This window comes from Corvus moneduloides, chromosome 28, assembly GCF_009650955.1.
Source record: "Corvus moneduloides isolate bCorMon1 chromosome 28, bCorMon1.pri, whole genome shotgun sequence".
In the NCBI taxonomy this organism is placed as follows: domain Eukaryota; kingdom Metazoa; phylum Chordata; class Aves; order Passeriformes; family Corvidae; genus Corvus; species Corvus moneduloides.
In genome coordinates this window covers 1,772,501-1,895,695 of record NC_045503.1, presented here as the reverse complement: position 1 = coordinate 1,895,695, position 123,195 = coordinate 1,772,501, and the positions used below count along the sequence as shown (strand labels likewise).

The window sequence follows — 123,195 nt, the reverse complement described above, 5'->3', positions numbered from 1 at the left end:
GCTGCTCCAAGCCCCAATGTCCAGCCTGGCCTTGGGCACTGCCAGGGATCCAGGGGCAGCCCCAGCTGCTCTGGGCACCCTGGGCCAGGGCCTGCCCACCCTCCCAGGGAACAATTCCTGCCCAAGATCCCACCTAAATTTCCCTTTTTTTCAGTTTGAAAGAGATTTGAAGAATTCTGGTCTCCTTCCCTGGGTACCCAGAGGGAAAAACAGCAAGGACAACTTCCAAAGGATCCAGTGTCAGTCTGTGATCAGGCTGTGACAGACTGTGTCAGTCCCCACTTGTTCAGCCTCTCCCTGACCCTTTTACAGCTTTGAAAACACACAGCAAACCTCCCCTCCCACCACGGGGAATATGCTCAACTCTTGACTATTTGGGGTTTTTTTCTCTCTCTTTTTCACCCCCAAAATAATCCACGATGATTAGAAAGTGTTTCATCACCTTCTGCCTTGACTTCCTGCCTCTGCACCGTGTGCACGTGCAGGTACAGATATTTTTCAGGAATTTTTGAATGCACTCTGCTACTATTAATCCCAGCTTAAAAATATTTAGGCATAGATTTGATACATAAATATACATCCACAATTCCCTTCAAAAATAAATCTTCACCTCCCACCCTAATTTAAATTTCACAATTCCCTTGGAGCATTCCATGGAATAATTCCCACCAGGTCCATCCTACCTGTTGTTGTGCATGTGCTGAAATAAAATGCCAGGAATATGAATCTATTTGGTGTCAAATATTGCCCAGAGCAACTTTTCCAAGCCATGTTGTTGCCTTGAGACTCCTTGTCCAAGTGAGAGGTTGCTCCGAGCTCCTCTCAACTCTGCTCCCTCTGCAAGCAAATTCCAAATGTTATGGAAGTCACTCAGGTAATGCAGGCTGGGGTTGGTTGGCTGAGCAGCTGACACACCTTAAACCCTCCTTAGTTTAGGAAGTCGTTGTTCCTGGGCCAAACTGGGGGCCCAGTGGGCTGAACTACAGGCACAGAAATGCACTTTGGGTTGGGAATCCGTTTCAAACCCTCAGGAGCGTCCACGTCGCCTGGATAAGGCTTTGTTTGGGCAAATTTCGGGTGTAAAAATGGGGTTGTGGCAACACTAATGGAAAAGCATTTGGATTTTAAATCAGTCAATGAATAATGGGGTTAATGGGAGGAATTTTGGGCAATGAGTTGGTCTCCAACAGCAGCATTACCATTACTGACCATGAGAAAACGTGTTGGTGACACAAAATGACTGTGGGAGAAGAGCCAGGCAGTCACTCAGGGATTCCTCCCCCCAAAAACCTCTCCCAGAGCACGTGGACATGACTTGGCTTTGCAGGAGCAATCCCTCACACCATTTTTTCCCCAAATAAAGGTGATTGCTAATTTAAAAAATTATTCCTGTGTGATTTTGTGATTAAAATCCAACTCAAGCAGACTTGGGACAGGAATGTGCTGACCCAGGGATTCTGGAGGAGATTGGGATGCTCACCACCTCCTCTCCTGCTCCGTTCAGACCCCAGGGGGATGAATTGGGATGAGTTTCACAAAAGGAGCTGCTTTTCCTCCTGATTTCCAGCCTTGCAATGAACCCACTGGGCTGTGACTCCCTCTGGTCCTGCTCCAGGGGATGTTCAGGTACCTGAACGCCCCAGCAGTGCCTGGAGATGTTCAAATGTGTCCTTTGGGGACCACAATGAGCTCACTGATCTCATTTCACACCCAAGTGACGCAGTTAAACACAAACCCTAAACCTGATCACGTCCCTGCTGCCCTAATTAGGCAGAGATTTTGCAAAGACAGCTTTTTCAGAGAGAAGAAATTAAATTATAGCTGGGAAATGTTCAGTGTTTGTTTGCAGAAAGAAAAACATATAGGTTATCATGGAATGCTTTGGGTGGGAAAGGACACCAAAGTCACCCCGTGCCACCCCTGCCACGGGCAGGGACACCTCCTACTGTCCCAGGCTGCTCCAAGCCCCATCCAACCTGGCCTTGGGCACTGCCAGGGATCCAGGGGCAGCCCCAGCTGCTCTGTGCCAGTCCTTCAGCACCTCACAGCCAACAATTCCTTCCCCATATCCCATCTAAATCTCCCCTTCTTCACCTTAAATCCATTCCCCTTTCCCGATCAAGTTATCGAATATTTAATATTTGACATGGGAAGGATTTGCTGTCTGCAGCTCGTTCAGTGCCAGCCTGGGCCGTTCTCTGGGCACATCCTGGCTTTGTCCCCGTGTCCCTGCCCTGTGCCTGCCCTGCTCGGCCAAACCAAACGGGGTCTCACCTTGCACATCCTGTGGGCCACTAGAGGCCATCCTAAACCTCAGAAAACAAAGCAGCAAAACATGTGGGAGTAAAAGACACCATCAATCATTAAAGATTAATCAAAGTTCAGATATTTTCATAGCTGAGCCAGCAGTTTATTTCAGGATTGGTTGTTCTGTGCTTGCACCCTCATGAGTTTGGTGGGGATTTTCCTGCTGGATTTGCTGCTGATGGAGCAGCTCTCTGCAAGGAAAGGCTGAGGGAATTGGGATTGTTCAGCCTAGAGAAGAGAAGCTTTGGGGTGACCTCATTGTGGCGTTCCAGGACCTGAAAGGAGCCTGCAGGAAAGATGGAAAGAGAGAGGGACTGAAGGGCCTGGAGTGCCAGGACCCAGGGAATGGCTTCCCAGTGCCAGAGGGCAGGGCTGGATGGGATCTTGGGCAGGAATTGTTCCCTGGCAGGGTGGGCAGGCCCTGGCACAGGGTGCCCAGAGCAGCTGGGGCTGCCCCTGGATCCCTGGCAGTGCCCAAGGCCAGGCTGGACATTGGGGCTTGGAGCAGCCTGGGACAGTGGGAGGTGTCCCTGCCCTGCCCCAGCCTGAGCTCCCTTTACTGGGATAATTCAACAGCACCTCAGTTCCACCTGGTATTGTTGTAGTTTCACAGCAGAGCATTGAAATCCTTTCCCTCTGAGCATTCCCTTGTGTCTCTCTGTTTAACTACAGATTAAATTCCTTATTGAATCCATTCCTGCTCGTGGAGGTTGCCAAGGGGTAAAGACTGAAGTCACACAGAGCACTTTGGGGTGTGAGGGAGGAGAAGGGAAAGCCAACAAGGTACAGAGCTCCCAGGTCTTCCCTCCTTAGCAACATGGAAACACAGAAACCTTTGTGGGAGAAGTGCAGGGAGAGGTCGGCCCTTGTCACCACGCAGCAGGAAAACACAAAGTGTTGGGGCTTTGTTGGAGCAATTCAGAATGAAAGGGGAAAACATTTACCAGAAGGAAAAAGCAACAAGGAACAGAGGCTCAATCAGCTGTGCTGGGCTTATAATGAGGTTTTGTGGTGTATTTTACATCCAGTTTCTACAGGTTTAACTAAAAATGGTCACCATGATGTAAGAAGGATCCAAAGCTGTTGGAGAGTGTCCAAAGGAGGGACACGGAGCTGGGGAAGGGTCTGAGGAGCGGCTGAGGGCACTTGGCTTGTTCAGCTGCAGCAGAGGAGACTGAGGGGAGGCTCCTGGGGGCTGCAGCTCCTCCCGAGGGGAGGCGGAGGGGCAGGGGCTGAGCTCTGCTCTGGGACAGGGACAGGAGCCCAGGGAACGGCTGGAGCTGGGTCAGGGCTGGGCATGGATGTCAGGGAAAGGTTCTTCCCCCCGAGGCTGCTGGGCACTGCCCAGGCTCCCCAGGGAATGGGCCCGGCCCCGAGGCTGCCAGAGCTGCAGGAGCGTTTGGACAGCGCTCTCAGGGATGCCCAGGCTGGGGTTGTTGGGGTGTCTGGGCAGGGCCAGGGGTTGGATCAATGATCCCTGAGGATCCCTTCCAGCTCAGGATATTCCATGGTTCTATGATTCTATGAAAATTCAAGGGACCTGGCAAACCAAACCCCGTGTTTAGCTTGTGCAAGGAGAGCTTGGTTCTTGCTCTCCCCAAAGCCCAGCTGGTGCAGTGGCAGGTCCAGGTCAGCTGGGGACAAGGCAAAGCACGGCCCTGGTGACCATCCTTGGGCCAAAGCCCAGCCTTGAGCATGTCAGTATTTTAATTCAATGAGGCTTCAATCCCTCCCTAATTAAACACCTAAACATCTTTCCAGTGCTCTACTAAAGACATCCGTTTAAAATTTGGATCCTAGTGGTGATTTTATAACTAATTAGGACCATATGATCATAGTATGGCCTGGGCTGGGAGGGATATTAAAGACCACCAAGTCCCACCCCCTGTCATGGGCAGGGACACCTCCCACTGTCCCAGGCTGCTCCAAGCCCCAGTGTCCAGCCTGGCCTTGGGCACTGCCAGGGATCCAGGGGCAGCCCCAGCTGCTCTGGGCACCCTGTGCCAGGGCCTGCCCACCCTGCCAGGGAACAATTCCTGCCCAATATCCCATCTAACCCTACTCTGTCAGTTTGAAGCCATTCACCCTTGTCCTGTCCCTCTGTCCCTTGTCCCAAGTTCCTCTCCATGTTTCTTGTAGCTCCCTTTAGGCACTGGGAGGCCACAACTGGGTCACCCCAGAGCTTCTTTTCTCCAGGCTGAACCTTCCCGTTTCTCCCAACCTTTCCTCACAGCAGAGCTGCTCCATCCCTCTGAACATCCTGGTGGCCTCCTCTGGATTTGTTCCAGTTAAGCAGAAGTGAGAAAGTCGGACTCAGAGAGCAGTGACAATTCCCACAGTGGGGGAGTTCCCCTCAGTGCATCCAACCCAGTGATTCCTTCACTCATGGAAAACAGACGGTCAGAATTGATTGGAAAAAGCTCTTCATTCCACTCAACTCCTGTAGTACGGAGCTGGTGGGATGAATTAGAGCTTTAAATACCACCCTGAGCCTGGCTCTGCACAGCCCCTGCAGGCACAGAGCCAAGGGACAGATTGGGTGACACACGCTGCCGTTGAACAGGCTGATTTTCACACCACCCCCTGCAACCAGCTCCATGTTTGAAGAGGATTTTTGCAGCATTTTGTGGAATAAATAAAGGTCTGAGTGAATTTGTTTGGAGAAAAATATAATGGGGAGAGCAAAGGTTTGTTTACTTGAAGAAGCTCAATGGAAAATACAGCATTTGTGGGGGAGGTTGGGTTATTGTGCCATCTTCAATTCTTAAATCTTTAATTCTTTTTATTCATTTCATATCAAAAAATCTCTCATATGGAGGCTTCTCCCCACCAGCAGTTTTGTTCCTGATTGAATCATTACCCTTGACATCTTTTGTGTAGAACATTAAATGAATCTTTTTGCCATCATCTGGAATAATTAAACTAAGGACACTTTGTCTAATGAGTTGTAACAGCACAGTTCAAAGGGAGTCTTTCTTTTGTGACATCATCGAATTAGCTGGATCCTTGCAGTCTGTTCCAATGAAATATAACATGCCAGCCTGTGGGAGCTGATAGACCGCAGGGTTATTCCAGACCTGACAAAGACACACAAAAATTCAGCTCTGCTCGGCAGGTCACAAGAAGGCCGCGATCCCTCAGCTGATGAGGTCACTTGTGGGAGGTTCACCAAGGCCATGGGCCAGGTCGTGGCCTTGGGTCACACCAGCCCCCTGCAGCTCCAGGCTGGGGGAAGAGGGGCTGGAAAGCTGGAAAATGTCCTGGGAGAGCTGGTGACAGCGACTCAGCTTGGGCTGGGTGGTCAAGAAGGCCAATGGTACCTGAAATAACTGAGTTCAAAGGAGCAGAGTGTCTCTAATGTGGGAATGATCCAAGAAAGAAGCAGGAAATGTCTTAAAGGACTCTGCAGGTTCTTGGTGTTGTTTACTCAGGGGATAAAAGCACCATCAAAGGATGTTTGTTCCCTTCTGGTTGAACATCAATCTGCCTTGTATCACATTACTCTGAGACTGTGCTCGTACAAAGAGAAGTAAGTCCAAGCAAATCTCTGCCCTGAGAGCTGCCAACTGCATTTCTTGTCTCAGACAGCAAAGACTGAGAAAAAGGTGGAGTGAAAACCTCCCATTTCTGTATTACCCTTTAGTTTGGCTTCTTGTATGAACTTAATTTGAAATTAGTCATGATGAGGCCAGGACACGACGCTGGGTGCTTGTCCTGCTGACTGGAAAAGTAGAACCCAAAACCTGCAAGGAAGGCAGTTCCCCTTCAACTTAAATCCACTTTCAATATCAAGAAAGTTGGGGGGGGTTTTTTACATCTGGAATCAAAGGACAGGATTTACTGATTTTTTTTTTCTTAGTTTTAAGGAAATCTGTGGATTGCACAGCTCTTAATCTCACTGCCACTCGAAACAATTGGTCAGTTCTGCAAACAAAACTAAATATTTCTACAAGGAAAAGTTTGTGTTGGCCCCGTGTGGCCCTTCAGGGATGGAAAGGACCCATCAGGAAACAGCGACATGCTGAACTCAAATATTTGTCTTGCCTTAAGCCTCCAGTGGATCTTGTCATTACATCTTTGTTCTGGCTGAGATTTAGGGATGGGGAGGCCCCAGGGAAGGAGCTGCTCCAGCAGATTTGGAAGTAAATGAGAAGGAATCCATCTCCACGCTGCTGATAACGAATTATCTGAGGCTTTTCTTGCCTCAGCCAAGGGCCAGCTCAGCAGAGACCCCCCCCAGCTGTGCTGGGAAATGCAGGTGGACAGAAGAAATCCAGAGCCCTTTCCAGCCAATTAAACCCTTGAGGTCAGCACGGAAAGAATCCAAAATCACAACGAGCTGTGCTGATGTCACCAGCTCAGCAATGCAGATAAATGACGATATTTTACCCGAGCACGTTTAGAGCCAGTAAGGACCAATTTAGCTGGAGGCAAAGACTGTTCCTGCAACTCCTGAGGGCCATGGCTGTGCACTCATGGATGTGCTTCCCAGGGCCTGTGCCTCTGACTGTGCTCATTCCCTTCCTTTCCCAGTACATTCCGTGCTGGGATCAGCTCTGCAGTGAGAAGTATTTAAAACCTCCCTGCAGTGTGAAATTCCTACACAGATATAGAATTATTGCACAGGGAGCGAACGTGAATAATCATGGCAGTGATGCAGATACAAGGAATGCACCTGCTGCCCTTCTCTCCTGGGAGAAGATCCAAGTTTTCCTGTGGAGTTCGGGATATTTTGGAGAGGAACGAAACAGCTTTGATTCCGTCCCTGTGCTCCACTCTGGTGAATCCCCACTTGGAGCACCAGCGCCAGCTCTGTGTTCCCCAACAGAGGAGGGACAGGGAGCTGCTGGAGAGAGTCCAGAGGAGAGGATTGGAGTGATGGAGCACCTGGCCATAGGGAAACATTGAGGGAATTGGGATTGTTCAGCCTGGAGAGGAGAAGGCTCCAGGGAGAGCTCAGAGCCCTCTCCAGGGCCTAAAGGGGCTCCAGGAGAGCTGCAGAGGGACTGGGGACAAGGCATGGAGGGACAGGACCCAGGGAATGGCTTCCCAGTGCCAGAGGGCAGGGCTGGATGGGAGATTGGGCAGGAATTGTTCCCTGGGAGGGTGGGCAGGCCCTGGCCCAGGGTGCCCAGAGCAGCTGGGGCTGCCCCTGGATCCCTGGCAGTGCCCAAGGCCAGGCTGGACATTGGGGCTTGGAGCAGCCTGGGACAGTGGGAGGTGTCCCGCCCGTGGCAGGGGTGGCAATGGATGACCTCTCAGTTCCTTTCCAATCCAAACCATTCCGGGATTCTCCTCAAACAAGGTGATGAGCCCACATCTCTCAGTGTTGGGGCAAATGAGCACTGGGCTGTTCGTGAAGGGAAGGGGAATAAATGCAGCAGGGCAGGGATTGTCCACGGAACAGGCTGGAACTGCCCATAGCACAGGCAGGGATTGCCCATGGAACCCACTGGGATTGCCCATGGAACCCACTGGGATTGCCCATGGCACAGGCTGGGGTTGCCCATGGCACAGGCAGGGATTGCCCATGGCACAGGCAGGGGTAGCCCATGGCACAGGCTGGGATTGCCCCTGGCACAGGCTGGGATTGCCCCTGGCACAGGCTGGGATTCCAGGATCTGACTCCCGTGCAGATGCAGCTCCCAGAGCCTCTGCTGGGGCAGCAGCGTTGGCAGAGCAGCCCAGGACAGGGACTGGCTTTGCCTCTCTCGGCAGGAGAATTTGGCACAGCCCCAAACTGGGGAATTTTCTTCCTTACCGCTCCAGTGACCATCCCGAGGTCACGGGAGTTAAGTGACCAATTCACAGCCAATTATGAAGAGATTTAACTGCAAAGAAGCCTCCGGAAGGATTGGGAATCTTTTGTTACCTGGCTTCTTACTGAGCTCTGGTTCTGGGCTCAGGTGAACGCGTTCCAGGTGGAACAGCTCTGGGAAAAGCACGCCAGAGGCCAGCAGGCTCGGCTGGCTGGGAATTGTCCTTTCCCTTTGTCAATGGATCCCCTCCCTTTGCTTGGGGAGATAAATTAATTTTTAAAAGAACTCGAGCATCCCTTTGGTTTCCTTTCTCACCTAAAATCTCCAGCTGGAGCATCTCGGTTCCCCCAGCATCCTCTGGGGAGAAAATACCCCAAATTCCCATTTATGATCCCCCTGGGCACCATGGATGTTGCCGCAGAACTGCACAGATCCATCGGGATTGACACCCAGAAAACATTCCTGCAGCGGGAGGGGAGAGGAGGTGTCTGAGGGACTTTCTTGGAAATGTCACTGAAGGCAAAGGACCTTCAAGGCTCCTCCAGCTCTGCTCCAGGTCCCAGAAATGCTGTCAAGGATTCCCAGCATGGATCTGGGGACCTCTCTGGATCCACATTTCCACACCTCTGGGAAATAGGGAAAAGCCCTTCCAGTGAAACATCTCAGAGCTGTGCAGGCTGAGGGGCTCTGGTTTCCACATTATTTGACCAGAAAATTTTTATATTCAGAGTTGTTTCAGTCGCAGAGGGTCACTTTGACATAGAGAATAATGAAATAAATCCCTGATTGAGATTCTCATCTCTCCCAGACATCCGTGGAAAATTATCCTAAAGCTTCCCAAAAGCACACTTCCATGTCTTTAGGGGATGCACAGGAAGGGCTGAAGTGTTAGGATGGAAATTTGAAGTTTTTTGGTAGAAAGTGCATTCATTTTCTCTTTGAGAAGCATCTCTTTACAGATAAAAAGCAGTAAAACAGCGAGACAATGCTCTCCCAGAAGAAAGAGAGTGGTGATGTCGAGTGTTGATGCATTATGATGGTTCCTATAAATATATTTTCTCTAAGAGCCTTTACAGCCTTTATTTCACACTAATTACAACAATGAGGATTTTAATAATCTGCTACTCTGATGGCAACCTTGAAATTGCCATTTACAACACTGACTTCAAACAGTGGGAAAAAGCTGCTCCTTGATATTTCCATGCAACTTTTTAGCAAAAACATCTGACCAAAATATAAATATTTCTTTAACCTTCCCCCTCAGATCTCTGCAAACTTGACAGTTATCACCAAACCTTCACAAGTTTACTTCTAAATACTTAAAAGGAATTACAGGTGGGAATATTACTCAAGGCTGAAAGGTTTTAGAGGTAAATTGCTCCTTGATTAAAACCTTGAAGTGCTCCTTTTTTTGGGAGCATTTATTCACACATGGATCAGCCCATCGTAACACCCTGAAGCTTTTCCCACATCTTTATATGTAAATTATTATTTTCTGGCCACTTACTGACAGGGGGATTTTGAGGATTAATCATTCCTATGTTTAATTTTAGAATTATTTTTAACTCCTCTATCAGAAAAGCAGCTACAGTGAAACTGCAGAGTTGCATTCAATAGGGATTATTTGCACGTAACAAATACCTAGAAAATAAATTCTTGGTTTATTGGTTTTTTTAAATGCACATGGACAAAAACCTGGAGAAATTATTATGCTGGAAAGCACTGGGAAAAGAAAAATAATTTGATTGCATAATATTGAAAAATAATTGATTGCCAGTCTGACTAATTAATGGATTAAAGGAAATTATTGAGATAAATCCATTTTTTTACCTGCTGTGTGAACCTTGAGTGGAAGTAGCAGCACCAGCAGCCAGAAATGGCTCCTGAGATCCTGTTTTGCCCAGGCCATTCCAAGGGCAGGAATGATGTTGTTGCTGGACCTGGGAGAACACAAAAGTCTTGGGTCTCTGGTTCAGCAGCACCTGCCCAGGAACACAAAAGGATCTCGGATTTGCATTTGTAAAGGAAAAATAATCCCAGGAGTTCCCAAACCACAGATTAGAAGGGCGAGGCTGGGGTGGGATCAGCCTAGAACCAGAAAATAGGAGAGAAACACAGAATTCCAGAATCGTTTAGGTTGGAAGAGCCCTCCAAGGTCATCGAGTCCAAGCTGTGCCACCTGAAAAGGTGGGGACCTTTTCCCCAGCCCAGAGCACTGAGTGCCACATCCAGGAATTCCTTGGGTACCTCCAGGGATGTGCACTCCAAACCTCCCTGGGCAGCCCCTGCCAAGGCCTGAGCACCCTTTCCATGGGGAAATTCCTGCTGCTGTCCACCCTGAGCCTGCCCTGGCCCAGCCTGAGGCCATTCCCTCTCCTCCTGTCCCCCTTCCCTGGGAGCAGAGCCCGATCCCCCCAGCTGCCCCCTCCTGAGCCCACCCAGCTCCCTCAGCAGCGCCTCACGTCCCAAGGTTCCTCCAGACATTCCATGAACGCGGCCCTGGATATTTAGGATGCAGAATTGATGTTCAATTCTCCATTGACCTCTGAAAAAACCCCAGTGCTGCACCGTGTCTCCACAGGCTCTTCACTGGGAAAAACACCTCCATGGAAAACACACGGGGGGAGTCACAGCACCCAGGTGATGCTCCCAGACACAGCTCCAGCTCTTTTCACTGCAGCGATTTCTTGGAAAAGTCACTTGATCTGAAGGCAAGGAGCAGGATGTGCTGCCATCCTCTGTGGGCACCTTCCCCTCACAAGAAATGAGGTGTGAACTTTGCACTAGGCCAAATAACCATTTCCTGATGGTTTTGAGGTGCTCTCAAAGCGCTGGCTCTCAAAGCCAGGAAATGTTGGCGGCAGAGCTGTGCCCCGGAATGTTCCCAGCCCAGCTGGGTCAGTGTGAGATGAGGCTCTGCTTTGTCTCACCCAGGACCTGCTGGGTGGGGCCTTTCCCTCCATTCAGCCTGGAAATAATACAGCTAAACCCTAGGCCTGATTAGGAGTCCAAAAGGGCTTTTTTGAAAGAAAATGGCACAAATGCCTGGAGTTCTGTGGGATCACAATCCCACAGAGGAGATTAAGTTTTTTCCAGGTGCATTCCCAACCCTCTTTGTGGAAAGGCCCAGCCTCACCCCAGGCAATGGTTGTGGATGTGTGAGCACCGTGTTATCCTGGAAGTGTGGAACCTAAACCCGGACCTAAAACCTGAGTTTCACTGAAACCTGTGACTCATAAGCCCAGCTCAGCCTCTTGGTTTTCCAAGTGTCACCTCTTTCCCTGCTACGGAAAGGAAAGGGAAGGGAAGGGAAGGGAAGGGAAGGGAAGGGAAGGGAAGGGAAGGGAAGGGAAGGGAAGGGAAGGGAAGGGAAGGGAAGGGCCTCAAGCTGTGCCAGGGAAGGTTCAGGTTGGATATCAGGAAAAATTTCTTCACTGAAAGAGAGGTCAGGCATTGAATGGGCTGTCCAGGGAAGTGGTGGAGTCACCATCCCTGGAGGAGCTCAAAAAACAAGCAGATGTGGCACTTGGGGACATGGTTTAGAGGAAATGGGATTTGGTCAAAGGCTGGATTTGATGACCTTGGAGGTCTTTTCCAACCTCTGTGATTCTGTGATTCTGTGAAACCCAGCCCAAGACCCCTCCGTGTGTTACAAATATTGAAATTCAAGCTCTGCTCTGCCCGTGGTGATTTCCACTGCTCAGCAATCAAAGGTTTGAGAGGGGAATAACGAAGGGGAAGTTTGGGAAGAAAAATGGGAAGGCAAGAGAAGGAAAGAGCAGACAGGGAGATGTTGCAGCTCAGAGCACAGAGGGAAGAGCAACCCTGAGGCATGAAGTTCTACTGGATGCCCCTGCCCTGGGGTGTGGTGAGAAGCTGAGTGAAGGTCAAGCGTTCAGGGATGTGTGTGGATCCTGTACATCCGCATTTCTGGCATTCCATTCCTTACAAAGGCTTTTGTCTCGGGGTAATTAACACCTCCTGATTGGGGCTTTGCTCTGGAAGGTTGGGGGAATTTTCCTCTGAGGGATTCCCTTGGTGGGATTTCCTGTAAGGAACTCCAGGGATGCATTAGCACGGAGTTCTCTGAACTGTGAGTGTGTTAGCAGCCCCCGGCTGAGGATTCGCAGGTGTTTTGTTTATAACACATTCGGGAAGGCCCAGCCTCAGCTTAAATTAAAGGTAAAGCAGATTGCCCTTCCTGCACCCAGCTCTTACCTGCTCCAGCAGGGGATATTCCCTGCAGGAAGAGGGAAATCTGTCTTCCCTTTTCCTCTCCAGCAGCAGGAACAGCTCTGGATTTCACAGAGGGGCTCCGAGCAGGAGGGAGGGAGCAGAACTGTGTCGGTGTCGTTGCCCCCATGGTTCATGGCCTGGTTTTTAGGCTCCTGCATCTCCTTGCAGACATCCCCGAGCAGTCTGATCCCTGCAGCCCATTTGTCTCTCTCCAGCCCAGAAATTCCTGCCAAAATGATGCTGCAGGTGATGTGATGTTAATATGAATTATCTTCAACCCAAACTCCCTCCTTGGCTGAGCAGGAAAGAGCATGAACTGCAGAATTTTGGCCTCTGTGTGACGCAAACCTGTGCTGAGCTGTTTGAGGAAGGACAAATCCAGTGATCCCAGCACAGCACTGAGCCCCTGCCTACACCAGGTCATTCTTGGTGGGAGAGGAGCGAGAGGCCAACCTTGCAAGGAATGAGAGATAACAGCAAAAATTCTTGGAGAAGGAGCAACACCAGGCTCATGAGGCTGTGAGTCATGGGAGACTCTGTGTGTGTCTGCCACAGGGCTCTGGGGAACCAGATCATTATTGATGACCTAAAGTTTCATAACATTCATTCTTTCTAAAACCTCTTTTGCCCCCTTCCAGGGATCAATCACCACAAAGGCCTGGGAAAGTTAAGTTCATGTTTTTCCAGATGTTGAGGAATAGAAAGGATGCTCCATCCCTAGAAGTTTCCAAGGCCAGGTTGGAAGGGGATTGGAGCACCCTGGTCCAGTGGAAGGTGTCCCTGCCAATGGCAGGGGCTGCAATGAGATGAGCTTTAAGTTCCCTTCCAACCCAAACAGTTCTGTGACTTTACAAAGGGAAAAGGATCTTTTTTCCAGGTTAGGTCTGGCAGGAGGACGCTGAGGGTAGGAAGGTCCTGTGGAGCTTTGGCACCCCCAGCCTCAGGGAGCTGTTCACTCACTCCTACCCTGGCTGAAGAGATCTCAGGTGAGTCGATGACCTTCCTCTTCAACGTGTCACCTGGGCCATGCCTTTCTTAGCATCCCAGAATATCCTGAGGTGGAAGGGACCCTCAGGGATCATCAGTGCAGCCCCTGGCCCTGCACAGACACCCCAACAACCCCAGCCTGGGCATCCCTGAGAGCGCTGTCCAAACGCTCCTGCAGCTCTGGCAGCCTCGGGGCCGGGCCCATTCCCTGGGGAGCCTGGGCAGTGCCCAGCAGCCTCGGGGGGAAGAACCTTTCCCTGAGCTCCATGCCCAGCCCTGACCCAGCTCCAGCCGTTCCCTGGGCTCCTGTCCCTGTTTTCCAGAGAGTTCTTCCATGTGCAGCTCTTTTCCCTGTCACAGAAGAGCCGTGATCCTGGTCCTGCTGATGGATCCCTCGGTGCTGGGAAGTCTCACCTGGAGAGGACTGGAGTCCTTCCCCTCTCCGTGACTCTGCTCCTTCAGCAGCAGCCAGGGCATCCTCTGGGTGTTCCTGCAGGCAGGTATTTATGGGAGTTAAGTTCTCCCAAAGATTTAAGAAACCCCTGCCAGTTTGGAGTCTGGAAGCTCCGGGCACCTGGTTTAGATAGGAATGAGGTGAGTGAGGTTTTGTCCCCGTGCTGCAAAACAGGTGAGTTCAACCAGCACAGAGCAAGGAGGCCAAAAAGCACAAAAATGAGAGCATTTCATGAACTGAAGTGAGATGAAAATGTCACTGCTACCAAGGATTTCTTGGTATGCACCTCTATTCTCCACCTGTTTAATTAGGGCAGCATGGGCTGGTGCTCTTCAAAAGAGAGCTGTGACTACAAGAACCAGCTCCATCACACCCGAGGTTCTCAATAACACAGCAAGGGTTGGTAGTGGAAATATTTAATATTAAAGTGGCCTTTTTTAGGTTTTCATCCAGCAGGGATCATCCAAGAGCAAGCCAGGCCTGATGTGAGCAGGTTGGAATCCTCCACCCCCTCCCCAGGGCATCTTAGGCTGGTCAAGGGGAAGAGATTTTCATTCCCAGACATTCCCAGGTCCAGCCAGCTCAGAGCTCCTCTGACGTGGTCAAACCTTCTTTGGGGATTACTAAATTGTGGAATATTTGAGGTGAACATCTGCCACCTGACCCCAAGGCGTGTTTGGCCTTCACTGAGAGCAAAGCCAAGGCAAAGGGTTTGGGAATGGCCAAGTGGGATCAGCCACGAGTGAGTCAACCCAGAGTCCTTGTGTAGCTGACCACGATTTTCTACATTTTCCACTGGAAAAAAAAAAGCTGCTTTGCTGAAATCCAAGCTTTCAGCAGGATTGTGTTGGGTTCTGCCCTTTATATTCTGAATGCAAAGTCAAACATGCAAATAAGGCTGAAATGTTCCATTTTCCCATGACGAGAACTTTGCATTTCCACTCTTCCTTTCAAAATAATTTTTGCGATGAAAATTATTGCCTGATGCAATAAAGTACAATAAGGACATCAAGGAGGGCTGTCAAAATGACAACAGAGCAACTTGGAAAAACTTTTTAAACGCCACATTCTGTGCTGAATTTTTAAATATGACATTTCGCTCCACACTGCAATGAAAATTGAGTTTGAAATTACAGGGGAAAAAAAAAAAGAGACATTTCAGTTCCCACGTAGGCGTAGCCTTAAAGCATCAAACATTTCAAACCCCAAACTTTGATGGGGTGGCACCAGGTATTCAAAAACGATTTCTGAAAGCTCTAAAATATCACGGAGAAAGTATCAGATAGAGAATTTTTAAACCTTTTAAAACCTTGAAAACTTTCTGCATTAAAAACCAGAGACTATTTGGCTTTTTTAAGGACAATATTGGCTTTTTTAAGGACAAGCATCCTTACAGAAGTCCCCAACAATGTCATGATCTGAGATTACAGGGTCCCCTTCCCCTGCTTGAAGCTCGGTTTCACTGAGAGTGAACTTTAGAGGTTTTTAAGCTCAGATAATATTTAAATTCATTACTTCATCTCTTAAAGGCATCACTCCACAGCCTTGGGAAGAGGCAAAGGGAGTGACTCCTGTGCCAGGCTGGTTTCCAGCAATACCCAGATGGAAACCTTTAATTTGCATTTTTCTGCTTCGTGTTAATTCCTCTTTATCTGAACAACAGAAAATGGCTCCTTCCCTGAATGTATAAATACATGGAAATTGGATCAACTTAAAATATTGCAGTGTAAAATGTCTGTAAATGTTTCTAAATATTGAAATAAAGTTTGTTTTACCAGCGACAGGAAGCGTTTCTTCGGGGGCTCAAAGCTGGGAGAGCTGGGGGTGCTCACCTGGAGAAGAGAAGGCTCCAGGGAGAGCTCCGAGCCTTCTCCAGGGCCTAAAGGGGCTCCAGGAGAGCTGCAGAGGGACTGGGGACAAGGCATGGAGGGACAGGACCCAGGGAATGGCTTCCCAGTGCCAGAGGGCAGGGCTGGATGGGAGATTGGGAAGGAATTGTTCCCTGGGAGGGTGGGCAGGCCCTGGCACAGGGTGCCCAGAGCAGCTGGGGCTGCCCCTGGATCCCTGGCAGTTCCCAAGGCCAGTCTGGGATAGTGGGAGGTGTCCCTGCCCATGGAACAAGATGAGTTTTAAGGTCCCTCCCAACCCAAATTCTGTGACTCTGTAAAAGCTGGATGAGACTCGAGGTTTCTGCTCCACGGCCACATTGCAGATGTACAGTCAGGAAGAACCCCCCGTGCCCTCAGGACACGCCAAGGTCAGCTTTTCTGAGGTGATCTTCCTTGTTTTAAACTGGAATACTGAAGTTGCATTGCTGAGGGGGCTTTTCAGTGGCTTGAAAGCGAGTGGGATTCCTGCAGACCAAGAAAACAGATCCCAAACAAAATTAAAACAACAACAGCAAAACCAGAACAAGACCAAAAAATCCCTCAGCAGAAGGGCTTGGGAGTACTGTCCGGGAAGGAGAGTGGCTTTTGGAGGCAGGAGATTGGCAGGGAGGAAAATTGAGTTTGAAATGTGTTGTCAGGGCAGCTCTGTGATCATGGGGGTGTGGATTTCTCTGTGAGAAACAAAACCTCTCGTGGGAATTCCTGAGGATTGTGCAGGAACAACCGGCAGGAATCTGCAAACCAGAGAATTCTTTGGAGAGCTGATTGGGACAAATTGTAATGCTGAGACTTTCTTGTGTAATCCCCACTGTTCCCATCCCTTCAGAGCTCTGGAGCGATCCCAGAACTTCTCCTTGCTCTTTCTGCTCCATCTGAGCTGCCTGGTTTTGGGAACACCCAAATTCCAGAGCTCTCCTGGGATTCAGCTCCAGCCATGAGGTTCTGGAAGGGAAGCTTAACTTCAACCACCTCCTGGTGGAAATCCTGAACGTTTCCAGGTAGGACTTGAGGCCATCTGACCTCACTCATGTCCCTGTGGGTGCCACAGCTTTGTCATAGTCACCTTGGCTGAACTGACTCCTTGTGCCACCGGCATTTGGTGGATCATCCTTTAAATGTGGGGTAGATTTGGGGTAGATCCCACTAATTTGCCCTAAAGCCGGCCTTAAACTCAATCCTAAAATTCAACATTTAGACTTGGGGGTGAATTTCACTTGTAACACAGCAAAGGTGTCCCTAAAAAAACCTGCAGAAGTCCTGGAATTCCCTGAAGGGGCTTTTAAAGCTTCCCACACCTGTCTGACTCTTCCCTCAGGCCCAGCAGTATCTGCAGTTGGAATGTCATGGATTTTTCTTCCAGGCTGGAAAAGGAGTAGCTGGAGGTTTGGGAATTACCTGGAAGTGCTTGAAATAAGGCTGTGAATGTCAATTGAATTTTCCCCTCCTTAATTGTTCTGTGTGAAGCTGAACTGGCAGGCGGATGGCAGCAGCCCTGACTTTTTTTGGTGTGTGTGTTCCAGAGCTTTTCTGGATGTTTCCTGGAGGAAACATCTTGGTGAGCAAATCCCAGTTTCAGTGGTGCATTGGGAGTGTGAGCTCTGGCTCAAGAAATAATCCAGGATTGCAAATCACAGGAGCTTGTGAGAATTGGCATTATCTGCGGGCAAGGGTCCATGGGAGGAGGAGGAAACTCTTCCTGGCATCCCACAAAGCTCCCGAGCACGAATTACTGAGCTGAACTAATGAGTTTGCTGATCAGAAGTGCCTCATCTGAGTTTTAATGGTGCTCGACATAGAAGGGTTATTTGAATTTATGGTGGTGTCTCTTCGTTCTTGTGGCAGAGTAGTTTGGAAGATCATTTTTAAGACATCCCATCTCATTCATTAATGAAGGAAATTCAGGTTTTACCATGAGTAATGTCTTATCTCAAGTTGCAATAGTATAAGAAGACTCTTTTCATATGGAAATCCTCCAAGTCTTCAGCATTTCTTCTTGTACTCTTTGAACTTGATTTACATTTTCCCAACAGAATTGACTGAAAACCCTGCTTCAGATGAGGAGGGCTCACCACTAATGGAATATAAGGCTCTGTAATATTTTCATCATTACATAAACCCCACATTTAAATATCCTGCTCTTCTGGCCAGAACGCTTTGCTGAGCAGATGCTTCTTAATGAGCTCTTTCCAGTGACACCGAGGCCTTGATTTACAATGCATGAAACCCAGGAATACTTCAAACTGTTCCTCCCCACACGCATCACACTGCACTGACTTCCATCTGCCATCCTATTGCCCAGCTGAGCCTTTTTTTCTGTCCTTTCAAAGTTCCTCCAAATCCTCTCATATCAGGGACCATTCAAAACTCTCTCACATTGAAATAATTTTCTCTAAGCCATAATTTGCTGCCATCCCCCATTCACTCCTCACTGAATCTATGCAGGAATTCTGCCTCTTGCAAGAATTGCTGGGCTCTGGAGCTGCTCATCTCTTTCCATGCTGAAAGTTGACTCTAAATTCTACATTTTGGGGTTTTATCTCTTGAAACCTGGTTGAGAGAGCTGGGGGTGCTCACCTGGCGAGGGGAAGGCTCCAGAGAGAGCTCCGAGCCCCTTGCAGGGCCTAAAGGGGCTCCAGGAGAGCTGCAGAGGGACTGGGGACAAGGCATGGAGGGACAGGACCCAGGGAATGGCTTCCCGGTGCCAGAGGGCAGGGCTGGATGGGAGATTGGGAAGGAATTGTTCCCTGGGAGGGTGGGCAGGCCCTGGCACAGGGTGCCCAGAGCAGCTGGGGCTGCCCCTGGATCCCTGGCAGTGCCTAAGGCCAAGCTGGACATTGGGGCTTGGAGCAGCCTGGGACAGTGGGAGGTGTCCCTGGAATGAGGGGAGTGTTGGAATGAGATGATCCTTCAGGTCCCTTCCAGCCCAAGCCATTCCATGGCTCAGCAATGATTCCATGGCTCATTTCTAACCAGTGAGAGAAGGTTTCACCATGGATATCTTTAACCACACAACTGGGACAGCACCACACCGCTCTCACCGGAGCAGCTTTGAGCGTCCATCTCCTCACCAGTGGCCCCTGGAATAAAACAGGGATATAAAAATGCCCATGAGGAGTTGTGGATGGAGCGGATTCCCACCCTGTGTGTAGCACTTGGCTCGTGGTTGCCATGGCCTGTGTTCCCCAGGATTCCTTCAGCACTCGTCATTTATTTGCTCTGCCGGAGTGAGAAGCTTTGGGAAATCTCTGAGATGAAGAGAGCAAACAGGAGCACAAACAGAGGCTCCACCAGCCGGCTCTGGGATGCTCCCTCCTCCCGGGATCCTCACTCTCGGGGCCGTGCCCAAGAACAATGAGTGGTTCTCAGAGCTCTGTTTGGTCAGGGCTGAACTCTCTGTATCTTTGGGGTGGTTTCAGGTTGAAAGGCTGGGCCGTGCACCCTTCAGCCACTGGTTTCACTGGTGTGGTTCTCGGGAGGGTGCATGGGCTGCAGGGCAGCTTGGGAGGGAACAGCGGTGACACCTTGCTCAAGGGAAGAGGTTTTCAGGGAGATCAAGAACCTGGTGGGAGGTGGGTGTTAGAACAGCACCTTCACCCCAAAGGGTGGGATTGATGGAGACCAAGGCGAAGGCTGGAGTCAGGAATGACACACAGCAGGCCTGGGACAGAGGGATTTGCTCAAGGCCAGACCTCAGGTCCTCTCCCAGAACAGGAGGGGTGAGAAGAGGATGTGCATGTCCTGAGACCCCAGTGCCCCCAGTGCCTCATTGGCAATGAGTCAGGGGAGCTTTAGGTTGGATCTCAGGGAAAGGTTCTTCCCCCCGAGGCTGCTGGGCACTGCCCAGGCTCCCCAGGGAATGGGCCCGGCCCCGAGGCTGCCAGAGCTGCAGGAGCGTTTGGACAGCGCTCTCAGGGATGCCCAGGCTGGGGTTGTTGGGGTGTCTGTGCAGGGCCAGGGGCTGAACTCAGGATCTCTGAGGGTCCCTTCCAGCTCAGAATATTCCATGATCCCATAATTGTCACATACCAGTTCCATTACCCACATTCATCTTTTGCCTCTCCTTTTGCAGGTTTGCTGGCCCAGAGGTAGCTGCCAGTTGAAGTCCCTCAGAATACTTTATATTTCAATATCTTCCTATCCTTTTTTTCCTTCCTATCCCTTTTCCCCTTTTTTGTGCCCATAACAATCATCCCCGGGATGAGGATGACAAGAACCCCAGGAAAATTCTTCTAAACACAAATGGTTTCAGCAGCTCCCTTTGTCCAGGAGATGCCATAAAACTGCTGCAGGTTTTTGTCTCCCCTTCAATGAATGACCAGAATCCCTTCATCCTGTGTCCAGTCATCACCAACTGAGGGTCTTCCACCTGAATTTTAACTTCCCAGCTGGCCTTACATCCAATATCTCACTGAAAGTCCAGGATGAGTCACATTTACTGCTTTATCAAAGGCTGTAGGAGAGGGAGCAGTGACTGCTGTGCCAGTGCATAAAATATCCCCCTTTCCTTTAGCCCTGGATTAGAAATATCTGGATTGCCAGACAAGCAAATGGTGCAAAACTCTGTCACCTTGCATTTGGGTTTGTGGGGATCATGGGAAAGGACAGCAGATTTGCCCTGAGGATGGAGAAGCTTGAAATGAGCAGGAACAGCAGGAAAAGGGAACACAGAGGCATCACCATCATGAAACGAAGTGGAGAAAGGGGATTTTGCCAAAAGGCAGCTCCATGGGAGGCAGGCAGAGCTTCCATGCCCAGATCCATGTTGGGAGAATCCCGAGCTGCAGGAGCTCCAGCCCACACCACATCTGTTCCTGCCTTTGTTCCTTCTGATTAATATTCTTTAATATCCTAAAAATATCTTCACTGAAAGGGTGGCCAGGCAGTGGGAGAGGCTGCCCAGGGAAGTGATGGAATCCCCATCCCTGGAAAAAACTAGTGGATGGGGCACTTGGTAGATTTGGTTGAAGGTTGGACTTGATGTTCTTGGAGGTCATTTCCAACCTTAATGATTCTGTGTCTCATTATACCAAACTTAGGGAATTTCCTTATCCAAAAAGGTCAGTTGAAAAGCAGGAATGAGGCCTGGATAAACCTCCCAAGCTGAGCCGCTGGTAGCAGAGGGCTGGCACAGCACAAAGCTCCTGGTTGAGGTGACATGAAAGATTTCAGCTTGCCCGAGTCTGAATAATTGAGCTGACATGATCAGATCATCTTTTGATGGTCTAATTGAATTACGTGCATTTCTAAAAGCTTTTCTCAGTGGAGCTAATGAGTTTTATGTCTGTACTGAGCCAGGCAGACGCAGCCAGGGCTCCAACCTTCCTGTAATGGATCTAAACAGGACAAGGGCTCAGCCAGGAATTCTAACCCCAATTATCGAAGGTTCATTTCAGTTCCTCCCTTCTGGTGACTGCTCAGAACCTTGTCGCAGTAGGATTCCCTGTGACTTCTTTGGGATGTGGGATATTATTTATCAGGGTGTTTCCTGGACAGTCTGAAGAGCTGAAAAGGGAAGATGCCTTTGCTTTTATGGGATCCAAGCTGGTTTCCATCATCCCAAGGGATGAATTCCTAAGCTCACATAACTAAAAGAAGGTCAATGAGATAAAAGGAAGATTTTTTACAAGGAGGGTGGGGAGGTCCTGGCATAGGGTGCCCAGAGCAGCTGGGGCTACCCCTGGATCCCTGGCAGTGGCCAAGGCCAGGCTGGACATTGGGGCTTAGAGCAGCCTGGGACAGTGGGAGGTGTCCCTGCCCATGGCAGGAGGTGGATCTTTAGAAATCTTTTAAAGATTCCCTCCCACCCAAACCATTCCATAACTCTGTGGATGTTGTGAGCTGAACATCAACCCTATAAGAACAGACTCCTTTCACTCACTTTCCTGATCTTGGAGTAGAGGCAAAAGACAGGCTGAATGTAAAAAATGTGTTTATTCCATCAGGGAAAGTGTCTACAGAGATGGCGAGGTGCCAGTTCCAGCACCTCCACCTGAACTTCAGCCCCAGGAGGAACTAAAAGTGTCGAAACCTTTGTGGTGGGAAGTTTGCTCAGCCCGGAGTGTCAGCTTGGAAATCCACCCTGTGTTTGCCTTCGGATGAGCTTTGTGCCATCAATTGTTCTGAAAACAGGGATTACAGCCATGGGAACCTCGGGGATGTGAGGGGAGGCTCAGAGGTTCCTCCTCCACCTCATTCACCTTCAGTGCTGATGGAAACTGTCCCTTTGACCACCCAAATCTCTGCTGGTGGAGGCTGCAAGTCGTGGGAAGCTTCAGCTGTGAGGGGAGAGCAGGTGCAGGTTCCTCCAGGGTTACTACAGAGTTACTACTGCCACACACAGCCCTGTCTGTGTCTGCCTCGCTGTCATTGTCACTGCACCTTTGTCTGCTGCAAACCGAGCCCAGCCACAGCCTGGCCAGGATGGGAACACCTCTGGAATCAAAGCCAGCGTTCAGGGATTTCAGAGGATCATGGAATGGTTTGGGCTGGAAGGGACCTTAAAGCCCATCCAGTGCCACCCCCTGCCATGGGCAGGGACACCTCCCACTGTCCCAGGCTGCTCCAAGCCCCAATGTCCAGCCTGGCCTTGGGCACTGCCAGGGATCCAGAGGCAGCCCCAGCTGCTCTGGGCACCCTGGGCCAGGGCCTGCCCACCCTCCCAGGGAACAATTCCTGCCCAAGATCCCATCCAGCCCTGCCCTCTGGCACTGGGAAGCCATTCCCTGGCTCCTGGCCCTCCATGCCTTGTCCCCAGTCCCTCTGCAGCTCTCCTGGAGCCCCTTTAGGCCCTGCAAGGGGCTCGGAGCTCTCCCTGGAGCCTTCTCCTCTCCAGGTGAGCACCCCCAGCTCTCCCAGCCTGGCTCCAGAGCAGAGGGGCTCCAGCCCTGGGAGCAGCTCCGTGGCCTCCTCTGGACTGGCTCCAGCAGCTCCACGTCCTTCTCATGCTGGGGGTTCCAGAGCTGGAGGCAGCACTGGGGGGTCCCATGGCAGCAGAGCAGAGGGGCAGAATCCCCTCCCTGGACACTCCAGCCCAGCACAAGGGGGGTTTCTGGGCTGCCAACACCCGGCCAAGACACCTCAAGCTTCTTGTCCACCCCTACCCCAAGTCCTGCTCCCCAGGGCTGTGATTTCCCTGCTGCCAGACCTTTCCCGCCTTGTTCTTGGTGCTGCAGCATCCCACAGTGATCTGGAACCAGCACGAGGATCGGGCCTGCAAAGTTCATGGAAGCATCTGACACATCCCCTGAAAACGTGGGGAATTATCCCCTCCTGCCCCTCCAGAGAGCTCTACTGCCTTGCAAGAGAGAGATCCCGCTGGAATTTTTAAAACTTCTTGTTTACAGTACCCATGTAATCAAGACAGGATCCATTCCCTGGCCTGTTCCTTCATGGCAGAACCGAAAAGTTTTCCTTGGCTTTTTTCTTTCTAGGAACAAAGTCAGTCTTTGGAACACTCAATTTCAGCGTGAAGAACCTGGATGGATTTTGACAAGACTGGTTCAGTTTGCCACGGCTGTGATCTTGAGACAAGGATTTGACAATGGATCAGTGTGGAATTTAACAGCATAACAAATGACAAAACCCATCTCCAGAAAATGACACCCTGAGGTAAATGGATGTTTTTCTTTCAGAGGAAAAAAAAAATAATAAAAAGCCTGGACAGGAAAGGTGAACCTTATCAGCTTGTGCAGGAGAAATCATAACATTTACATGAAATTCCTGTTGAAATTCTCCTGAGGTATCGCGCTCCTATAAAGACCTGTCATTCCCAGGCACTCCACAGGGATTAGCAACTTCATGGGAAGGAGCCAGTGTGATTCTTGAGGTTTGAAGATCAACAATGAATGAATAAATCAATAAAAGCAGAAAAATTTATGCTCTCTGAACAGTGCACTCCTGCATTTGCAGCCACTTGCTTCCACGTGGGCAGAGGCCACTGGACCTTTACAAACCAAGCCAGATTTTCTCAAACCGGTCATGGGGCTCAGGGATTGAAAGGTCACCTGGGTGTACCCAAAGGGATGGTCCTGGTGTGCTCTCCCAGCACAGGGAACCCCCAAACCTCTCTGTTCCCACCCCCAGCAGGAGGGGCTGTACCTGAACACAATTCATCTTCTGGTTTGATCTGCTGGCAGCCCTTGGTCAGAGCTGGGGGTCAGCACGGCCTCGTGGGCCCAGGCCACTGATGAGCAGGAGCTCTCCTGACTCCTTTTACTTAAAAATCAATCTCTGCCTGTGTTCCCACCCCCTCTGATCCTTCAGGATCCCTCCAGACTGGCTTTTACTCTTTATTTCAGAGACCAAACCTTCCAAAGCCTTTCCCATGTCGAGCCTGTTCTCCTGAACACCCCGACACCGAAGTTCCGGCTCTTTCTGTAACTCCAGCTCTCCCTGCACAGCTCCCTCCTCTCTCACTCCTCCCTCCTCTCTCACTCCTCACCGCTTCCCCAGGGACACTACAGCTCTTTCCTGCTCCTCAGCACTGCCTTTCATCTCCTCCTGTTCCCTCTGGACCCCCTCCCCTGCCCACGTCAGCAGGAACACTGCAGCAAGCAGCCAGTGCCCTCCAGGCCACATCCATGAGTTGGAATCATCTCTCCAAACCCCGTGTCCTTGGGAAATAACAGCTGAGTGGCGGTGTTGGCACGGAGGGGACAGAGCAGCCCCTCTCCATTTGCTGACTCGGCCCTCGCCTGGCCCTCCCCGGGGGGGGGACACGGCGTGACAAAGGTGACAATGCAGGCAGGTCCTGCCTCAGTCAGCACTTTCAGAGACGAGGTCACCGCTGCTCCGGCTCTGGGAGTCAGATGCTGTTTGTTCCACGTCCTTGGAGAGGCTGCAAGGAGGCTCAGGGCCTTGGAGAGCTGGACTTTGGGAGCCAGGAGAAGAAGGGGCTGCTGGCAGCTGTCCTGTGTGCCAGGCTGTGGGCACTGGACCTCTCCGTGCTGTCCTCCACGGCCTGGCTGGCTTGGAGCAGTTGCTGCAGTCGTTCCCATGCCAGGTCCCACAGTTTGGAACATCTCTGTGTGTGGGACAGCCTCGTCCAGGACTGCAGAGCTCTTGTGGAGTGACCCAGCTGTGTGTCCCCTGACTCAGGGGATTCCTACGTCTCCTCCCCTTTTGGTGGCCACTTGACTGTCCAGCTGGTGTGGGGCTGCCTGTCCAGCTGAGTGACCACAGGGGACATGGTTCTGTCCTTAGAAGGGCAGGGTTAGATGGGATATTGAGAAGAAATTCTTCCCAGATGCTCGTGCTGGTTCCAGATCACTGTGGGATGCTGCAGCACCAAGAACAAGGGGGGAAAGGTCTGGCAGCAGGGAAATCACAGCCCTGGGGAGCAGGACTTGGGGTGGGGGTGGACAAGAAGCTTGAGGTGTCTTGGCCGGGTGTTGGCAGCCCAGAAACCCCCCCTGTGCTGGGCTGGAGTGTCCAGGGAGGGGATTCTGCCCCTCTGCTCTGCTGCCATGGGACCCCCCAGTGCTGCCTCCAGCTCTGGAACCCCCAGCATGAGAAGGACGTGGAGCTGCTGGAGCCAGTCCAGAGGAGGCCACGGAGCTGCTCCCAGGGCTGGAGCCCCTCTGCTCTGGAGCCAGGCTGGGAGAGCTGGGGGTGCTCACCTGGAGAGGAGAAGGCTCCAGGGAGAGCTCCGAGCCCCTTGCAGGGCCTAAAGGGGCTCCAGGAGAGCTGCAGAGGGACTGGGGACAAGGCATGGAGGGCCAGGAGCCAGGGAATGGCTTCCCAGTGCCAGAGGGCAGGGCTGGATGGGATCTTGGGCAGGAATTGTTCCCTGGGAGGGTGGGCAGGCCCTGGCACAGGGTGCCCAGAGCAGCTGGGGCTGCCCCTGGATCCCTGGCAGTGCCCAAGGCCAGGCTGGACATTGGGGCTTGGAGCAGCCTGGGACAGTGGGAGGTGTCCCTGCCCCTGGCAGGGGTGGGACTGGATGGGCTTTAAGGTCCCTTCTCACCCAAAGCATCCCAGGGTTCTGACACTCCCCTGCTGCAGGAGACAGCTCTGTGTCCTGAGGAAGCCTCGCTCTATCCTTAAATATTAATGATGATGTTCAGTGGAGCCGCCTCACTCCGAGCTCACATCCAGGGCAACAGTCAGGCTTTTTTTATCTTCACTTGCCATCTGCTCTTTCCTCAAATCATTTATAAAGGAGAGGCCCTCACATTCAGGAAAATCATCTGATAAATAAACACCCTGTTACACGGTGATACCTTTTATTGGGCTGTTAACTGCTCGAGCTGTGCAAGGTAAATAGGTTTAATTAGTGATTAGACATTCCTTTTTTAACATTTACAAGAGTCTAATCATCATTCTCCTTGCATAGGCAGGCTCAGAATTTTAAGCAGGGCACAGACTCCTCTCCTGTGCTGCCAGGAGGGTCCCATGAATAATTTAAGACCACATTGTCTTCTGGCCCTCGAAGGAAATACCAATATTTTGCTCCCACTTCCTGAACTCCTGTCCACGAAGGATCGATTGTATTCCCGTGGGAGCTGACTCTGCCAGGAGATGCACGGCCTGGAGTGGAATCTGTCCTTTTTCCATGGCTCTGGGGAGCTTTTACAAGTCTCAGGAGGAGCAGGGTCAGCCAAAACAGGGCAGAGCAGGCGCTGCTGCCACAGTGACATCGAGAGGGGTCTGAGCCTCCAACACTCCCCCAGCAGCTCCTGTCAGCCCCAGCAGTTCTGTTCTCTGGAGGCAGCGCCTGGACATTTCTTTACAAAGTTCTGGGCACCAGCAAGGTCCCTCGGGTCATTCAGCTGCCACAGGGCTTTGTTGTGGCCTCTCTGAGGAGCGTGAATTGTCCTCAGGGGCAGGGGCTGAGCTCTGCTCTGGGACAGGGACAGGAGCCCAGGGAACGGCTGGAGCTGGGTCAGGGCTGGGCATGGAGCTCAGGGAAAGGTTCTTCCCCCCGAGGCTGCCGGGCACTGCCCAGGCTCCCCAGGGAATGGGCCCGGCCCCGAGGCTGCCAGAGCTGCAGGAGCGTTTGGACAGCGCTCTCAGGGATGCCCAGGCTGGGGTTGTTGGGGTGTCTGTGCAGGGCCAGGGGCTGCACTGATGATCCCTGAGGGTCCCTTCCAGCTCAGGATATTCCAGGATTCTGTGATTTGGCAGCTGCCTGTTCTGGCTCCCTGCATTCCCACAGGAACCAACCAAAAAGTGTTGAAAACTGCAAACAAATTTAGGGACACCAGTTCAAAAGGCCTTGGGAACTGCCAATGTCCCACCCAAACCAGTGCCCTTCTTGTCCATCTTGTGCTGGGCAGCAGCAAGGGGCTGCTGGAGATGGAGCAGAGCTCGCCCCTCATGAGGAAGCTGAGGAACAGCAGGAATTCCTGCTCCTCGGGAAGATTTTCCTAACAAAATCAATCCTGTTCAGAAGATGGAACATCCCACCCCAGAGAAGGTTTCTCCTGACTGTTTGCCTGGCACAGGAATGCTGATGGAGCTGAATGCCAATTCCTTCTGGAGCCAGAGATGGATCTGAGAGCAGCTCAGGGCCAGGGCTGGGGCTGAGCACAGGGCAGGAGGGACCCCTTCCCTCGGGAATAGCTCAGGATCCACCCTGCATCCCTGCAAAGGTGATGATGCCTGGGAGGGAGACTGAGGCCTCACTGCTGCTCCAGGCAGCACCTGGAGGAGAGGCGTGAGGAGGGTTTTCCTTAAAAAAAACCCTGGTCTTTGCCTTAGCTAAAGGAGGGTGGAGTTAAACTCAGACACGGAGGGGAAAGGAGAAGGAGAAAGAGAAGGAAAGAGTGAAAGAAGAAATCAAAAAGTTGGAGGAGAGAAATACAACCAGAAAAGGGGCTCTCAACTGGCCACAAATATGAAACACCAGTAGATATTTAAACTGTAGGGCAAGGAGCAACTTTTCTCCCTTAGCTCTGCAGTGGTAGCCAGAAGAGGACACTGGGCAGGACACGGGGACACAGCCAGGGAGGGCACCAAGGGAAAGGGGGGATTCTGCCCCTCTGCCCCACTCAGCTGAGAACCCACCTGCAGAGCTGCCCCAGCCCTGGGGAACAACATCAGGAGCACGGGGAGCTGCTGGAGCCAGTCCAGAGGAGGCCACGGAGATGCCCCAAGGGCTGGAGCTCCTCTGCTCTGGAGCCAGGCTGGGAGAGCTGCGGGTGCTCACCTGGAGAGGAGAAGGCTCCAGGGAGAGCTCCGAGCCCCTTGCAGGGCCTAAAGGGGCTCCAGGAGAGCTGCAGAGGGACTGGGGACAAGGCATGGAGGGCCAGGACCCAGGGAATGGCTTCCCAGTGCCAGAGGGCAGGGCTGGATGGGAGATTGGGAAGGAATTGTTCCCTGGGAGGGTGGGCAGGCCCTGGCACAGGGTGCCCAGAGCAGCTGGGGCTGCCCCTGGATCCCTGGCAGTGCCCAAGGCCAGGCTGGACATTGGGGCTTGGAGCAGCCTGGGACAGTGGAAGGTGTTCCTGCCATGGCAGGGGTGGAATGGGATGTTCGTAAAGGTCCTTTCCAATCCAAACCATTCCAGGATTCCACAAACTCACACGTGCACACCCTGGGAAGGCAGGACCCCAGGGGCCCATAAAAACAGGATTAATGGTCCCTCTCAGCAGAGTGAGGAGCTCTGTGTGCGTAAATAACTTTTATTCCCGGGCTCACCAATCCATCCCTGGCTGTTCCTGGCAGCGGATCCAGAGTGCAGCTCACGAATCAGCAGTTCCACCCGGCTACCCCGGGATCCGAGCTGTCAGCTCCCCTGGCCCCGAGGACCATTACCCCTGGATTTGTTCCCTGGATATCAATCAGGCTGCTCCCTCCTGGGCACTCTGCCTGAAATAACAGCAGTCAAACCCCCACCATAAGCTCCAGGTTCACGGTGCTGAAGGGACAGGATTCCTACTGGCTGTAGCAGGTTGTGAAATTTAAGGGCCAGATCCTCGAGCTGCTGCATTGTCTGGCCAGGATCCAGCAGATAAATAAGCTGCTGTTTCATCTCCAGCCAGCGAATCGCCCCAAATAAAATCAATAAGATTAATCTCATTAATTGGGTAGATACAGGACCCACCTCTGCATGCCCAGCACAGCCCTTCTGAGATAAAAACCTTGATTGAACCACAATCTACCCCAAAATATAAGCAAACTTGACTAAAGTCATCTCTTTCCACAAATCCCCGTTCTTGGCAGGAGCCCGGGAGGCAGCTGCAAATTCCTGCAGAGGAGGGGAGCGAGAGGAGCTCTCTGCTCACAGGAGTTCGATCCTCAAAGGAGCTCGGGGCTTCAGCTGCCTCCAGCGGTTCCTCCCACGCTGTCAGGCTTCGAGATTCCACCGGGATTACAGGGAAGTGCTGCTCTCAGAGGTCACCTGCAGTGCCACCGAGCCCTGGGGGGAAGAGCAAAGGGAGGGAGGGGGAAGAACTCCCTGACAGCTCCATCCCTAAAAGCATTCCCTGCTACTGGAGGAGACGTAAAGCATCCCCTTGGTTCTCCTTCCTCTCTCCTCCTCCCACCTGCAGAGCTGGGGAACAACATCAGGAGCACGGGGAGCTGCTGGAGCCACTCCAGAGGAGGCCACGGAGCTGCCCCAAGGGCTGGAGCCCCTCTGCTCTGGAGCCAGGCTGGGAGAGCTGCGGGTGCTCACCTGGAGAGGAGAAGGCTCCAGGGAGAGCTCCGAGCCCCTTGCAGGGCCTAAAGGGGCTCCAGGAGAGCTGCAGAGGGACTGGGGACAGGGAATGGAGGGACAGGACCCAGGGAATGGCTTCCAGAGAGCAGAGGTAGGTGGGATATTCGTGGTGATGCAGAACCCTCTTCCTGCTGGGCAGCTCTGGGTGAGTTAAACCTTGTGTGCCTCAGTTTCCCTGGAATTTTGGCTGTCTCTGCAGAGCCCAGCTGAGCCCAGGTGGAGCCCTCCCTGCCCAGCCCTGTGGGTGAAGCCTTTTTGGGGCAGAAAGATTTGATCTCCCCATGTAAACCCTGTTGGAGGGCAGGAGGTGCCTGCACAGAGCCCCCTGAGCTCCGAGGCTCCATCCCTGCTCCACCCCCTCCTGCTCTCTGATACCCCAAGGATTCTGAGCCCCTGGAGCAACCTGGTCTCTCTGCAGTGGGATGCAGAGGGGAGCAGGGCACAGCAAAGTGCAGGGGTGTCACCAAGGAGTGGTTTGGGTTATTTCAGCAGCCCTAGACTCTCCAGAGCTTCCACAAAACACAGATTTGTTCAGGGACAGGACAGCCCACACCACCTTTCCTCTCTCCTCCTTTACCCCCTAATGAAAAACATCTCCAAGCTAAATTAACTTCTCCCTCCCAGCACACCCAGCCCTGAGGGCGATTAAAGAAACATAATGAATTTGCTCTTTTTTTTTTTTTTAAGGCAATTAACTTGAAGCAGATCCAAAGGTGAACTTTGTAGCTTTTAGAAATTACTCATGACTCCGAAAATGACTCCGAAATGGCATTGGGAGGGGAGGGCACTGCTGGGTCAGAAGTTCTTGAAGCACTTTCAGGTGCAGCTGCCCGTGTGAAGGTGGGCAGGAAGCTGCAGGTGAGGACGTGGTCTCTGGGGCACCATAATTCAGCCTCGCTGATGGAGATGGGCAGTTGTCACCTCTGCTGAGCTTCTCAATCCCCTCCCTGGCTGCCCTCACACGGATCTTGCCAAGGGATGTGGAGAGAAGGCTGGAGGGCAGAGGTTTGGCGCAGACAGGGAGGGGACAACAGCTCCAGAGTCAGCCCAGGGCCGGGGATCCAGGAGTGTGCAGAGGCTGGAGATGACTCTGAGAAAGGCCAGCGAGGTCTAAGGGTGGGCTGGTGAAATAAATTGGAAGTACATTTTTCACTTCGATCTGTTCGTATTTGTTTCTCCTTGGTGGTGGAAAGGGGTGAGTTAAAATAGGATGGGATGGGATGGGATGGGATGGGATGGGATGGGAAGTTGTTTTAGAATGTCCAGCTCTTAAAATTGTCTTAAACCAAGGCAGTTGTTCACACCCAGTAAAACCACCTTGAAAGGGACCATTAATGCCATTTCTGGAGGAGCAGAGCTGTCCCTGGGCCCAGCCCTCCCAGGGAGTGAGTTCATGGGATGGTTTGGGTTGGAGGGACCTTAAAGCTCATCCAGTGCCACCCCCTGCCATGGGCAAGGACACCTTCCACTGTCCCAGGCTGCTCCAAGCCCCGTCCAACCTGGCCCCGGACACTGCCAGGGATGGAACCCTGGGAAGGTGGCTCTGGCACCGTGTGGCTCTGCAGGAGGAGGACTCAGCTGGGACACTCAGGGCAGGATTTGTCCCAGACTCTGCTTTTGGCTGCTTTGCCTCTCAGGTTCTGGGGGCACACGGGTCCCACCCACCCTGGAGCCGCAGCGGGGTCCTGCTGGCAGGGGACTCGCCCACCTCCCCTGAGATGTTCCAAAGCTGCTCCCACTGCTGGGAGCTGGAATCAGGGGAGGCTCCAGCTCAGCCAGAGGAAGCATCTGCAGGGGCAGCTCCTGTTTTCAGCACAGGGCAGAGCCAGGGAGATGGATTTTCCTTTGGTTTTGCTCATTATTCATGTGGATGAAACAAGCTGGAAACCAAAATAATTTTGTTCCACGCTCTGCCTTGGCACCTCCCAGGATTTGACCCTCAGAGGAGCTGCTTTGTTCATTTGGAGCTGTTTTCCTTCCTCCTGATGCCTCTTCCATGAGCTTGTCTGGACATGGGGCAGGCACAGGCCACAGCTGTGCCCACCCTTGGGAAAACCAGCATTTGCACGGAATCATTTTCCCAGCCTTGGGGTTGTTTTTTGCACAGCCTGAAAACCTTTCCAGGCTCAGGCCATGCTGGAAAAGCCTCTCCTGGTGTTACACCTGAAGTTGTTCCAGGAGCACAGAGCCCTGGGGAGCTCTGAGGTGCTGCTGGTGCCAGTTCAGCATCCCAGGGTGAGAGAACTTCCCAGGAGCAGCTTCACAACACCACAGGTGGCTGCCCAAGGACAGTGGGAAGGAGGAGGATGTGCTTTATTAATCTGACTCCTCTTTTTCCTGTGTCCAACAGATCAATAAATTCTGGCTGGAAATAAAATCATTACTTGCCTCCTCTTGTGTTCCTGCTCCCCACAGAGCTGTAGATGCCAAAGGAAAGGGAAGTGGATTGCTCCAGCTGGATTTATGGAACAGCTGGAGCTGGGTCAGGGCTGGGCATGGAGCTCAGGGAAAGGTTCTTCCCCCCGAGGCTGCCGGGCACTGCCCAGGCTCCCCAGGGAATGGGCCCGGCCCCGAGGCTGCCAGAGCTGCAGGAGCGTTTGGACAGCGCTCTCAGGGATGCGCAGGCTGGGGTTGTTGGGGTGTCTGTGCAGGGCCAGGGGCTGCACTCATGGTGATGGTGAGACCCCACCTGTAGAGCTGCTCCAGCACAGGGAGGACCTGGAGCTGCTGGAGCCAGTCCAGAGGAGGCACCAGGGGGATCAGAGGGATGGAGCAGCTCTGCTGGGAGGAAAGGCTGGGAGAGCTGGGCTTGTTCAGCCTGGAGAAGGCTCTGGGGTGACTTCATTGTGGCCTTCCAGGACCTAAGGGAGCCAGCAAGAAAGATGGAGAGAGACAATTTCAAAGGGCCTAGAGGGACAGGAAAAGGGGGAATGGCTTCCCACTGCCAGAGAGGAGGTTTAGATTGGATATTAGGAAAAATTTCTTCCCTGTGAGGGTGAGGAGGCCCTGGTTGCCCAGAGCAGCTGTGGCTGCCCCTGGATCCCTGGAAGTGTCCCAAGGCCAGGCTTGGGGAGTACCCTGGGATGGTGGAAGGTGTGGAATGAGAAGGTGGAAGGGGGTGGGATGGGACAATCCTTCAGGTCCCTTCCAGCCCAGACCAGTCTGGGATTCTGTGAAGAGCAACAGCTGCTCACACTGAGCTTTGCAGTAACCCCGAGGAAGGAGCACAGGCAGGATTTTTCCTGCTCAGAAGAGCCAAAGTTGGATCCCTTGGAGCATCTGAAGGGAAAAGCACGGACCTGGCTGCACTCCCAGCTGGGGACAGAGGTCCTGCTGCTGAGCCAGGCGGGCTGGAGAAGTGGTTTGTGCCTGTGAGCAGAGAGCAGCTGCTGCCCTGAGCCTGGCAGAGGCTCCCAGGGCTGAGCCCAGCAGGAGTGCTGAGCTTTTCCCGGAGCCACGCGGGGGGAGCGAGCACAGCCCGGCTGTCAGGTGTCTGCAGCAATGGAACGACGCAAACAAAGCCATTCAGGGAACAAATGAGGATAAATCCAGGCACTTCTACCTGCTTACCAACAGCCTGCCAGCTGAGGAGCTGAAATCCAACCCCCTGGAGAAGCTGTTGGCCTTGGAGCCTCCAGGCGCCACTGAAGCTGCAGCCCTGGAGTGGTGCTGGAGGTGCTGGAGGGCAGAGGAGAGGGTCAGGGGGCTCAGAGGGGTGGAAGGCAGGAGGAACTGGGCCAGGGAGGTGCACACTGGCAGAGCAGGTGGGAAACTGCATCCCCAGGTCCATGGGAATGAAGAACATCCTGGTGTCCATCCCTGTGTGCTCCCTGCTCCCCAGGCTGGGCCACAGCCAGAGCCTGACCTCTGCAGCCCCAATTAGCTGGGAGAGGAGCTGTGCAGCTAATGAGCACATCAAGGGATTTATCTCAGCCCCAGGCACCCACGCTGACTGCAAAATTCCTGGCACAGGCAGCAGCTCCGTATCGATCCCAGGAAGGCCGAGTGCTGCCCAGCATAAAAATCACAGGGAAATGGGATTTCTCTGTGAGATTTCTTTGCTGCTGCTTGGGTGCCTGTGAGGATGAGACCTCCCCGTGCCCAACGTGGCCACCTGGACAGGTGACATTGGTGGCACTGGAGGTTGTTGTCACTCCTTGGAGGGGGGTGTGACCAGTGATGGCAGCAAACTGGGCACGGGGACGCTGGGCTGGCTTGCAAAGAAAAGGGATGGATCCTCATTTCCATAGGTTTCAGTGGGAATTCTGGAGACCAGGGAGGAGAGAACTTGAGGGATACCCTGGAGTCCCTGAGACCAAAGGGGAGGAGAGCTGGGGATTTTTCCTGTTATCGTTTGTAGGAATGAGGCACTGGGAAACACTCTGGGTACCTGCCCAGTTTAACTGGTTTTCTTGAAATGAACTGGTGCCAGAACATTCCAGAAGGGTCACAGGGAGGGAAGAGGGGTCTCAGTCTCACAGCTGGGGACAGGGCTGGGGAGGCCCTGCCAGAGGGGCTGGGGAGCTGCAGAGGATTTGGAGCCCTGTCCCCAGTCCAGCCCCCCCAAACTCAGGAGCTTGGAATTGGTTTCTCCTCCGATTCCCCCTCCTTGCAGCCCGGTGTGGTTGGTGCTGCTCAGAGCGTGGGATGAGGAGGGGATAATTAGCCCTGAGCTTTCCTCTACCTGCAGGAGGCTGGAAGGAAATTCTGAGTCAGACCAAAACAACATTGAGCAAATGCAGCAGGCCCGGGCGGGATGATCAGTGGCTGCTAATGACAATTTATCTTGTCACATCTTGATGCCTCCTGTTTTAACGTCCTCCCCGCCTGGTTTGCAGGGAAAGGGCATCCTGTAAATCTCAGAGGCACTGGGAGATACTGTCCTTCTCACTTCACAGGCTGGAGAGATGCCTTGAGCTGGAACCTGGCAGGCAGAGGCACAATTCCACCCCAGAGCACCTTCACTGTGCTGCAGGGAATTCATTTCCCTCCTCCTTCAGCCCCAGCTCCGCTCCTGCCACAGAACAACTCCCACTGCCAGCAATTCCCACTGCAACCACTTTAAACAATCCCATAACCTGTGATTCTCTGCAGGCTGATAATCCTCACGCTGGCACACCCAGAGGAAGTGAGTCTTGCACCGTGGCAGGTTGTAAGAACACAAAATATTTCTTCCCTTGGAAATTCCTGCCAGGGCACTGGAGATGTCCTGGGAGCAAGGATGAACCCACCTGGGAAGCAAAGTGGATTCCTTCCTATTCTGTAGACAAGGTAAAGGACATAAAAAAAAGTTCCTGGGAGCTCAGGAAGGTCCCCAAGAAAGGGAAAAAACCCAGGAGTTGCAGTGTCCAGGTTTAGCTGGTAAATAGAGCAGGTCCAGTCAGCTCCAGGGGTTGTTTCCATGTTTTCCCTGGGAGATGCTGAGCCAGTCGGACAGAGCCACTGCATTTGAGCTTGAGCATCAAAGGAGAGGAGAGAGGTTTACAGGAGCGTGGCTTCATTCCCCATCGCCTGCCAGCTCGGAGCACGCACATGTTCAGCTCTCACGGCCCAAGTAACTGATAAGAGCTTGTTTATTAATCCCTGGTAACTCAATCTGCCCTCCCGAGCAGAGACGATGCCCTCAGGAGCTGGAGATCAATTTAAATTTCCAGAGCCTCAGCCCCTGACTCACTCCATAGTGCCAGTGCTCCTCAGAATAACCAGGGAGTGGATTTTCTGTCACATCCCTGATCCCAGCTCCCCTTCCAGCAGTGCTGGCTGCCACATGCTGCTGTGCTGGAGTCACGGACAGGAGCCGTGCAGGGAGACACGTCTGAGCAGCTCCCACCCCCTCCACCAGCACCCGGGAGGGATCTCCTGGGTGCTGGTGCTTCCAGGCAGCCCCATCTGGAGGAGAGCAGGGTCTCCAGGGCCCTTCATGCTTGTCCCTGTTGCTCAGTGGTGTTCAGACTCTGCAGGAAAAGCTCCCTTGGAAGTGGCAGCTCCAACAGGGAGCTGGGAGTCGAACGAGACCGGAGAGATGGGGACAACTGGAGCAGGACATCGCCCGGCAGGGGCCGGAGGCAACCCGGGTTAATGAGCTGCCTGCTCGATGGCCCACGTGCAAATCCTAATCGCCGCTGGGCAGGGCCCTCAGCGACTCCCAGCACTCCCAGTCCCACCTCTGAGGGATCCTCCTGGAGAACCAGAGCCCTCCCTGAAAGGGAAGCTGGCAGCAGCCCAGCACTGCTGACCCAGGACGCTCTGCTTCAGCAGCCCCGAAACGCTGCTGACCACGAACTCTTTAATTCTGGCACTGCAGGTTCTGCTGCTCCATAAAAGCAAAACAACAACAACAAAAAAAAGCCATTTATTAGGGAACAGTCAATAAAGGGAGACTTGCTTATCACAGCTGGTTAGGAGTGGTTGGAAACTGCACCCTCTGGAACGGTGAGGGGTCACTGTTCCAGGACAGCTGCTGTGTCCTGGAGCTGAGGTCCCTCCTGCAAGGCTGGGAGAGGGATCCTGGCACATTCAAACACCCCAAGTTATGGCCACAAAGCTGGAAAGTGGCCAGAAGGTGGCTGTGGTCACTCTTCTCTCCTGGCCCGCTGCAGCTCCTGGGGCTCAGTGTCCCCTGCTCTGCATTCCAGCAGCGTCAGCCCATCAAGAACCTGCTCTCAGCTCAGGAGCTGCTGAGCCTGGGGGTACAGCAGGAGAGGGTGCTGGGGCCACCAAAACACCCTGGTGCCACCTGAGTGCTGGCACAAGAAAGAAAAAGGAGAGGAGGTCAGCTCGGATGAAACGTTTTCACTTTTATTCGGGCTCTGAACAGTCACAAACCCACAGCCCCTCTGCTCCCCAGCACTGCCGTGTCCCTGCCAGCTGTGCCCTGCTGGTGCCCCAGCCACGGGCAATGTCACCTCAAGGCTGTCCCCTCAGGGAAGGTGACACCCTGATGCTCACTGGCTGCTCAGCGTTCTGCGGCACTGACAAATTCTCTTTTCCCCAGGTCTTGAGGGAACCTCAGTCCCTCGGAGCTGCTTTGCAGGATCAGTGGAGAGTGAAATGCCCCGGCCTGAGCTGCCGCGGGTGGACAAGGTGCCTCCTGAGGATCCTCTGCAGCAAGTTCTTCCTGGCTGCGGCCGCGGGGAGCTCCAGGCTGGAGCCGCTCCTCGGACAGCCCTCGCCCAGGAGCCTCCTGTCCCTCTTCTCTGCCTCTTGGCCTTCCAGAGCCGCTGTTACTCGGATGTCTCTGGCACATCTGGACACGGGAAGCCCTGCTGGGGTCGCGCTGTTTCCGTCATCCTTGTGACCGCTGGCACGGGGACTCGGCTGCTTGTGGCCCCTCCGGCTGCCTCCCATCCCGGAGTCTCCCTCAGCATCAGGAATCCCGGGATGTCTGCAGCACCCCGGCTCCTCCTGCCAGCGGGGACATGTCCCGGCAGCGGGACCCCGAGGGTGGCCTGAGCCCGAGTGAAAAAACGCCTCCTCACTGGTGACCTGCGGGCTCCGCCCCAGGGTGACAAAGCCGTACGGGGTGGTGACCTTGGGGAGGTGGGGCAGGGACAGAGCTGCCCAAGCGGTGGGGTCTGGGTTGGAGCGGGATGAGTTAAAGCAGGGTGAGCTAGAGCCGTGCTCATCGTGCCACGCTGGGTCCCAGCTGTTCCTCCAAGCCGTCCCCTCCAGCTGCCCTGTCCCTTCCAGCTGCCCTGTCCCCTCCAGCTGTCCCGCCCCCTTGCCTGAGCATCTCTGCTTCTTGTGGATGTCCAGGGACGGGATAATGAACTGCGGGATGCGGTCGGGGGTCACCACGTGGAAGAAGATGTCGCCGGAGCTCCTGGCCTGGAGCGCGGGGGGACAGAGCGTGCCCCGCCAGAGGGACATGGTGGCCCCGAGGGCTCGCTGGGCAGCGCTGGGTTTTTATGCTCCGCGGCCACCCCCGGCTGGTGACGCGCGGTGACGCCACCGCCAGGTCCCTGCCAGGGTCCAGCGGCCGCCGGGGCACGGGGCAGGCGGGTGGAGGGGACAGATGAGGACACGGCGCTGCTGCTGTCGCGCAGGGCCACCAGCGCTGTCACCCACGAGGCAGCGGAGAGGGGAAGGCTGGAGGCGCGGATGAGTCACAGCCGTGGGCATCAGGTGCAAGGGGCAGCCGAGAGCGGCAGACAAACACTTGAGCTCTGTCTAGCAAAGCTCCCGTCGGGAAACGCTCCGGCCCACGCGATTCCCCAGAGCAAGCGGCAGCTTCAGCCACGGCACCCCCGAGTCCTCCTCCCACCCCTGCCGGGGCCAGGGCTCTGCGCTGCCTCCTTCCCCGCAGCATCCCTGTGCTCCCATGCCAGCTGTGCTCCCATTCCACTGGGCTGGGAATGAGGGGGAACAGCCCCAGGCAGGCCCCAGGCCGGGGGGAAGAGGTTTCGTGCATCCTGCGGGTGGGAGGATAAGGAGGATGGAGCTGCTCTCGCAGCTTTGCCCGTCCCCCCGTGCAGCGGGGCCGGGGCAGAGCTGAGAGAGGTTTCCTGTCACTCTCCCCCCAGCTTAGGAAGCTCCTCCACTGTCCGGGGGTAACGGTGGCTTTAGGATGGATCCTGCCGGGAAAATGATGCAGAAAGGAAAAGCAGCTCCGTCTCCGTGCGGGCACGGAGCGGGGCGGATGCAGAGGGGCCTCCCCTCACCTGGGATCCTGCTTCTCCCATCCCTGGGGGGCTCAACAGGGCAGGTTCTGGCATCTCATCACCTTCAGCTCTTTGCACCCAGGACACCCCCAGGACCAGGTGGGAATTCCCACTCACACCTGGAGGACACCGCAAAAATTGAGTCAGTGGTCCCCAAAAAAGCTGAAGGGGTTTTTGGGGTTTTCTTGGGGGCTTTTTGGGATTCCCAGGCACCCACAGCAAAGGGAGAGATCTCAAATCAGAGCCTTGGCAAGCTCCAGGAGAAGACCTCAAACTGAGAGACAACGACCCCCTAACTGAGAGTCCTTGATTGAGGCCCCAGTGCTGATAGCAGGGGAGTCCCCACCTGCCGGCCCTGGGCTGCCCCACCAATTAGCAGAGCCGGCAGCTCCTCAGGGTAATGAGGAGCAGATGGGCCAGGACCTATAAATACCCTGAGGCCCCCAGAGGGCTCTAAGCCAGGTTTGTGTCTAGTCTGGATTCTATGGAGCAGCCCCCAAAGCCCGGCCCAGAGCAGGTCAGGGCACTGCAGCTGCCCAAAGGGTGGCTTCTGCTGGGGGCACTCTCAGAGCTGGGCTGGAGGCTCTGATCTTTCTCTTTCTCTCTTTCCAGATGAGGCCACCCACCAGCAGTGATTCCTTCTCCAGCAGGTTCCTGGGCCAGGTCCTTCAGCTCAGCTTTGTCAAGTACCCGGTAAGTGATGTTGGGGCTGGGCAGGAAGTGGTTAAAACCTCAACACTGGCAGTTTCTGGGGTTCTTCTGCCAGATATTCTCATTTCTTTCAGTCTTTTCACATTATTAGATATTAGGAAGGAATTCCTCCCTGGGAGGGTGGGCAGGCCCTGGCACAGGGTGCCCAGAGCAGCTGGGGCTGCCCCTGGATCTCTGGCAGTGCCCAAGGCCAGGCTGGACATTGGGGCTTGGAGCAGCCTGGGACAGTGGGAGGTGTCCCTGCCCGTGGCAGGGGGTGGAATAGGTGATCCTTAAGGTCCCTTCCCACCCAAAGAATTCCATTATTTTTCCTCTGCTTTCCTCCCTATCCCAACTTTTTCTCCTCAGCCTAGCCTGGCATTGCCTTACTCACCTCCTGCTGTTGGTGGCTGCGGCATTCCCATTTCTCTCCCTCTGTGGGCCAGAAGAAATGGGAGGGGTTTGGGAATGAAGTATATAACCCAACAGGTCCTGGCTGAAGCTGGTCCCAGTTTCAGCTCCACACTGGGACAGAGCAGAGTTTAAGGCCTTCCCTGAGGACTTTAAACACCTGGAAGTTCTCCCATGTACTGATGGACCTCTCTTTGCAGCTGAAGCTCCTTCAGAAAGCGTCCGCCTGTACTGGATTGGTGCTCCCTGTTGAGGCCATCAGGAGCAAACTCCGGCCCCCATCCCAGTCCCCCACCAGGCCTGGACTCCTGGCCAGGAAGCGCCGGGGGAAACTCTTGCGCCTCCTGCTCTCCGTGACTCCCACCAGCATCCAGAACTTCCTGGGCTACCTCCCCACGGACTGGGGCCAGAGCAACATGTCCAAGGGTAAGAGCTGGGGGCTCCTGGAACACCAGGGGGCTTTGCAGCTGGGAAGAACACAGCGTGGAATTCCTGCAGGGAGCTGGGAAAAGCCTGTGTTTGTTCTGGGTGTGGTGATTGTGCCTCCTGGGAATCCCTGCAGAGATCCGGGAGGCTCTGATCAGCCCAGCCAGCAAAGCCAGCAAGAGGAAGAGGGATGATGTGGCTCTGGAGAAGCAGGAGTCCTGCTTGGTGGTGCTGGAGAGGGATTTTCCAGAGGATGACTCTGAAGACCGCACGTATGAGGTGAGAGGTTATGGCTGCTGAGCAGTTCCAAGATTGGTTTGGCCTCTGTGTGGGCCTGGGATGCTCTGGGAGTGTCCCTGTGGAGGAGCCTCCAGAGGTTTCCAAACCTATCCCCTCTTTGAGGGTATCCAGGTGTCACTGAAAATCGGGGAGAAAAGAAAAGCCCCTAGCACTATATTTGAAGTGATAGAGAATCAGGCATTACTTTATTTCCTGGCCAGGATGTGCCAAGGAAAATATTCCAAACGCACAGGTTTTGCAGGATTTTCCCCCAAACTTTATGCAGTCAAAACCCACAGAGATGCACTGGTTCAAAGTTCATTGGTCCAGAGCTGAGCAACCCGCAGCCAGGAGTCCCAACCTGGGGAGCAGGGAGCCCACAGGGATGGACACCAGGATTTCTTCATTCCCATGGACCTGGGGATGCAGTTTCCCACCTGGATTCCCATTGGATCCGAATCTCCTTGCCCCTGATGTTAATTAGATCTTCATGCTTCAATTTTATCAGTCCTTTCCAAACCAGATGTCTCCAGCTCCGCCAGAGGCGGCATCTGAGGGTAGACATTCATAGATGGCCACTGATGTTCTGTTGATGGCCTTCTATCTTTCTGGGTCTCTTTGGGCTACCCCCAGTCTGCTGGTATGTTAAGCCCATCTCCTTAGAGCATCTCCTGAAAAACCAAAGAGAATTCCTTTCCCCAAGGCAAAGTCAAGCCAAGCCTAACTAGAGAGACAAAACATTTGGAAGTTTTATTGTTTCCAACACAAGGAGCACTTGCCCCTCACCCCAGCGCTGGCTGAGAGCTGGGGGTGCCCCACTCCTCCCCGAGGTTTCCCTTTGGTCAATGTCCCCACAAAGCAGCATCTCTGTCACCCTTGGCTGTGGCTCCTGGTGCTGTTGGGACAGGGCTGGTGTGTCCTTCCTGATGCTGTCCCTTCCTCACACCCTCCCTTGGCCTCTTTCCTCCCCAGCCCTCGGAGGTGGAGTTGGACAGTGATGAGTACCAGTCCCAAAACGACACCGACCTGGAGGAGCAGGGTGGGATCGCCATGCTGGAGCCCTCGGCTGTCCAGGTGGGTGTTCCTGCTCCATTCCCAAGGACAGCACTGATCCCAGGCTGGAAGGACGCACCTCAGCCCTTGGCTGTGGGAGGAGGGAGGTCTGGGGTTGCTCTAATCTGAATTCCATGAATCCCATATGGATTTTGTGCTGCCCTTCCCCGGAGCTGCGCTCTGACCATGTCCCTCTGCCCCACCACCCCCAGGGCTCCGTGCTGCCCCCAGAGCCGGGAGCAGAGGATCCAGCTGTGGCCAGCAGTGGGGAAGATGCTCCAGATGTGGCCAGTGGTGATGCCTGGAAGCCAGGAGCCGCTGGGAGCAGTGAGGATGACAGCGAGCAGTGACACAGCCTGTGACACCAGTTTGTACCAGGACGGGGTAAGGGCTCCTGGGACAGTCCCACCCCCTGAGTGTGGCACAGGGGAGGTGTCACAAGTCCCCTGGATGTCCCCAGGCCCTGAGCCTGTGTCACAGAGCTCTGCTGCCAAGGGAAAGGGTTGGAGTGCTCCAGTCCCAGTGCCCAGGTGTTGGTGGAGTGGTGCTGGGTGTGCCCAGTGCCTGGGCATTGTCACCAGGGTGTGATAGCAGTGCCAGCTGAGCCCCTTGTGGCACCTCTGACCCAGGGCCACTGCCAGCAGGTTGCTACAAAGCCTTTTGTGACTCCTTGGCGTGGATATTTTGCAGTTTTGTAAATTTACAGTATTTGGACATAGGGAGGATTTGTGGAACATTCTTTACCACAAGCAACTTCCATGGGGTCCCTCACTGCTCTGGTCCCAAAGCACTGCTGGATACCCTTCTAATCCCCAGCAAGCTGCTGCCCTGCCTGGCTGGCAGGGGAGGAGAGGGGCAGGGGGTTGGTTTGTGCCCAGTGGCAGTGAGGGCAGGCAGGGCTATGGGACACATCTGCTGTTTTCCAGGAAAACCAGGAAGCCTGACTTGTGCAGCTGGACCTTCTGGGGCTGCAAAGTGCCCGATTCCCTGGGACAGCCGCGTCCCTGACGGAGATGTCCAGTTAAATGCTGTGTTCATGTTGTTTGTTTCCTTTTTCTGAAGTTTGTAATAAAATCGCCCTATTTTTTTCATGTCATCTGGGCTCTCTTGGCTGTCAGTACCTGGAGCTGGCAGGGACAGGGTGTGGGGCTGCCAGGGGGACCTTTCCCTCTGATCCCTCAGAGGGCCTGGGAGAGGGGGATGGCTCTGGGAGTGCTGGAATGTGATGGGAAGGGGAGTGAAGGTGCAGAGTGAGGCTGGGCAGCACTGGGGGTTTCCATGGGGCAGTCCCTGAGCCTGGACACCCCCAGGCTGCTCCCTGCTGTCCCCTCCAGGGAATTTTCCTCCCTTCCGGCATCCCCAAAACCACTGGAATAACCCCTTGGAATAAACCAAGGAATTCAACCCTGAGGCTGTGTTCTTCAGTGAGCACTCTGAGGTTTTCAATTTTTATTTATTTGCTTTACCCCAGAGTTGTGCACAGAACCTTCTCCCTCTACACGGATCCTAGGAAGGGTCCTCTGAGGAAACAGGGATTTTGGGGTCTGGAAAAGCAGGTTTGGATCAGGAAGTGCCTGAATGTGACCCAGAACTCTGGAAAGACCTGAGGGTGCCCAGTGCTGGAGCTGTTGCCTGGATCAAGTCCCAAAATCTGAGGCTGCAAAGAGCAGCAACTCCTCCAAACGTGGGTGAGGGAACAGGAACAGCTGGGGGGGGTTGGATCCCTTGCTCAGGGCATGCCTGGAGGCTGTGTCTGGTACCACTGCCTGGAGCTGCCTTTGTGTGGGAATCCACTGGGACTGACAATGCTCCGAGTGCTGAAATGAACCGTGGCACTCTCCAGCAGGGCTGTGGGGCTGAACGAGATGAGGCCTCAGTTTGGTTTAACCAGGGTGGGCCAGGCCAGCTCAGAAATGCCTGCGATGATGTCTGTGCTCGTCCCATGCCACAGCCAAAGCCTCTGAAGGAGCACAAACCCTCTAAGGGACAGAGGAGTTGAGGTTTTGCTCGTGTCCCAATTCCTGTGGACTGCTGGAAGGAGTGGGAGTTTGAAATCCAGGGAGTCTGAAGGCAGGTAAGGAGGAGGGAGGGGTCCTGGCTGCCAGACCCTGCTGGGATCAGAGGTCTTAATGTCTGGTTAATTAAAGGTTGTGCTGCCTGTCAGAAGCAGCCCTGCTGTGGCTGTTCCTGCTGGATTACCCTGATGTTTCCAAGGCCTTCTCTGACCAGTGAACCACTTAAAGGTGGAAATTCTGGGGCTTTAAACCAGTGGCTGGCTCAGGACACCTCTCCTGGAGCTGCAGCCCTTGGACTCCTCCTTAGCCCTCTAAAATTTGCTTTCCAGCTCTGCCCAGAGATCCAGTGCTGGCTCTTGGTGCCTCTGCTCCAGCAGGATGTGGCTTGGGCCAAGCAGGGCTGTTTTTCTCTCAGGTTGGTTATTTGTGCACCATTAACAGCCCTGAGTGATGAAACTCAAGCATTCCTAAAGCCGCAGGGCCTCGTCCCTGGTCTTATCTGCAGCCACAACAGCTCTGCTTTCATTACTGCTGAATAACAGCGAGATCTTTTTTTATTAGAGGTTGACAAAGGAGCTGATCCTGCAGCTCCTGGATATTACACCGGGCTCAGCGTTAATTCAGGTGCTCCTTGTTGGTGTTCAAGAGCTCTCCCCTTCTCTGCAGCAGGCGTTGATAAAACATCCTTCAGGGGCACAAAGCCGGGCAAGGGCTCTCTCTGGAACCTGCGCTGGCTTTTCCTCTTTCTCCCGAGCTTTAGGAGTCCTGGATGTGGGGATGGGGAAGGCAGGCTTGGCTCCTTGCTTGGGGGTCAGGCTGCAGAGTGATGATGTTAAATGTGGTGAGGAAGGAAACAGCCCTAAATCTGCCTCTGAGCTCACCTGCAAATCAATTCTGGCCACACCCAAAGCTGCCCAGACCTTAAACCCTGATTTAGGAAGACGAGACCTCCTCAGCTGAGCATGGAGGACATAAATGGCCTGGTGGAGTCAGAAGTAGGTGCAGAGCTGTTTGATCCCAAGGTCATCCCCCGAGTCCAGCCCCAGTGGGTGGGTAGTGCCCATTTGTGAGGAGGGGGATGATGGCCCTTCAGTGGGTGAAGGCTCAGCCTGGAGCGGTGCCCAGTCACCTGGGCTGTGCCTGAGGCTGGCACTGGCTGTTGGTGGCCTCAGGGGTGTCACCACTGAGCTGCCCAAAATGCTGTGTGCACATGGGTCACATTCCTCTGCAGGAGGATGAGGCTGGTACGTCCCAGAAATGCAGCTTTGGGGCTAAAAGGCTGCTTGGGGCCATTCAGTGGGGCTGCAGCCATGGGATGGGATCTGTGTGATGCTTTTGGCTCCTCTCCAAGTCTGGGTGAAGCAGGGCAGGGATGGAGAGTCTGTCCTGCCCAATCCGTGCAGCGCCTCTGAGCATCCCTTCCCTCCCTCTCCACATTCCTGCTCTTCCTTCCTGGCCTGTGGGGTTTTTTGCCAGTTTTCCCCTGGAGTGGGTAACTATGAGGAGACGGAGCACAAGGACACAGGGTGGCTGCAGCCCCCTTGGTTTGGGGTTGGAGGGTGCCAGGAACAGCCTGATGGAGCAGATAATTGAATTCCAGTTGGATGGAGACACACAGAGCCCTCCTTGGCATCTTCTTTTCTAGGGAAAGGCTGTGGGATGTGCCCAGCTGAGCCTCTGCTGACCTTGGGCATAGCCCTGGGTATCATCCAGGCCCAGATTTGGTGTGATCCCCCTTACCCTTCCCCTCAGTTTCTGGACGAGGAGCAGATTCCCTCCCTCCACCTCTGCACCCCCTGGAAATCTTCAGCTGCTGCTTTTCCAGGCCACATTTCTTGGGCGTGGGATGGTGGGAACCACACAGGATGGGGGTCCCAGAGCTGAGCTCTGCACCTTCCTGACCTCCAGGGCCTGCTTGGTCTCGGTGGCTTTGAGGGTGACACCAGGGCCTTGGCAAGGGCCACCAAAGAGCCAGGTGGCTGCTGTGGGAGGATGGGAAGGAGGGGGAACGGGGAGAGGGAGGGAAATCGAGGGGTTAGTGCCGTGTTTGGGGGATGAGGAGATGAGCGGGGACCTGGAGGGAGCCTGAGGGCTGAACAGAGGTGACCCTGACAGTCGGGGAGCACCGAGGACTCGTGGCCCAAGCAGCCTGCACAGGGCTCAGACCTGTGCCGAGGGAGCTGTGTGGGAAACAAATGGCTTAATTGAGGCGAAAACGATCGTAATTAGCATGAACAAATCCAATTAGGAGCCGGGGGCGGGTTACCTTGGGCCTGGAGTGGGCAGCAGGGAGGGCTGGGGGTCCCAGGGCTGGCACAGGGGGGTGGCAGGGGGGTCCCCCGGGGCTGGGGCTCCTCAGCATCGTCTCCTCCTCGGGCTGTTGGCTCTGTGCCCTGGTTAGAGCCTAATTAGGCTGGAGCGCTGGATTAGCCAGGCTGTGCTCAGCCAGAGGGGAGCAGCAATCGCTGTTGGCTGCGCAAGGCCGGTAATTGAGAGGGGCAGGAGCCCCATTCCAACCCTGCCCCGGGGCTGGAAGGAGCATTTGGCTCTTTCCTGTGAGGAGCAGAGGACAAACTGCTCCGGTTTGTCCTTTCAGTGACTGCTGGGGTCGGGGGGACGTGCTCGGCTGCTGCAGCCCCAGCTGGAAAGAGCGAGGTTTAATATTAACTGTGAGGCTTAATGTGAGAGCAGGAATTTCTTTCCTAGCAAAAAAAAGGAATTCAAAGCATTCCTTCGCAGCAAAATCATCTTTATGGGTCACGATTTTAGTCACAAGGGTTCCACGTCTTTGGGAAAACGTGAAACCACGACACTTCTCGCTGGGCTTCTCTTTCCCGTTCAGCCTCCTGCCCCTCCAGGAGTTATTCCTGGAGGGATTCATCTTCCGATCCACCACTCCAGCAGTGAGGGGCAGGCACCGAGCACCCCCTGAGCCAGCCCCTGCCTCCTCCAGCCCCACCTTCTGTGCCCGACTGCTCCCACAGCGTGGAAAGCCAAGCAGGAGACTGGGAGCCCCTGTGCCTGGCGTGGTCCCAGTAAAACCAGTAGAGCCACCAGCAGGAGGGGCAGGCAGGTGCTGCTGCCATTCCTCGAAAGCTTTGGGAGCCCTCAGGGCTGGGCAACTCCATCCTCACGGGATTGGGGTAATTTGGGGTCTCTCTGTGTGTCCTGCTCAGCCTGCGGTGGTGATCCAGCCCTTCCCGGTGCTGTCCCCTGTGTGAGGTCCCTGCCTGCAGCTGCTGACAGCTCCCGGGGATAATCCCGGCTTTATCTTCCCGCTGTCACAGCGGCAGGGATGAGGGACGCTGGGATGTGTCCCTGGGAGCTCAGTGCCAGCCCCAGCCCGTGCCCAGGGCTCTCCTGTGCTGCTGGGCAGCTCCAGCTGCTCCAAACCCAGCAGGTTTGACAGCTGCAGGGGCAGGGGACAAACATCTGTCCCCACATCTGCTCATCTCCCAAAGTGACATGGATTCGGGGTGAGGTGCCCAGTCCTGGGTGCCTGGGGAATGACTTTGTGCCTTCCTGGGGACACAGCACGGGGTGGGGCAGGGACAGGGCGGGTGCTGGCTCTGCTTCGCTCGGGGGTGTGCAGGGAGGGACCGGCCCCGTGTCTCGAGCTGCTCTTTGGGGTTTTGCAGATGCCAGGGAGGGATTTTCATCAGCGCTCGCCTTGCTCCCTGTGGATTATCGAGATCTGGGAGCCTAAAGATGCCTTGGACCAGCTAAGCAGCTTTTTACCTCCGAGGAGGGCTCCAGCCAGGTGTGTAACTGGGAGCAGGTGGTGACAGCAGGGACAGAGCGCTCTGGCCATCACCAGCATCTCTGGGCATGGAACCACCCCCCTCAGAGCTGCACAATTCCCAGCCCAGATATTTTTGGCTGGTGAGTGCTGAGAATGTTGACGTTTTCCAAAGGCTCTGAGCCCATGTTTGTGCTGCTGCCCTTGTTGGCGTCTCCGAGCTGTTGGTCACAGTTGGGTGGCGGGGAGGAACTGGTGCTACAGCAGATGCCACGGCTGGGCTGGCGTCCAGCTGAGGCCTGGAGATTCGTTGTGTGTCACACTGTGGGAAAAGGGATGGAAAAATGAGGGGAAAAGTGGGATCCAGCAGGCCAGACCCCCACTGCAAACAGTCCTGTGGAGCTGAGCTGTGCCTCTCTCCCACTGCCTTTCCAGCTCGAGCCCAGTGAGAGCTCTTGGAAGCACAGCTGGGAAGAGCAGCATTAATATGCACATAATGAGGTGTGACTCACCGCACAAGGCAGAGCCATTTTCAGGTCTGATTATCCTCAGCCGTTCGTGCCCCAAAACTCGCTGGTTTTGTTCAGATTTCATTTAAAGATGCTGCAGGATATTAGCTTAGGAAAATGGGAGGTGACGGGGGAGCCTGGGAGCCATGGATGGTTCCCATCCCCACCCCACAGAGGGAAGGAGGGATGAGGTCAGTGCCGGTGTGTGACCTCCTGGTGCCTGTGCCCTCGAGGGGGGTGCAGAGGAGCCCCCAGGGGGCAAGGATGGGCCAGTCTGGAGAAAGGTTATTTATAGGAGTGTGTAGTGACAGGGGAATGGTTTTAAACTGAAAGAGAGGTAGTTTAAATGGGATATTGGGAAGGAATTGTTCCCTGGGAGGGTGGGCAGGCCCTGGCACAGGGTGCCCAGAGCAGCTGGGGCTGCCCCTGGATCCCTGGCAGTGTCCAAGGCCAGGCTGGACACTGGGGCTTGGAGCAGCCTGGGACAGTGGGAGGTGTCCCTGCCCATGGCAGGGGTGGCACTGGATGGGCTTTAAGGTCCTTCCAGCCCAAACCATTCTGGGATTCTGTCCAGGTCTGCTCCCAGGGAACAGGGACAGGAGGAGAGGGAACGGCCTCAGGCTGGGCCGGGTTCAGGTTGGATATTGGGAAAATTCCTTCACTGAAAGGGCTGTAAAGCATTGGAAGGGGCTGCCCAGGAATCACCATCCCTGGCAGTGTTCAAAACACACGTGGATGTGGCACCTGGCAGTGTCCAAGGCCAGGTTGGATGGGGCTTGGAGCAGCCTCGGACAGTGGAAGGTGTCCCTGCCCGTGGCAGGGGTGGAATGGGATGGGATTTAAGGTCCCTTCCCACCCAAACCATTCCATGATTGCACTGAGTTTCTTGGCCCTGGTTCTGCCTGTAGGGGAAGAGGCACCTGTGGCCAGTTCAGGGCACCAAAAAGGGTGGGAGTGTAGATTGTCACCTGTCCCCTCCTTGCTGTGACACCCCTTTCTCCCCAGGGACCTCCCTAAGAGAGCCGTGGGTGCTTCTCTGCCCACAGCAGGTGACTCCTGCTCCTGCTGTGTCCCCACATCCCAGCCCCGGGAAGGGGAGCCCCAGGAAGTGCGGAGAGGCCACAGGTCACTGCTCTGTTCCCAAGGGACCCTGGTTGGCTCAGCATCACCCTCTCGATGCCACTGCTGCTTCCAGGAGCTCCCAGCACCTGCCCCATCCCTACAGAGTTCAGTGGGCACTGCTGTGACCTCAGGGACTGCTGACAAATGACCAGAGAGGTGGCATTTGGTGACACAGGTGGGCCTGGCAGTGGTTGGACTCGATGATCTCAGAGGGGTTTTCCAACCTTTCAGATTCTGTGACTTCCAGCTCCCAGCTTTATCACCAAAAATGCCTTATCAGGAGCAGCCTCCAGCTAAGGAGGTTTCATGCCCACACCAGCCACAGAACTGTCCTGGTTTGAGTCTTCTGCTGCACTTCCAGCCAGGTGCCTCACGGGCTCCAGGGTCTGCAACAGAGGGAAGGGATCCAAGGCCCACCTCGTTCATCCCCAGCAAAGAGCAGCTCTTCCCACCTCATTTTGGGTTTTTGATGCAGTTCCCAGCAGAGGCAGAGCTGACACCGACCCCAGCCCTCCCACGCTCCCGGGGGAGGAGGGGGCTCCTCTGTTGCTGCTTTCACTCGGGAGTGAGTTCTGTCCTTGGCTGCAGCTCACTTGGGGACCAAAGGCCAGGAGCTTTGCACAAAGGATTGAAACAATCCCATTCCTGATGTTGCTCAGCCGTGGAAGCTCCTGAGGTGGAAGGGACCCTCAGGGATCATCAGTGCAGCCCCTGGCCCTGCACAGACACCCCAACAACCCCAGCCTGGGCATCCCTGAGAGCGCTGTCCAAACGCTCCTGCAGCTCTGGCAGCCTCGGGGCCGGGCCCATTCGCTGGGGAGCCTGGGCAGTGCCCAGCAGCCTCGGGGGGAAGAACCTTTCCCTGAGATCCAGGAAGCCATGGGATGTCTTGAGGATGAGGATTTCATCCTGGGGTTGCAGAGGCTGAGATGCAGGGAGGGCTGGGGGAGGGAGCAGCCCCCATGCACTTCCCCTCCATGCAGGCAGCCCAGAGCAGATGTCCTCCCACCAGCTGTGCATCATTCATGCAAGAGTGCTCCCTATCTGATAAATCATGTTGGAGAGACAAGGCACAATGGGGCTTTTAATTATGGAAACAATTAGCGAGGATTAATGACAGCAGTGGTGTGATGGTGGTGTTACTCCCAAAGTTTAACGAAGCTTTAGCAGTTTGTGTCAGACGTGGGGAGCTCTGAGACGCTGCCTTGGGTGTTGGATGCACCTCAGCACCCACCTCTCTTTCTCTCAGTGAGAGGCATTTGGGGGCTTCCAGGAGGTCTGGGGGCTTCAGTGGATGGAGCCTTGGGGAGGTTTATGGGAAGGGACAGGGCTGAGCGAGGGGATGTTTGTTGTTTGCTGAGGTGGAGCAGGGCCTGGAGGTGGCCCAGGGACAGCTCAGCTCGATGGCACCAGCCTGTGGCCAATGTGGATGTGTCCCCCAGGCTCCTGGGATCGGAGCAGAGGTGCTGCTCCCCACAGACACCTTCAACACCCAGGGTGGCCCCAGCTCCAGCATCAGCATCTCTGCACCTGCACCTTTCAGAGACAAGGATCAGATCATGGAACGGTTTGGGTTGGAAAGGACACTAGATATCATCCCATTCCATCCCCTGCCATGGGCAGGGACACCTCCCACTGTCCCAGGCTGCTCCAAGCCCCAATGTCCAGCCTGGCCTTGGGCACTGCCAGGGATCCAGGGGCAGCTACAGCTGCTCTGGGCACCCTGTGCCAGGGCCTGCCCACCCTCAGCATACAAAATTCCCACCTGTTTCCCCAGACTCTGAAAAACCCCCAAAACCCCTTTTCTGCCTCCCAGCAGCTCCGTGAGCTGATCATGGGGCTGGGACCCAAGTTTAATCTGCTTAGAAGACACCACCAGAGCCGACAGCTTGGGAAAACACAGCATCAGCAGTAGCTTCCCTTTGCCTGCAGCCCTGGCTGTTCCCACTGAGGAGGCTGGGGGCAGCCTGCAGGGAGCAGGGACACAGACACGGAGTGACAGGAGGACACCAGACACATTGGGGTCACCGGGGTGGCCGGAGCTGGCAGCAGAGGTGAGGTGGCACAGGCCACGCCAGCCTGGAGCCTCGCGCTGCCCTTCCTGCTCCCTCCTGTCTGTGGGGTGCTGGGGTGGGATGCTTGGATAGTGCAGGTGAGGCTGGGGGCTGGCAGGGGCTGTTCCAAGGCTGCTGGGAGGGGACAGCACTGGCCTGAGGGAGCTGAGTCCATCTGTCCCCTGCTGACTCCCCCTGGTACCTGCCCCACACCAGGACCCCCGTGCTGGGAGCTGGGCTCTGCAGCACCCCCAGCCTGTGCTCAGGCCTTTCCCAGGAGGACCCCAAGGTTTGATCCAGGATTTACCCCAGAGCAGAGAAGCTGGAGCAGAGCAAGGGCAGCCCTGAATTCCACATGACATGTGGACGGCACTGAGACAGGACACCAGACAGGCTGGACCATGCTTGGCCCAGGTCACTCAGTCCCTGGCCAGTTCACCCAGCACAGCCTGGAAAACCCATTCCCAATGTTCCTGCCTGCTGGGGGCTGGCTGGTGAGGAAGATTTCCCAGTCCAAGCTGTCTCCTGCTGGATTAATAATTCACAGAGCGAGGCAGGGCGCAGCGACCTCCACCCCTCTCGCGTATCCAAGGATCCGGGAGCTGCTGCCGGAATGACGAGCAGGGGAGGGGACAGGATGATGGGGATGGTCACAACGGAGCTGTGGACTCTTGGGCACTGCTGCCCATCCTGCCGAGGCCATGGGGTGCAGGGAGATGCACCAGGAGAGCGTCTCTGGATCCATGTGCCAGGTACAGGTCTTGTTTCCAAACAGTTTTTCCTTCCATGGAGGATGTGGGCGGCTTTGTTGCCTGTGGAAGGGAGATGCTAATAATGCTGCCTGGGTGCCAGGCCTGTTCTCACCTCCAGCACTGTCACTCCCCAAAACCCTCCTGCCAGCCCCATTCCATGACAGTTCCCCCCACCCCAGAGCCCCCCTGGTGATGTGGGAACAGCCAGGAGTACCCAGAGCCCAGCCCTGTGTGTCTTCTCCAGCCCCCGAGGCTGCCAGAGGGGCTGGAATTCCCTGCCTGGCAGCTGACAGCCTGAGCCAATTCCCACAGGATCAAGCTGGGGAAATTCCTTCATGCCCCAGAGCCACGTTCAGCTCTGTTCAGCATCATGGCAGCAGGAACATTCCAGAACCTGCTCCTGGTCCCGGTGGAGGGCACAAGGAATGAGGGTTGTTCTGCCAGGCAAAACACATCCAGCACTGTGGAGCTTCAGAAGAGACTCTCGACAGCTGGGAACAGCTGGATTCCCTAGGGGAGAAACCATCATCTTCATCCTGGTGTTGGCCAAAGCCCCCGGAAACCAACACAGGGAGAGAGACCATGGAACCATTAAGGTTGGAAAAGACCTGTGAGATCACCGAGTCCAACAATTAATGATGATCCAGCAAATTTTAAGCTTTTTCCTATGAACACATTCCCTGTTTAAAACCTCTTCCCTAACCATGGCAGCCTCTCTATCCTGTAGAATCCGAGCTCTTGGATGGGCAGGGAAATTAAGGAGTTCAGCCAGGAAAAGTTGGTTTCCCAAGTCTTCCTGGTTACTAAAGGATTCGTCAGCGATCTTCCCTCCCAAATTAGACCTTGTAGACCCCCCCGGCTGATGAATCAGCTCTGCCATCACTGCATCCCAGCATAATTTGCCTCTCAACCTAACAGCTCCCATCCCACTCCCAGGACGTGGAGCAAGAGTAGGCAGCCAAAAAAACACCCAAGGACCTCGAATGCTGGGCTGAGGAGAGCAGGAAAAGGTGGGATCAGGGGGAATTTCTTCCTTTGCTGTTTGAGTTCATACTGTGGACATGATGCATGTGAGGACAGGGAAGAAGGAGAATGTTGGGGATTGACACCTCACCTGAGCACGACCCTGAAGCAGGAAAGGGACTGGGAAGGGCAAATCCCTCAAAACAGGGCACAGCAGAGGGGGGAGAACCTTGAGAGCCTCCAGCAAGCCAAGGGACAGTGTGTTGTCACCACTGTCAGCTGCCAGTTCCACCTGGGCACAGGTAAGGGGCTGGGCAGCTCCTGCTGGGCGGTCACTGAGCCCACGCTGGCATGTGGGTGCTCTCCTTCACCACTTTGGTGCTGTGAGCCCCTTCCTTCCCAACAGTTCCCAACAAGGGGACAGTCCTGGTGGTGACTGGGGACGTGGCCCTGAGCCCTTCATGCCAGGCAGCTTTTTTTCCTGAGACAACACCCTGAGGAGTGATCCCGGTGGATCAGACACGCGGCCAGCACCAGGAGAGGCTGAGGGGCTGTCCCTGGCCACAGTGAGATCCCTCCTGCTCCTGAGTCCAGCCAGCCATTCCTGAGCCATCCCTGCATGAGAACCTGGCCAGGGCCATCCCACGGCACAGACAGGCAGGGATTTGGGGATTTTCTTGCTGTGCAATCCTGGTCAGATTCCCTGGGGACAAGGGGACCCGGCTCGTCCACAACGGCCCCATCCGTGAGCAGGAACCAGCAGCTCCCAGAGCTGGGAGCAAACACGGCCGAGCTGATGAATGAAGGGGATTAGAACCTGCTCTGTCTGCGGGTCGCGGTGACACAGGGACACGGGGACACGGCGACATTTCCGTCTGGAAGGTGCAAATGCCGTGTTTGCCGTCCGTGGCACCGCAGTGCCTGGAATCCTAATCGCCTGCAGAGCAGCTCCAATGGTATTTGAAAAGGAGCTGGGAGCTGCTGGAGGGATTCGATGGCACTCGAAGATAAAGGCAGGAGGGAGGGCGAGGGAGACGGGGGTGGCAGCGCACGCTGCAGCTCACGGAATGTGGGCTGGATTCCATCAGGAGCAATTTCCTCGCGGGGAGGCAGCGGAGCGGCCGCCCCCGGCTCCCCGAGGGTGGGGGAGCGCTGGGATCCCACCGGGAACGGCAGCACATGAATCCCTGAGCTTGTTCGGGGATGGGGAGGCGACCTGGGAACTGGTGAGACAGGAATCACCTGGCAAAAACCACCGTGCCAGGGGTTGTCATCTGTACGGCTGCAGGAGACTGAGGGGAGGCTCCTGGGGGCTGCAGCTCCTCCCGAGGGGAGGCGGAGGGGCAGGGGCTGAGCTCTGCTCTGGGACAGGGACAGGAGCCCAGGGAACGGCTGGAGCTGGGTCAGGGCTGGGCATGGAGCTCAGGGAAAGGTTCTTCCCCCCGAGGCTGCTGGGCACTGCCCAGGCTCCCCAGGGAATGGGCCCGGCCCCGAGGCTGCCAGAGCTGCAGGAGCGTTTGGACAGCGCTGCCAGGGATGCCCAGGGTGGGGTTGTTGGGGTGTCTGTGCAGGGCCAGGGGCTGCACCGATGACCCCTGAGGGTCCCTTTCAACTCATCTCTTTGTATGATTCTGTGATTGTCCCACCCATCCACACCACGACAGCCCCACGACTGTGCCAAGCACACCCCCGCCCAGATAAAAATAAGGTAATAATCAGTGGACAAGAAGGGAAAATGTTGGGGGTAAAATCTGAGGTGTGCACCCCACAGCCCAGACACCTGCTCCCCAAACCCCTGAGCTCAGGCAGCCTGGGGCAGCTGCATTTGGAGCTTGAAATATCCTGCTCCCCACTGCCTTTGGGTCGAGCAGGGGTCCCAACATGAGGCTTCCCCATCCCAGGGACCCCCAACCCTACACTGTCACTGCACTGTCCCCAGGCTGCTCCCAGCCCGGCTGGGGGCCCTTGGGGACACAGGTGGCTCTGCCATCCTGCCTGGCTGGGCAGCAGCAGCAGCAACCCCTCGTGTGGAGCCAAGGATCACAGCAGGGAGGAGGAACTGGGACTGGCAGCGGCTCCTCTGTCAGTGTATCCCAGTACCTGCAGCACCTTCCTGGATTAGCCGGGCAAACAGAACCCACTCAGCTGCCAGGATGGGAAAATGAGCTGGGCAATGGTCGAGGGGAATAAATCATCAGCTGTGGGGAAGAAATCCCAGAATATCCCGAGCTGGAAGGAACCCTCAGGGATCATCAGTGCAGCCCCTGGCCCTGCACAGACACCCCAACAACCCCAGCCTGGGCATCCCTGAGAGCGCTGTCCAAACGCTCCTGCAGCTCTGGCAGCCTCGGGGCCGGGCCCATTCCCTGGGGAGCCTGGGCAGTGCCCAGCAGCCTCGGGGGGAAGAACCTTTCCCTGAGCTCCATGCCCAGCCCTGACCCAGCTCCAGCCGTTCCCTGGGCTCCTGTCCCTGTCTCAGAGCAGAGCTCAGCCCCTGCCCCTCCGCCTCCCCTCGGGAGGAGCTGCAGCCCCCAGGAGCCTCCCCTCAGTCTCCTCTGCTGCAGCTGAACGAGCCAAGTGCCCTCAGCCGCTCCTCACATGGCTTCCCCTCAAGCCCTTCCTCATCTTCCTTGCCATCCTTTGAACACTCTCTAATGGCTCAGGATCTTTCTTATGTGGGCAATAAACCCTCAGCCGTGGGTTCTGTGGGGCTGGGCAGCCCTGGAGGGTGACACGAGCTCCATGCCAGGCAGTGCCCAGCTCCATGACCATGGCCAGAGGGGGGATCTGGGTGCTGTGCAGGCCCCCCTGGTCCCCAGCAAAGAAGGGAGGGCCCTGCAAACGGGACCTGGGGTGGCCTAATTCGTGCAGCAGGAGAAATGCAGCCTGTGCTGGGAAACCAGAGATAATTTGTTTTATCCTTCTCTGAGCAGGGAAATGTTAGGCTGGGTTGGAGCACTGCTGAGCCTGCAGAGCTCCTGCTGAAGCCGGCTGGGGCTGGGTGCTTCTGCAAACTGGCCCTCAAAAAAGAGAGGAAATCCTCCTTCGGTGGAATTTGTCACCTTGGGGTGACTTCAATGCCAGAAGGGACACCTGGAGCCATGCATGAGGGCTGACTTAGGGGCTGCAGTGGGAGCAAGGGCAGGTGAGGATCCCAGCACTGCTGTCGCTCAAAACCGAGGCAGTGAGAGAGGGGAAAGGTCCCTGTCCTTCCTGCTTGGATGAAAACCCTTCTCCTGATGGTGCTTCTGCTGGGCACAGCTGAGAACAGCAGCTCCCTGGCCAAAGAAACTTCCATTGTTGTTACCAAGTATTTATTAAAAGTAACTGGGATTAGTCCGTGTGTGCAGAGTGGGGCTGCCCGCCCAGGGCTCTGGCAGGGACCACGAGGGGAGATCGTCCCCTCTCAGGGGCTCGTGCCCAAAATGAACAGATCAGGAGAGCAGACACTGAGACATCGGGGGCAGGGCAGAGAGAGCTGGAGGAAAGGGGCTTTGGAGGGGGAACAACCCCAGCTCTGTGCGCAGCAGGTCACGGACGTCCCTCGTGGTATGGCAGCCACCCTTCCCTGTGCCCCCCAAACCCCACAGTGGGGCCGAACCCCCCCCTTTTCCAGGCTGGCATCCTGCCAGAGTGCACACCTGAGGCGGAGCTGCATTTCTGGGTGTGATGGGTGAGCAGGGCAGAGCAAGCCCATGGGATCTCCCTGCTCCCAGCCCTGGGAGAGGGTGGCTCCAGGCTGGATGGAGGGGACAACACAGGGCAGTGTCCCCAGGGCACGGTGCAGTGTCACCCTCCAGTGGTGTTTGGGGCACTGCAAAGCCTCTGACCAGCACAGAATAAACCCCATAAACCCCCCAGGTCAGCCCCGGGGGCGAGTCCTGGGCACGGTGCTGTCCCCAGTCCCTGTGGTGTGGCTGGCTCTGCTCAGGGGCATTTGGGGCGGGGGGTCTGGGCTGCCAAGCCAGGACTGACTCCCTGGCACCCCCAAGCCCTCATGGCATCAGCCCAGCGCCAAAGTGGCTCCCCAAAACCCAAATCCTGCAGGACCACGTGGATCCAGCATCCAGCCAGCTCCTTCGAGGAGTCCATCGAGGCTCCTCCCATTAGGCAAAATTAATGGGCACCGGGAGCCCGCTGGCATCACATGGCTCCCACTGCTGCATCCTGAGAGGGGACAAAACCTGCCGGGCTGTCACCGGAGCTGGCAGCGCTGGAATGCTGCATTCGGGCTGGCAGGGGACCAGTGTGGCCGGCGGTAGGAGGGGCTGGCAGGGCCCCTGCAGGCAGGGAGAGGCTTTGGATCCTGGGATCAGCAGGGAAAGATCCCCCACTCCACCACAGAGGGCAAACTGGGGGCAAAAGGGACGTTACTTCTCACTTTATCGGAATTATTTTTTTCCCCTTGGCACGTTTCAGTCAAAAACTCTCTGGGATTTTGAGCGTGTGCCAGAGCAGCTGTGATTTTTTTATTTCTCTCACACTTGTTTTTTTTTTTTTTTTTCCCCTAAACCATTTTGCTGAGTCTGTGTGAAAATGCCCCAGAAAGCAGCAAAACTTGTCAAGACACTCCCAGCACCGGCTCACTTGGAACAGCATCTCCAAAAGCAGGGACCGGCCCTGGAGCACCGGCCCCGACAGCCTCAGGGTCGTGCCTCTCCTGTGTGTCCCCCCAAGCTGGGGGACAGTTGGACTGGGTGGTCCGGAAGATCTCTTCCCACCTCGATGATTCTATGATTCCATGACATTTGTGTTCCCAGGGTACAGCTGACACCCGGGTTGGCCCCATTTCATCCCAGTCCTGATGCTCAGCATGATTTTGGAGGTTTTTGGTGGTTTATGGGTCCCCATCCTCATTTGGGGGGGCTGTTTTTGTTTAGGGCCAGGCTCTTGGGACAGAGGTGACAGGTGGGGGTAAAGCCCCCTAGGGAGGGGACCAGGTCCCATCTCAGCACCCCAAATGCCACAGCCCCTTCAGGGACCTGCTGGCCCAACCTGTCCCTGGCTCCTGGCCTAGGATCCCTTTGGATTTATCTCATATCGAAGCCAATTTGAATTAATTGGAGCACGAGACCAAGGGCCCTGTGGGATTCTCCGATGTCCAGTGCTGGACTCCAGCTTGGGGAAGCAGAACTGGTCACCTCAGCCTGGTGCTTTTCTTCCACAGCTTTGTCCTGTTCCTTCCTTAGAGCCCAAAGTGATGCCAGAAGGGCACTGGATTTAACGGGAGGAGGTGACAACAGGAGAGAGCCCAGAGGGGGAGCGCGGCTGAGCCAGAACCCATGGCACAGGCTTGGATCACAAGCTGCCTGTTCCCTTATCCCAGCCCGTGCCTTGGTTTCCCCCAAAATAAAATAATGGCACAAAGAGGGCACAGTAAGACAGAAATAACTTGATTTTCTGGTGAGGTGCTTGGGGAGGGGACAAGGACAAAGCAGCCCCCTCCAACCTGGGGCTCCCCCAGCTCCCCCAGTGCACTATCAGCAGCCTGCTCCCCCAAAACCACCTCTAACCCTGGCCAGCAGGCAGGAGAGCATCTTCCAGCAGGCAAAGTCAGCTCAGCCCTTGGCTCCCAGCACAGGGATCGGGAGCTGTGTGGAGGCAGCAGCAATTCCCCCCATCCCTGATTAGAGCAGCGCAGCCTGCGGAGCCAGGGCAGGGGGGATGCTGCTTAATTGACTCTGTGCTTTTGATACAGCAGCTTAATGAGTGTGTTCAAATTAGCCAGAATCACCTTTCCATCCCGGGGAATGGAAATGAGACGTGGATTGCTCCGGCACACCCTCCCCCCCACGCTGGCCTCTTAAAAATCCATCCCCAACTAAACCAGCCACGATTTCCGTGCCTGGATTTTTCATCTTTTCCTAAGCAGATAAGTTGATATTGTTTAAAACAACAATGAAATTCCTTCCCAGCCACATAAATCTCCTGGTTTTAACCGCAGATCCAGGGCTGAGGCTGGGGATGAAGCTCAAATGGGAAAGCCCAAGCTGCGTGTGCCTGCAATGAAATTATAAATCCACATCCCGGAGCAAGCGAGCAGCAGGAGGCACCAGGAACCTCCATCAGCAGAAGCGCTGGGCTGCAGCAAGGGATGGGAGTTGGGAGTGGAACCGACAAGGCTGGGAGAGCTGTTGGCATTTCTCCTGACAAAATCCTGCACAAACGGAGCCAGTCCAGGCAAAACCACGGCATTGGACCCGCCTGGGGTCCAGTGCTGAGCCCCATTCCTTCCCCCTGAGTTCTGCCCTCAGGTTCCTCAGCTGGAAAGTGAAGAAGATGCTGCCAAACCCTGCTTGAAAAGCGCTGTCAGACACAGCAAATGTCACCGAATGGCTCAGGTGGTGCTTGGTCAGCTGGCACGCAGCACATCAAGGGCACAAGGCGCTGTGCATCAGCTGTCCATGGCCCCTGAGGCCAGGGACCAGCAAGGCTAAGGCCAGCCTGGACTGACCAGTGATGAGTGGAGAGGAGCAACAATTCCACGCTGGAAGTCAGAGCCGAGGAGGGAATTGGCCTCTGCCATCCTCAGAGCCCAATTAACCAAATCACCACAGCTCTGGGAGGCTTCGGCAGGAGCGAAGGGGAGCAAGAGGAGAGCTCCAAGGAGGAATGGGCAATGGTGAGTGCTGTGCCCGTGTGGGATGGGGGTGCTGCTGGGGGGCTCCGGGTCATTGTCCCATGAGCCGGGCATCTCGCTGGCACTGCTGCAAGGGACAGTGGAGCCCAGCACAGGGCACAAACGCAGGAGCCCTGGCTGGGGGCTGTGCTCATTCCTGAGGTCACGGTGCTGTTTGTGCCCGGATTGCCCCAATTTCCCATGGGATGGAGGGGAAATGGTTGTGTTCATCCACAAATCCACAACCACCTCCAGTGCGGAGAGGGCAGCTCAGGGTGAGGTGGCCCCCAGACCCTGTCCTGGGGCAGGCAGGGGGACACGGGGCAGGGGGATGCAAACAGGCTGTCATGGGGCAGGGGTGGGAGAGTGTCTGGGGGTGCTGGTATGGGGCTGAGGGACCCCAGGCGAGGTGGCAGGTGGGGACCTGTGGGTGCTGGCATGGGGGGAGCCCAGGCAGGGCGGTGGGGGAGTACCCGGGTGTGCGGAGTGGGGTTGGGGGAGCCCAAGCAGGGTGGTCGGGGGTACCCCATGGTGCTGACATGGGGTCGGGGACCCCACACAGGGCACTCCGAGACTTGGGCACCCCAGGCTGCCCGGGGGGAGCGTCCCCTCCCCTTTGCCCACGGCTGCGCGGGGAGGAGACCCCCCGTGCCCTTCCCCGCGTTCCTCCGGGGCCGTGCCCGATCTCCGCCCGGGGCCGCGCATCGCCCCCGGCCCCGTCCCTCCCCCGGCCGGGCGGGGGGCGCGGGGGGCGGCTCCGCGCACGGCCCGACGCGGCTGGAGAGGCGCTGCCGCCGCCGCGCCGCCCCCGGGGACGGGCCGGGGCCGGGCCGGGGTCCGTCCGGAGCCGCCGCCGCGCCGCCCCCCGGGCTGCGGCTCTGCCCGCGCCGCCGCCGCAACATGGGCAGCCCCGCAGCGGCAGCCGAGCGGTGAGTGCGGGGTCCCGGGGCCGGGGAGGGTCGTGCCGGGCCGCACACGTGGCGCCGGGGGGCGGCCGCCGAGCCCCCGCCGCCCTGGGGACACGCAGCCTCCCTCCATCCCTCCCTCCATCCCTCCCTCCTCCGCCTGCCGCCAGCGGTTCGGGGGGGCTGCCCGGCTGCGCCCACCGCCCGCGGCCGCCAGGCCCCTCCGCAGCCCCCGGCTGTGCCCGGGGAGGGGGCTCGGCACGGCGGGCGGCGCCGGTGCCCCCGGGCAGGGTCGCACAGGGGGTGGCGGTGGTGTCGCCGGGTCCAGCCCGCCCCTGCTCGGCTCCATCCCCCGGCGCTCCCGGGGGTCCGGTACCCGCAGTCCCCCCCTTTAGGGCTGGGGCCGCCGCTCGCAGCCCCTTTCCCCGGCACAGCCGAGCGAGTCCGAGCATCGCCAGGCGTCGGGAAAGCTTTTCCCATCTCCTCTCACTCGTGTTTCCCCCCGGGCGCTGCCCGCTCACTCCTCGCCACCCCAGGGCCCTTCCTGCCTCTTCCCCGAGCATCCCGGATTTTAGGGCTAGGCGGATTCTCCTGTCGAAAATTCCAAGGGTTGCTTTAGCCGCGGATGTTACCGGGTTGTGTTTCTCGGGGAAATGGAGCAGGCAGCAAGCGCAGCGTTCCTGGCTCCTATTGCCGAGCTGGAAGAGCAGCCTTTGCCTCTTCCCACTCTCCATCCAGAGTACTTTTGTGCCAGTTCCTTAATCCACTTGCAAAGCGGATTGAGCTAAAACCTGACAAAAGGTGCTCCAATTCCCACGGCGTTCGCAGAGGCAGAACGTTTGTTTCTGTTCCTGCCCAGCCTTACCCTGAGCTGAGGTTTTTGGGAAGGAGAAAAGAGCAACCAGGAAGAGAGAGGATGACAGGAGAAGGCAGAGTGCCTGTAAAATAGATGGAGAGTGGAGCCGTGCCGGGCTCCGCAGCCTGGCAGCACCCGGAGCACAAACCCAGCCCTTGGGAGTGAGGAGCACTGGAACCGGAGCGGCTGGAGCGGGAAGTGACCGGGATTGGGGATGTTTGGTGGCCCGGTGAACACCAGCCTGGGCCTGGCAGAGCTCCTGGCTGCTGCTTGGGTTTGTGGATGGTCTCTCACCCACTCTCACCCTGGCTGGGGATGTGCAGCCTGCGGGATGGAGACCCCAAAACCCAGCCCTGATGCAGGGGTGACACCATGGGAAAAGCCTCGTCCAGGCAGGGAAAGTTCCTACAAACCTCTCAATCAAAACATGAGGCATTAAAACCAAAAAGCCCTCGCAGAGCAGAGTTGCCCAGCAGTGATATGGTCATGTGTGGGTTAAAATTCAAAATGCAGGTGTTGAACCCTGCAGTAACCCTGTGGGAAGTGGGGGGCCCTTGGGATTGCTCTGCACCCCAAAGCTCTGCCCTTCACCGCTGCTCCATCACCCCTTGCAGGAGGGAGAGGGGATAAAATCCCGGCACCCCGGGGCACGGCAGGGAACGTGCTGCACGTCCTTTAAATGGGAGAATAATTGAAGATGGGTTGGGGAGCTGCCAGTTGGGCGGCCTGGGATCGATCTGGTTTAATTTTGCGCTGATGTTTTTATCACCGGCGGTCCTGTGGCGCTCATGGAGGGGAGGCAGCGGAGCTGCTGCCTCTTGCTGCTGGAGGACTGGTGGTGGCCAGCTGGGTTTTGGCCAGAGCAGCTCGAAGAGGTGATTTTTAGTCCACCCAAGATTTCTTATGGTTTTCAGATTGCAAAAACCCCACTCAGGTATCTGCAGCCTTTCCCACAGCGCTTGGGTTGTGGGCTGATCTTGGGGGAAGATGCTCTCCAATGCCCAGCCTGCAAAAGAGCTGGAGGAGCATCCCAAGAGCAGGGAGCAGGAGGTGAAGCAGCTTCAGGAAAGAGTTGGTTTAAAAATCTGTACATTCTGCTTTTATCCTGCCCCGTTGGAGGAGGGAGCGGGAGGATGAGAGGAACAGGGGCTGGGTTGTGTTTCACCTGTCCTGGGCATCGATGGCTAGGGTGGGACATGGCTGTGCTGGGCAGAGCTGGGACACATCCCAGGCACATCCGGCTCCTGCCAGGCTCAGCCTTTCCGGGGGGATGAGCTTTTGCTGATCCCTGGCTGAAGATAGCAGGGCCAGGGGCTTTTTTCCTATTTTGTAGCATTTAGAGCTCAGGAATGTCTGCTGTTATTAGCTGTGCTAATCCGGCCTCAGCAGAGGACTCGTCCCTGGCTCCAAGGCCCAAACCTAATCCCCGCTCTTCCCTCCTGGGCCCGAATTAAACACTGGACTCACAGCCCTCCGGACACGGCGCCGGCTGCTCTCAGTGTTTAAAGGCTTTCAATCCATGTTGGTGGCATGGATTTTTCCCAACTCCTGGCTGCCGGGTCACTCCTATTTCCCCTGCCCAGCATCCCACTAGCGAGTATACGGCTCCTCTTCCCTCTGTGAGGAGTCAGAGCTGCCATAAGGCAGGAGGAGTTGGGCTGCTCCGGCAGCTCGGAGCTGCGTCGCTGCCGCGTTCGCATCCCTGGGATGGGAGCGAGCTGCTGGAAGCCCTGGGAATAACGTTGGGAATGTGAAGCACGTGGCCGGGCGCGCTGTGCGTGGGCAGCGGCGATTCCCGTGCCGCCGGCGCGTGTGGGCAGCCCGGGTGGGACGCCTGTCACCAGCAACATCTCCCCACGTCCCCAATCCCACAGCTCCGAGGGGAGGGAAGCGGGAGCCAAGCGAGGCCATCCCTGGGCTTGTCCCCAGTGACGCTGACTCGCCACGAGGCTCCAAAGCCCCTCAGTGTGTATCCCGTGCCTCAGTTTCCCTGCCTGTACGTGGATGTGGTCCGGAGGCCTGGCTGCGGAGGGTGGCACAGGTCCCTCAGACAGCCAGAGTCCTGCGTGTGGCTGTGGAGCGGTGATGGAATTGTCGGAGGGAGCATCACAGAGCATCCTGCAGGATCTCTCCGGTCCGTGGGGCTGCAGGGAGGGTGGAAGGTGCTACCAGAGCCCAAAGGGCCGCTCTGTGAGCCCTGGAAAAGCCCCAGAACAAACAGGCAAGGGCAGAAATGTTCAGAGCAGAGACATGAGAGGAGATGAAAAGCAATAAATCCCAGGAGAATGCTTGGAAACGCTGCCAAGGGCCACGGGTGGCAGCAGGAGGGAGACGGAGCGGGCTTTGGGCACCCGCGGTTGGCTTTTCTGTTTGTGAAGTTTTTGCAGGGTTTACCTTGGAGGACAAAGCAGCTGCTTGCACGAGGTTTGGCTCAGGGGATGTGGGACCAAGGACGCAGGAGTGGGACAGGCTGGACCAGGGCCTTGCTCAGCCATTGGCGATGGAATGTGCTGGATTCTCCTTCAGATCCCGTTTAAGCCGTGGTGTTTTGGGGCTGGAGCTGGAACCCCGCAGGTGCCCCAGGTCTGTGGGGTGCCGGAGGTGGGAGCTGGGCAGGACAGGGGGGGCAAAGTGGGGAAATGGCCCTTGGTGGGGGCAGAGCAGAGTCCTCCCCAGGCCCCGGCAGGGGCTGCCATTCCCTCTTTTCCATGTGAGATGGACGAGCTGAGGACAGCACCAAACCCACCCCAGAACAACCAAACAGCAGAGAGCCGGATGGAGAATCTGAGCAAACACAAACAGCTTTGCTAGGGATGAGTTAAAAACAAAGCACGGAGGGTCTGGGCTGTGATCCCCAGGCTGCTGTGGTGCCTTGGCATCCCCATGGGCACTCCAAGGCCGGGAGCAGAGGCAGGATCAGTCTGTCTGAGCGGCAAAGCTGGACACAGCTCCGGCACGTGCCCTCCTCCTTCCTCTGCCTCAGCCCAGATCTTCCCATGCTTCCCTGCCTTCCTTCCCCTGATTTTTTCATACCACCACAAGCTTGGCTGCCGCTTGTGGCTCCATCCATCAGAAGGGTTTGCTTTTCAAAGCTGTCCCAGCTCTGCCCGGCTCAGATCTGGAGCACCAGGGCTCCTTGTTCAGCTCCCGATGTGCCAACCAAAATAGCAGCGGCCACATACTGGAGCGGAGAGGAACAAGTGTCACTGGGAATTAAAATGACAGATCCCAGCATCGAGGTCTCTGAGGGTTTGTGCTTTATTAGGCAACAGTGAGTTCATGGGAAAGGACTTTGACTCAGAGCACCGGTTGTGTCTACAAGAAAAGAGAACCAGGGACTAAATTTAGGCTCAGGCTGTGATGGGGAGACAGGGCCAGGCACTGAGGGAGGGGAGCTGGGCATCCTCAGCTCTGTGGGGGTGAGCCTTGGCCCTGCAGAGCAGCGTGGGGTATGGGGAGCAGGAGGTGGGTACACCTCAGCCTTGGGATCATGGAATCCCCATTGGGTTGGGTTGGAAGGGATCTCAAAGCCCATCCAGTGCCACCCCTGCCATGGCAGGAACACCTTCCACTGTCCCAGGCTGCTCCAAGCCCCAATGTCCAGCCTGGCCTTGGGCACTGCCAGGGATCCAGGGGTAGCCCCAGCTGCTCTGGGCACCCTGTGCCAGGGCCTGCCCACCCTCCCAGGGAAGGTGCTGCAGAGGAACAACCCCAGTGCTGTGGGGCAGGAGGGCTGCAGGGTTCCCCTCCCTGTGCGAGGAGCTGCTTGGGGTCTTGCACCCCCAGCCCCACATCAGCCACAGCCAGGGCTGTGTGGAGGGGCTGGGAGAGCTCTTCTGAGCAGGATTCACCCTGGCTGGGATTTGTGCAGCATCCGCAGGGTTCAGAGAGAAGGGGGGAGCACGACCCTGCCCGAGGCTGTGTGGTCCTCACGAGGCTCCCTCTCCCTTAAATGTGGTTTCCTGCTGATGGGGGTGATTTAACCGATCAGTGTTTTCTCTCCTTGCCTCAGGGTCTGCCTCTTCCCACCGCCCCCTCCTATTAAAAATTCATTGTTTCTCCCAGATACTGTTGCTAGAGGGAGACAGGGAGAAATAAAGGAAGTTCTTGGAAAGGAGAAGAGAAAATATTCAGTGGGAAGGGAATTGAGGAAAAATTTAAACCAAATATTGTCCCTCTTTGCCTCCTATTGCCCTGGGTGCGTTTGAGCCCTGTCACGCACAGGACTCCGATGTCCCCAGAGAGCTGTGTGGGAACTGGGGGGAGTTTGGGTGGTGGGGACAGTCCTGCTTCTGCCAGCGAGGTGGTGAAGCCCCTGCTGGCTTCAGAGCTGGGTCTGTGGGACACCGTGGCTGTTTCACACAGCAAATTCCAGCAGGCACGGGAGGGAAGGAGCGGCAGGAACAGGGACCTGCCTGATCTCCGACTCAATTCCCATCCTCGGCTTCTCCAGAAAACTCCCCCCAAGGCATTGGATTGCTTTTCCTGCTCCATTCAGCTGCTGTTTCAGTCCCGGTGGATGAGGGGGTTCGTTTGCAGACTGAAACATCCGGAGGGTGTTGATGGCTGCTCTGTGGGATCAGCTCCCCTGGCCCTGCAGCACCCTGAGCCGTGGCTGTGACACGGAGCTGCCAGCCCATGTGCCACCGAGGGGGATTCAGGCAGGCTTGGGAAGGCTCTTTTCCATCTTCTCAAGCCTCCTGAGCAGGGTCCTCACGGTGCTCCTCGCAGGGCAGCAGCAGCAGAGGTTTGCAGGGCAGAGCAGGGGAACTAAAGGGGCTCTCCCTGAGCACTCAAACTCCCTCAGCCCCATCTCCAGGGTGGAGGATTTGTTTTCCCTCAGGAAGAGTGGAAGGAATAATTTCCAACCCCTTCACAGTGGTGCAGCCAGAAGAGCAAACCATGAGGGTGCTTGGTGTTTCTGGCCTCTTTTTCCAGAGGGTCACCCGGGCTGACCTTCCCCACACTCAGGACAGCTGGATGCCAACCCTTCACTATTGGCACAAGGAGCTGGTTTGTATTTTTCCATTTAAATCCCATTTGAAGCAAAGTCCATCTGGTTCCCTCCGTGCTGCCAGAGGAGAAGAGGCTGCTCTTGGGTCAGTTTTGCACAGGGAGGCCCAGGGAGGTGGCGTGGCCAGGACCTGTGCCTGGTGGTGGGCTGGAGCAGGGCCCCCGTAATTGAACGCTAATTAGGGATGGAAAAGGAGCAGAACCCTGCGATTGCAAATGAAGGTGGAGTGACATAAGTGAGAGAGAAGCTGTGACCTTTTTCCATAAGCAGGAATATTAACCAAGTGTGCCTAATGGAGCGGGGGGATAATCCTGCCTTCATTAGTGCTTATTCCTGGGGCTGATGAGGGGCAGGAGCCTTTGGGAAGTGCAGTGGGTGATGCCAGCATCCCCCCCAGCCATGCCCAGTGCTCTGGAAGTCACTCCAGGAGTTACTGTGGAGGTTGGACCCTCCACATTTCAGGAAGTGGTTTCTCCTCTTACCTTCAGGGTCACTTTTCCATCAAGCACCAGCCTTGTAGCAAAGCAATTCCCAGCGTGGGGAATCCCGACAGGATCGGCACCACTGCCTTCCCCTGCCTTGCTCAGCCTGCACCAGCATCTGGAAACCTCTGGAAATCCAGGTCCAGGTTGTTGCTGTTGCAGTGACAAACAGGGCTGTGATCTGTTGGGTCAGGCTCATCCAGCACCAGACGATGCTGCCGGGGTTTTTCGGGTTTTTTCCATGCCCCGAGGTTCTCTCTGGCTCAGGCTGCCCCTGAGTTCATGCTGGGCAGAGCTGTGCCCATGCAGGGATCACTCCATGGCCTGGGGCCTGTCCCTGCTGCCTCAGTCCTGTGCCACTGGGGCCTGGCTCAGCTCTCTCCACCTCAGTGACTTTCTCAAGACTAAGAAGCAGATTTTTTCCTCTGTTTTATTTTTAACAGCTCTTCCTCATTTCTCCCTCCATTTCTCTCCCTGAGGTTGTTTCTGGCTGTGCCCCCCAAAGCTGGGAGATGCCGTGTCCCTGCTGTGCTGCTGTGGAGCTGAATTTTTCCTCCTCCCTGGAGGGTTTTCCAAATTTTCCCATTTACTTTGCAGGAAGAAACTCTTTGTGGGCCTGCCACTGAGGAGGATTTCAAATGAGCGGCCTGTGACACCTCCTCTGTGATAATGTGTCATTTTTGTTGTTCATATTTCAATAACTAAAGGTCAGATGGAAGCTCAGCTGGCTGGGAAGTCTGACATTAATTACACTAATGAGTCTCTGGCTTAGTGCTCCTGGACACCAGGGTGGTGCGACACTGGCCAGATCCTGGGCACTATCGGGTGTCCTGGGGTCCATGGAATGATAAAATCCCAGGATATCCTGAGCTGGAAGGGACCCTCAGGGATCATCAGTGCAGCCCCTGGCCCTGCCCAGACACCCCAACAACCCCAGCCTGGGCATCCCTGAGAGCGCTGTCCAAACGCTCCTGCAGCTCTGGCAGCCTCGGGGCCGGGCCCATTCCCTGGGGAGCCTGGGCAGTGCCCAGCAGCCTCGGGGGGAAGAACCTTTCCCTGAGCTCCATGCCCAGCCCTGACCCAGCTCCAGCCGTTCCCTGGGCTCCTGTCCCTGTCCCAGAGCAGAGCTCAGCCCCTGCCCCTCCGCCTCCCCTCGGGAGGAGCTGCAGCCCCCAGGAGCCTCCCCTCAGTCTCCTCTGCTGCAGCTGAACGAGCCAAGTGCCCTCAGCCGCTCCTCAGACCCTTCCCCAGCTCCGTGTCCCTCCTTTGGACACTCTCCAACAGCTTTGGACCCTTCTGATCTTGTGGTGCCCAGAGTGCCCCCAGCACTGGAGGTGAGGCTGCCCCAGTGCAGAGCAGAGCAGGACAATCCCTCCCTGGCCTGGTGCCCCCCAGGACACGGTGGCCCTTTGGGCTGCCAGGACACACCGGGGACTCAGATCCAACTTGGACCAACCAGGACCCCCAGGTCCCTTTCTGCAGAGGTCTGAGACGAGCCAGATTTGCTGCCATGCATGGAAGAGTTGCTGTGCCCATCCCAAGGGATGCTCCTGCCTTAGAAGAGCTTGGCTTGTTTACCCTGGTCTGGTCCTCTGGAGGTCTCTGCTGATTTCCAGGACATCTGGGTCCTGTTTGGCTTTGGGATTTGCTGCTGAATTTCTTTTTTCCAAGAGGATCCCGTGTGCAGAACTGGAAGCTCCTTGACGGAGAAGCAGGTCCCACGTGGTACCCATGGAGAGGGAATCCTCTCCTGGCTCCTGCACTGAGTAGCCCAGAAAAGAGTTCAAATCCAAGTTTTGAGTCAAACACAAGGCACAGGAGCAGAAGGTGACAAGGACCCTGGTGGCACAAACACACAGAGGGCCGGGGAGCTGTGCTGGTGTCACCACGTGGGACCCAAGGAGGCTTTAGGCCGCTTCACCTACGTGCTGGTGGGTCCCGTTTCACAAGGATTAAAATGTATTTGCAGACAAAACCCCCGCAGGTAACCTGAGCCAGAGGTTGCTAAGTGACCCAGGAGCTGCCAAAAACAAATGCCGAGACCATCAGCTGAGCCCATGCTCTTTCCCAGGGCTGGGAGTGACGGGCTCACCTAAGGAGCCAGGCCCAGGTGGTCTCTAAGTGAGCTTAAATTTCACGTTCCCGATGCTCGGGCAGGGCTGGGAGCGTCTCAGGGAGGGCAGGAGAGGCTGCTCAGCGCCGGGAGTTGAGCACGTTTGGGCTGGCTGCAGTTTGCTCCCAGCAAGTCTGCAGTAAATACGTGGCTGTGTCCAGCCTGCTGGAATTGGATGGAAATTTTGCCTTCTTCATCCCCGGAGCTGGAGCCTGGCCATGGGGAGCAGCGGCTGAGCTGCTGTGCTTGGGATTAACCCTTGGATGGCGCTGGCTCCGAGCATCGCCTGCGGAGCCTGCTCCATCCCCACTGGAATGCTGCAGCCTGTGAGTCCCACACACGGTGCTGCAGGTGAACCAAACCCACTTCCCTCCCAGTTATCCCATTTCCCAGGACTGGAGCGGCCCCAGGGATCTACAACAGATCTTTGTGCATCGGCCCCTGGAGCCCAAATCCCTCAAAGCGGGGACACTGCATCCCCTGGAGGCAAATTCCTCGTGGAGTTGCACCAGCTGCAGTTGCTGGTGGTGCCACAAGCTTCCCCCCGCAGGTGCTGAGGGCAGGCCCAAGTGTTTCTGGGGTGTTTCCCCATCTCAGGGCTCGGTTTGGGTCATTCTTGCTGTTCTTTCAGGTGCTGGGTGTGAGTTACTCCCACACGTGTGTGCTCCAGCCCCCTGTGCCACAGGGCACTGAGGAGATGGGATCCTGCTGCCAGCCCTGAGCTCTCCCTGCTGTCCCATCCCTCCCTCCTGGAGGGGCTGGTGCATCCCCTGGCTCCAACAGGAAGCTCTGGCATGCCCAGGGCAGGGGATTTCTGTTGCCATGGGGGATTTTAGTGCCGCTCCTTTACTGGGGAGGGTCCCTGACAGAGTTCCACGCATCCCACATGGGATTTGCATCCCTGGCACCGACTGCATGGGGTGAAGGGCTCAGCGTATCCCACGGACACTGTGACCTTCTGGGAGCTGGGAGTGTAGGTTCCTGCCCTTCCAGGGCCAAGTCTAGGTCCCTCAGGCAGAGCAGACAAGGGGCAGGTGTTCTGGAGCAGGGAATGAGCTGGGATTGCCAGGCACTGGGTGAAGTCCTGTAGCCTCACAGCCCCCAGGGGCCTGGGGCTGACCGGGAATGTGGAACCCTCAGCACCGTCCCTGCACGGCTGAGCCCGAGCCTGCAGGTTTGAAGGGAATCCCTCTGACTTCAGCTTCGGGGCGATGCTGTTTTCCTGGAGGAATTTTCGCTTTTCCAGAGTGCTGGGCACTGTCAGTTCCCCAGGAACCCCAAAAGTGACGATTTACCCATCCACAAGCAGCCTGTGGACACCGCTGGGGTTTGCAGGAGCACAGGGGGATGGAGAGCTCCGTCCTCCCGGGATGTGCCAGGGCTGTGATCCCTGTGCCCCCGGGGCCGCCTGCTGCTGCAGCACCGGCTCCTCGTTCCTCTGCCATTCCCCAGCAAATCCCTGCCATGGGAAGCTCCTTTGCCTCAGGCTCCCCAGGCCTCTCCCAGCAGGAATTAACCCCCCCTGGTTGCTGCTGCTGCCCTGGGGCAGTTCGGCCGGGCAGGAGCAGGGAGCTGAGCGAGGTCTGGAGCAGGCACAGAGCAGCTGCGGAGCTGCAGCAGCAGCAGCTCTGCGTGGGTGTCGCTGAACGGGACCTGAGTCGGGGACATTTGAGGGCTGTTACCCGGGATTTCCGCACAAAAGGAGCTGTTTAAATTCCCTTTTCTGTGCAACAGGAGAATTAAGGTTGATCCAGAGAGTTCAAAGCAATTTAGTAAAACCACAGCAAATCATTTGTCCAGCATCTGCTGCATCAGCGCTGGGAGCATCTCTCGACCCCCCAACTCCCCCAAAATGCCCGGGGGGTGGACACGGGACTGGGGGTCTTGCCAGTGGCACTTCTGCTTCCACGTTTGGGTGAAATCTTCCCAAATTCGGGGCCTCGTGGGCTGTGGGCACCGCTGGGTGGGTGCCATCCCCTCCTGCAATCCCTGCAGGATTCCCGAGGGGCAGTGCCATGTCTGTCCTGCTCCAGCCAGAGCTGCCCGCGGCAGGGCTGGGCTCGGACACTCTCCTGGTGGGGAGAGGATCCCTCAGGGCACAACGTGTGATAGAATTTTATATTTGTATATATATTTATATAGATAAAACCAGGCGAGCTGCAATGGTCTGGTTGGAGCAGCGCTGAGGATGCTCCTCCTTTCCGGATGTGCCCGTGTGCACTTTGGGGGAGTTTATTTGGGATTTCTGTGGCAGACACTGGGGAAAGGGGACTGACCGTGGTCTCCTTGTGCTGTTCTGTGCAGTGGAGCCGAGGCTGGCCGTGCTGGACACTTCGCCATTTGAACATTCCTGGGCTCCGATGCCTCAGCAGATCCCGATGTCGGAGCGGCCCCGGACCTGCAGAACGGTGAGAACTCCCTGGGTTCCAGTGGGATTGGGGGTTGTGCACTGGGACACTCAAAATCCAGCTCGTTTTTACCTCGTGGCCACCCCTGCTCGGTGGCATTATCCCCCTCCTTGTCCCCACCTCCCTGTGCAGCAGGAGCACTCGGCACAGCCAAGCCGGACGTTTATCCCACAGAACAGCCGGGAGATCTCCAGCCTGGTGTCACCACCCCAGAATGAGCAAGAAGTGCCTCAGGTGGGGCTGTGATATGCAGCTCTGGGGTGCTGAGCTCAAGGACTTGCTCAGGGTTGGTGGCAGGCAGCAGTGGGACCCAGCTTTGGACACTGCAGGGACCCCAGCCTTTGCCCCAGCAGAGACCTCAAGCCATGGCCGTGCCAGGATCCACGTGCAGCATCAGTTTGAGGGGCAGTGGTTTGGGGTTTGGATGGATTTCCTGGGATTTGGGAGTCCATCAGCTGGGAGAGGGGCTCTGCAGGCTTTGCCCTTGCTCTGCCATCCAGATGCTGGACAAGGAGTGAAGCCACACGGCCCCACTGTCCCCTTTCCCTTCCACCATGGAGATTTCTGACTTTTGGCATCCTTGTGGGGCTGCACACGGGGAAGGAGCTGCTCTCCTGGTCCCCCGGCCCCAGCTGATGCCCCGAAGCTGCAGATCTGGGGACTGACGCCAGCGTGTCTCGCTCCAAATGTCACCGCTGCCGCAGCCTCCAGCCTGGGGGAGTTTTGGGGGTGGCCCAGCTGGATCCCCCCGGGCTCTGCTGGGCCCCTCTGGAATCTGGGCAGCGAGGCCAGGAGGGATCTGTGCTCCACAGGGCTGGGGTGAATCCCCCTGTCCCCTTCCCCGGGATCATTTCAGGGGTTGGTCCCGCTCCCGCCTGGCACGACAGGGATGGATTGGGATGTCATTCCACCCCTGTGATGGCATTTTGCTCTCGCTGCTGCCATGATCATAACTGGGATGGCAATAAAATCCCCGATGCAGCAGCAGCTGTGGACAGGTCTTCAAAAACGTGCTCAGCCTGGGACTGATGCTGAGCAGAGCTGGGAGGGGGAGGGAAAGCTGTCACTCCGTGCTCCTCCTGGCTGGAATTCCCACTCCGAGCGGGGTTTCCAGCAGATCGGGGTCTCCACCTCCGCCCCTTTCCCCCCTGCCCCCGCAGAGCTCCGAGCTGCTTTCCTGCGGAGCTGAGTGATCCTGCTGGGACCGGGCTGTGCTCCAGCCACAGCTGCCTGTCCCTGCTGGCCTCAGAGCAGGCAGCTGTCCATCAGTCTGGCCTGTCAGTCTGTTCCTCTGCTCACATGTCCAGCAGTCCAGTCGAATTAAAGCCTCTGGAATGATGGATCACCCCGCCAAGCTGCAGAGATGGGCTGGCAGCAGCCAGGACTCCAGGCTCCCTCTCCAGAGGGAAGCTGGGCTCCCTGGGCACCCCCTGCCATGGGTGAAGGCTCCCTTGGGGCTGAGGCCTCGGGAACAGGGTCCTTCCTGAGGGTCAGGGCTGGAAAGAGCCATTGTTTTATCCAGAAGCTCGGAGGGGTGGCTGCGACTGCCCTGGCTGATGTCAGCACAGTTCAGGTGAGGGATTAGGAGGAGATTTTGCCATCAGAGAGAGGTCCAGCGCTGGCAGCCAGTGACAGCGATCAGGGTGTGATTTATGTGCCAGCCCCCCGAGGGGCTCAGGCCAGCGTCACTGTAGTGCTGAGCTTAATGAACGAGCTGATCTAACGAGGGCTGGCACGGCTGGGCCGGCTGGACAAATGAGGTCGTGTGCTGGGGCAAAGCCCGTGGGAGGCAGCTGGCACTGAAATCACCGTGAAATCACCGTCCAGCAGCAGGGCAGGGCTCTGCTGGGCGCTGCTGGCCACACTGGGACCAGTGCTGGCACCGGGGGGGCGGCTGCACGTCAGCATCGCCAGCGCTCCGCACGCCCCCGAGCAGCGTCATCCATCAGCGCTCCGGAAGGTGCCTAATTACAGCCTCTGCCTTCCTGTTCCAGTTAATCATCACCCTGCCCTGGCACCTCGTTTGGTACGGAGCTGCTGGCTTGGAGCTGCTGGCTTGGAGCTGCCGGGCTTGGAGCAGCGAAGGTGCAGGGTCCCCTCCTGTGACGAGGTCTCACGTCCTCCGTGCTGCTCCTGTGGGTGATGTGTCCCAGCCCCAGAGGTGTCCCAGCCCCAGAGGTGTCCCCACCACGGCCCCAGTGCTGTGCCTGGGGATGTCCTCCTGGCCAGGTCTGGCACTTTGCCGCTGTCCTCTCCCACGTGGCTTTGGCCGCGCTTCTCCCGCTGCTCTCGGGTTTGCTCGTGGGGCGCTCCCAGGCCGTGGTTGGTGCGGAGGGTGAGGGATGAGCTCAGGAGCGGGAGGCAGCTGCAGGGGAAGGAGCAAATTCCCCTCTCCCAGTTAATGCTCTGTATTTGTGTCTCTGTGGGGGCCGGAGCCCTCACCAGGAGCGTGGCCCTGTTTCTCTCTGCCGGTGGCCATGCCTGTCACAGCTGTGCTGCTGGGGCTCGTGTGGGCTCGTCTTTTGTGCATCCAGCAGCAACAAATGTCATGTGGGCCCTAAAACTGAGGTGCCAGGACAGTTGCCAGGGGTTCCTTGTCCCCCCTCCCAGGCTGGGGAGAAACCTGAGACCGGGCAAGCCTTGGAGCAGGTCAGTTTGGATGGGCACCTTTGCAAAGCCCAGCTTTGGTGGGAGAGGACAAAAGTGGGTTTGCAGTGGCAGTCTCCTAGAGCTGGGCTGTCACCTCGTTGCTGGGGCCTCTCCTGGCTGGGTGGGTGCTCAGGGACAAGGACACCACAGGGGCTGTGGCCAGCGCCTGCTCCTGGTGACAGACTGAGATGGGAAAACACCGGGAAGTCCTGGGGCTGGGGGCTGTGGGCTCTCACCTGCACTTGCCTTCCAGCCCCTCCTCATCCTGCCCCTGATGCAAATGGGCTTCCGAAAATTAAAAGTTCTCCCTTGAATCCTCAAAAAAGAGCCCCTGCTGTCCCTCCAGGGACCACAGCCACTGCCTGAAGCTCAGCTCCAGGGTTCCTGGTGGCATTAGTGGAACAGCTCAGTGGCAACGAGGTGGTTTGGGATGCAGCCGAAGAGGGGGAGTGAAGCTCAGCCTTTGCTCCCGTGTCATCCAGCAGGTTCTGAGGCTGTTGAGATCCAGGTCAGGTTCACTCTCAGCCACCATTTCCCAGCAGCAGTCGAGATTCAGCTCTGGCTGGTGGTTCAGTCAACTCACCCTGGGTGGAAACAAGAGCCCAGCACCCACCTGCCCTGCCCCCCTCCCCTCCTTTTAGAAGAGTTATCCTTGGAAGAGAAATAGAGATGCTCATGGAATATTAAACACCTCCCCAAAGCCCCTGTGACTGATGAGTGGCTTCTGCTCCTCGTTGCCTGGCGCAGGCAGTGACCTTTCAGAAATGTTGTACGTTGTGGTCGTCTCTAAATGTCTCCTCTCCTGGGAGCATCTTGTGGAGATAGAGATTCAGACATGATGTCTGTCAAGAAGAAAAGCAGATTGCGGCCAATCTGGGGCTGCCTGTGCAGCGTTGCCTGGGCCACGTGCTCAGGAATCATAAGGTTGTCTCTAAAAATAAGTGGTGGCTTCTTCTGGGTTGTCTCCTTGGTGCCGTGGCTCATCGGGGAATCCTCGCTTCTGGGGTTTCGCGGCGTTTGCGAGGGCTGGGAGTTTCCACGTGGGAGAGGAGTGGAGAGTCCTGTGGCCACGGCTGCCGAGGACTCGGGATGGGATCTTGGGGTGGGAAGACAGCTCCGTGGAGACACCAGGTTTGCTGGGAAGGAAGGGTGGATCTTGCCTCCCTGCGAGCTGCTCTGGCACCGGCTCGGCCGCCCCGAGACCTGGGGCTGCTGAGCAGGAGGAGCCGCGTGAGAGGCAGCAGCTGCCACTCACCAAAATAACTCCCTTCTGTGGAAGCTTTCCATGTTCTCGAGCCGTCCCTGAAGCCACGCTCGGGGATGTTCTGTGGTGACCCAGCCGCCGCCTGGCTCCTGCACAGACGGCTCCTTCCACGCTCCCCCTCCCCATTCCCGTGCCTTGTCAGGAAAATCTGCTTCTGCTTGAGGAGCCTCGAGAGGGACCTCAGGAGCACGGCCACCATGGTCACAGCCCAGCTGGGCTCTGCCAGGGCTGTTGGGGATGGTCACTTGGCCACCTGGTGACCTGACGACCCTCAAGGTGTTTGCCCGGTGCTGTGGGGTGGGAAGATGCTCTGGAGGGACCCTGCTGGGTGTCCTCAGTGCCCACCCAGCCATTGGTTCTCCCTCTGCTCCTCCAACCCTGCCCAGCCCAGCCCTGACCCAGAAAAACATGCTGAGAGTGGCAGAGCCAGGAGAATTTGTTTCCCAGCCAGCCCCTGATGGGATTAGGAATAACTCTCTCCTGGATAATTCTCCATTAGGTCTGGTGATTGATTTCCCTCCTTCTTACCCCCAGCTCTGTCCCGCTCTCCCTGTTTCAGCTGGATTATTCTCATGCTTGGCTTGTTAATTGCCTGATCACCAGAGCTGAGGCTTGGCCACATCCCTGGCCTCCTTTGACCCTCCAGTTTCTGCCTCTTTGTCTCTGTCTCAGCTCTGATTTAATCCCCTCCACACCCCAGCATAAGCCAGGATCTCTCTGCTGCTCTGTGCAGAGGGAGGAACCTGCTGGTGTCACCCCAGGAGCCAGGGAAGGTCCAAGGGATGCTCCTGCAGCTCCTCCCCATGCCCCCCTGTCTTTTCTGGGGTTTTTTCAAGCTCAGCATGGCCCCAAACCCACTGACTTTGCAGACTCGAGGCAAAGGATAAAATAAACTGCAGTAGCCACAGGTTTGTTTTTGGAGGGTGGCACAGGTCACCTTTGGTCCTCATTTCAGTGCCCCTGGGATCTGGGCTCTGCTCTGAGCTGCAGCAACAGCTGGAAAAACACAGTTGGATTCCCTGGCTTCCCATTTGGGCATCAAACTTTGCTCTGCCAGCTCTGAACAATGCCAAAAATCCCCCTGGAGATCCCCAGCAGCCCGTGGTGCCACTGGGCAGTGTGGGTGGTGTCACCAATGAAGCTGAGCATGGAGCAGACCACAGGGACCCTCATTTTTTGTCTTTTCAGCCTAAAATCATACGAGGAGGAGGGGTGTTTTTGGAAGGTGTAACTGAGGGCTCGGGGTTTTCCAGCAGAGAAGAAGGAGCAGACGTCTGGACAGGCTTTGGCACAGGACTGGGGCCTCAGGTCTGGAGGAGCTCTGTCCGGGGGCAGCTCTGGCTGCAGTTTTCCCTTCCCCATGGGCAAAGCTTGGAGCCACGGAACTGTTGGCATCAGCATCAGGGTGCCCCATCCTCTGCTCCGAGCCCTGCCAGCTGCTTGGGGAGGTTCGGGCCCATGGAGCCTGCTTGATCCAGCCAATTCCTGCTCCTGGGAATCGAGATCTCATCCAGGGCACGCCCCAGGACGGGGAAGCACACGGAGCTTGTCCTGATGGAGAGTCCAGCAGCAGTCCTGGCGAGCTGTCAGTGAGCTGGGAACACCACGAGGATGCTCGGACGCTCCATCCAACCCCAGCCCCAGCCCGAGCCCCCGCTCCGGGGCCGAGCAGGGTGAGTGTCTGTGAGGATGCTGGCACGGCCCAGCGTGGTTGGCATTGCCTTCCCTGGCATGGAGCCGGGCTGGGGACAGCAGCCAGGGAGCAAGGGAGGGTGTGGGGACACTCGGCTGCCAGGCAGGGCTGGCTCACAGTGAGGGCCGGGCAGTGGTGAGCGGGCAGCGCTTGGGGTGTTCCCAACAGCTGCTGGTGTTTGTAGGAGCCCTGACCAGTCTCGAGCCAAGTTTGGGACATGCTGGCACTGGTACAAGGCACTGGCACCTCCCTGATACCCGTGTGACAGAGCACTGGTGTTACCCACCCGGCGATGTTTTCAGGGTGAGGGTCCCAGCATCACTTTGTGCCCCATATGCTCCTTCCCTGCCTTGGGGTCTCCATCCTCTGCTGGGGTTTCCCTGCATCCCTGGGAAGATGCAGCAGCATCCTCTGGCTGCCTCTGGCCGCCGCCACGAAGGGGCCTGGCCTGGAGCAGCAGCAGTGGGGTGCTGGAAGGAGAAGGGCTCAGCAGGAGCATTTCCCATCCTGCACATCAAGGGAAGGATGAAACAAGACCTCGCTCTGACTGAGGTGTTTGTGCTCATGCGATGTCCGAGCAGGGGAACCTGGAAATGTCAACCTGGGCTCATTTTTGATCTTTATTCAGAAAAAGGGAGCAATAATGGCAGCTGAGGAGCAGTTGCTCTTGGAGGAGCTGGCAGGGCCAAGCTTGTGCCACAGAAGCGGGAGGCATTTGAAGGGTGGAGAGGGAACAAAATCCCTTCTGCAGGAGTCACAGAATCCCAGAATGGTTTGGGATGGAAGGGACCTTAGAGACCATCTCATTCCACCCCTGCCATGGGCAGGGATCCCTTCCACTGTCCCAGGCTGCTCCAAGCCCCAATGTCCAGCCTGGCCTTGGGCACTGCCAGGGATCCAGGGGCAGCCCCAGCTGCTCTGGGTAACCCCGAGCCGGGGTGGCTGGAGAGCAGCAGTTCCTCTGTGCTGCAGGTGGCTGGGACAAATCATAGTAGTCACAAATCTTGGTGGGGAAAGAGGGAATGAGGCAGGGAAGGAGGGGGCTGCTCCAGGGGCTGACAAAATTGTCCAAATTGTCAAAAATTGCTCTGCTCTGCTTCCCCCACTGCAGCCCCTCAGCCCCGGGCTTTGCTGGCTCTGTCCCCAGCGCTGTGTGCGGCAGGCTTGTTATTTTTAAAAATAAATTAAACGAGGAGAAGAGCCTCTATCTAGGCCTCGCTCTGGATCTTAATTGCCCTGGCTCCCCAGGGCCCGGGCGAGCCCGGAGAGCGCCGCACAATCGCCGTAATGAGCTATTAATAAACAGCCCGGCTCCGCCTGGCCCTGCCCGGCACAGACAGGGACCGCGGGGCCCCAGATGTCCCTGCAGGGACACAGGGTCTGTGCCCCTCCTCTGCGGGATGCCCTGGGGCCGGCAGAGACCCGCGGGGCAGAGCCAGCCTTGCTCCAGACCTGGCATCTGCCTGGAATTGCAGGGAATGGCTCATCCCGCACCCCTTAACCCCGCTGTGGGGTTTGCTGAGGGGTCAGTGGGGCACCCATGGGTGGGGGCTGTGGGCCAGCAGGGCTGGCTGGTGCTCCGGCTGTGGAGAGGGAAGGTGAGCCCAGGGCTGCAGCTCCCGCTCTCCATCTGCCAGGGAAAACAACTCCAGCAGGGCTGGAGCTTTGCTTAGAGGATCAGGTGGCCGCAGTAGTAACCAAAAGTGGAGTTGGGTTACCCCGGGCTCATCCATAATGAACACGGGGCAGGGAGGGGAAGGGCTGGGTCCTCCCAGGGCTGGCACGGAGGGATGGTGGGCACTGGGTACGGCCCAGCGTGGGACACCATTAAAGAGGCATCAGGGCGCCTTTATTGAGTGTACAGACACTGAACAGGACAGATAAATGACACAATAAATGGGGAGGGGGTTGCCCTGCGGGTTTGCAGGTCGTGTTTGGGAACATCCTTCCCGTGCAGCCCCAGGGCAGAGCAAGAGTGGAGCCTCCAGAACCAAGGGGACCAAGGGGAGCTGCCCCCACGTCACCCCAGAGCCAGCTCAGGTGCCTGGGGCCACCAGCCAGGCAGAGCCTTCACAATGTGGCTCTCCTGGAAGGCAAAGGCTGCCAAGCAGCTCCAGTGCCCAGGTGGCATTTAGGGACCTCCAGTCCCCAAAGGGGTTTTGGTGCAAGGAGTGAAGCTGAGCAGTGCTGGAGAGAGGGGAGAAAGGTGCAGGGGCAGCAGTGGGGCTGATGGACCCACTGCACTGTCCCCCAGCTGCATCCAGCAGCTGTGAATCCTGTGGTTGTGTGAAACGGTGACACTTCCCTCTTGGTTTGATTCGTTGGAAGAAAAAGGGAAATGTGGCAAAATTAAGACGCGCACAAAAAAAAGAGAAAAAGGAAAAAGGTGTCACAGACTCAGAATAGAATTGGTGAGGTTGGAAATCCCTCTAAGATCACCGAGTCCAACTGTCACCCCAGCACTGCCAAGGACACCGCTTGGCCCTCAGTGCCACATCCCCACGTCTGTAAAAGATCACGGAATCCTGGAATATCCTGAGCTGGAAGGGACCCTCAGGGATCATCAGTGCAGCCCCTGGCCCTGCCCAGACACCCCAACAACCCCAGCCTGGGCATCCCTGAGAGCGCTGTCCAAACGCTCCTCGAGATCATCCAAAGCTGCGCTGAGCAAGGGGTTCAATCCCGGAGAATTGCTCCGCTTGGGTAATAGGATCAGGACAGGAAATTATCCGTGGAGATCGCATCTTTCCCTGAGACATGAGCACAGAGAGGGTCAGTGACCCCCCCAGCTGCCTGAGGCTGTTCCCATGTGCCCATGGGGACAGGAGAGAGGGTGACACCAGCCTTTTGTGTCCTCAGCACAGTGGGTGTGAAGCTGTGCCAGCTCCTGCTGTCCCTGCTCCACCAGCGTCACCTCTCTGGGGGATCCGGGGTCCCCATCGCTCTCCCTCTGTCACCCCCTAAGCCAAGCAGCAGCCACCTCAAGATGGGCCTTTTTGAGAGCTTTTGGGCACTGAGGACCTGCAGTGGCACCAAGGTGGAACATTGCAGCCACACCTCGATGGCCCTGAGCAGCCACAGATGTCACACCATCCTCTTCCCTCACCCCACACCCTGCGGGGCTCCCACAGACAGGTTTGGGGTCCCTAATGTGCCCAGAGGGACAGAAGGGAGCCTGTGAAGGACTCCCTGGAGCCACAGCTTGGGCTCCCTGGAAGTCGGAAGAGCTGGAACCAGCCCTCGGGGGCAGCATCCCAGTTTGTCCCAGTGCTGTGGGAGCGATGGGAAAAAGCCCCCCGAGCTGGAGGGGTTGGTGCCCCGCTCACTGCACCTCCACAGGGGTGGCTGGAGGGGCTGGCCCTGCTCGTGGTACCCCCAATATTCTCTTGCCAGGCTCAAAACCTCCCCGCAGCTCCCCAACCGAGCACCTCTGCCACTTAATTAGGTTAATGACCGTGCTTCATTAAGGAAAGGCGGCTGAGGAGTTTGCAGCGGTGCTGGGAGCTGCGTTTCCAGGCAGCCTGGCAGATTTGGGGCACGGAAGGGGAAGCAAAGAAAAGGGAAAGCGGCGGTGAAGTGCTAATCCTTGGAAAGGAGGGCAGCCGGGGCACGGCGCCGCGAGGCCGGTGTTAATCCCTCCTCGGCAAAGATTGTGCCCGAGGCCGCCTTAATCTGCGCTCTTTAGGAGGGCAGGATGGGGACGGGGACGGGGACCGGGCCCTACGTGCGGCACCGAGCATCCCCCGTCCTACGGGACCCCACCGAGCCGGGGGCCTGGGGAGGATTTGTGCCGCTGGACAAGACCTCACAGCGGGAGCAGAGGGCATGGGACACCCCACTTGTGTCCCCAGAGAGCGTGGGGCACCTCACTTGTGTCCCCAGAGGGCGTGGGGCACCCCACCTGTGTCCCCAGACGGCGTGGGGCACCCCACTTGTGTCCCCAGAGAGCGTGGGGCACCTCACTTGTGTCCCCAGAGGGCGTGGGGCACCTCACTTGTGTCCCCAGACGGCGTGGGGCACCCCACTTGTGTCCCCAGAGGGCGTGGGGCACCCCACCTGTGTCACGAGTTGGCAGCATCTCTGCCAGCATCTCTTTGCTCCTGCCCTGCCCTTGGGGTGTCCCTGTGCCCCCCATTACCCCGGGGTGCTCAGGTCCCCTCCGCCCGTGCCTGCACCATCAGGAGCACAGGGAGGGCTGAGCCAGGGGGAGCAGAGGCTCAGGTGTGGGTCTGCAGCCCTGGCTCCTCTCACAAACCTCTGCCCCTGCCTCAGTTTCCCTGTTCCGCTGGAGACTGAGGCTCGTTTATCCCAGCTTTGCCCAGGGCAGGATCCCCAGGTTGCACAGAAGGTAAAAGGGATCCAGAGGGTTTCCTGGAGGGCCTGTGTCCTTATCAGCCCCATGGGCCATGGCTTGGGGAGCGCTGTCCAGTCTCAGCTCCCAGACAGGCGACCTGTGGGGCCGGGCAGGACTTTGTCCCCGCTGACTCCGCTCTCTCTCCATCACAGGCACATGGCAGAACGGCAGTGAGCCCCTAGACCATGCCCCACACAATGACATGGTGGCTCCCGGTGCTGGCCCTGCACGTGGTCCTGCTGTCCCCGCGGGCAGGCGCCTGCCCCGCGCGCTGCGAGTGCGCCCCACAGCTGCGCTCGGTGCTGTGCCACCGCAAGCGCCTCACCGCCATCCCCGAGGGCATCCCCACCGAGACCAGGGTCCTGGAGCTCAACAAGAACCGCATCCGCTGCCTCAACCCCGGGGACCTGTCCCCGTACCCGCTGCTGGAGGAGCTGGATTTCAGCGAGAACATCATCTCCAATGTGGAGCCCGGCGCCTTCAGCAACCTGTTCAACCTGCAGACCCTGCGGCTGCGGGGCAACCAGCTCAAGCTCATCCCCCCGGGGGTCTTCACCAAGCTGACCAACCTGACCCTGCTGGACATCAGCGAGAACAAGCTTGTCATCCTGCTGGACTACATGTTCCAGGACCTGCGCAACCTGAAGAGCCTGGACGTGGGCGACAACGACCTGGTGTACATCTCCCAGCGCGCCTTCTCGGGGCTGCTGGGCCTGGAGCAGCTGACCATTGAGAAGTGCAACCTGACCTCCATCTCGGCCGAGTCGCTGTCCTACCTCCAGAACCTGGAGGTGCTGCGGCTCCGGCACCTCAGCATCTCTGCGCTGGAGGACCAGAACTTCAAGAAGCTCTACAATCTCCTGCAGCTGGAGATCGACAACTGGCCACTGCTGGAGGAGGTGTCCCCCACCAGCTTCCAGGGCCTGAACCTCACCTCGCTCTCCATCACCTACACCAACATCACAGCCGTGCCCGCCGCTGCCTTGAGGAACTTGGTGTACCTGCGGTACCTCAACCTGTCCTACAACCCCATTAGCACTGTGCTGAAGGGCTCCTTCAAAGACCTCATCCGGCTCCAGGAGCTCCACATCGTGGGCGCTCTCCTGGTGTCCGTGGAGCCGCAGGCTTTCTCCGGCCTGAGACAGATCCGGCTGCTCAACCTCTCCAGCAACTTCCTGTCCACGCTGGAGGAGAGCACCTTCCACTCGGTCAACACGCTGGAGACGCTGCGGGTGGACAGGAACCCCCTGGCCTGCGACTGCCGGCTCCTCTGGATCCTGCAGCGGCGGAAGACGCTCAACTTCGACGGGCAGCAGCCCATGTGCTCCTCACCTCCCGAAATCCAGGGCAACGCCCTGCGCGACTTCCCGGACTCGGTGCTCTTCGAGTACTTCACCTGCCAGAAGCCCAAGATCCGGGATCGGAAGCTGCAGCACGTGACAGCGCGGGAGGGGCAGTCCGTGTCCTTCCTGTGCCGGGCCGACGGGGAGCCCGACCCCTCCATCGCCTGGGTGTCCCCCCAGCACCGCATGATCACCACCCGCAGCACGGGGCGGGCCACGGTGCTGCCCGGGGGCACCCTGGAGATCCGCTTCGCCCAGGTGCAGGACAGCGGCACCTACATCTGCATCGCCAGCAACGCCGGCGGCAACGACACCTACTTCGCCACCCTGACGGTCAAGGGACGCCCGGCCGACGGCGCCCACCACGCCAACCGGACTTTGTACCTCAGCGACTTCAATGACACCTTCCACAACGACACCCAGGTCTTCTTGAAGTTCACCTTGGACCTCAAGACCATCCTGGTCTCCACAGCCATGGGCTGCATCACCTTCCTGGGCGTGGTGCTCTTCTGCTTCCTCCTGCTCTTCGTCTGGAGCCGCGGCCGGGGGCAGCACAAGAACAACTTCTCCGTGGAGTATTCCTTCCGCAAGGTGGATGGTCCCACCACCACCACCGGCCAGGGAGGGGCCAGGAAGTTCAACATGAAGATGATTTGAGCCTCTCCCAGAGAACCGTTGTCTGCTGCCCAGCCCCGGGCACGGCCGCGGCGGGACGGGGCCGGCAGGGCTGTGGGAGCACCGGCTGTGTCCCAGAGCTGGCAGCGTGACCTTGCTGTGCTGGGATGTGGCTGGAGATAGCGGTGCCACAGGCCAGCAGGGTCGGAACTGTGGGGACCTCAGGGTCGGGGAGGGATGACCCCGATGTCCTGGCCCCATGGAGAGCCCTCAGGGCTCAGGGGCCGTCCCAGGGGCTCCCGATGTAGCGAGGTTTTTGCTACCAACTATGCATTTCTCGAGCCAAAAGATCAGCAGCGTTTGGGCCTGGGAGAAAAATGCTTCCTGGTTTTTTTCCCCCTCCTTCCCTTTTTTTCTAAGGGACTCTTCAAAAAACTTTCCTGATAGTTGTTTATGGTTCTTTTCTTGGTGTTGGTTGGGGGTTTTGGTCCAATTTTTTTTTTTTTCTTTTTTTAAAATGAATTTCCAAGAGAAATGTCTTCCGGGGCGATGCGGGACTGGGGAGGTTGTGCCGAGCTGGGGGGATCCCCCAGCCCCTTGGCAAAGACAGACCCCCCCCCGGGCACAGACGTGCCTTGAGAGCTTCCCATCTGTGGATTTAAGACCCAGCATCTGCCAACGTGGGTGCCCGGGGACGCTCCGGCACAAGCAATAATAACCCCCCAGGGCCGGGCTCTGAGGAGGTGTCAGCGAGAAGAAAAAGGGAAATAAAAAGACGAAATGAGGCCAAGATAGTTAAAATCGGGAAGAGCAGCCCCAGGGTGAGGCAAGGCCCCATCTCTGCACCCGCCTGAGGGGGGTTGGGATTCCTGCGGGTTCAAAAGGCACTTTTGGGTTCATTTTCTTTGAGTTGCAAAGTCGAAGTCTGCAGGAGAGCAGGACCTGGCTCGTCCTGTGCAGGGAGACCCTACAGCCCGGGGAAGAAGAGGAAGGAAAAGCTGGGAACAAGCAGTCCTGGAGAACATCCTGGCTGACACCTCCACCCCGGATCCTGCACCCTCCGGCGCTGAGGACCACGGGTCAATGTCCCCGGGGCTGCTCCCTGCTGCCACAGGGGCGGTTCCTGCCTTCCCATCCCACCCCTTCCCAGGCTTTGCCCTGGCAGCTCAGGGTGTGGATTTTTGTGTGTGGGAGAAGGAATGGAGCCAGAATGGAAGAGCCTGGATGTGACCTGGAGGATCCAGGGAGTTCATTGCTTCCTCCTCCTCTTTCTCCTCCCATGTGCACCCTGGGGGTTGCTGCAGGTCCCACCTCTGTCCCCGTTCCTGCAGGGATGTTCCCCACCTGGATGTCCCTTCTCCAGCCAGTGATGGTCAGGCTGGGAGCTGGAGGGGACAGCTGCCCATCCCCTGACTGGCATCCCAGAGTGGCATCCGAGGGGTTGGGAGCTTTGTGGGCCACAGGTGGCTGCTCAGAACATCCCCCCAACCTTGTCCTGCTCTCACAGGGTGCCCTCCATCCCTCCATCCCTCCATCCATCCCTCCATCCCTCCATCCATCCCTCCATCCCTCCATCCATCCATCCCTCCATCCCTCCATCCCTCCATCCATCCCTCCATCCATCCATCCATCCATCCCTCCATCCATCTCTCCATCCATCTCTCCATCCCTCCATCCCTCCATCCATCCCTCCATCCCTCCATCCATCCCTCCATCCCTCCATCCATCCATCCATCCATCCCTCCATCCCTCCATCCCTCCATCCCTCCATCCATCCATCCCTCCCTCCCTCCATCCCTCCCTCCATCCATCCCTCCATCCATCCCTCCATCCATCCCTCCATCCCTCCATCCATCCATCCCTCCATCCCTCCCTCCCTCCATCCATCCCTCCATCCATCCCTGCCTCCCCTCCCTCCATGCCTCCATCCATCCCTCCATCCCTCCATCCATCCATCCATCCATCCCTCCATCCGTCCATCCCTCCATCCATCCCTCCATCCCTCCATCCCTCCATCCATCCCTCCGTCCCTCCATCCATCCATCCATCCATCCATCCCTCCATCCATCCATCCCTCCATCCATCCATCCATCCATCCCTCCGTCCCTCCATCCATCCATCCATCCATCCCTCCATCCATCCCTCTGTCCCTCCATCCATCCATCCATCCATCCCTCCATCCATCCCTCCCTCCATCCCTCCATCCATCCCTCCATCCATCCCTCCATCCATCCATCCATCCCTCCATCCATCCATCCATCCCTCCATCCATCCCTCCATGCCTCCATCCATACATCCATCCCTCCATGCCTCCATCCCTCCATCCATCCCTCCCTCCATCCATCCCTGCTGTGGGTCCGGCCGTCCCCGTGGCCCCGCATGCCCGGTGCCCCTCGCCCCCTGAGCCGTGCATGCCGTGTCCCACCAAGGTCCTGTTTGGTGTCTGGGGTGTTTTTTAACCTTGGGATGGGGGTGGGAGGGCAGGGAGGGGGTCGGGCACAGACCCCCACAGTGGGAGCAAAGGGCAGTGCAGAGCTGGCCCAGTTTTCTATGTAACGAGCATGTGAGATGTATTTGTGAGCAAAACAAAAAAGAAAAAAAAAAGAGGGACTTTTGTGGCTCTTTTGGGTTTTTCTCCCCCTTTCCTTCCTCATGTGCCTCGATAAGAAAAGGCAAAATCAGTGGGCAAAGCCTGAGCAGGACCTGGAAAGAGCAGGAGCACCAGAATTCTCACCTTTGTGCACTCCAGAGCTGCTGCAACCTGGGAAGCCCCCGGAATTCCAGCAGACCTTTCCCCCTTCCCGAGGCTCTGCTGGGATTTGCAGCCCCTGAGTCCATCACCACCATCAGCCCCACAAACCCCATAACAAACAATGGGAAACCACCTCTCAGAGGGTGCCAAAGTCCATATTAATAACTAATAAATGATTAATGCACGTGTGCTAACAAACCGCTGCTGCTATTAATCGATTATTAATTATTAATGCGGTGTTTATAAGGATATGCCACAAGTGGAGAGTGCAAAGGCAGCACCTCAAGTCCTGCTTGCAGGGAAATTGGGGTTTGGGGTGGGGTTAACAGGAGTCACACGAGAGTGCACAAGCACACACGGAGCCAAATCCCTCGGATGGGGCTGGAAAACTGAGCACTGGGAGCCTGGGCTGATGTCTCCTGGGGAAACTGAGGCACAGAGGGGCACTTGCAGTGGGGCCGTGGGGCAGGAGCCAGTGGGGAGGGGGAGGTGGTTCCTTCTCCCCAGAGTGACCCTCCCAGTGCCCTTCCCCAGCCCCAGGGCACAGCCTGGCCCCCCCAAGGCCACCCCTGCCCAAGGCTGTCCCCACCACGGGCTCAGCCAGCCCGCTGTCCCCTTGTCCCACTGGCCGGGGGACACCTGTCCTTGTGTCCCCCTCACCCCCAAACCCCCCGTGTCCCTTCTCCAGGCTCAGCGCCTGCCCTGCTCCCCTGCCAGCCCCCAGTCCCGGCTCTCCCAGCACGGACTGGGCTGCACTGGGAGCAGCGGGCGCTGGAAGCAAAGCAATGCCTCCATCTGCTGGAGAAACGGGCCCTGGGCCTTTCCAGCCCGAAATTCCATCCCCCACACACTCCCTGGGGTCCGGGGGGCTCCCAGCGCCCACCCCAGGGCACGGGGGCAGGGGGCCCTGGTTGCCAAATAACCGGGAAGCCGCAGCCCCCCCGGGCTGGGCAAGAGCTGCCGTGGGAGGAAAGAGGAAATTGGGGTTTTTCTCTCGTTTCCTGCTTCAAAATGCATTTCATGGCACAGGGAGGTGAAGGGTCGGGGTTACAGCTCCCAAGGGTGTGGGGGCACCGTGGGAGCCAGGACCGACCTCCTCTGCTCCTTTTGGGGATGAGCTGCAGGGTGGAGGTGTGGAGGGAGCACCCAGGGAGGTTCAGTGCCCGAGGGATCCCCCAACCTGCCCTGAGCCGGGCATGGAGCACCCCCACAGCACCCACGGGCTGGTGAAGAATGTCATGGAAAAAAACAGCGAAAAATACAGTGAGAAAACTGCAATTTTCCAGCGGCTGCCTTTAAAGATCCTATCTCCCACTGGGAAGAGAAACCAATTTCCTTACAAACCAAAAAGGCTGGAGCTGAGAAAAGCTTCCCTGCATCAGCCCCCCAAATCCAGGGGGAAAAGGGCTCAGCAGCTCCTGGACCAGAGTCTGCAAACGCCATCAGGGCCATCAGGACCCTGTCCTGCAGCTGATTTATCCACCTGGAACAGGCATGGAACCCACCAAAGGATTCAGGGACGCTCCATGGCTTGGAGAATTAAATCAGCATTTTGCACAGTCCTGCAGGGGTTGGCAACAGGAAACGACCACCCTTGTTAAGGGCTTGGGTGGCTTTTAAACCTGGCATTTTCTCCTTGGCTGTAATAAGACAGATGAGGAATTTCTCAGCTAAAAGGCAGCTCCTGGCTGCCCCTCTTTCCCTGGCCACTTCTGTCCAGCTTGGCAGGGTGTCGTGTTCCTCTGCGGGGAACTGCGAGGAGATCTTCTTTAGAAATTAAGCCAAACGAGGCAAACGTTGTGTCTGAGAACCGTTTATTGATAACGAAAACGAGAAGGAAAAGGAGCTGCCCGAGCGAAAGAGGGCTACAAGAGACAGAGGAGAAGAAAGGAAAATGGAAAAGGGACTGGGGAGAGGAGAGAGGAGAGAGAGGGGGCAGAGAGAAAAGGAGGGCGTTACCCCAGCGAGCCAGGGCAGTGCTGTCGGTGTCCAGGCTGGGGGTGGACGCTGCCTGCCTGTGGCCGGGCCGGCTCTTGGGGAGCCCCCGTGGCTCCCGCTGGGGCGCGGCTCCCGCTGGGGCGCGGCTCCCGCGGCGACGGCACCGGACACGCGGTGAGCGGGCACTCGGACGGGAGGAGCGGGGCTGTGGACAGGGTCACGGCCAGCGGCTGGACCGGGGCGGCAGGGCGGGCAGTGATCCCCGCAGCAGGGCGGGCAGTGCAGCAGGGCGGGCAGTGATCCCCGCGGCAGGGAAGGCTGCAGGCAGCCCAGGCAGGGATGCGGGGCGAAGCGGCGCTCAGGGGCACAGAGAGGCAGGACAGGTGCGAGGGCAGCAGAGCCAGAAGGCAGCTGGGGCCAGGGCAAAGGAGGGATCGGGCAGGAGCCGTGAAGAACAGCAAACCCCTCCGAGAGCAGTTGGGTTTATACCCCCCAGCCCCTCCCAGAGTCTGCCCGAGGATAGGGAACCGCTGGCCCAGTCCAACCTTCCCGTGCCGTCCATGGGTGGAGACCTTTCTCGACCTGACTGGAGCAGCCCCTGCACAGTGTCCTGCTGCCTGCCCCGTGGGAGGTGCTGCCAGGCGGAGTCCCCCCAGAGACGAGGCTTCCTCTGGTTGCCTCCTGCACGTGGCCCATGGGCACCCTTCCTCCACGTGCCTCTGACAGCCTTTGTTGAGGTGTGACAAAACTGAGTTGGCTCCTCACACAGGGTCACAGGCACGGCAGGAATGGTGTGATTTTATTCCTAACATTTTCTGGTACATCTTAAAGGTCGTTTGATTCATTAGGGAAAAACAGTGATGCTTCTAACAAATTTCTTTGCTGGGAGGGTGGGCAGGCCCTGGCACAGGGTGCCCAGAGCAGCTGGGGCTGCCCCTGGATCCCTGGCAGTGTCCAAAGCCAGGCTGGACAGGGCTTGGAGCAGCCTGGGACAGTGGGAGGCCCATGCCTATGGCAGGGGTGGCACTGGATGAGATTTAAGAAACTTTCCAACCCAAACCAGTCTGGGTTGCCAGTGGGGTGGATGGTGCAGGTTGTCCCCTCCCAGAGCCCTGCAGCTCCTCCCTGAGCTGGATCCAAGCGTGACTCAGCCCCAACACGGTTTTTTATCAGCTCTCAGCACCCAGAAATGACCCCAGCCACACCCAACAGCCAGAACCCCTGGCTGGCCTGGAGTGGGCTGGGAAATAGGGAAATAAATACACGGGAAGGGAACTGTGGGCTCCTCACAAGGGTGGCTGCAGGCTCTCAGCACCCCCGAGTCCCATCCTGGCCCTCCAAAGCCCTGCAGAGGTGCCCGGGCCCAGGGTCCCCCTGTTCTTGTTGCATGGTTGGGCTCAAACAGTGAAATTTTCCGCTCTCCTCATGGAAATCCCAAAGGCTGCTCATCCCGGTCTCGCTGCTCCCTGCAGTGGCTTCCCACAGAACCCACCCGGCCCACAGTGGCACCACTGATGACTCAAAGACTGAGTAGAAAAGAGGAAATACTGAAATATTTGGGGTTTAGAGTGTTTAAAAGGTGACTTTATCCTAGAGGGGACAGACACCAATTTTTTCCAGCAGCTGAGTTGGGTCACTTTGTGCTCTTTGAGCATCTGTAAAGCTCTGGAAGACAAAAAAAAAAAGTTTTCCAGCACTCCTGCCATGCAGTGGCTGCAGGAAATCCCGGCAAAAACACAGATCACAGAACATTCTGAGTTCGAGGGGAACCACAGGGATCATCAACTCTTAACACGTGAATTGAACCCACAACCTCAGTCCACGGAAGAAAATGAAAGTGTTCTTCCTTGCCAACCCACCCAGAATAACAACCCCGAGGAAAAGGGATTAATTCTGTGATGTGAGGGGGGTTTGTGGGGGCAGCCCCCTCCTCAGAGCAGCTGCCACCCTTAAAGCCATCCCTAGAGCCAGCCAGGAAGGAGGACCAGGGTGAAGCTCCACGAGCATCTCAGGGGACACAAATCCACAGCTGGCACTGACGGTGGCACAGTGACCACGGCCGGGGCCGGAGCGATGCCGGGGGGCTCCGGGGGCTGCCGAGGAGCGAGGCCAAGCCCCGGTTTCCTCCAGCCGAGCCCGGAGAAGGTTTTGAAAGCACATCCTGCCCCAGCCGGGGCGCAGCGCCTTGCGCAGGGCGATCCCCGAGCGCGCCATGGCCAGCGCCGGGAGGGGCTGGGATGGGCAGCGGGAGCTGCTGCGGAGCCGGGATGCGGAGCTGGAGCCCCGCGGGACCCCCCCGCTGCCAGGGACAGCTCACAGGTAACGAGGGGCTCTGCAGAGGGCACCACGAAGGAGTTGCTCAGCACGGCTGCCCCAAAAAAAGCGCTTTAGGGTCCCGGGGGGCACAGGGGTCTGAGTGGGGGCACTCGCACCCAGGGAGTGCTGTCCCAGCAGAACGGGGAGGGTTAGTGAAAGCCGCCGTGGTTTTGGTACCGCTGGTGGCAGCAAAGTCAGTGCCCAGTGCCAGGACAGGGAAGTGGAACCCAGCGGCTCCATCCCAGTGCCCTCCTCCTCCTTCGGGCTCCCTCTGCTCCCTCCCCATGCCCAGACCCCTGTCCTGTCCCCAGGCCCTGGCTGGGGGCCTCAAAGGCTTTTCCGGCTCTTGTCCCACACCCCTCCCACCGTCACGTCCTCCTTGGGGTCACCCAGCAGGGACCAGAGGCCACACATCTGCCCCCGTGCACCCACGGGTGTGTCCCATGCAGGTGGGAGCCAGCGGGTGTGGAGCCCCTGGGGCAGCTCCCACCCCCAGGATTTCCCAGTGCGGCAACTGGCGTCTCTGGGCCACCAAACTCCCCGTGTTTCGCCCCAAAACCACCCCGCCAAGGCCACTGCTTCCCTTTTTCTCTGTGTTCTTCCTCTGAGCCGGCAGTGAAGGCAGTGGGGCCCGCGGGGTGACGCTGCCTCCCGGCTCCGTGCAGGGCCAGCTCTGCGCTCCGCAGCGCCAGCCTGGACCTGGCTGCCCCCGCACCGGCCACCCCCATGCCGGACACGCCGGGGGGCTGCCCCCCTCGGCCCCCCAGCTCAGCCCTCATCTACAGCAACCTGGGTGAGTGACAACCTGACCCCGCTGTGCCCCTGCCCGCCGAGGTGTCACCTCAGACAGTGGCACGAACCCCTCTGCTGCCCCTGTCCTCCCCCCGTGGTACCTGGCTGTCACCGCTCTGGCTGGTGTTGGCTGTGGCTTTGAGGCTGGAAATATGCAGGGGGGCAAAGAAAAACGTGCAGCACTCCCACCCCATCCCATCCCATCCCACCCCACCCCACCACATCCCACCCCATCCCATCCCATCCCATCCCATCCCATCCCATCCCATCCCATCCCATCCCACCCCACCCCACCACATCCCACCCCATCCCATCCCATCCCATCCCATCCCATCCCATCCCACCCCACCCCACCACATCCCACCCCACCCCACCACATCCCACCCCATCCCATCCCATCCCATCCCATCCCACCCCACCCCACCCCATCCCATCCCATCCCATCCCATCCCACCCCATCCCACCCCACCCCACCCCATCCCATCCCATCCCATCCCACCACTCCCACTCTCTTCTCCTCTGTCCTCCCTGCCCTGTCATGTCTGTCCCTCCCTCCCAGGAGAGCTGCGTGCCCACCTCATCCCCCACAAGGCCAGCCGAGGGGAAGGTGCTGGGAGACCCCTCCTTCAGCCCGACCCGGACCCCCCGCCTCCCCCCCTGCCCAAAAAGCAGCTCCAGCGAGCCGAGTCCCTCCCGGAGCCGGGATCATCCCACCGCTACCACGGCGACCCCGAGCCACGGGCTGGCAGCATCCTCTACAGCATCCCCCCACCCCACCTGCGGCGCGAGGAGGGGGCTCCCCCGCGGGACAGACCCTCCTGGGGACCCAAGAAGCCCCTGACCAAGTCCCAAAGCCTGGGGGAGCCGCTGGCCCGGAGCAGCCCCCAGAAAGCCCCATCAGCCAGCCTGAAGGAGCTGTCATTTGGGACAGCGGACGGGGAGCTGGGGCAGCTCCTGGAGAGCCCGGCCGGGGTCCTGGGGGTGATTTTGGGGTGCCAGGAGGCCGCCCTGGCCCGGCTGTCAGCTCGCATGCAGGAGGAGCTGGTGGGGCCCGAGGAGAGGCAGCAGCTGCTGGAGGCAGAGCTGGTGGGGAAGCGCTGGGCAGCGCTCGGGGTCCTGGAGCCCCGGCCCTGCTGCCAGAGCGGGGACGCCTGGTACTTCAGGGTGGGCTTCACCTTCGAGCACAGGCAGCTGCAGCTCGCAGCCAAGGTAAGGAGGCGGTCGGGGTGAAAGCCCTGGGTGGTGCAGAGGGCGCCGGCTCCTGCAGGTCCGGCAGCGTTGGCTTTTCCACGGAACACGGCATTGGGGCCGCTTCCCCTTTCTGCAGCCACTTCTGCATTTGCTGGGTGAGACAGCGCTGCTGGCGGGGGCTGGGTGACGAGGGTGACAGCTCCCATGGGGCCAAGAGACACGTCAAAAACGGGCCTGCTGGGGGATATGTCCTGGTAACTCAGCCAGAGGGGCCAGCACATGCAAAGGAGAGGCTGGAGCAGAGTGGCTGCCCGGGAGAGCAGGATGAGACCCCAGCTCATTTGGGGGCTGCACCCCCCCTCATGTCCCAGTTCTTGCTCAAAGCCATCGTGGCTCTGTCCCTGCGTTCAGAGGGTGCGGGGGGACCCCAGCACCCCGTGTGGGTCAGAGCAGGGCTGCTGGCCCTGAGCTGACAGGGTGGCCCAGCCCAGGAGGAGGCTCTGTCCTCGCACAGCTGGCCCTGTCCTGTGTGTCCCTGCAGGTCCCCAAGCCGTGCTGCTCCAGCCTGGGGGTGCAGAGCTCCCTGGGGACGCACTGCAGCATCCAGCGCCTGCTTGGCCGCTTCACCGACCGCCTCCCTCGGGAACTGGTGCTCCCGGGAATCCCTGGAAAACAGAGTCAGGGCCCTTCCGGAGCGGCCCCAGCCTGCCCTGCCTCCCGGCCTGTCCTGCAGGTGCTGCTCTGTGCCGAGGTTCCCCAGCAGACCCTGGCAGACTTTGTGAAGAGCTCCCACACTTTGCACAGGACCCGCCCCGGGCACTACGAGCGCCTGGGCTGTCTCCTGCTCCTGCAGCTGTGCATGGGGCTGGAGCACCTCCAGGGGCAGAACGTGGCCCAGGGGGACCTCTGCCCCGAGAACCTGCTGCTGGTGCAGTGCCCATGTCCCCCCCAGAGCCAGCAGGGCCAGAAGGAGCCGCTGGGACTGTCCCTTCCACGGCTGCTCATCAGCAGCTTCTTCAAGGTGCAAGAGAAGCAAAGACCTTGTTCCAGCAGCCAGGAGCAGGACTGGACCCAGGGTCTCACTGCACCCTCCCCTCCAGCAGCAGCTGAGCTGAACGTGGGCAGGCTGATCTATCAGATCTTGCACGTGGACATCTCCCTGGAGAACATCTTGGGCTTCAGAAGCAAAATGCTTCCCGAGATCCCCTCGCTGTCCATCTACTCGGCGGGACTGAAGCGCTTGGCCACGCTGCTGCTCCACAGGGATCCTCACCAGAGGGTGTCCATCGAGCAGGCCAGGGGCATCCTGCAGGTGCTGCTCTGGGGGCCACGCCAGGAGCTCTTTGCCAGGAGCAGGAAGAGCCTGGAGCTGCTCCGGAGCTGGCTGGAGGTCAAGAGGGCTCTTCTGCTCCTGAGGTTTGCGGAGAACTCAGCTGGGGCCAGGGCCAGCCCCAGCCTGGAGGAGTGGCTGTGCTGCCAGTACTTTCAGGGGGTCACTGAACACACCCTCCACCAGGTCACCCAGGTTCTCTACGCTCCCTAAACCAGCCTCAAGGTCAGCCCATCCAAGGTCTCCTCAAAGCCAGGAGCCCACCAGGGCCTGGCCAAACCTGTCCCTGCCCATGGCAGGCGGTTGAAACGAAATGACTTTTAGGGTCCTTTCAACCCAAATTGTTCCATGATTCTATGAAATCCACCAGTTCCTGAGAAATCCAAGCTGGTCCTCACTGGGAAAACTCTGCAAACCCAAACCCACTTCCTCCACAGCCCATGAATGATGACGTTGGGATCAAACTCCCAAACACACGGTGGTTTTACACCCTCAAACGTTTTTTGCTTGATACTTCTGAATCTGGTTTATCAAAGCATCTGAGAAAAGACAGCTGGATGGGAGCCCCAAGCACCAATTTAGTGGCTGATGATCCCAAGTAAAGTTTATGGGGTTCAGACTTTGCACAAAACCCCCTCAGAGCTCTCCTGCAGCCACCAGGTTTCTGCTGGTTTAAATAACACTCAAAGCCACCCATCACAGCTCACCCTTCTCAGCAAAGGAGAAACACAGCGGCTCCTTCAGCCTGTGCTTCCCAGAGACAATTTGTGGCACAGTCACAAATAAAAATGACATTTTAAAGGGAAAAATACAGCTTCAATAAAACCTGGAGCTGAGCCTCTCAAACACTGGTCCTTTATGTGCTTCTCTGCCGGCATTACACAGTCCGGGGATGGGCCCAGAGGGAAACACAAAGCCAAAGTGGGGGTGATTACCCAGAGCAGCCTCCATGGGCTCTGGGAAACAGCTCAGGTGAGTTCATGGGCACCAAGACAGGGCTGTGGCATCTGCTCCTTGCTGTGAAACACTTGGTAGCACGTGGGACCTGGACCCAGTCCCCAAATCCATGTGGGTGCCGAGGGAGCAGCACAGTGAAGGCGCTGCTCAGGTCATTTGAATTATTCCTCAGCAATTATTAAACCACTCACAGCCAGCTAGACTGGGCATCAGGAAAAATTCCTTCACTGAAGGAGTGGTCAGGCATCAGTGCAGGCTGCCCAGGGCAGTGCTGGAGTCGCCATCCCTGGGAGCGTTCAAACAACGTGTGGCTGTGGCACTTGGGGACGTGGTTTAGTGGTGACAGGGTAATGGTTGGACTCGATGATCTTGGAAAGCTTTTCCAGCCTAAAGAATTCCATGATTCAGTGACTCCATCACCTGACAGCAGCAGGGCTGGGCCCACAGTGGGACGGAGCCTCCCCACGGCTGCTGTGCCCATGGATGTGGCAGTGGCTCACCAGGCGGTCCCCAGAGCCTGGAGCAGGGCTGGATCAGGGAGAATTCCTCCTAGGAGTCCCTGAGCACCAAAAACCAAAAATAAACCAGAGCTGGGAGCCTCTGAGGATGGAGAGAGCAGCTCAGTCCCAGCTCCCTGGTTGATTTCCTCCCACCTGGAGCAGCACCCGAACCCCCCAGTACAGCCTCCCGCCCCTGGCACAGGCACTGCCTGGCACCGAAGTGGGGTTCAAATCTCATTCCTGGCTCTCGGGCCAGCACTGGGTGCCCCGGGAGAGCCCCAGCCCTGCTGTCCCGGTCTCTCCTGCAGTATCTGCCGTGGCTACGAGAGGGCAGCAAAGGCCAAATCCCAGCCTCTCATCCCGGGGGGACAAAGCCAAACCCGCTCCCGTGGCTGCTGCAGGCCCAGCCCAGCCCCAGACCGGCAGCTCTGAGGAGCCACGGTACTCCTGTTCTGGTTTCCAGCGGCGGTGACCCCCCTCCCCTTCTGCCAGGAGCATCCAGAGTCAACACAACATCCCATGGAGGCAGGACCAGGCACATTCCACACTCCCGGCCCTGCGGAGAGCAGGACATGGCACAGGCACCGCGCTGCAGAGGAAAACAGGGATTTTTCCAGATAACCAGCACAGAAGTGCAGCCCTGTGCCAGCCTGGTGAGCTGGGAGACAGGGACACCCTCCCCTGGTCATGCCACCACCATGAAATCCTGGAATATCCTGAGCTGGAAGGGACCCTCAGGGATCATCAGTGCAGCCCCTGGCCCTGCACAGACACCCCAACAACCCCAGCCTGGGCATCCCTGAGAGCGCTGTCCAAACGCTCCTGCAGCTCTGGCAGCCTCGAGGCCGGGCCCATTCCCTGGGGAGCCTGGGCAGTGCCCAGCAGCCTCGGGGGGAAGAACCTTTCCCTGAGATCCATCCCAAACCTCCCCCAGCTCAGCTTCATGCAGTTTCCCATCCCTCCAGGAAGAGCACAGTTGTAGGGCCACAGGAGAATTGGGAAGAGGCAATTAAAAAGCCCAGCAAGAGCCCCCACTTTGCACCACAGCACTGCTCACACGCCCCCAGGTTACTTTGTGCTGCATCTCCAAGGAGTTTCAGGGAATATTTCAGTGTATTCCATGGGATTCCAGTAGTGCTGAGCCCAGGGATGGGCTGTGGGGGAAACTTTAGGCCCTCACTCACACATTTCACAGCACTCAAGAGTGATAAAAGCCCTCTCAGAGACCACTTCTACTCACACCCAGCACGACCTGGTGAAATAAACCCATCCCAGGGATTCCCTGCTCCAAGGTTTTATAGAGGAAAGATTCATCAGCTCCAACAGTGCCAAACAAGCCTGCAAGTACTGAAAACACGGAAATACCACACTCTAAAGCTCAGCCCCTTTGGAGACTTGTTACAACTTCAGTTCAAGCTTTGTTAATTCCAGCATCACAAGGAGCCCCTTTTCCCTTCTGGTCACCATCCTGAACACCAAGGGGTATCTATGCACCCCAAATACAGCCCCCTCCCTCACCCTTCAACCACAATCTGCCCCCCAAGGAGCCTGCCTGGCCTCAAGTGACGCCACTGAGCTGAGGGAGTGCCACAAACCTTCCCAGCTCACAGCCAGAATTCCTGGAGGACCCAGCGCACACTGGAAAGGCTGCACTGTTACGGGAACACTGAAATTCCAGGTCTTTAAGTTGCATATTTGGTATTTAAAGCAGCCATGGGCTGAGCTGCTCACGTTCCACTTGAGACTTCCCAACCAAATCACACCCTCAATATCCAACAAAACACTGGCAGAGCAGGGAAGCACTGATCTTCATTACCACACCTGCTAATTAGTCACTGAAAGTAGACTTTTCCAGGATTGCTGGATTATTCCAAGCCCTGGCAGAACACATCCATGAGTTCCAGTCAAGCAAAGAACGAGCAAAGCCTTTCCACACCTGCAACTTTAATGGTTGGGGCAGTTCCAGAGCCACCTCTTCAAGAGTGCAAGTCTTTAAACAGCTTAAAACCAGCAATAAAAAGTAAAATATAAATTTTTATTTAGAATTAAAGCAAATACTTCAGTATCACAAACACAATATTAAACTTCAAGAAATATACTGCTAAATTTGGAGGGAGCATTTATTTTTGCACAACCACAACATGCGCACAAAATCCAGAGAAAGATGTGGAGTCTGAAATTTTCAACATCTCACCACCAAAGCAGCTGGGTTACACAAGGTTTCATACAAGAGTTAAGATAGACTGGAATAAGATGTTGACAAAATTTCTACAGAATCATCTTTATAGACAACAAGAAAGCTCTAAAGAGGCAAACATTGCAATCTAGTCTTCTTCTGCTGAGTCTCTCTCAAACGTGTAGGCCATGAAGCAAGCGTCTGGTCTCTTGGGGACAAGGGGATGCCCTGGTCTCACAATCTCAAAGCCCAAAAAGCTGAAAGTACGGAGCAATGCAGCTAGAAAATAAAGCAGGAGACAGGTTTCACCCACGGCATACTGAAAAAAAGAAGTTAACATTTCCACCAAAAGGCATTTGGTGTCTCTGGAGGCGCTGTGAACACCCACCTCTGTCATCTCTGTTCTTGTGGAAACAGATGAACACGTGCTCCACTCGGAGCTGTTCTTCAGCAAACTCGAGAAGAACTGCAAAACTGCAAGAGAAACACCAGGGGTTCAGCACCCAGGGAATAGGGAATGTCCTGGGATGGGAGGGTCCCACTGGGATCATCCAGTCCAGCCCCTGGCCCTGCACAAGGCACCCCAACAATCCCACCCTGAGCATTGTGCGAATGCTCCCAGAGCTCTGGCAGCAGGTGCTTCCTCCAGAGCAAGTCAGCACGGCCCTGAGAGCCAATCCACACAGGAATTCCTAAGGAAGAGGCACAGCTTCGAGCCTCACACCACCAGATCCCTGAGCCCAGGCAGGACTCAAGGGCAGGACTCCTCAGTGGCACAGAAAATGCGTTTGTGTGACACAGCTGAAGAGGCTGCAGTGACAGACTCAGAAGCAGCCTGGAATTCTCAGTGCCTGAACCAGCCTGAAATCCCAAGCTTTTGGCTGGTTCTGCCTGCAGTCCTCAAACCAGGCTCACAAGAGAGCCTCAAGCACCAAAATTAAACTTCAGCTTTCAAAATCTAAAGAGCAAAGGTGTTCTCCCACCCCACTGAGAGGCCTCACGTTAATCCACAGCTGTGTTTTCCCTGACCCACCTGTCCTTGCTCCCCTCAGGCAGAGCACCACTGGGAATCTCGATGTAGAGGTTGTTGTTGTTCAGCACTGCTCTCCAACTGATGTGTTTGGCATCTGTAAGCCTTGACTGGACATTGAGAATTCTTGTCCTGTTGTTAGGTGTTAGTTCTTCTGTGACATTCAGCCGATTATCCTGCAGCAGGGAGAAGGAAGGAGTTATTTTACCATTCAGTTTTGGAGGAGGGATTGAGGCAGGGAACACTGTCAAGCTCACCACGAGCTGTTTGCTCCTCATACTCACCGAATAAAATAAATTAGCTGAAAGATTGTGATCCCTCTGACTATTCCCTCGCCCACCTGGGATCTTCAGGGGTGGGTGAGGGACATCAGGAGCACCACCGAGGCCCCGGACCCAGGTTACTACAGCAATTGAAGGGAACCCTGGAACTGCAAAGGGAGCACGGTCAGACAGGCAGGAAGGCTTGGGCAAAGCCCTGGGACTTCCACGATTTAAACTGTGTTTAAAACAACAAACCTAGGCCAAAGGACTCCTCCCACTGCAAGTGGGAAGACAAAGGAACCTCCACACCAGGGGCAGGGACAGTGCCCAGGGAGCTGCCACTGCAGTATTTTGAGTAAAGACTCACTTGGAGATGAAAAATTCTCTGGTTGAGTGAGCCAGGTGTGTTTTTGTACCAAGACAGGCCTGATGTGACCTCAAGAGAAGAACCCTTCTGCAGGGATGTGCTGTTTTCTGCCCTCCTTGTTCTCAGGCAGCACAAACCCCCAGCCCAGCAAGGCAGGGATCACTTTTCCCTGGAATATTCACCATCAGACCTTCCCAGCTTGAGGCCAGGCAATTCCAGGGAATCATCTCCACCTCCAAGATTTTCAGCTTGAGCTGAGGCCACACCTGAACCTCTGCAAACCTCCAAAAACACCTCCAAACCTCTCCCCACTGAATTCCTCAGAGCGATTCCACAACGCTCAGCGCTCAAGGAGAGAAATACTCTCTTTTGAAGATGTGAGGAATATTTTTAAGTTTCTCCCCATCCTTTTCAAGGCTGTTTCACTCCTCCCGTGGCAGAGCAGTGCTGGCCCCTCCCTCTGCACCATCCTTCACCCGCAGGCTCCACTCTTGAGTTGCGTCATCTCAGCAGATGCAGCAATCGAGGCCCTTGGGGGAATTTTCACAATCGTCCTGTCTCCGGGTGCCAGCAGCAGCCACTGCAGCCATTTGCAAATCCGAATAAACAGCTACAAAATAATCCACCATTTTGCACACTTCGCACCCGAGCTGCAGGGTTTGCATTGGTTTGGGGCTTTTTGGTGTTTTTTTTTTAAATGAGCTTGTGATGAATAATCCGTATTAGAAAGGCTGGGAATGGGCAGAGGTTAAATATTACGTGCTGGAAGGTGAATTATATTTACATTTTTATGTGAAGCAAGCGCAACAATTGCGAAGTTTTATTAAAAATACAAAATCTGCACTAATTGAATGCGTTATTTTAATTAAAAAAGCCTCCAATCCATTATTTTAAGCTCTTTGAAAGAAACGTTTTTCTTTAGTACCAGCATTATTTATTTTTGTCTGAGAATGACTGCGAACTATATATTTCTCACTTCCCTTACAAATAAGCCTTTAAAAACCTTTTCCAAAGGTGTGCTGTGGCAACCTTCAACAATTTCACCTTTCTCCCCCAAAAAGGTGGTGCAGAAGGAAGGTTTGCAACTATAAATATATTTTGGTGATGCTTACGTGCACCTGGGGGGGGAAAAAACCCATGTTTAACCCGCAGTTAAATATAAAAACGGTTAAAAAACTCCTTCTACAGTCCAGACACGAGGTGTAAAGGGCAGACTGATGTCCTGAGCATCCACCACTCCACACCAGCCACCTCAATTCAGGTATTTAGGTATTTTCTTTCTTCCCAGCACCTGTGGGGGTTGTTTAATCTTTCGGTTGAGTTTTTAACCAGAAGCTCTCGTAACACGATTAGTTTTGCGGAGTATCCACGGTTACATAAGGGGATAACAGCCTTCAATCCTTCGATATCTTTGCCTAATTGTTGTTTTCCCCTCGGCACCCCCCTCCTCCCCCCAGCCCTGCCCGGAGCCTCTCCCAGCCCGGGGGTGCCCTCAGGGGCCCCTCCCAGGGCCGGGACAGCGCTGGGGCCTCAAAATCACCCTTTTTTGGTGGTTTTTCCACCCTCCCGTACCGCCTTTCCCCGCGCGGTGGGAGCCAGGCTGCCCCTCCCCCGCTGGCCACGCAGCCTCCCCCGCCCCTCTCCGGCCACCAGGGAGGCGGCAACGAGGATGAGGAGGAGGAAGAGGAAGGAGGCAGCGAGCGCCCAGCGGTGCGAGGCTGTGGGAGGCCGCGGCGCCTCACCTGCTCTGTCCGGTACTGAGGCTCAGCACAGCGGGCATGATGGTGCTTTTATTCCCCTCTTTCTCTCTAGCGAAGCAGTGGCTGTTGAGTATCCGTTGCAGGGAGGATTTCACCATCCGGCCGCTCTGGTCCGAACCCCGAAACCCTCCGCCGCCGCCGCCCCCCGCTCCCCAGGCGCTGCTACACAAAATGGCGCCGCGGCCGCAGCGCCTCCTTATATACCCTTTCTAGGCCACGCCCCCTAAAAGACCACGCCCCGCGCCCTCCCCACGGGGAGGCGGTGTCTATTGAACAGTTTAGGTGTCAATTAGAAGATCTCGCTGTCTATTGGCTGAGAGGAGCGAGGGGGCGGGACATCGGGCTGGGTGTTCTGCACGGGGGGGCAGGGGTAGCGGCGCGTGATTGGCTGCGCGCGCCGCGGGTGGGCGGGGCCTGGCGGGGCATCGGCCGGCGGGCGCTCCGCAACCCCTCACTGCCCTTGGAGCCGCCGGTTCGAGTCCCGTGTCCGCGCCCCGCCCGGCTGAGGTAACCGGGGGGACCGGGGGAGGAGCGGGGTGTGAGGGAGCACAGGGAGGGAGAAACGTGAAGAGTCATGGAAAGACGTGGAAAAACACGGACTGACCCGTGGGGTGCAGCCCCGGGGCTGGAAGCAGCGGAGGGGCGGCAGCGGGACCCCCTGTGGGACCCCTGGGGGCATCGCCGCCCTCAGAGCCTCGCACAAAGCTCGGTGCTGAGGGAAACTTTTAATTAAAAACTAATAATAAAGCCCCCATAAGTAGTGGGGAGGGTCTCTGAAAGGTCGGGCTGGGGTTGTGACGTGGTTTTGTGGGGAGTGTTTGGGCTGGTCGCCTTTGGCCTGGCTGTGGTTTATGGATTTATAGGGGAATAAGGATGGAGAATAGTTGGTGTATGGATTTAGAGCGGAATAAGGATGGGGAATAGTTAGGTCAAGGATTTATAAGGGAATAGGGATGGGTAACAGTTACTTTATGGGTTTATAGCGGAAAAGGGATAAGGAATGGAAGGTTTACAGATTAATAGGGGAATAGGCATGGGGAATGGTTGGTTCATGGATTTAAAGTCAAATAGGGATGAGGAAAGGTTGGTTCATGGATTTATAGTGAAATAGGGATGAGGAAAGATTGGTTTATGGATTTATGAGAGTAGGGATGGGGAATGGTTGATTTATAGGGGAATAGGGATGGGGAACAGTTGGTTTATGGATCAGTAGGGGACTACGGGTGGGGAATGGTTGACAGTGATGATCTTTTAAGCTAAAAAGGCTTTTTTGCTGTGCCTTCCTGAAGAAGTGAGTAAATCCTGGTTATTTACACAGCACAAGTTGGGCTCATCCCTAAAAACAGCCAGCCCATGCCCTCTGCTTTCCATCTCCTGCTGGGGGCTCGGAAATTGGAGGCTTGGGGATGCAGTTGGGTCTTTCTGCAGCTCCACGGCAAGAACAGTCCAGAGGAAATGATGGGAGTTTGGAAATGGGATACCCCCACTGCTCTTCTGGATGGGATTGATGGAAACATAGCTTCATCCCTTGGGGGTGAGGTTCAGCTTTCAAAATTCATCTTAAAGCAGCAAATGTGGACAAAAAAGCTAAATAGGTCGTCATTCCCATGGGTTTGGGAACTGGATCTTTGGCAGAGCCATTTCTGACTATTTCAGCCTGAAAACCAAGGCAGAGGCACATCCCAGGGCTCATCCTGAGCAGTGGATTTTATCCTGTATGGAAAGAAAGCTGAAAAGAATGGTGTAAGTGATGGCGTTTGCAGGCAGGAATGCCTTGTAAGTTAAGTGGGAAAAGGTGTTTATAGAACCAAAGAAAACTGCTGAAGATACATTGTAATGGATTTTTTAAATCATTGAAAATTTTCCATTAAAAATCTTGTAGATGGCTGTATTTCTTTCTTCTTTATCAACTTGAGCCACAACACCCCTGTTTCATTGCCTGCAGCTACCAGGCCTGCATTTGGCCATTTCTTAGGGGGTTTTATTACTATCTTATTTTTATTTGCTTGAAAATATTCCCATCCAGGAGCTCTGAGCACGATGGATTAATTGGCTCCACTTTGCAGGAGGATCATTGTCTAAATCTCCACCCACCTTTTGTGTCCCGAAGCTGCTGGGATAACCCAGGATGGAACAAAGTGTTGTTGCCAAAAGAAAGCAGTGTCTGCTCTCCTGCAGCTCTGAGGAGAAGCTTGGCCTGTCCAGCAGCCAGGGAAAAATCTGGGAGTCCTGGAAAGTAAGAGGGATGAGAGGAAAGTCCTTTTCCTGCTGCAGGCATCTGCCCTGAGCTCCCAAACTGAGCTTGTGCTCACCTCGCTCTCGAGATTTGGGTGTTGATTTATGGAGGGGAAACTCTTCTATTTAATGCATTACCCAGAGTCCAGCCTGAAACAATGGGATAGCTGCAATTCCGGAATATCCGGACCACACGGGGCACATCAGAGGAGATTTAGCAATTCCTGGTTTGTGTGTTGTGTTAGGAAGGTTTTCCTGCTGGGGGCTGGAGGTGTCAGGGGGTGGAAGGGCCGCATTAGCATTCGGTGATGGATTTCATTATTTCCAATAATGGCATTTATTATTCCTGTAGTAATCCGGCTGTAATTCCTTATAATGGCTCTGTGTGAGGGGAATCAGCGCTGCAGCTGTTTCCTCTTCCCTGGGAACTGGGAACAGCTTTGCCCTTTGAATCCCTGTCACCTCCATGGTCCATCACTCCATTTCACAGCTGAGTGCCCAGAGAGCTCCGGGTGCTCTGCGCTCTGCAAAAGCCCAACCAACCTGTGCTGGGTTTGTGTTAAACACCACGGGGGATTAGTTCCAGCTGCAGTTTTGCTGAGATAGCCTGACTTCCACTTTAGCAGGGACAGTGATTCACAAATCCTCACACAGAAGCCTCTGACTCACGAATTCGGGATTATGGCTGAGGCAGTTGGAGATGTTGCCATCCCCAGCTGGTTTTTCACCCCTGGTTTGCCATGATTGCCCTTCCTGTGGCAGAGTAACTCTGTGGCGGGATTGTTGCTCCAGCTGCATTCCCAGTTTGGCATCGCAGTCCCTGGAATTACCTAAATCAGGGGGCAGTGAACCCTGACAGTCTGAGCAGCCCAGCTCTGCTGGGGCACAGCAGCTTCCAACACACAGGGACGAGTCACCATGAAATCCTGGAATATCCTGAGCTGGAAGGGACCCTCAGGGATCATCAGTGCAGCCCCTGGCCCTGCACAGACACCCCAACAACCCCAGCCTGGGCATCCCTGAGAGCGCTGTCCAAACGCTCCTGCAGCTCTGGCAGCCTCGGGGCCGGGCCCATTCCCTGGGGAGCCTGGGCAGTGCCCAGCAGCCTCGGGGGGAAGAACCTTTCCCTGAGCTCCATGCCCAGCCCTGACCCAGCTCCAGCCGTTCCCTGGGCTCCTGTCCCTGTCCCAGAGCAGAGCTCAGCCCCTGCCCCTCCGCCTCCCCTCGGGAGGAGCTGCAGCCCCCAGGAGCCTCCCCTCAGTCTCCTCTGCTGCAGCTGAACGAGCCAAGTGCCCTCAGCCGCTCCTCAGACCTTCCCCAGCTCCGTGTCCCTCCTTTGGACACTCTCCAACAGCTTTGGATCCTTATTTCTTTATTACATTGCATTTTTACAAACACTGCAAATGGAGAATCTCATCCCTCAAGTTCATCCCGAATCCTGTGCAGGTGTCCTCAAACACACAAAGTCCTCCTCATTCCAGCCACCACAGCCTTCCCCTCTCCAACAACTGCATTTCCAAGGACCAGCACAGTCCCACAGCCAGGAGTTTGTGCCAGGTCTCAGCTGTTGAGGGAACTCTCCAGAGAGCCCCCAGCAGGTCCCAGTTGCTCTGTGCTCTTACCCCAAGCAGGTCACAGCAACTGGGCTGCCTGAAAGCTCCTGGGAAAGGATCTTGTGCAGCCTGAGTTACTCAATAACCAGAGCAGTTAAAGAGGAAAGGACAGAAGCACCAACAAACTGATCTCTGTTAGGGATCTAAGTTGAGATCATTTCAGGCTGAGAAAAGCCAAGGAGTTGATTTTCCCAGATTTTCCTTTCTTAGCTTGTTTCCTTCTGCTTTTTACCCTCTTTTCATAAAAGAGGTCTCAAACAGTAGTTAAAATCACCAGTCAGTGATTCTTTGTCGTGCTTTTATGGGTTTTACTTTCTGAAATAGTCTGGAAGAAGAGTTTACAGCAGGAGAGGAAGAAAACCAGATTGAAAAGTCAGATTGAAAACTGTTGTGAACATATTAGAGCAAGAAATGGGTGTGGGATAAGTAACTGTCTTCACTCTTCCCTGTGTTTTCAGGTGTGCAAGTGTTTGTGATCTGATAACACAAGATCAGTGCTTAGAAGGATGATCAGGAGCTGAAACACTCATCAAACTCCTAAAGGTTCTGGAATCCTGCACGTTGAAACCATAGCTCTGTAACATCATTTATTCCAAGAAGGAAAGATAAGCCCTTCTGTCATTTAGGTGATTAAAGCAGGATTAAACAACACAGCTGCAAAAACTGCTGCTTCTGCCTGGTTTTCTGCCAGTGGTGGAGCTGAGGCTGCTCCTGCATCCGTGTTCTAGAGGAGCAACAAAGCGCCAGGGAAGGGGAATGGGACAAAAATCCTTTTTGATGTGTAGCAGAGAGCCCTTTGTGCTTTGCTGCATCATGCTGTCAGGGCTCTCCTGGAACGTGGAAATGGATGTTTGTGGCATTTAGCAGCATCAGGGGAATTCATCCCGCTCCGATTTGCTGACGGGGGAAGAACGACAGAGAGAAAAACATGAGCTCCCTTCCAAAGCATGTGCAGTCCATGCATAGCATTGCCCTTTTAGTAGCTCCCCAAAAATGGGAATAAAAAATATTAATTAATTAATTTCTTGAACCAGGCTTTAAAATCAAGAGGATCTGATTGCCTTTTCTTTCTGTTTCCCCTACAGGAAGACTTTGCTTGTTCTTGCAGCTTTGAGAGGTGTCTAGAGATGCAACCAAGCACCAAAACAGGACAGAAGCTGAGGCAGAGATGTCCATCAGGACATGTTTTCAAAGAAATCATTGTCTGTGATGACTTCACCCTGTAATTTAGCTGATTTTAGCCACGGAATAATTTAAATGTTCCTGTTGGTCAGCTCTGCGTGAGACAAAGAACAGCAAAAGCTTGTGAGGCTTTACCAAAACACTGGACAGTGTTATTTCTAAACTTATCAAACCTATATTTTATAAGTCTTATTAAAAAAAGGCTCTTAAATCTACCCCTCTCCTTCCTTGGTGCTTCTGGTTCATCTCCTCACAGGTAACAGTTAAGTACCAGTTGTCTAATATTAAATACTCCCCCACTAATTCACTCTTTAGCGCGTCAGAATCTATTCTGATCTTTGTGGGACAAGTAATTAGAACACCTTTTCTAGCTGGAAAACTCTCCTCATTTTCATCGTCATCCCTGTGAGAATGATTTCATTTGAAGGTCAGGTTTTCTGCAGACCCACTTGTGCCAGGAGACAGCCAAATGAAGCCAGAGTTTTTAGGTGTTTACCAGCACAGGGAAGAATTTATTTTTCCAAGATCTTTGTGAGATACTGAACTAGAAGAAAACAGTCATCGGGCCAACAAAAAAAAGTCTGTACTTCTCACCAAAAAAAACTTTGGATCTCTGTTTTTCCACTTCAAAACAGCTGGCATGGAGAGGGGTTGATTGCAGATGAGGTACCAGATGTTTAAAATGCTCTAAGTTCTCATGCATCTGAATTAGGGGTGGAATCCAACAGCACCTGGGCACCTGGGAAGTGCCGAGTTGTTCTCTTTGAGTTTGCAGGATCAAACTGAGCAGTTTCCACAGAAAAATAATGCCAGGTGGGGAGGTTGAAGTGGGAACAGGAAATCAGCTGGAAAGGGGCTTGGCCAAGAGCAAGAGCCACAAGGAACACTCAGAGGGTGGCACCTTAGGATTTCTGGGAAAGAAGTGTGCTGGGGCACTTGTCGTTGGCCTGTAATTTAAGGTTAATGTTCCACAACACTGATTCCTGTATTGATTTTTTCTTTGGCTGTTGCTGCCAGTTACGAACAAATGGCCCTGAGGAATTCAGAGGTGGTTGCAACACAGTCAAGTGAAAGACGTTCCAACAGCCTCCCTTCCCCTGCCCATTTTCTGTTTCGTTTCTGCTGGGCCAGAGGCAGCTCAGGTCCATCCCCTCTCCTGAGTTACCCAGAGGTGATGGAGCTCTGGTTCTTGCTGAGGAGTCACAGAGGGGAGTTAATTTGGAGAGGGGATGGAGCCCTGTCCCTCCTGTTTGCATGGAGAGGGCGTTGAGGTCCTGAGCAAACGCCTTGCAAACCCCTCCACAATCAACCCCATCGTGATCAGCATTCCAGGCTCCCTGGAATTCCTCCATGAACATTTTCCTTCCCCTCGCTTGCTGGAGCCTTTGTGTGGTGGATTTAGGAGTTTTATTTTTTGCTCCGCTTCCATTTTCCCTCCTGGAATCCACCACCACCCCAGCTTTCCCAGCAGGACAATCCCCTTACCCAGCCCATGCTGGGAAGGGGAACAGGACAGCCTGGCTTGTTTTCCTCCAGTTCCTCCTTGGATCAGGCAGCCTCGGGGATGAGGAAGTGCATGGTGCAGCTCTGCTTTTGTAACCCCTAATTTCGTTTGGAAATGTTATCCAAACAAACAGCTGCCAGCAGGATGAGCGTTAAGACCTGGGCAGAGGCTGCTCTGTCAGAACCGAGCTCAGAGTGAGCTTTGCCTGCTGAAACACTTCACCCAGCAGCTCATTAACATGGAGATAGTCAGAGGAGACTTTCCCCCCCCGATTAGATCCTGCCTGTGATAAGAGCATTAACGAGCATATTTTCCCATAAATAAAATGAGCAGGCCCGGAGGGCAGGGAAGGTTATTTTGCCTGGAATCAATTCTATCCCACGCTCGCCCCTTGGAGAGCTGGGGCTGAGGGAACCATTTCATCCTGAGAACGAGCCCAGAGACCAACAGGCAACGGGGGATATCTTCCTGCTCTCTGTGCTCCACACTGCTTTGCTTTGGGGATAATCCACGTGGATTCTGTCACTGGCCAGAACTCCCTGTGCTCACAGCCGGGGCAGCCCTTGGGTGCTGCAGGAGGGACAGGAAGGTCCAATTTTGGTAAAGCTGCTTTTGCCAGGCTGTTTTTTGAGCTGCAAGGCAGGACAGGAAGGTCCAGCACTGAGAAAGCTGCTTTGGCCAGGTTGTTGATTCGAGCTGCAGGAGGGACAGGAAGGTCCAACTTTGGTAAAGCTGCTTTGGCCAGGTTGTTGATTTGAGCTGCAGGAGGGACAGGAAGGTGCAGCCTGGGGAAAGCTGCTTTGGCCAGGCTGTTTTTTGAGCTGCAGGCGGCCTCGTGCTCTCTGCATCCGTGTCTGAACCAATATTTACTCAGGGCTCTGTGTACTGGGATCGGCAGCAATCCCTGCAGTGAGAGCAGGGCTGGAGCCAGAATCAGCCCAGCTTAGCAGCTTCCCTTGTTTACATCTTTTTTTAAAAATACTCCCGACTTCCAGACTGTGGAGAGGTGGCAGCTTGACAGCTCTGGTGAGCACGAGCCGTCCCTGCAGCAACCTGCCCACCCCAGAGCCTCTGCAGCCAAAAATCCCCTCTGGAAGTGGGTGGGCAGCAGGCCTTGGCACCTCCCCAGGAAGTGACAAACCTGCTCTGGGAGTGACAAACCAAAGTCCACAGACAGCTGGTGCTGTCTAAGGGACTGGCAGCAAACTGCCATCAAAGGAGCCCCCAGGCTGCCACCACACTCAGGAGCGGAGGCTTTAAAGTGAAGGCAGCTCTAGTTCAGTGCCAGAATTTTCCAGTTTTCCCAAAGGGCTTTATTTATGAAGCTGTGCTAGGTACAGATTAACTTCCCCTGCCTCCCATTTGTCATTAACTCTGGGAGAAGCTGAGCTTTGAAGGGTTCACTGCTGGAGGAAAGGGGTGAGCACTGCCGTGTTTCACAGCCACGCTGCCTGACCTGGTGGTTCCAAAGAAACCAGACTTTGGGGAGCTGTTTGTTCCCGTGTGTCCTGCTCTGCGGGTCACACACAGACACCCTGACTGACTCCTCCTTGGGAGGGCAAAACCCCACTTCCAACAGAGCTGAGCACGTGCTCCCAGCTCTCAGTGAGACCAGCAGGTTTCCTGAGGTGCTGGAAGATGAAGAGGTGGCACAAGGAAGGTAAAGGCCCTTGAAATTACTGCTCAGGCTTGGAGCTGTGACCTGCTGAGTTTGATTTCCTGCTCACAGTGACTTTTGCCAGCTACTTCAGGTGATGAGCTGGAAACCTCCTGCCTCAGAGGTGTGTGGAAGACTGGGAGTGGCTGTGATTACTGGAAATAAACTGGATAGGAGCTGAGATTTCGTTCTGAAATCCGTTTTTTGGGGGTATTTTAGCACCTTTCTGATTCCCCTATAAATGTTTGCCTGTTCTTGGGTCAGAGTTTCCCTGTTGGATTGTCCAGTGAGTAAATCCTTTCAGATTTCAGTGGTGCTCTGCCTTCCTGGTGCTCCCTTGGACTTTTGTACTTTCATTTCTTAGCTCACAGTTCCTCATTCCCCTCAACGTTCCCGTGTTTGTTTGGCTTCACACACAGCCACATCCTGGATCCAGGATCACGGACTGGGCACTCTCAGCCCATCTTCAGCCTCGTTGGGCTCATTAGGGAGGAAAATGCCTTCAAGAATCCTTGAAGGAGCAGGATGTGACGGGAAGCGATGGGAGTCAGCAGGTCAGGCCTTAGCAGCTGTCAGAGCAATGTGCACAGGCCCACACCTCTCCAGCTAAACCCAGGCTCGGGCTTAACGTTAAACCTGATCCCTGCAGGGTGGATCCCACAGCATCCCTGGGTACTCCTGAGACAGGGAACACGGAGTCTGTGCTTTGTATATATATATATATACATATATATAATATATATATATATAATATATATATTTTAGCCCTCTGACCCCTTGCAGCCCCTCTGGAGCTGTAATTCCAGCAGGAACTGCCCATGTCCCTGGGGATTGGGAAGCTGAGGCAGGAAGAAGGCAGAGCTGAGGTGGGAGCTGCTCCCGCTCTGCTGCTGCCTCCCTTCCCTGTGGAAAATGGACTGGGGGTAGTTTAGGTCACTTTGAAAAGTCTCCTTTGTAAATAATGTTCCAAAGTAAAATGTTCCTTTTAACCTCAATTATCTGTCCTAATCCTACCTCTACTCCCCTTAATTTTTTTTTTAATTGATGTCTTTGTTGCCTTTAAAAATACGGGAGATTATTCTTTGCCAGTGATAATCATGTTTAATTCTCTTTTCTGTCATATTGGGCCTATTTTCCCATGGTTTCCTCACCGTTGGGCATTGTCAGGTTTGTGTTCTGCAATTTTAAGATTGGAACTGTGATCAGGAATATTCCTGCTGGGGGCAGCTGGATGTTTTTCCCTATGTTATGGAGGTGGCTGCAAGATATCAGGTTATAGAAAACTGGATTTATTTTATCATTCTCAGGGTGATGGTGACAGACAGGAGCCACCCCTGCCATTGTCACACGATACAATGGCACCGAGCTCTGGTTATCTGTATCACTGCTCTCAGTGTCCCTGGGACTTAGAAAACTCTGAATTTTAACAACAAGCCTTTCCTGAGGCTTCCATGCAAAGCAATGCAAATAAAGTTAATTAATATAATTAAGCCTTTATCATTCTGCTCCTGCGACACCAAGGCTGGGACCAAGGCTGCTTCAGGAATGGTGTTTTCCAGGTCACTGTGGGGTGTGGAGGGTCCTTGCTGGCAGCCAGCAGCAATTCTGAGTCCAGCTTTGGGCAGAAGGGGTCAGAGAAGCCCATTTTGTGTCCCAGGTGTTGCCACTGCAGGAGGACAAATACCCCAGGATCCTGCCCTAAAAAAGGAAGGAATCCTTCAGGAATCCTCCCTGTCAAACCTGTTCAGAAAACCCTTCAGTGAGAGGGAGGCCAACATTTCCCTACACAATCCCTTCCAATGCTTTGCTGTGTTTACTGGTACAAACTATTTGGGATTTTCCCCTTAAATTCACAGCTGCTGCTCATCCCTCACTTCCCACAGGCAGGAACTGTTTCTCTCCAGTCTGCCCTCACTGGATTCAGCCAGGACACATCCAGACTCTTTTCTTTCATCCAAAATACTTCTTGCAGCCGTTCCAGTGAGGCCTTTTTTCCATGACTTTTTTTTTCCCCGACCTCCAGGTATAACAGCTCTGACGCATTGGGAGGAAACTCTGGGATTTGGGAAAACAAGCTGTCCTTCATTTTCCTTGGAAATTAGCTTTTGTTGCAGCTCTCCTAGGTCCCTGCTCGTCAGAATGCTTTGAAAAACTCCCATTCTTAAGGCATTCCCAATCCTTGGATTGACTTTTCATCTGGGATGGTTTCAAGAGCTCTTGGTGCAGCTTTATGGGGACATTGAGCACTGAGGCTTCTCCACCTGCGAGGTTTGGAGAGCTGGATATGGAATGTGTTTGCTGTTGGAGGGATGGGGCTGGAAGGGAGCTTCAGAGCCCAACCCTGCTGTCCACGTGTGGTCCAAGGATCCATAAAGGCACAGAGCTCCCCCCTCAGCCCCCAGAGTGTCCCCTCCACAAGCTGGAAGCTCTACAAGTTACAAAGCTCCTTTTTAATCCCAGTTATATTTATTTTAGCCAATTTTTTCCCCGGCTGGTCTCATGCCAGCATTGTCTTTATGCTTAAATTGGCATCTTGGCTCTCTCTGGCTGCCTTTGTGTGTAGCAATCCAAGCCCTTTGTTTTGGTAGGCAAAGCAAACTGAGACTTTCCTCTGTAAATCTTCCTTTCTCCTTTCCCTGCTTCTTGTCAAGGAAGCCTCTCGGCCATCCAGAATCATCCAGCATCTCTCCATGGCCACCTAAGTGCCATCACCTCTTAGGAGAAACCCAAGTGCTTCTAAATTCACTTGCTGGATGTTGGCAAAGGAGCTCAAAAAGCACAAACACCCAAGCAGAACAAGGAGGGAAGAGTTTGGCACATCTACACCGTAGGGTTATGATTTGGCAAGGATTATAGGATCATGGAATCATGGAATGGTTTGGGTTGGGAGGAACCTTAAAGCCCATCCAGTGCCACCCCTGCCATGGCAGGGACACCTCCCACTGTCCCAGGCTGCTCCAAGCCCCAATGTCCAGCCTGGCCTTGGGCACTGCCAGGGATCCAGGGGCAGCCCCAGCTGCTCTGGGCACCCTGGGCCAGGGCCTGCCCACCCTTCCAGGGAACAATTCCTGCCCAATATCCCGTCTAAATGTTGTTGTTGGATCCTCACAGTGGATCCTGTGATCCGTGTGGGTCTCTGCTTTGATGTTCTGCTGAAAGCTGCCTCCAGTGGTCTGGCAAAGGGATCCAAACCAGCCCTGGCTGAGCCCCTGGCTCGGGAGGATGGAGGTAGAAGGAGTTTGGCAAAACCTCACTCTGCACCACAAAAATGCTGCTTAGATCTCCCCGCAGGAGTCTGGGTCTGCTTAGCTCGTGTGTGCTGATCTTTGATAAGGAACTAAGAATTGTCTGGAGGTTTTTTGTGGAAACTGGGTACTTTTCATCTTTCTTCACAGCCAGAGCTAAGGGTCCCCTTGACAAGGTTCCCCCGAGACCAGAGGTGTTGTCCCTTCAGCCCTGAGTGCTCCCAGGGGGGGTTAACAGGCACACCCCAGGGAAGAGGAGCCAAAAGGGGCTCAGAAATGGTGCCATGATTTGATGTGCAAGAGCAGCAAAGCTGCCAGACAAACCTGTGCCTCCTGCTGCGCTGCAGGCCCCAGAGATGGTCATGTCAATGTTCTTCTCGTTTCAGAAGTCTGGAGCTCTTACCTGGGGCAAGCCTGGGCTACAAAAGTTGATCTTTTCACAGGTTTGACACATGGGGAGGGGATTTCTGAGGGCCCAGACCTCGTCCCCTCCCTCCTGAGGGGGCTGAGGGTGATGCTCGGAGCCAGAGAGGAAGTTCCTCCCTTTGAAGAGAGACTCTTGACAAGGGCTGGAGGGACAGGAGCCAGGGAATGGCTTCCCAGTGCCAGAAGGCAGCGATGGATGGGATCTTGGGCAGGAATTGTTCCCTGGCAGGGTGGGCAGGCCCTGGCACAGGGTGCCCAGAGCAGCTGGGGCTGCCCCTGGATCCCTGGCAGTGCCCAAGGCCAGGCTGGACATTGGGGCTTGGAGCAGCCTGGGACAGTGGGAGGTGTCCCGGCCCATGGCAGGGGTGGCACTGGAGGGGCTTTAAGGTCCCTCCAACCCAAACCTTTCCTTGATTCTTTGAAGGAAGTCGGGATGGGAAGGGAATCAGGGACCAAGAGGAAAAAGGATCATGGCAAGGCTTTGCTTGACTTGGACTTCACCCCACTGTGCTTCAGGACTTGGACCCTACTCCTCGGTCCTGCCCCCACCCCACCATTGCCCAGCCCCTTTGGGCTGTCGGGGGATGGTGCCCAGGGTGCCCAGGGCCCCGTGCTCCCCCCTAAAGCCTCTCCCCACAAACGTGGTGCCAGGATCCATCCTCAGCATGAGCACAGCCTGTCCCCAGGGAGCAACCCCTGGGTGGGGCAGGTGGTCTCCCGTGTCCGTGGGGTGCTTGGAGACCCTGTGTGAGTGGAGGGGCTGGATCCCAGGGGAAATCGGGCACATTGCTGTGAAGCCACAGTGGCCTCCTTCCTCCCCCAGCATCTCTCTGCATGAAACACGATGGTGCCCCTAAACCCCAAACCCTAAACCCACGGGTGCACGCTCTCTGTGCCAAAGCCGCCCCGGCCCCTCTCCCCTCCCCAAGCCCCGTCCCTGGGCAGGGTGAGGCTGTGCCCGGGCTGGGTGAGGCTGACTCAGAGCCGGGCTCAGCCATCCCCTGCCCAGGGAGCGGAGCTGGAGCATCTCCCCCGCTCCTCCCGTCCCCCGCACCTCGGCACCGGCGGCTGGAGCAAGACACGACCGGTCCCTGCTTGTGCATCGCCTTTGTGTGCCGGGGATGAGCACGCACTGCTGCAGGGAAGCGTTTTAACCAGAAAAACCATGCGGGGCTCGATTGTTCCCTGCATCCGTGGAAAATTACTCCGGTTCGCTCTCCCCTTTGCTCGAGCAGCTCCAAAACATGCGGGGAGGGGAAGGGGGGGGAGGAGGAGGAGAAGGAGGAGGAGGGAGGTGTCTGCGCCTTTGGGGTCGGAGCTGCCGCTTTTTTCTCTCTCTGCCTCGAAATGATTTATTCGGAAAGGCTCCTGCCTTGGTGTCACTGGGGCAAGCACAGCGATCAGAACGCGTTTTGGGTAAAGGTCGCTGGGAAAAGAATGGGAAGAAATGAATCCCTTCCATCCCAGCGATGCGGTTCCATCCCCCATCCTTCCCTCCCTCCCTCCCCTGCCCATCTGGCCCGAGGAAAAGCAGATGGGAGAGGTGGCCGTGGCGGAGTGTGCTGGTCCCGCTCCCCGCGGGGGCTGAGCTCCATCCCTGAGCTCCTCTGGAGCATCGGGGGCACTTCCCTGGGCAAGAATGGACAGGGACAGGGCCACACTCCGGTTCTCAGTCACCACCCTTCAAACCCCCCCCTTCCCATGACTCCTGTCCTCCAAGGCTGCCTGCGCTGCCTCTTCCCCAGGGATTTGCTTTGCTGGGCTGCTCCGTTTTCCTTTCATTGCCTTTTTCAGACCCTGCCTTTTTAACCCGAATTTTTGGCTCGTTTGCTCGCCCACGTCCTCGATTCTTTTCCTTCCTTTTACATTCCCTCCTCCCTCTGTTTCCGGTGCTGCCCAGCTTTTCTCTTTCCCTCCTGCTCTCACTCTCGTTGTGTTTTCTTGGTGGTCCTGCCAACAACCTTCTGGGATATAAGAAAAGGAAAATCTCAGGGCTACGCAGCTGAGAAGCTTCCCTTAGGAACTGAGGCTGGCCTTTTCTTAAATTCTTTTTTAAACCACGCCTTCCCTCACCACTCTGCATTCCCAGCTGATCCCTGGTGCTGTGGGACACACTCCGGCCCCAATTCACTGCAGGGATGGAGGTGGGAAAGCTCAGGGCAGAAACATTCCCAGGAGCTGGCTCTGTGCTGAGCCTGGATTTGTCCCTAAAAACCAGGGAAAATCAGATGTTGAAGGTTGACTGAGGAGTTGCTGCCACAGCCAGGCACTTCCAAAGGAGGAAAGCAGAAGCTTGGCTGGAGTGTTGTGAAAGGGATGAAGCTAAAGGAATGGGAGTTACAGGCTGGGTGGATCAAGGATGATTCCTGGTTGTGGGAATGTGAACAGTGAATTGAGGATGATTTGTGGTTGTAGGAATGTGGCAAGCAGTGGATCAAGAATGATCCCTGCTTGTGGGAACGCAAACAGTGGATCAAGAATGATCCCTGGTTGTGGGAATGTGAAAGTGGATCACGCGCAGCCATTCCTGGCTCCTGCAACGCTTTTTGCACCTGAGGGACTTGGGTTGGGCTTTTTTCCTTGTATTTTTGCCTTTCTGATTTGTTTTCTTCTCTTTTGAAACCCCTCTTTGTCCCTGGTGTCTCTGAGATTCGGTGAGAGCCTCTTCCCAAAGGGATGGAACATCGCAGGTCCTCAGCTGGGGCTGCCTGTGGGATGCTCCAGGGATGTGACAGGAACCACCTGACTGCCATGGCATTCACTCAAATTCAGCTTTGTTGCAAAATCCTGACTCCTACAGTGACCAAAGGAAGGAGAAATTGTAGAATCATGGAATGTGCTGAGCTGGGAGAGACCCACAAGGATCATCCAAGGAGCTGAAGGCCTCTCCTTGTACAATCAGGGAGCTGCTCCTGACATTCCTCTCCACTTGTTCACCTTTTTTTCCTAAAACCTTGAGCTTTGAGCTTTCTCTGCAGTGCCCAGGCCTGGACAGGCCAGCAGGGAGTGGTGTTTAAAGTTCTTTAAAGCATTTGTGAGACTGCTGCTGAGCTGGAGGAGCTCTGCAGTGACCTCCTCTCCCTCCTGGCCTTTGAATTCCTCACTTCCCTCTTCCCCCTGTTAGTGGGGAGCTGCTCTATTTAGTGAATTCCTCATCAAAGGCATCTCCAGCAGCAGGTTTCTGTGGCTCTTGGGGTCCCAATTCCCTGGTTTGCTCTGGAATGGTGGCGTGGGGAGGCAGGGACGGAGCCAGGCTCAGCTGAGCTCTCTCCAAGCCAGTCTCTCTTCCCAGCAGTCGCTCACTGCAGCCTCCCTGCTCCCTTCCCCACAAACCCAGCAGCCTCTCCCTCCTCACTTTTGGAAATTCTTCCACTCAGGAATCAAGAATCATGAACTGAGCTCATGGGACCAGTTAGTTCTGGGATTGAGGCAATCCCACAGCATTTTTTCCATGTGAATAACACCGAGAATCCCTTTCTGGGCACGCGTTGCATCCCGCCATGGGCACTGTTACACTCAGAGGGATGAACAGGGCAGGGAAACCTCAGGAAAACTGGAGAAAGGTTCCCCTGGCAGTGAGTGGGGTGGAACTGTGTAAATCCAGAGTCATTCCATCAGTTCCACCAGAGTCAGAGAGCGTCCATGTCCCCGACATCGCGACCTTGACGCTTTTCCGTGTGGGATTCCAGCCTGAAGGACACAGGTCATCTAAGCAATAGGGAATTTCATGGCAGAGACCTTCCTGCCAAGAGGCAGAACTCAGGGTAGGAGCAAAAAGAGCAGCTGGAGGTTGGATCTAGGTTGGATCCTCCCATCCTGCACCCAGGAGTTTATTCCCTGTTTTCTTGCTGCAGCTCCACCTTTGCCTCACTCAGTTTGTAAATCCCCCTCCCTCTGCACATCCTTGTATCCCAAATTGGCAGAAGACCTCGACTTTCCCACTTATGCCATTTCCTGGCTTGCTGATGTCCCATAAATTAAGTCAGTGATGAGCTTGGCGTGGGATCGGGGAGATTTTCACAGCGGGATCAGTTTCTCCCCTTTAATTAAACATTACAGGCTCCTCATGAATCCTTCCCCTGTGAAACTTTTATGGAAAGCCTTAACAGAGTCATTTATGGGGAATCTGTTTTGATGTGCTGATCTGGGCCCCAGTTCTAACCCTGCACACAATTCCAGAGCTCCTGTAAATCATCTGCCTTTGCTGGATTTGCCCTGGAACTGGGAGCCAGGGAGTGAGGCTGGGCCGGACAGGAGTGACCAACTCACCCAGCTTTGGGCTCTTGAGTCTGAATTTGGGCTTTTGAGTTTGAATTTGGGCTCCGGAGTCTGATTTCACAGATCCTTCGTCCAGGTGGGTTTTAAACCCTTTCCCAAAGTATGAGACACTTGGCTCCAGCCACATCCCACAGCAGTGAGATCCATGAGTCCCTCACAGGTCTGTGGGCACTGAACTCTCTGGGACAGGGACAGGAGCCCAGGGAACGGCTGGAGCTGGGTCAGGGCTGGGCATGGATCTCAGGGAAAGGTTCTTCCCCCCGAGGCTGCTGGGCACTGCCCAGGCTCCCCAGGGAATGGGCCCGGCCCCGAGGCTGCCAGAGCTGCAGGAGCGTTTGGACAGCGCTCTCAGGGATGCCCAGGCTGGGGTTGTTGGGGTGTCTGTGCAGGGCCAGGGCTTGGATCAATGATCCCTTCCAGCTCAGGATATTCCAGGATTCTCTGAAGAGACCTTTGCTGGATTTCAACCTGTGGCTTTCCAGTTACACCTGGACCCCAATTTTTATGCTTTGTGAAGTAGAAGGAAGCTGCTCCTTCCCCAGAGCTCCCTGGGGTTGTTGTTTCTCTTCCAAGCTGACATTTCCCTCTCCTCAGCCTTTCCTCCTGAGAAAGCTTTGCCATGTGCACCATGTGCTCCCAGGTCCATCCCTTTTTCCTGCTTTTCTGTCCCTTTCCGAGGTTATCAGAGCTGCTGGCAGAGCTCTGGGGGCACAGGGGATTCCTGCAAACACAGCATGATTTTTCCAAGCATCATCCGTGCACCACAGCAATTCCCTAGCAAAGCTTTCTGCTGCCTTAAGCCCGGAGCTGACATTTGCACAGCGACATCCTCTGAGGCCTCTGAGCAGCTTTTACTGCTTTACAGCCCAGTTCTGCAGAAAAGTCATCATTTTTTAAAGAACCGAAGTGTTCTTGGTTATAAATCGTGCTGTGACCTCACCCCTCCTTCTGATAGCTGTAGAAACACCAACCAGCAGCAGGTAAACTGGGAGGAAGGATAAACATCCCTGGGATGGGTGATTTTCCCATAGCAGTGGAAGAGGGAGATGCAGGGCCTGTGCCACACTGGCAGCGAGGCTGTCCCTGCACCTACCTCGTCCCACCCAGGGTCATGGGAATGGGGGACAAAAATGGGAAAGGAACTCCTCCAGCTCCCCTGGGCACAGCACAAGTTGTCCCACGTGATGGTGTTTTGAGCAACCCCAAATTTCACCTCCTTGTCCTGCTGCTGCCTTGTCCCAGCCACAAGGTCCAGGGACAAATCCCGCATTGCTGGGCCAAGGTGGTCCCAGGCAGCTCCCAACAGGCACAAGATGCCCTCTGAGGGGTGCCCAAAAGTTGGTTTTTGATAAAACCCCAAATGTTAACACATGTAAAAGGTGTGCTCTGCAGAGCCAGCCCCGTGTCCAATCCCACCACCAGTGTCAGATCCTTCCCAGCCCTTTTCCACATCCAGCTTTTCCGCCTGTTATTCCCACTGCTCTGCCGACTTCATCCTATTTATAGAGCGCCTTTCGCTGGAGTCTCCAGGCTTTTAACCTTTATTCTTGGAATATTCTTCACTTCTTGGACCTGGCACAGAGAAATTACACACCCAGGCTCCTCCCCAGCCTGAGTTTAAAAGGAATTCCCACAGGGCAGCTCAGGGTGTCGAGCTCCCCGCGGGCAAAATCCCGGCTCTTCCTTGTGTCACGGCCTGTCCCGGCGTGTCCCGGGTTCCCAGCCTGGCTCTGCTGCTCATTCACCTGCAGAGAGGCTTTGATGCTTCTCTGGTGAGATCATTCACCTCCCAGTGCAGGAGCAAAACACTCCCAGTGGGATTCTGGCGCCGCTTTCTCTGGGTTTCTTCCTCATTCTCTAGGCTTCTTCCTCATTCTCCAGGTGTCTTCCTCATTCTCTTCTCATCACCACAGTGTCTGTCTGGGAGTGTTCCAAAAACGCCTGGATGTGACACTTGGGGACATGGCTTAGTGGTGACCATGGTGGTGGGTTGATGGTTGGACTTGATCTTCAAAACTTTTTCCCACCTTAATGGTTCCGTGGTTCTCTGGTCGCTGTAGGACAGAAGATCCCAGTGGTGCAGACCCCAGCAATCTGGGGGGGTTTTGTGCCCCAGCTGGGGATGGTTTCTGTGAGTGTGAAAAGGGGGAATTGCCCCTTCCCCCCTAGAATTCCTACAGCACCTTCCTGGCCTTGTGGAGGGTGGGAATAAGCAGCAGGTTGTTGGAGATGGGTGTCCCTCTCTGGCTTAGGTGCTGTGTGGGATCTACCACCACAAGGGGCTGGTGGGGATGGAGAGGTCTCGTGTCTCACTTCTCTGCAGGGCAGATGTGGTGGGAGGGGAGGTGTCTTCTCCTCTCCTCACTTTGGCTGTTGAAATCCTTGGATACCTAGAGCAGGAAACCACCTGCAGCCCTGCAGGGACCCAAGGCTGGCTTAGGGACCGTGAGCTGCAGGACCTGGCTCCTCCCTGAGCCTGGCAGATGTGGTGTTTGGATATGGGGGATGCTGGTGCCCGAGACTCCTGCAGTGTTTCCTGTGGGGAAAAAAAACCCCTCGTGGTTTTCAGTGGCGCATTTGGGGCCTGGCTCGGGACTCAGGGAGGGAATTCTTTCAGGCTGTGGTGGATATTTCAGTGGAACAGTCAAAACAGCAAAAGGGCTCAGCTGACATTGGTTTGGTCCCCCCAGCTGAGGCAGGCTGGGCACAGGTGGGGAGAGGAGGAGGGAATGGGGGAAATTTGGGGAGTGGTGCTCAAACACTGCTCTTGGAGCTGTGTTGGAAACTTAATGTCCCTTAATGTCCTTAAAGAGCTTCACTGGAGCCCAGAGACACTGCTCAAGGGCAGCTGAGCCAAACTGGGGCTGGGAGAGGACACAGAGCTCCTGCCACGGCCCTGCAAAACCCCCTCCAGCTGCTCTGCCTCCCTTTCCTTCCCAGGATCGAGCCAACAGCTGGATCCAGGTCCTTGCTCCTCTCACTGGGATCTACAGAGTCATGGAATCTTCATTGGTCACTTCAGGAGTCCCAAGACAAGAGATCATGGGAAGCAAAATGGTTTGGGCTGGAAGGGACTTTAAATCCCATCCTGTTCCACCCCTGCCATGGGCAGGGACACCTCCCACTGTCCCAGGCTGCTCCAAGCCCCAATGTCCAGCCTGGCCTTGGGCACTGCCAGGGATCCAGGGGCAGCCCCAGCTGCTCTGGGCACCCTGTGCCAGGGCCTGCCCACCCTCCCAGGGAACAATTCCTTCCCCAGATCCCATCCAGCCCTGCCCTCTGGCACTGGGAAGCCATTCCCTGGCTCCTGTCCCTCCATGCCTTGTCCCCAGTCCCTCTGCAGCTCTCCTGGAGCCCCTTTAGGCCCTGCAAGGGGCTCGGAGCTCTCCCTGGAGCCTTCTTTCCTCCAGGTGAGCACCCCCAGCTCTCCCAGCCTGGTTCCCCAGGGATGTGAGGGTACTCTCAGGGACAGATCCTGGCTGGCAGGGACACTGGGTACCTTTCTGCTGGAAGAAGCCTGGGCAGCAGCTCCTCTCCTGCTCTTCTGCTCACTCCTCCACCCGTGTTGATTCCATCAACACTTTCAGGATTGTTACCACCAGAGCCTGCAGGCTCCTGCCTCAGCTCCTGGGCACACTGCCCTTGCCCTGCATGTCTCTGCACCTTCCTGCCCCATCCTGGGGCACATTTCATTCCTTTGTGCCTTTTTGCCAGCAAATACCAGACTGGTGTCGTAGCTGATCATGGGAACCACTTCAGTCTGTGGTGAACTCTGTGATTGAAGGCGTGATCACAGCCCTGCCCAAAATACAGCACAGGCGGCTGAGAGCGGAGTGGGAATGAGGGTGTTTGGTCAGGAGGGAGAAGAGAAGGCTCAGAACTCACATCACCATGTGGGTTGGTGAGAAAACCAGGGCAGAGCTCCAGGCTGGATGATTCCTGAACTCAGGAGCCACCTGGGTGGATCCCTTGTCCAAATCTCTTGGATCACCTTCCCCCAGCCAGCTGGGCAGAGCCACTCAAGGTTCACTCCTGAATCCTCTTCTCTGGCAGTCAGTGAAAGATTCCACCTAACTTTGTATTGATCACAACAAGTTGGTGGATGCAGCCTGGCTTTTCCAGGACGTTTGCTTTCTCCTGGTGCTGGCAGGGAGCTGTGGAGGAGGAGCAGTCCTAAAGCTGGGCCTTTTTGATGCCTGTGAGCTCTGTGATTTCCTTCTAAATCTCCTGTAACCCCATGGAGAGCTGGGGGTGCTCACCTGGAGAAGAAAAGGCTCTGGGGAGTCCTCAAAGCCCCTTGCAGGGCCTAAAGGGGCTCCAGGAAAGCTGCAGAGGGACTGGGGACAAGGGCTGGAGGGCCAGGACCCAGGGAATGGCTTCCCAGTGCCAGAGGGCAGGGCTGGATGGGAGATTGGGAAGGAATTCCTGGCTGTGAGGGTGGAGAGGGGCTGGGATGGAATTCCCAGAGCAGCTGGGGCTGCCCCTGGATCCCTGGCAGTGCCCAAGGCCAGGTTGGACAGGGCTTGGAGCAGCCTGGGATAGTGGAAGGTGTCCCTGCCATGGCAGGGGTGGCACTGGATGGGCTTTGGGGTCCCTTCTCACCCAAACTCTGAGTCCCTGACTCAGCAGAGCAGCCTCGGATGGATCCAGCACCAATCCAGTGTTTGGGATTGAGCACAGCCCTGGCAGCTGGGGGTGTTCAGGGTGACCAGGGACATCAGCCACAGCCACATCCCTGCTCCCAGTGCCCCACAGATGGGCCCTGCCCAGCTCTCCCAAAGCTTTGTGTTTGTGCTCCAGGCTGGAGGGGAGATTTCATGGCTTGGCTGCTGCTGCAGCCCAAACCACGCTGACTCCAGTGTGCTGGAGCTGGGTCCTGGCTTCCAGGGCCAGGCTGATGGCAATCCAGGATCCAGGGTTATGGCAAGGAGGGATGAACCTCTGTCCATCTCTCCCTTCCCCTCCAGTCTCACCCCGGCTTTCCTGCAGGTTGGTGATGCCTTGGGGAGGCTCAAGCTTTATTTTAAACACAAATCTTGTTGTTTGAGCAAGACACGTCTTAGGAACAGATGTCCTGCACAGGGACATATTGGGAAAGAACTGGAAAACATTTGAGATCTTGCGCTTTGACGTCTCCTCGTTGCACTGGACAAAGCCTGGTCTGCAGGGTGGGTCAGGGCTGGTGAGCAAAAACGGGAGAAAACTGATTCATTAAGAAGTGGCTTTGGAAAGGGAGTTTCCTGCTGCTTGGAGTCCTTGCTGGTTTGGTTCTTGCTTGTTCCTATTACACAATATGTTGCATTTGGCATTGCTCTATGAAAGGAGGGAGAGGGAAAGCTGGAGTAGAAGGGGCTTCACTCAAAAACCTCATCCCCAGGTCCCAGCCCTTCCTGTCCTGCTATAACTCACAGCAGTTTGGAGCTACAGCTTTGGAGAAGGAAAGTCATCATCAAAGTTTCCAGACCTCGGAGCTGACAAAAGCCCTCCATGAGGACCCCAGCAAGTGCCTTAGAGGGACAAAGAGCACCAGAGCACAGTCCTGGTCTTGGCATGGGGACAAGGAAGGAACCCAAACCCCTTCAGCCTTCCCGGATTGTCCCAAAGGAGCTGAGAAATCCATGGTGTGAGGCAGAGAAGGGAGAGCAGCCAGGCCTGGCAGGGTGAAACCTCTGCCCTTGGTTTCTGGAGTCTGCTAAATTTTAATTGGGGAATTTCTGGTCTGATAACAGGGAGAGAAATGGGGAACAGGGAGGGAAGCACGGAGAGACTAGGAAACCCCAGCCGAGGTCTGGGGGTGGATAGGAAGTTCCTGCTATTTTTGCTGTCCCTGCAGGACTTTCTGCTGTACTTCATGGTGGATTTTGTACTTTTATGACCCTTTTAAGACCTGAAGCCTGCCTGGAACATCTCCTCCCTCCCCATGTCCCACAGACCAGCAGCCCCTGGTGCAGCTGCCAAGTCTGGGAGCATCCCCATGGCGCAGGGATGTTTCTCTGGACATGGATTCGTTGCTTCTGTCCTGTGGGGCCAACCTGGAGCCCTGGGAAAGGTGTTAAATCCACCAGGACCTGCTCTCCAGTGGATGCCATCATCCCAAAGAGGCCGGGGGCTTTTTGGGAGGAGCTGAGGAACAGCTCCTCCTTCCCACAGAGGCAGAGCCCTCTCATTCCCAGTGCCCTGGGTTGTTTGCAGGTGCCTGTTCAGAGCAGAGGGAAGCAGCTCCTTCATTGGGAAGGATTTGGGAAGGGAGGAACAGGTTGGGATCTGCAGCCCCCAGTGCCAGAACGTCTCTGGGTAAATGCACCAACGCTCCATCCATCAGGAAAGCCAAAAAAGGGGAAGATTTGTCATCTTGGGGTGTTAAATATTCCCAGGCTGTTCCACCCAAAGCTTCACTTACCCTAAATCTCCTTTTGCCTCGGTTTCCCCTGGCATGGCTGTTTCAGACTGAGGGTGCCACAGCCCCCAGCCCTTGGTGGGACAAACATTGTGGCCGCTTTTCCATCCCAAATGGCGCTTCCAAGGAGAATTCCTTTGGAATGCCATGTCCAAACGGAGTCACGTTCTCCTGGGAGTGACAAACAGCTGTGAATCTTCAAAGAGAGCAGTGATCAGCCCTGAGTGGTGCTGGGCTGGGAGGAAAGGGGTCGTGGAACAGTTATGGAAAGGACTAAAAGTAGGATTTAACAGGACCTGGATCTTCGTTCCCCGCTGACCTGAATGAGCTCCTTCTGCCAGGGAAAAGGAGCGAAAACCTCTGAGATTTGTGAATTGGAGTTTTTAGGGCACACGTGGATCCGTGGGTGGGCAGAGTGGCTTTAACGTGGAGCTGCTCCGGATGCCTGTGGATCATTTCAGGGGGTGATGGGATGAGCCCATGGAAGGCTCTCCCTCCACTGTCACTGCCGTGTTCTGTCCTGGCTGGTGGCTTGGGGGTGTCCATCCCCCCTGTGTGGTCCCAGTGACGTCCACGAGTTGCAGGAGATCCTGGAGCCATCCCCAGGGCAGGATCCTGTGCTGTGCTCAGGCTCAGACACAGATGTCACAGCAGAATGTCACAGCAGGATGTCACAGCACGATGTCCCTCTCTGTTGCCTCTCCTGCTCTTCACAGAGCTCTGCCAAGCTCATTTCATCCAACAGCACATCCACAGCTCCTGACCAGTGACAAAGGTGCTCCATGTGTGTTTTGTGTGCCTGCCAGCCTGATCTTGTCACCGTGCTGGGGTGGCCCAAGCTCCAGCCAGTCCTGGGACTGAGGTCACTGGACCACAGTAACCTGCAGGGACCAGGACCTTGGCACAGGACCTTGTCTGCTCCTTGTCCTGTCAGCTCTGCCAAACCTGTCCCCAGCACGATTCCTCCATCACTGGGAGTGATTGTGAGACAGCCCCGACCCTGAAG

The 123,195-nt window shown here is 56.0% G+C and overlaps 6 protein-coding genes and 1 long non-coding RNA gene across 9 annotated transcripts in view; 4 read left to right on the top strand and 3 right to left on the bottom strand.

Moving 5' to 3' along the window:
• Positions 1 to 35,360: 35,360 nt before the first annotated feature.
• Positions 35,361 to 37,179, bottom strand: LOC116436143 (C2 calcium-dependent domain-containing protein 4C-like). The gene has a single exon (XM_032093077.1). It carries the CDS (start codon positions 37,159 to 37,161, stop codon positions 36,328 to 36,330), a length of 834 nt encoding a protein of 277 aa, XP_031948968.1. The 5' UTR covers positions 37,162 to 37,179; the 3' UTR covers positions 35,361 to 36,327.
• Positions 36,836 to 41,907, top strand: LOC116436144. Of its 2 annotated transcripts, none has more exons than XM_032093078.1 (7): positions 36,836 to 36,896; positions 38,565 to 38,645; positions 39,254 to 39,479; positions 39,616 to 39,758; positions 40,731 to 40,832; positions 41,024 to 41,195; positions 41,738 to 41,907. In XM_032093078.1, the coding sequence occupies exons 2-6, from the start codon at positions 38,565 to 38,567 to the stop codon at positions 41,159 to 41,161; spliced, it is 690 nt and encodes a 229-aa protein (XP_031948969.1). In that variant the 5' UTR covers positions 36,836 to 36,896; the 3' UTR covers positions 41,162 to 41,195; positions 41,738 to 41,907. The 2 variants fall into 2 exon arrangements, with proteins under 2 accessions (XP_031948969.1, XP_031948970.1); XM_032093079.1 differs by lacking the exon at positions 36,836 to 36,896 and adding an exon at positions 37,268 to 38,414.
• Positions 41,908 to 49,261: 7,354 nt separating this feature from the next.
• On the bottom strand, positions 49,262 to 60,487 carry LOC116436062. The gene is made up of 2 exons (XR_004236916.1): positions 60,122 to 60,487; positions 49,262 to 51,062 (listed from the first exon to the last, which is right to left on the bottom strand). It is a non-coding gene; the product is annotated as an uncharacterized LOC116436062 (long non-coding RNA).
• LINGO3 (leucine rich repeat and Ig domain containing 3) lies at positions 57,771 to 83,872 on the top strand. 2 transcript variants are annotated; one of them, XM_032092948.1, is made up of 3 exons: positions 57,771 to 58,587; positions 70,259 to 70,362; positions 80,475 to 83,872. In XM_032092948.1, exon 3 carries the CDS (start codon positions 80,508 to 80,510, stop codon positions 82,320 to 82,322), a length of 1,815 nt encoding a protein of 604 aa, XP_031948839.1. In that variant the 5' UTR covers positions 57,771 to 58,587; positions 70,259 to 70,362; positions 80,475 to 80,507; the 3' UTR covers positions 82,323 to 83,872. The 2 variants fall into 2 exon arrangements, with proteins under 2 accessions (XP_031948839.1, XP_031948840.1); XM_032092949.1 differs by lacking the exon at positions 57,771 to 58,587 and adding an exon at positions 59,436 to 59,513.
• Positions 83,873 to 87,971: 4,099 nt separating this feature from the next.
• PEAK3 (PEAK family member 3) lies at positions 87,972 to 93,450 on the top strand. The gene is made up of 4 exons (XM_032093022.1): positions 87,972 to 89,289; positions 89,952 to 90,079; positions 90,638 to 91,287; positions 91,811 to 93,450. Exons 1-4 carry the CDS (start codon positions 89,183 to 89,185, stop codon positions 92,810 to 92,812), a joined length of 1,887 nt encoding a protein of 628 aa, XP_031948913.1. The 5' UTR covers positions 87,972 to 89,182; the 3' UTR covers positions 92,813 to 93,450.
• Positions 93,451 to 96,070: 2,620 nt separating this feature from the next.
• OAZ1 (ornithine decarboxylase antizyme 1) lies at positions 96,071 to 99,817 on the bottom strand. The gene is given in 6 exon segments (XM_032092906.1): positions 96,071 to 96,511; positions 96,621 to 96,706; positions 97,266 to 97,438; positions 97,547 to 97,633; positions 97,635 to 97,692; positions 99,635 to 99,817. Coding segments are annotated over 6 exon segments (651 nt in total). The 5' UTR covers positions 99,751 to 99,817; the 3' UTR covers positions 96,071 to 96,380.
• A 256-nt stretch (positions 99,818 to 100,073) lies between these two features.
• Positions 100,074 to 123,195, top strand: part of LOC116435993 (glutamic acid-rich protein-like) — a 35,057-nt gene continuing 11,935 nt past the window's right edge. The window contains exon 1 of the mRNA XM_032092781.1: positions 100,074 to 100,159. The gene's annotated coding sequence lies outside the window, so the exon portion shown is untranslated. The remainder of the gene's footprint in view (positions 100,160 to 123,195) is intronic.

Bases quoted from the DNA above. Each gene is read 5' to 3' on its own strand.
- LINGO3 (XM_032092948.1), top strand. From the start codon at position 80,508: ATGCCCCACACAATGACATGGTGGCTCCCGGTGCTGGCCCTGCACGTG.
- PEAK3 (XM_032093022.1), top strand. From the start codon at position 89,183: ATGGCCAGCGCCGGGAGGGGCTGGGATGGGCAGCGGGAGCTGCTGCGG. The intron at 89,290-89,951 runs GTAACGAGGGGC...GGCTCCGTGCAG, and splicing joins CTGCCAGGGACAGCTCACAG to GGCCAGCTCTGCGCTCCGCA. The intron at 91,288-91,810 runs GTAAGGAGGCGG...GTGTCCCTGCAG, and splicing joins AGCTGCAGCTCGCAGCCAAG to GTCCCCAAGCCGTGCTGCTC.
- LOC116436144 (XM_032093078.1), top strand. From the start codon at position 38,565: ATGAGGCCACCCACCAGCAGTGATTCCTTCTCCAGCAGGTTCCTGGGC. The intron at 38,646-39,253 runs GTAAGTGATGTT...CTCTCTTTGCAG, and splicing joins TCAGCTTTGTCAAGTACCCG to CTGAAGCTCCTTCAGAAAGC. The intron at 39,759-40,730 runs GTGAGAGGTTAT...TTTCCTCCCCAG, and splicing joins CTGAAGACCGCACGTATGAG to CCCTCGGAGGTGGAGTTGGA.
- LOC116436143 (XM_032093077.1), bottom strand. From the start codon at position 37,161: ATGTCCCTCTGGCGGGGCACGCTCTGTCCCCCCGCGCTCCAGGCCAGG.